The 121896-nt window shown below is 38.7% G+C and overlaps 2 protein-coding genes across 4 annotated transcripts; one reads left to right on the top strand and one right to left on the bottom strand.

Moving 5' to 3' along the window:
• Positions 1-247: 247 nt before the first annotated feature.
• On the bottom strand, positions 248-10673 carry DOHH (deoxyhypusine hydroxylase). 2 transcript variants are annotated; one of them, XM_031947885.1, is made up of 5 exons: positions 10451-10673; positions 4763-5095; positions 3912-3988; positions 1824-2061; positions 248-1390 (listed from the first exon to the last, which is right to left on the bottom strand). In XM_031947885.1, exons 2-5 carry the CDS (start codon positions 5034-5036, stop codon positions 1053-1055), a joined length of 927 nt encoding a protein of 308 aa, XP_031803745.1. In that variant the 5' UTR covers positions 5037-5095; positions 10451-10673; the 3' UTR covers positions 248-1052. The 2 variants fall into 2 exon arrangements, with proteins under 2 accessions (XP_031803745.1, XP_003760777.1); XM_003760729.4 differs by lacking the exon at positions 10451-10673 and adding an exon at positions 10338-10410.
• A 4816-nt stretch (positions 10674-15489) lies between these two features.
• Positions 15490-104388, top strand: FZR1 (fizzy and cell division cycle 20 related 1). Of its 2 annotated transcripts, none has more exons than XM_031947884.1 (14): positions 15490-15509; positions 63207-63350; positions 70813-70938; positions 71675-71738; positions 71902-72029; positions 74659-74741; positions 78872-79055; positions 80488-80553; positions 81937-82039; positions 85189-85373; positions 87402-87635; positions 88509-88613; positions 93175-93267; positions 100801-104388. In XM_031947884.1, exons 2-14 carry the CDS (start codon positions 63282-63284, stop codon positions 100840-100842), a joined length of 1482 nt encoding a protein of 493 aa, XP_031803744.1. In that variant the 5' UTR covers positions 15490-15509; positions 63207-63281; the 3' UTR covers positions 100843-104388. The 2 variants fall into 2 exon arrangements, with proteins under 2 accessions (XP_031803744.1, XP_031803743.1); XM_031947883.1 differs by lacking the exon at positions 15490-15509 and adding an exon at positions 33490-33704.
• The last annotated feature ends 17508 nt before the right edge of the window (positions 104389-121896 follow it).

The raw sequence follows: 121896 nt of genomic DNA, 5'->3' as shown, positions 1-121896 counted from the left end.
TATTTCATTGGGGGTTTTTAATTTCTTTTTCTAGTTTAAAATTCTTTACAACAAATAACTGAATTGAGTAGCTCTCAAAGAATAAAAATTAGAATTATTGGAGATCCCAATGTCTCCATTCATGTAGCAATGAACAGAAGGGTTGGGTCGAGAAGTCAGAACTTGTGACAACTAGCTCGAGATGGAGATACAGCCTTTCAGCATTTCTCTTCTAGTCACCCTCACCCCACATAGACACTTCACATGATTTTCTCAGACAAATAATTTAATATTCAGTTCAGATAGCCTGACCTCTTGCTCTACCCCAGCTCCCATCTCCCTGGGAAGAATGCACTTAAGAACCTGCCCACTTTGTGATCCAAGTATGTAACTGGGAAGGTACTATCCATGCTTTTCCCTTCCAGACAGGTAGTAGATGATAGGAAAGAGAAGATATATGGGTGGGTTTCCCTCTCCAAGTTCTCCAGATGGTCTAGGATATATGGTCAGGTGGAGAGCAGCAACTCAGAAAGAGCTTCCTCCAGAAAATCCCAACTATAAAGAAGCTATGCACCTTTTCCCCCAACCAATCTAAATTCTTTTCCAGATCTTCTCCAAAGGGACCCCAATAAACCTAGTTTTATTGATAACTGCAATTTCCCAGTAAACCTAAATCCCACATTACCATTAGATTCTCCCCACAGAGAACCCCAAAGACCCCAATCTTCTCCTAATTCAATATAGATTCCAACACCTAGTGAGACGGTGATCCCATTCCAATGGTTCTCTTCTGCCCCCAAAAAAGATCCCAAACTGCTCCCCAAAACCCAATAGAGATGAATCCTGAGGCAGACTGGTCTCCTGCCCACAAATGAGAAATGATCCATAAAACTGGCCCTGCTCCTAGTGGGTTCTGCAACCCCCTTCCCAGAAGATCCCAGTTGTTCCTAACCTCCCACCCAGGTCACTTCCCATCCCCAGTCCTGTGAGAGGACCAAGGAGGTTGAGGAGCAGAAAGATGAGGCCCAGGCAGGAATGGGGGCAGGTGCCACAGCAGCAGGAGCTTTACAGAGTCAGGAGAGCCCATCCAGCACAGGCGAGGGCTGGCGCAGCTGGCTCAGGCTGTTGGCGTACTGAAACTCGGGCCCATTCTCATAGGCGTACATGTCCAGGGCCACCTCGCAGCTCTCCCGCACCACGCGCTCTGTGTCAGCCGCGTGGGCCCGCAGTGCTGCCAGGCAGTCAGGGCGGGCAATGGAGCCCAGGGCTTCGGCACACTCGTGCCGTACCATGGGGTTTTCGGCCCGGCTGGCCAGGGCGGCTGTAAGCTGGGGGATGCAGGCCTCGTGCTGCAGCTGGCCCAGGACGTAGCCCACTTCATGGCGGAACAGAGCACTGCCACAGCCCAGACCTGGAGGCGACAACCAGGAGGGAAAACCAATCAGGTGGGGGAACCATCGCAGGGAGAGGGCAGGAGGTAGGCGGCCATAGAGAGGCCCCAGGGGCAATCTAGGGGGAAGGGGGGTTGAAATGGGGAGGGAGTCACCTAGGAGGGAGACTGGGGAGCATCAAGCTTCCCAGAGACGGTGTGAGAGACAACCAGGAGGAAGGACACATTATGAGAAACAGATATCCCTTTCTCCCAAAACATTTTCCCTCCTAGTATCTCATGCTATCCTCTAAACCTCCTGGGAGACAAAGAAGAATAATGTCAATTCTTCATTTTCCAGATGGGACAACCAAGGCCCAAACTCTCCCGCTTTGTAATTTATACAAATTAAAAATGCCAGGGGATATAAGCAAGGGCCCAACCTCCTTCATCTCACCCTGGGCACCCTCCTCACCGTCTGCAAGAGCCAGCGCGGCCTCCTTGCCCCCAGCATTTCGCAGAGCAAACATAGCCCGATAGCGGTCGAAAAGGGGACGCGATTCATCCAGCAGCACGGCCCGAAGTCGCCCCACATCCTTCTCCTCGGCTGGTGGGGCTGGGTCCACAGACAAATAGGGGTTTCCCGTGGGCTCCCCTCCATTCTGCTGGAGCCACTCTAGCCGTCGCACTGCCAACTGGCAGGTCTCTGCCACCTGGGGACAAGGAGGGGACCCTGAGAAGCCTCCAGGAGCTCCCCCATCCTAGTTTCCCTTTCAGGGACCCGACCTCTAGTCTGAACCAATGAGAGGAAGCAGATCTGGAGTCTGAAGGTCAGCACCCATGACTATGGGTGAGCTCTTTAATATCTCTGAGCTAGTCTCTTCATTTATACAATGAGGCAATGCTTACTTCACAGGGTTATTGCAAGGAAAACATTACAAATCCTAAAAGCAGTTTAGAAATATCCAAATTCAGGGGCAGCTAGTTAATACAGATAGAGCACCAGCCTTGAAATCAGAAAGACCTGAGTTCAAATCTGGTCTCAGACACTTAACACTTCCTGGCTGTGTGACCCTGGGCAAGTCACTTAACCCCAATTGCCTCAGCAATGGGAAAAAAGTCCAAATTCTAGCCTTTGAATCAGAGATGGGCACACTGTGTGATGGGAGCAGATCCATCTGAAGCCAAGTTACAAATGTCTTGGATGCCGGAGGAGTTTAGACCAGGGGGAGTAAGATAATGTTCCTATGAATTCCTGCTGCGTCCTGTGCAGGGAAGAGAGGGGACCACACATTTGGAAGGAGAAGAGATGAGCTCTAGGAGCTAGCCACAGGCCTGGGATCCCATCCCATCTCTGGGATACCCTGCTCCATGGTATCAGGCAGGTTATTTCCTTTCTCTGGGGGCTCCCATTTGCTCACTTTCAAAATTGTGGGGAGAGGGGAAGGGCTAGATTAAATGACATTTAAAGTGCTTCCCAACTTTTAAGCTCTAGTGGGGACCTGAAAGCTGGTAATTCAGGAGGGACAGGTTGTTGGGGATTTCCCAGCATTACAAAACGATCTATAAAATGAGAGGATTGCAAATATATGCAGCAGCAGCACTTTTTATGGAAGCAGGAACCCCAAAATTAAAAATGGGCACCCATCCATTAACTGGACTAGCTGAACAACTTGGAGCATAGAAATATAATTAGAAGGAGCAAAAGGTTTTTGTGAGGGTCCATGTTAAAAAATTATCCATGCATATATTTTGAAAATAAAAAGTTTTAATTAAAAAAAATAAAAGAAAAAAAATGGAATCAAGATGAGATAGTTTTTTCTTTGTACTTGGGTCCCAACACCTAGCACAGTACCTGGCACATAGTATTACTTAAATAAATACTTGACTGATTAATAAATGTTGAATGACTAATCATAAAAAATGTAATTGGATATTATTGCTCTCCAAGAAATGAGAAATCTGATAAGCTTAATAAAACTTGGATGACCAGATGCAGAAGGAAGTAAGCAGAAGCAAGCAGTATCAAGAAGACAATAACAAGATGACCATAAAAATAAAAAAAACTCAGACCAATGCCACAGGCCACCCTGCCTCCAGAGGACTGACAATGAAACACATCTCCCTCTTTTTGTCCTGACAAAGGGGCTCTGCAGATGTGATGTGGGCATCTAATAACAACAGACAGGGCCAATGAGTTGGTTTGTTTCACTTAACTGTATTTCCTTGTTTCAAGAGAAGATTGTGGAGGTGAGGAGGAAAAACAGTACTTAAAAAACATAAAGGAACATTTTAAAGAGGAAAGGGACTAGTCCATGGATTTCCAATGCCTCTGCCCCACCCTTCATAAGCTAATAAAATTCAACCTTTCTAGCTTAAATTTCTATTTTCTATTGCCTTTCTCGCTCTACTCTTTACTCCAGTACTAAATCCTAACATCTTACAATATCCTCCCAATCTAATCTCACTAAATAAATAACTAAACTAAAAAAACAAACAAAAAACTAAGTAACAGGAGACCTGGAAGCTACTGAGGGGAAAAAAAAGAAAATGGTGTTGTTACCTCAATGACAGGATCCTTGGAGTATTCCTTCAGGAGTTCCAACACTTCTGGGTTGCCAATGGCTCCCAGAGCCTCTCCTGAAAGAGAAAAGCAGCCAGAGATTATCAAAGCTGGAAGAGTCCTTTGCACACAGAATATTAGGGTTAGAATGGACCTCCGAGAAAAGAAAGAACTAGAAAGTACCTTAGCAATCAACCAGGCCCCACTTCATATTACAGAAGAAGGAAGGAGACAAGGAGAGCAGGAGGAAGAAAAGGAGGAGGGAAGGAAGGAAGGAGAAAAAGAAGGAAAGGAGGGAGAGAAGTAGAGGGGCCTGCCCAAAGTCCTACAGCTAGGACTAAGACTAGGAACCAGATCTTCTGATTCCCAGGCCAGTCCAGGGTCTTCTGCCCTTTGCACAAGCTTTCCTTATGCCTGATCTCTCAGCTTCTCTTGGCATTTACTAGGTAAGGGTCTATATTTGTTTGCTTGGTCTCCAAGGTCCTCTATAATCCAGCGCCACTCTCCCTTTCCAGCCTTCTCTCCCGTTATTTCTCTCCACAAGTTTTTCCCTCCTGTGGGCCTCCGCTCACACTCCTGCGAGGAATGCCTCTCTCCTCTACCTACTGAATTCCTCTGCATTCCTGAAACCCAACTCCAGTCCCTGACGGCCCCGGCTGCCAGGGTCCGTCAGCTCATGCTTCTCACCCAGCTCTGTGAGGTGGGAATCCCTCCCACAGGTGCTCAGTGCAGTCCTTGACAACAGTGAGAGCCACACAAATCTGTGCTGGTGACACTGGATCCCGCCCCCAATGCATGAGAAGTACTGTTATCAGGTCACGGAACGGGCAGGACCATAGGGCCTCACTCACCTGCCTCATGCCGGACCATGGGCTCCTGGCTTGTATCCTTCAGAACCTCTACTAAGACAGGGATGGCTCTGACATCCTGCATTTGGCCCAGGCAGTAGGCCAACTCATGCTTCAGCAGGGCTGACTCATCCCCGAAGGCTTGGCTGATCCACGAGATGGCCCCAGGCCCACCCAGCCCCCGAAGGGTGAACAGGGCCCGGAAACGAGCTTGCAGAGGCTGCTTAGGATCCACGAGGGTCTGCCCAATGGCCTCTACCTCCTTCTCTGTTACCATGGTGCTTGCAATCCAAAGGCTTCTGCCAGGCCGGCCAAGATGACTTGTGGGCTTGGATCCTGTGGGAAAAGAGCTCAAGGTAAAGCTTCCTACACCTAGAATCCCAGCAGCTCAGGAGCTCAATTTGTTGTTTGACCACTCAGGGAATCTGGGTTCATCCAGTCCTGAACAAAAAAAGGCTATTTAGCTTCCACCACCATCAGAGACTGCAACTCCCCCAACCTGCTCATTTTATCTTAGGCCTGCTCTGTAGGGAAAATTTTTTCTTTAATAAAACCCCAATCTGCCTCTCAGCTTCTTCTGTCAACCACTGGGAGAAATACAATAAACCCCAAGAGACAGTTTAAGGAGTGCAGGAGATAGTGTCAGGCCTGGGGTCATAAAAGACCCAAGTTCAAATCTGGTTTCAGCTACTTAGTAGCTGTGTGAACTGGGGCTAGTCACTTAATTTCCATTTGCTCCAGTTTTCCCATCTGTACAAAAGGGGGAGCACCTACCTCCCAGGGCTGCTGTGAGGGCCAAATATATGACAATCATAAAGCACTTAGAACAGTGCCTGGCACATAGTAAGTGCTGTGCAAATCTTAGCTATTATTATTATTGCTGTTAATGGTACTTTATAGAAGAAACAAGCAGCTGGGGGGATTAGGAGACCCATCATGTGGGAGGCTGTGCTCAAGTTGAATTTTGTTGGAAGAGTCTAGGAGGCAGAGGTGAAGAGGGAATGCAGCCCATGCACAGCGATAGCCTGAACAAAGGTATGGGGATAAAGGATGAACTATAGCATGGTGGAAAAAAAGCAAGACAATAAAGCATGGTTAAAAAAACAAAAAAACAAAAAGCAAGATGATCAGTTTGGTTAGAATAAAGGATAAAAAGAAAGCCTGTGTAATCAATTAGCCCAGAAAGGCTGACTGGAGATAACTTTAAATTCCAAAAGGAAAAGATCTGTATTTCATCCTAGAAGCAAGAAAGAGGCAGTGGAATAGCACGGGCAATCTCTTTTTCTAGAGAGCAATCTGGAACTATGCCCAAGGGGCCATAGAACTGTGGATATCCTTTGGTCCAGCAATATCACTGCTAGGTATACAGTGCAAAGACATCATTAAAAAAGGGACACGTACCAAAATATTTATAGCAACTCTTTTTGTGCTGGCAAAGAAATGGAAATTGAGGCGATGCCCATCAACTGGGGAATGACTGAACAACTTGTGGTATATGAATGTAATGGAATGCTATTGTGTTCTAAGAAATGATGAACAGGCAGATTTCAGAAAAACCTGAATTTACATTAAATGATGCTGAGTAAGGGGAGCAGAACCAGGAGAATATTACACAGTAACAGCAAAACAGTGTGATAATCAACTGTGATTGACTTAGCTCTTCTCAGCAATACAGTATTCCAAGACAATTCCAAAAAAACTCGTAAGGGAAAATGCCACCCACCTCCGGAGAAAGAACATGGGAGTTTAAATGAATATTGAAGTATATTATTTTCAATTTGTTTCCCAATCATGGTTTTCTCCTTTTTTTCTGATTCTTCTCTCACAGCAAGACTAATATAGAAATATGTTTAACATGATTGTGCATGTATAACCTGTATCAGATTGCTTGCTGTGCTGAGGAAGGAGGGAAGGAAGGAAGGGGGAAACATTTGAAACTCAAAATCTTTACAAAAATGAATGTTGGTGGGGCAGCTGTGTGGCACAGTGGATAGAGCACCAGCCCTGAAGTCAGGAGGAGCTGAGTTCAAATTTGACCTCAGACACCTAACACTTCCTAGCTGTGTGACAAGTCACTTAACCCCAATTGCCTCAGTTTAAAAAAAAAAAAAAAAAAAAAAAAAAAAGAATGTTGGAAACTATCTTTACAAAGCTAGTAATTAGGAAAAAAGAGGTACTATTAAGTTAACACATAAAGGAATATTTCTTTGACAGTTACATGGAGTATGGACTTAGGGGAGAAGGAGTGGTGGAAGATCAATGAGGATCTTAATACTATTCAAGCAAGAGAGGATGGGGTCCTTAATGAGGGTGGTGGCTCTATATAGAGGGAGCATCAACAAAATTTGCCAAATGATTGGTTAGATGAGGTAAAGGAGAGTGTGATGTCCAGGATGATTCCTAAATTGGGAATCTGGGTACCTAGAAGGATGTGCTTACAACCAAGGCCTTTTGGAAGTAGCACAGATCTGGGGAGAAAGAGAATGAGTTCTGCTTTAGATACAAAGCTTGGTTAGAGGTGCCCATGAGAGATCCAGATAGACATGGACAACAGGCACCAGATAATATGGGACTGTAGCTCAGAAGAGACTACATAGCCATGTGCACATAACCCTGGGTGTCAGGGTTTTTTTTTTTTTTTTTTTTTTTTGTTTTTTAAATTTAATAGCCTTTTATTTACAGGATATATGCATGGGTAACTTTACAGCATTAACAATTTAGGCAACTTTCTAAAACCAAGTTGCAGATAATAATAGCTCATAATTATGTAGAGCCTTAATTTTTCCAAAGCATTTTCCATATGTTATCTGAGTTGATCCTCACAACTCTGTGAGGTAGGTGCTATTATTCCAATTTTATAAATGGGGAAACTGCCCCAGAAAGATTGAGTCATTTGTCCAGGCCCAAACAGCTGGTTAGTATCTGAGTTGGAATTTGAACTCAGGTCTTCCTAATTCCAGCTCCAGTGCTTAAAAGCCTCATAGGAGAGGAAGTGTCCTCACCTGGGAGTTCCCTATACCAATGAAATCTGACCCCCAACTAAGAGTTAACGTCCTTCCTCAAATGTGGCCTTCAGAACTGAACATGACACCCCAGACTGAGGGATAAAGCATGGTTTTTACAGAGCCTTCATTCTGTATGACTCTTAGGGGTCCGATCCCAGTGCTGCCTATTCCAAGAGAATCCAGCTCATCTCTAAGATAATCTGGCTCTTTTAGATTTCTCACACTTGATAAATGACAGCTGGGCATCCCCACAGCTGAGCTCTTCCTCTAGACCAAGAGCTCCTAGATCTAGGGCAAGACATTCATTCACTCAGTGATTCCTCCCAACATGCATCATAGGGCTATTCACATACCATGTATGTGCTCAAGAAGAAATAAATACTTATTATATAGGTTCAAATGCAGACCATACTTTTTCTTCAAGTCTGATTTGAAAAATCCCAAATGACCTCCAATCAACATCTTTCTCATCCCTTTATTTCTTTTAAAAATATTTTACATTTTATTTTCACATGTAAAAATAATTTTTGATATTCATTGTTAAATTATGAGTTCTAAATTCTATTCCTCTCCCCATTCCTTTCAAAAAGGTCTCATTTTAGAGATGTAAGCCTCATTTGGAGGCAGTATAATGGCAAAAAAAGCCATTAGAGTAATAATATGGTAGCTAAAAGAGGTTAGCTGGTCCAAAGCAAGGTATCGGTGATGGATAGATAATACATGTGCTCCCAGTAATATCCACATGATGTAAAAAGATCTGGAGGAAGAGGGTATCCAGCATGTAGGAAGGACCTCCTTAGCAGAATTGATTGTTCCTGGGGACAAGAATTGGAAAGAACGAGGGGGACAAGTACTGCAAAGAATGAGGAAGTTCAGATGGAATACAATCTGCACCACTGGAGGGAACATCAGAAGAACTTCTAAAGTATTTAAGTATGGTATTAAAATATTTTATCGTAAGAGAACAGACATGAATTATGTAGCTCTTTTAATTACTGACAATTAATTAACAAAAGCAGCTAGTGATGCAGTGATAAGAGTGCCATACCTAGAGTCAGGAAGACATCTTCCTAAACTGAAATTTACTTCAAATTTACTAGCTGGGTGACGTTGGACAAGTCACAACCCTATTTGCCTCTGTTTCTTCATGTATAAAGAAAATGAAAAAAATATTCCACTACCTCTGCCAAGAATATCCCAAATAGGATCATTAAGAATTGAAACCACTGAATACCAACAAAAACTGTAGATGGAAAGTGGAAAATTAACTGTAGAGTCCAGTGCCAGCTTGGAAAAGTTGGGGAAGTTTAGTTCCACCATCCAGCTCTTCCACATGAAAAGAGAGAAAGCTGAGAGTGCTGGAAAGGTGGAGAATATCCAAAGCTGAGTTAATAAACTGATATTTCAGGGATCAGATGAAAATATAATTATTTATTATGAATTATTATGAATATTTGTTACAAAAAATGCAAAAAGACATAGATGACATGTCAATATATGGCCTGCAAGTACCTTTATATACCCCTTCTATTTGAGAGCTCTATATCTTCATATTCCATCATCAGCTCTCATTGGTTTCTAGAGATGATTCCTTGATCTACAGTTCTAGTCTTACTTTCTACTGAATCCCATTTCAGACAAACAGCAATAACTGCCTTGCGGGATGTGCCCTAGGCACCTAAAACCCAATTACGTCCAAATCAGTTATTATGGTCCTCAAACTTACCCCTCTTCTGATACTGTCAAGGATACCTCCCATTCACTCACTGCTCATTCACCCTATATAGCCCATCCTCAAAGAAATTACCTTCAGCATTTCTTCTGCGTATCTCCTCTCCATTCACAAAACAGTAACTTAGTTGGGGCACTAATTATTTCTTTTTTAAAATAGCATTTTATTTTTGCAAATACATGCAAAGGCACCTTTACCGAACCTTTTCTCTCTCTCCCTCCTTACTCCCCTAGATCGCAAGCAATTCGATATAAATTAAATAGGACATTGATCACTCCTACCCTAGCTTATTGCAAGTCTAACCATTCTCTAATCCACCTCCACTCATCAATTTCCCCGAAATTGTAGACCTGACAATTTTACTTCCTCCCCATTTGGTAAATTTCAGGGTCTTCCTATAGAAGATGTATGTCATCGCTAGAGACTAGTGGATGGGACCTGATACAGTATCAACCAACCACTAGGGGGCATTTGTTAAATGTCTAGTGTATACCAAAAGGATGGCAAAGTTAGGGAGGAGGGAAGGAAAAACGTGGTCCCTGCCTTGAAGGGGCTCACGGCCCAACGGGAGGGGGAAAGGAAGAGCACTACAAGCAAGAGGTCCAAGCTGGGGATTCCCCCACGCCAAGCAGATAAACTTGCTTAAAGATGGGGCCGCGCAGGGAGAACCAGGCGGGGACTCTCGGAAGCAGCTACTCGCCTCAGAGCCCACGAGGAGGATCCGACCCCAGGCCTGATCCCTACCAGACCTCCTGGCCTCCCACCCAGGGCAGAGGATCCGCTTGATCCCCAAGGGCCCACAAAACTCTGAGTCCCCCAACCCCAAGCTGAGGCAGCTCACCCGGCGGCAGCAACACCCGCAACTCCTAGTGCGCTCTGGGAGCCACCATCTTTCCCGTCACGTGGCTTTGCCCAGAACGTACCAAGATGAACACAAGAGGGGAACGTACGTACCCAAGTCCACCAAGGAAGGAGAAACTTCGGAGATGCTAAAGGAACTGAGACCTGGAGACTTACACGTCACGTTTAAAGTAGTCTACTAAGTCCTCTATGTAGTTCTTGCCACAAGAAGTGGATAAAAAGAGACGGATTGTTCGTCCCTCTAGAAAAAGGTTCCCCCTTCCGCACGAAGTGGCAGATTCCGATTCAAAGCCGGCATAATAGACGTGCGGCAGAATGCGCGTGCGCACCACCCGCGACGCTTCTCGTGGAGGGACCGAAGGATGCTGGGTAGGGCTGGCGCGCCGAAGGCCCTGTGGGTGGGGCTCGGAGCTGTCCCTGGCTTGAGTGACTGGGGACCGCCGGTACCATTCATTCTTGAAAAACTTTACAACTCCGGTTATTGGCGGCCCGTCTCCCCGCCCATGAGGGTTTGGGCCGGAGTTGTGATTCCAGCAGCGCGGGGAAACGCCCTCCGCTGCGGCTCTGCCGCTCCCGCTGTGATGCGGTGACTCGCCCCTGCTGAGGCGGCTCCTTGGCTACCGAGGCTGGGCTTGCACCGCATCGCGGGCTCTCCGCCGCCCCCCCACCCCCTGTACGCGCTGCCTGTCCTGCGGGAACCAGGAGGGAAAAACGGGGAGAGTGGGAAAGCAAGCCCTGGATACGAAATCGGGGTGAGCCCCGATCTTCACTGCCGTTCGTTTGCCATCAATATAAATTTGGGCAAATGGTGTTCCTCCTCAGAGCTTCAGTTTCCCCTAGCTGTATAAAAGGCAACATTTCCTTTTTTTTCCCGGGCCTTTTTCATTTTGTGAAGCTTATTATTATTTTTTTTTTTTTAGTTTTTAAACAATTTTAAAAATCATGGCTCATGTATTTTTTTTTACAAAGATATGTAAATGTAGCTTTCAGTATTTATTTTTATAATATTTTGTGTTCCAGATTTTTCTCCCTCCCTTACTTTCCCCCCTCCATCCTTTACTCCCTCCTCCCTCCTTTATTCCTCCTCCCTCCTTTACTCCTCCCTCCCTCCTTTATTCCCTCCCTCCTTTACTCCCCCCTCCCTCCTTTACTCCCCCCTCCCTCCTTTACTCCCCCTCCCTCCTTTACTCCCCCCTCCCTCCTTTACTCCCCCCTCCCTCCTTTACTCCCCCTCCCTCCTTTACTCTCCCCTCCCTCCTTTACTCTCCCCTCCCTCCTTTGCTCCCCCCTCCCTAAGACAGCAAGCAATGTGATACAAGTTTATACACGTACAGTCCTTTTAAACACATTTCTATTTTCGTCATGTACAAGAAAAACCAGCTGGTCACTAATTTTTGAAGTGCTTGCTAAAGTTATTTTGAAGATCAAAAAAGATTTTGTTTAAAAGGACTCTTTGTAAAACTTAAAAGACCTAAATTCCTCACTCAAAAATCATCTCTTACTGTCTCTATGAGTCAACAAGCATTTTATTAGATCCCTTCTATGTGCCAGGCACTTTGCCAGATCTTTACTGGGGATACAAAGAAAAGCAAAAAAACAGTCCCTGACACTCCCCCCCCCCCCCCTTCCCCCAGGAGCTCATTCTCTGATTGGGGAAATCACATGCAAATACATATGTACAAACAAGAGAGATGCAGGATAATTGGGAGTTTTTTTCAAGAAAGGTACTGAAGTGAAGCTGGTCAAAGCAGATCCCCATTCTCAGTCCCTGATAACTAAGAAGAAAATGATATAAAGACAGTTTCATGCAGTCCAAGTCAGGAAAAGGCATGAAAGATTCCATTTATGTTTTAAAATACAACTGCATTTAACAGTCTTTGATGAGAGCTATAAAGTACATGTTCTGTAGAACATCCTCCTCCTTAGGTGAAGAGACATTTTCTGTTGAGTCAGCATAGGTCCTTTCTTTTGTGAAAAAAGTCAGTTTTGTCTTTCTCCTCTTCCTTCTTCAGAATACTCTTGCCTGTCTTCTAAGAACAAAAAGTTCCTGGAAGATAGAATTATTATTTTTTTTTTAGATCCTCGTTATTGTTTGATTATATCCAATTCCTGGTGACCCCATTTTAGGTTTTTCTTGGTGAAGATATTGGAGTGATTTGCATTTTACTTCTCCAACTCATTTTATAGACAAGGAAACTCAGGTAAACAGGGTGAAGTGACTTGCTCAGAGTAACAGTAAGTGTCTGAGGCAGGTTTTGAACTCAAGAAGATGAGCCTTCCATACTCCCAGACCTAGTTCTTCATCCAGTGTACCATCTAGCTGCCCTGATTCCTTTAACTGTATCCCTAACTGGACAAATAAAAGATAATAAATTTATTCAAAAGTCAAGCATACCATACATCCAAAATACTGTCCCACAGAGAAAGACATAATTAAAACACAGCCCTAGTTCTCAAAGATTTAGTCAAATCAGCAAGCATTTATTAATCACCCACTATGTGCCAGGCACTGTATGCAAGGCATACAAAGAAGGGCAATAACAGTCTGTATCTTGAGGAGCTGAATGTATTAGGGGAGATAAGATGTAAACAACCAGTAAATTATCTGTGCAGAACAGATTAGATAATCAGCAGAGGGAAGGCACTGACAGTAACAGGGATTTAGGGAAACCAGGAGGCAGAGTCAAGGAGGAAGAGAATTTTAGTAATGGAGGACAGTCAGTGAAAATATCTGAAGTCAGGAGGAGTGACTGGTGCTAAGAAAAGCAAGAAAGCCAGTGTCGCTGGATAATAGAGTTTGTGGAGGTGAATAAGGTGTCAGAAGCCTGAAGGTAGGAGGTATAAAAAGCTTTAAAAGCCAAACAAAGGGTTTTATATTTTATATTTATGCAAAGAACTTCTGGAAGTGATTGAATTGGGGGAGGGGTGACTTGTACTTTAGGAATTAGAATGGAGTGAGATGAGACCAATCAGCAGAGGAAAGAAAAGGATTTATATAAAAGATGTTACTAAGATGTGACAAATTGGATAAGAGTTGAGGGTAACACACCTCTAGGTTGAGGTTCTGGATCTAAGAGGGTGGTAGTATTTTTGAGAATAATAGGGAAATTCAGAAGTGTTTGGATGAAAGGAAAATGAATTCACTTTTGGACATAATTAAGTTTGAGGTATCCATGGGACCCATAATCCATTGGATATTCAATGGAGATAGGCAGTTGGGAATACAAAAATGGGAATTAGTGAGAGAGGTTCTAGATCTGAGAATTATTTGTATAGAGATTGGGAACTAATGAGATTACGAAGTGAAATCATATTGAGGGAGAAAAGGGCCCAAGATGTAGCACTACCCTTGACCTCAATGAAGATCTGACAGATAGAAAGGGAGTGTGGGCAGATAGGAGAACCAAAAAAGAACAATGTCACAAAAACTTAAACAGAGTATCAAGGCGAAGAGGGAGATGACCCTGTCAAAGGCTATAGAGAGGCTAAGAAAAATGAGGGCAGGTAGAGTTGATCAATGAGAGATCCCTGGTTACTTTGTAAAGAGCAGGTTCAGTTGGATGCTAAGGTCAGAAGCAGAAACTCAAGAGGAGTAAGGAGAGGAAGTAGAAGGGTAAGTGGATTGTAGAAAGTCTTTTCAAGATATTTAGCCATCAAAAGGAGGTGAGAGAGAGGACCATAGCTAAGCAGGGGGTGAACATATCAAGGGACAGGTTTTTTTGAGATTGGGGAGGACATGGCAGTGGGTCAATAAATGTTTATTAAGCGCCTACTATGTGCTAGGCATTGTGCTAAATGCTAAGGATACAAAAAGAGGCAAAAGCAAGTGCTTATAGTCAAGGAACTTACAAGCTATACTCAAACAACATTGTAATCTAGAGGAAAACAAGTATATACAGGATAAGTAGGAAATAATTAACAGAGGAAACATGCTAGAATTGGGAGGGATTAGGAAAGGCTTCCTATAGAAGATAGGATTTTAATTCCAATTTAAAGGAAGCCAAGAGACAGAGATGAAAAGGTATGGAAGGACAGCTGGGAAAAATGCCCAGAACTGAGACATGGAATGTTTTTTCAAGCAATTGCCAGAAGGCCAATGCCATTAGATCAAAGAGTACATGGTGGGGATTTAGATGTAAGAACTGTGCAAAGGTAGTAAGAGTGGGGCTACAATGCAAACTTTGAATGCCAAACAACAATTTTGTATTTGATGCTGGAGGTGATAGGGAGCCACTGGAGTTTGTTAAATTTCTAGGAGGTGACATGGTCATTCAGAACTTTAGAGAAATTACTTTGGCTGCCAAATAGAAGATGGATAAAGGGGAAAGACAATAGGCAGAGCCACCAAAAAGCTATTTGTAACAGACCAGGTATGAATTGCTGAGAGCCTGTGCTAGGGTGATGTCATCATCAGAGGAGAGAAGGGCCAATTGGAGAGAGGTTCAGAGGTGAAATCAACAGGCCTTGGTGACAGATTGTTCATTTGGAATAAGAAATAGTGAGGAATCCAGGATGACACTTGGGTTGGGAGACTGGGAAGATGGTGTGGCCTTTAGAGAATTTTAAATAGGGAAAGATAATGAGTTCAGTTTGGGATATGTTGCATTTAAGATGGCTGCTGGACATCCTCTTGGAGATATGTGAAAGGCAGTTGAAGGGGTGAGACTGGCAGTTAGCAGAAGAGCAGTTAGGCCAGGACAGATAGACTTGAGAATCATCAGCGTCAAGGGGATAATTAAGTCCATGGGAGATGGTGGGCTCGCCAAATTTTGAGACAAGAGAAGAAAGCCCAGGACTCTAGCGGACACCTCTAGTGAGAGGACAGACTGGGATGAGGAGCCAGTAAAGGAGACAGAGAAAGAGCAATCAGACAGATAGGACAGAACCAGGAAGGATCAGCGTCCTAAAAACCTGGAGGTAAGAGAGTGTCAAAAAGACAGTGATCAGCAGGGTCACAGGCTGCAGAGAAGTCAAGGAGAAGGAGGATGGAGAAAAGTCCACTGAATCTGGCAATTATGAGGTCATTGGCAACTCTAGAAAGAGCAATTTCTGTGGAATGATGAGGTCAAAGGCCTGAGTATAAGGGATTAAGAGAAGAGAAAGTGGAGATGCTAAGAGGTACCTTCTTAAGAAATTTGGCCACCCAGAGAAGGTAGGAGATGGTGGTTAATGGGAAGGAGCAGGTGAAAGTTCTTTAAGGTTGGGCAGGTTTATAGGCAGCTGGTAGAGAAAGAGGGAGAAAGCAGTGACAGAGGGGATGGTTCCCTGGAAAAGAAGGAATGGAATAGGAGGATTTGTCCATATAGAAGGCAATAAGGATCACCTCTTCAAGAGGAGCCAACAGAGGAGGGGAGACCTCCTGGTTACAATTTCATTTTCTGTTCAATATGAGGCAAGATTCACGGCTGAGAGGGTGGGGAAAGGCCTATGGCCGGCCCGAGAGCAAATGAGTGGAAGAGACCACCAAGGTGGGAGATGGAAAAGGATGATGGCCTGGAGAAGAGGTGACAAAAATTTGCAGTGGATCAGGTCAGCACCACTGGGTGACTGTGAGTCCCGAAGCAGTGGGGGGGAGTTAGCGCAGCCACAGTAGGAGACCGTGGGATGTCCCAGACAAGGACAGTGTAGACTTAAGCTGAGTCGGCCAGGGGCCGGGATGGAGAAGGGAGGAGAACTGAGGTGTAAGGTTTAGAGGTCACCGTGGGGACAGAGCAGGTGTTCTGCCCGGGATGCTGGGCCAAGGCAGGGTTCGAGTGGCCGCAGATTATGAACACTTGGAGGAATTCTCCAGGTCCTGAACTTGGCCGGGAGCCCTGGTGGGTGCTGACCAGGTTAAGGAAGGGCATGGCCCTTTGGGTCAGCAGGGGCCTGGGGTGGTGAGGAGCAAGGACTTAGCCTAGGGGTCCTGGTAGCCAATTGGAGGTTAGGAAGACAAGCCTCCTCCCACCTCTGTGGGAACCAATTGTGAGGCCCGTCTGCACCTGGGTGCCCACCCTTATTCCCTGATCCTCTGCTTCCAACCCCACGAAACTTGCCCCCTAATGAGTCAGTGGAAGACCCTTCTTCCCCACTCTAACTGCCCTGGGAAGATCCCCCCTGGCCACTTGGGAACTGCAGCCAGCCCAGCCTGGGGGTAATGATTTGGTGAGTAAGACCCTCCTTCCTTACTTTTTGTCTGGGGAGCAAAGAGTCAGTGCAGCAAGATGAGTGGCCCTAGGCTCTGGACCCAGAGGGACACCACTGCTTCATTTAGGCCCACCTGGCATAGCGGGCAGCGCCTCTTGGCAGACATGATGGGCGCTGTCTTCCTCATGGCTGCCCCCCTGACAGCTGCACAGCCTTGCTGAACCCACTGCAGGGGCTCCTGGCTAGCTCAAACACCCACTTATTTCTTCTTTGTCTCATCTTTTTAAAGAATGTTAAGTGTTATAATGTATAGGACCAGGACAGTAGGACATTTACATAATTTATAAATGAGTGAATTTTAGGCATATCCCTTGGGGAATATATATATAATTTTTAATTTATAATTAAAGTTTGGAGATTACCCGTTTAGCAATGAGGATGTCGGATTAGTTAGCTTCTAAAATCCTATTGTATACAGTAAGCACCAGATCTTTTTTTGGCAAGGCAGCTGGGGTTCAGTGGCTCGCCCAGATTCCACAGCCAGGAAGTGTGTCTCAGGTCCTCCTGACTTCACTGCACCGTCTAGCTGCCCCCCTAAGAACACTATCTTAATCCCCCTCCTCCTCCCCCCACCCCCACCCCCCCACAGTAACTAATACATAAAGCTGCAAGGGATCTCTCATCTCATTCTCCTAGGTGCTCCTGGCTCATGTGGTGTGCAGCTTTTATTCACATGCTCTGAGAAGTTAGCCAGTGAGGGTCCACCTAAGGTGCTCTCTCTACACTTTGCTACTTAGTACATTTGTTCTTTTTTTTTTTTCCTTTTAGTATTGTTAGGCTGATGTTTGAGAAGCAGTTGTGGATCTAAATGAGAAGGCCATGGAGCTGGAATCCTTAACCTTTTCTTGTACTTTGGCCCTCTTAGTAATCCATTCTTAGAGAGAAAGGCTAAATGTTAGAAGTTAATGAAAATAAATGTGTAATTCTCCCTCTATCCAATTTAACAGACTCCCTGAAATCTATTCAGGGACTCTCAAGGGAGCCACATCCTGCTTAGATTAAGAAACTCTGCTGAGGGTTACTACCTGAGTAGTAACTCGGAGATTTGATGCAGGATGCTGAAAAGCATCTGAAAGGCTGGCCCACCTTCTCAAGGCCAGATTCTTCTCTTTGAATGCTTTGAATGGTATTAACAGAGGATCATTGAACAAAATTAGCTTTATGGTTGTATCTATTAAGAGATCTTGTATTAACTTACAAAGAAACAATACCTTATGAGAGGATAGCTTTTAAAGATACTTTTTGCCATACTGAATCAAAAGTTGTTTTTTTGTTTTAAATAATCTACACATAATTAACACAACAGAATTTTGTATGAAATACACCTTTCAAAGACTGGTGGTGTGGTCTACTATAGAAAATTATTTGGTAAAGTTCCTCTGTTGCCTTGTAATATTTTATTCAAGGATATTCACACATAAATTTTATATAAAGAGATGAGAATAGCATGGTCAAGAGCTTTTTTAGGTCCTAGTAATTAATCTTTTTTTGGTTTTAATTCTGCAAATGATCTTTTTCCTGAATATTTGTTATCTTTTTCCTTCCTTCCTTTCAGTTATTTTGAAAATGACCCCTCAATGTTTTGAAAATTGTGTTAACTCTCACTGTGATTTCTTCTGTGTGCCCTTAGCCTGGGTCAGCCAGCGTTCCTAGCCTTTATCCTTTCCATGGCCATTTCTATTTCCTCAGATAAGAACATTTGTATCAGAGGTGTTAAAAGTACAAATCCAGTGGTCCTACTGCTACATTGACAATGGTTATTTTCTTTGTCATTAATCTTTGGGTTTGTTGCTTTTGCTTCTAGACCTTCTCCAGAACACTGACCCCAGAAACCTGGACAAATACGTTCTCTTTTTTTTCCTTTCTGGTTTACCTTGGTTTACTTGGAATGATCTGATTTAGTCAAGTCATGCTAAGCAGGTGCTATATTTTGTTTTGCCCTCTCTGTGTTTTTGTGACACAATTCTTAAGAGCATATCATCTTTACCATCTTCTGTCATACTTTAAACTATTGTATCTGGCTTGCATGTTTCTTTCAGTGACAAGGAAAGTACTGCCTAAGATATAGTAGTGTCTGGGGTCTTTTGACTTCTTTGTGGTGATTGATTTATATGAATTACAGTAGAATATAAAATCCTTGAGATCAGAAACTGGTGGGTTATTTTTTCCCCTTTATCTCTCCAGTATACCACCTTCTCTGTTCATTGAATTTAATGTTCATTCATTCACTTTTGTTAAAATTTAAATAGGAAATAGTGTAATAATCACCCATTTCCCATGGTTTATTATCAGTTGTTTGAATGGATCAGCATAGAACTTGAATAATTATACAGTGTCTTCTCATCTCTCCTAATTTGGTACCGATTTTGACTTGTGTTCCAAATAATTTATCATCTCACAACATGCATGTACACCTTATTGGGGACTGATTCTTAAATGAATAATCATTTTTTGTTCCTTTAAGATAACATCAGTTACATTTTTGGTGCTTTCATTTGGTGCTCATTATGTCAAAAGCTTTCCTGCTATCTTTCTGAGCTTTTGGCCTTTTTCTTTTAATCCTGAAAATACTTTACAATATTTTTTTCACCGTTTTTCCCAGAGCCCACATTTGCATTTAATTCACCTAATGTCAATATATTTGTTGATTTGGTTTAGAGGATCTTGCCAAGTTTGTCATAGAATTTTCTACATCTTTGTACTCTGCACCAGATGTTCTCCATAAAAATGTAGTTATCATTATGAGGGCAGTCATTTTTTGCTCTTGTTTATCATGAGTGTTGCAAGACAACTAACTAGCTTGTGAAATTTTATTTCTTGTTGCCGTAGGGCAAAAGATTCAATTTACCAAACTTCTGTTAACTCTTTTACTTCTCCTTTGAGCCATTATTCTACTAAGTAGTAAGATGGAAGAAAGGTTTTAAGGTGAAAACAAAGGAAAAAAAGCTCTGATCTGTATCAGGAGGCTGAAGGGTGCACATTGAAGACAGAACAAAAATACAGCTGAATTTTGAGAGCTAAGAGAGGTCTGAGACCCCAGCCATAAAGGAGGAAGTGCTGCTGAAGGCCTCAGGCTGAGGCTCTGTTGCACCACTGTTCTATAGTGAGCCATGTACTTTAGACTGGGTTCAATCCCAGTTGAGCCTGCCTTTAAAGAGAGAGGCCATGTTCCCTTTTCTCATATTCTTTGGCTTTTTAAACGTCCTCTACCCAGATTTTTGTGGCAACAAAGAATTGGAAACTGAAACTGAGGAGATACCCATCAACTGGGCAATGGCAGAACACATTGTGGTATATGATTGTGGTGAAATACTATTGTTCTGAAAGAAATGTCAAGCAGGATAGATTTCAGAAAAACCTGGAAACTTAAATATAAACTGATACTGTTACATGAAGCGAGCAGACCCAAGAGAACATTGTATATAGCAACAATAATACTGTGAATAACAGCTATACTCAGCAATTTAATGATCCAAGACATCATGAAAAATGCTATCCACATCCAGAGAATGAACAGTTAAGAGTCTGAATGCAGATGAAAGCATACTTTTTATTATTAAATCTTTTTTATTTTAAAAATATATACATAGATAATTTTCAACATTCACCCTTGAAAAACTTGTGTTTCAAAATTTTTCCCTCCCTTCCTCCTACCCCCACTCTTAGACAGCAAGTAATCCAATATGTGTTAAACGTGCAATAATATTCCATAGCATTCATATACCATAATTTATTTAGCTGATGAACATCCACTCAGTTTCCAGTTTCTTGCCACAACAAAAAGGGCTGCCACAAACATTTTTGTACATGTGAGTCCCTTTCCCTCCTTTAAGATCTCTTTGGGATATAAGCCCAGTAGGAACACTGCTGGATCAAAGGGTATACACAGTTGGATAACTTTTTGAGCATAGTTCCAGATTGCTCTCCAGAATGGTTGAATCAATTCACAAATCCACCAACAATGTATTAGTGTCCCAGTTTTCCCACATCCCCTACAACACTGATCATTATCTTTTCCTATTATCTTAGCCAATCTGAGAGGAATGTAATGGCACCTCGGAGTTGTTTGTCTTCATTTGCATTTCTCTGCTCAGTAGTTATTTAGAGCACCTTTTCATATGACTAGAAATGGTTTCAATTTTTTTTCATCTGAAAATTGTAAGAAATGGCTTGAATTCTTATAAATTGAGTCAATTCTATATATGTTTTAGAAATGAAACCTTTATCAGAACCTTTGAATATAAAACTTTTTTCCAGTTTGTTTGTACTCACCACTTATAATCCAAATTATCCATTTTGCTTTCCATCATGTGCTCTAGTTCTTCTTTGGCCACAGATTCCTTCCTTCTCCACAGATCTCAGAGGTAAATTATTCTTTGTTCTTCTAATCTGCTTATCATATCATTCCTTATGTCTAAATTATGAACCCATTTCAACCTTATAGAGTGTTAGGTGTGAATCTAGTTTCTGCCATTCCAATTTCCAGTTTTCCCAGAAATTTTTGTCAAATAGTGAATTCTTATCCCAGAAGCTGGGATTTTTGGGTTTATCACATACTAGATTACTATAGTCATTGACTATAGTGTCTTGTGAACTTAACCTATTCCACTGATCAACTACTCTATTTCTTAGCCAGTACCAAATGGTTCTGATGACTGCTAGAAAGCATACTTTTTAAAACAAAAAATTTTTTTTCGGGGGGGGGGGGTCTGTGTTTTCTTTTATGACATGGCTAATATGGAAATACGTTTTGTATGACTGCACATGTATAATTATATTAAATTGCCTGACTTTTCAAGGAGCAGGAACTGCTAGAGAGAATTTGGAACTCAAACTTTTTTTAAAATGAATGCTAAAAATTGTTTTTACATGTAATTGAGAAAAAAACTAAAAAATTTTTAGAAGTGTCTAATTGCAGCATCTCAGAAGTGATATTACTTTAGGTTCAGTTCTAGGGTCTTCTTAAAAAGGGGAGCAAAACCAAACATCATAAAGGAAATAAGCATTTATTATGTACCTATTATATGCCTAGCACTGTTCTAAACTTTTTAGAAATACCTTATTTAATCCTCATAACAATTGTAGGTCATAAGTGCTCTCATTTTCCCCATTTTATAGCTGAGATATAGCAGGCAGACAGATGCTCAATGAGCCATACTCATAGCTCATAGCTCATATTAAGTGACTGAGGGCAAATTTGAACTCGGCTCTTCTGGACTCCCACCCAGTGCTCTCCCTATCACACCATCTACTTAAATCATCCCAGAACATGATCAGTTTTCAGGACTGCTGTTGGCATTTTACAATTTGACCTCCAGCCTGTATTCTCCAAACAGCTCCCAGCACACAGCTACTGTTAGAACAGTCAGACACACTGGTGGTACTTTTATTGGTCCTTTTCTCCAAAAGCAGTTCCTCTGGGAATTACCCATTACCTGGGGTCTTCCAAATCTTTTCCCTACCTGGACACTTCCATCTCAGGATGTGATCCATCCAGGATCAGGAAAGGCGGCCCAAACCCAGGTCTAGGCTTCCCTGGTCAGGAGCGTTCTTTAGAGCAGTCCATCTTTTCCCACTCCTGACCCCTTTTCACCCAAGAAATTTTTACTTGATTCTGGATGTATAGGTATATAAAATAGGCATGCAAATCGAACATTTACTGATAATACAACGTAAAGAAATTTATTTTAATTTTAAAATTAAATTTTATTTCGATAGACATATAATCTTACCATTTGTGAAAGCTTTGCTTTAGATGCCATATCCTTATGGCTGCAGAATACAAAGTTACTTTCCCGCACCCCGTTCTCAAGAGCAGTTTATAAGTCTTGTCTGGATCAGTGGCCAGAAAAGGAAGGGGAAAGGAAGGGAATGGGCTTCTGGGCACCCCCAGTCCCTTTTCTTGCCAGTAGGAAGCCTCCTCTCCATCTCACTGCAGAAGCCCTTTGTCTAGGATTCCCCCCCCCCCCCCCCCCCCCCCCCCCCCCCCCCCCCCCCCCCCCCCCCCCCCGCCCCCCCCCCCCCCCCCCCCCCCCCCCCTCCCCTGGGGCCCCCCCCCCCCCCCCCGCCCAGTTAGAAAGAGGCCCCTCAAAATTTGCATGTGGGCACCTAGATCCAAAATCGCAGCCCTTTTGGAAGGGGGCCATCCTGCTCAGACAGGACTCCTTGACTGTCCCACGAGTTGGGTTTCCGGGAGGCAGAGGGACCCACAGCCCTCAGCCTCGCTCGCTGACCAGTCATCATGATCCGCACGGGGCAAAAATCCGGCCCACGGGCCGTAGCTCAGGTGGCTCCGTTCTTCCGCGTCTGACCAAGCTCCGATCCCCCTCAGCACTGGCCAGTGGCCCTTGCTCTCATCCGCCATTCCCCGGATCGGGCGTCCGCCCCCTCACCCCGGCTTAGCACATCTAAAATAACGTGGCACTTTGGTTTGTCCGGGTTGCCCTCGTCGCCTTTAAAAGTCACATAACTGTTGTCACATAAAAATGGCCCACACATTGATGAAGTGGGAGACTGATCTCCTGAATTCAGCTCCTGGGTGACCGGGTGCAAGTCACTTTCCCTGTTTGCCTCAGTTTCCTCATCTGTAAAATGAGATGGAAAAGGAAATGGCTCCAGGATCTTTGTCAAGAACCCCCAATGGGGTCACAAAGAGCCAGACACAAGTGAACAAAACATCTGCTGTGTCAGCCCTTCCATCTTAAAGCAGGCTGCACTCTCTCCTCTGGCCACTAGTAGGCACTCACAGCCCAACTGTTTCTCTTAGTTGCTTTGCACATTCACACACACAGCGTGAACCCAAGTCCACGTTGCTGCTACTTTCCCATTTCTCATCTAGTGGAAGAAAATATTTTAAAGCATATTAATTGGTACAGTTACTTTGACTCCACTCCTGTTTGGAATAGCTACTCCCTAGATTTCTCTTTCCTCAGGAGCCAGTGAATTTAGACACACAAAACATGGATCGCTGCAGTTTTAGTGTATTTGCAATTAAAGTAAAAATAAACGAGAGAAAATCTCCTAGTACCACTGATAAGATTAGGCAATATTATTTGGCTTCCTTCTGCTGCTTCTGATGCTGGAGAAAGTCTCCATGTGCTAAAGCAGTTTATAGAGAATGGGGGAAGAGGAGACACTCCCAGAGTCCCTTGGTGATGAAATAAGGAGAGTTTCTCCGGTTCACCCAGTATAACTTGCTAAGCAAGACTTCTAGTCCTGAACCTGCCCCCAGAAAGCTCTGGTCTTCTTGCAACATATGAGATTAATATGAACCCAGGACAGAGCCTTCAAAGTACAAAGGTCCCAGAATCTGCTCCCTTTCTTAGTTACCTGGGCTTTGGATGATTCAAATGGGCAAAGGTGGTGAAGTTACCCACAGGTTATAACAAAAGGAAAAATTTTGATGAGAAAAAAAAGTTATCTAGAAGATAAAAGTATATATACTTCTAACCCACTTCAATCTTAAAAAGACATATATAAAAGCTAGAAGGATGGGCAGATAATGGAGGAGGAATAAAAATGGTGTCAGGAGTGCAAATGTGCAAAGTGAGCTGAGGTTGGTAAATATATTTAAAAGATTTAAAATTTTATTGTTATTTATTTTTTACAGCAGTGAGGACCATTTCATGGAAGTAAAGGCTACCCCATGGAGCATGCTTAGTGGCCCTTTTTGGTTCTAGCCCACCATTTCAGTACTTGGATGAGTGCTCCCTATTCAAATGACCCAACTCCATGTGCTAATGATTCAGTGATAAAAGTACTTGGTATTTTGATATGATGGAGGGAAAAAACCTTGAACACTCCCTGAGTGTCCTCCCTTTGCCCCATGTCAGCAGCTACTTGGGGGAGAGAGGGAGATCAAGGCTGCTGTGTTAGGTAAAAGTACATTATACCCAACTAGCACATTCTGTTTAGGAGTGGTGCTCTTTCCTCCCACCTTCTAATTACTATATGAAGCATGGATTCAACTAGATAATCTTGTTCCTCAGGACCCTGGGCCCCTGACACTCTAGAATAGATGATTAAAGAATGGTTATCAGCTTCAAAAGGAAACAAAGCTCACAAGTATCTAGTGGGGGCTTCATCAAAACAGGTTATGCCAGATTAATTTGTCTCCTATTTTCTCAGATTTAATACAGGGGAATCAGGGAAATGCTGTGGATAGAGTTAACTTAGATTTTTTTTTTTTTAAAAAACAGAAACATAATTTATTTTATAAAATTAACAAAAACCAGTCAGGCTGGTTGAATGGCTAGACTCAAAGAGAAATCCATTTCATGATTTCTTAGAAGAGGTTTTGAATAGAGTGCTGTAGGGATCAAAAGAAGCCCAAGCTTGATTATCTACACAGGAAAAAGAATGTTTTTTGCTCATATTTCAGCATATATCAGAATGGGTACACTGTGACATTATATCTGGGACAGGCAATACAGACGGACAATGAGCTGAACACATAGTTGAAAAGTAATGTGGACTGTATTATTTTTTGAAAATTGCAAAGTAGTGTTACTGACCAGGTCACCATGCTTCCTATAAAAACCAAAGTCAGTCTTTTTAAATGCAAATGTTTTCCTGGTACTCCTTTTGGCAATGGGACCTGAAAGACTACCTGACCCTGAGGAATTAAATTTCTGAGGGCATGGGTATAAACAGGCTGCCACCTATAACTAATGAGGAATAACAAGTTTTGAACAGAAGTAATGAATATCATCAAAGAACCATGTGACAAAAGATGATTATCTAGTCACATGAGAAGGGGATGGATTCTCATAGGGCACCCAGTATCATCCAGAGAAAGTAGAGAACATTTCCAGTGTATTGGATAGTTCCGCATGGCAAACATTTGGGAGGACATAGATGGGAGTCTTTTTTTCCTGTTTTATTTCAATTTATTTATTGGTTTTTAACATTCACTTTTATAATATTTTGGTTTCTATTTTTTCCCTCTCTTCTCCCTTCCCAAGATGGCAATTAAATCTGATAATGTTATATATGTAAAATCATATTAAACAGATTTCCACATTGGTCATGTTGTAAAAGAAGAATCAAAACAAAAGGGAAAACTCATGAGAGAGCTGCATTCAGATTCCATAGCTCTTTTTCTGAGTATGGATAAGTATGGGATATGAATTTTTTGGAATTGTCTTAGATCATTGTATTGCCAAGAAGAGCAAAGTTTATTAAAGCTTCTCCATGGATTAGAGACTTACTAAAAGGGTGGGACTGGAATCTATGTCATTGGCGAGATTGGAATCTGTGTCAAGTTAGTGAGATGATAGATCCCTCTGAGTATGGAAAAATCTAAATTAGGCTATAATGGACACAAAATAGAACCAAAAAGCAGTAGGAAAATTTGAGTAGGAAAAGAATGTTTTGCATTTGAACATTAGCTGGAGGTGTCCTGTCTGCAGGCAGAATCACAAAATTTTGGAGTTGGAAAGGACTTCAGTGGCTGCCTTATTCAATCTGTACCTAAATGAGCGCATTGGTCTGTACAACATATCCCCCATGGAATTGATGTAATATGATTTTGTGGTCCCCTAACCTTGAGGGACTTCTGTTCTAATAATAAGTCAGTAGTCCTAAATCTTCTAGCTTTGGAGTCATTCAGTTTTTCCCTGGAGATGTTAAATGAGAGAGATATCCATGGCTGTCTAAGACGAACTCTCTCCCATTCCTTTTTTTTTTTTTTTTTTAATCCAAATGTAAGCTATTTTAGCTATCCTTTTTACATCTTCTTCCATTTCACAGTATCCTCTAGCCAACCAGATCTTTTTGAATTCCGATTCTTCACATCCAGTGTTTTAGCCACTGTGCCTGTCTATGTGTCTCATCTACAAGTCTGGGTCTGTTTGACTCAATGACTTGCATGTGATTCATTCTCCACAGACTTGGGCAAGAGTTTTTCAGGGGGTGAAGGCTGAGTATTTGGCCCTCCCTTCAATCTTTGTCCACTAAAAAGAGGCCCATAAGATACGTGGCGTGTGGAGGAAGCAGATATGTGTTTAGAGGCTGCCACAGTGGAGGAATGTAAGCCCTGAGATATGCTCCGGTGTTTACAGAAGGGAGGTTGTGAGCCAGAACCAGCAGGCCTGAGACAGAAAGATAGAACAGAATGGGAAATTCTGAACTTAGCTAGGAGCTCATGTGCACAGAGGTCAGAGTATTCATTGGACTCCTGATGGTAGTTGGTGAATTAATTCCCTGCTCTGGCCCTCAATTTTCCCAGTAGTAAAACTCAAAAGTGACTCAAGGGATAGAATATGGAGCCTGTCATCCGGAAAGCCTGAGGTCAAACCCAGTTTCACATCCTTAGGAGCAGACTGAAAAGTAATAAGTCCCTTAAATCTATTTGCCTTGATTTCCTCATCTGTAAAATGAGCTGGAGAAGGAAATGGCAAACTACTTTAGAATCTTTGCCAAGAAAACCCCAAATGAGGTCACAAAAAGCCAGTCACGACTAAAAATAACTGAAGAGCCCAATACAAACAAAGTCTGGTGGCCTTTAGAATCTTTAGGTTTCTTCAGGTTTCAGCTCAGATGCCAGCTGCTCCCCACGCTCAGGATCTCCCCAGCTGTTCACATTGTCATCCTACGTTAGGTTTTCTTGGCTAGAGATGCAAAGACACAAACATTAACCCCTTACTTCAAGGAACTTTTCTGTACACCTCCCAGTAAAATGTAATTTTACTGTAATTTGGTAGGATTGCATGTAGGAGGAAATTAATAAACATTTATTGAATGGAAATCATGAATATTCTTTGCCCCAGTTAACCGCTTTGTCTCCTGCTATAGAAGCTCTGGTGACTTTGTTTGCTATAGATTAAAGGTTCCAAAGCACTCAAGAAGCAATTGGTAGGTCTGAAGCTGAAGGGATATAATCCATAGAAATAAAAATATTAGTCTGAGTCTTTGAATTTAGCAGAGACCTTGCCCTGTAGTTCTATTAATGAGCAAACATTTTCTCCTATCTTTTCTCCCATCTATTCCTTTTTAGCTTTTTGGAGCTGCCCCAAAAGAGGAGGGGGGATCTAAGAAAAGCCATACAGTAGCTATTATGCAGGTACCAGCTCTAAGTGATGGTTAAACTCTTAAGGGCATTTTGGCCATATTGGATGTTTCCCAGGAAAGAGGAAAACGGGGAGTTAAATTATTAATAATATTAATGATTCAAGTTTCTATGGTGCTGTAAAATTTTTATAAAACACATTTCTCACAACCGTCTACCTGCCCTTGCCTATATAGGTGGAAGTCATAGCATGATACAGAGTACAATTAGATGAGTAAACCTACAAAAGCCCTTTTGAGAGACTTTGAGGTCTCCCAACTCTCCTACCTGTATTTTGCTGATGAAGAAACTCAGACAGGAAATGATTTTTCCAGGTGTGACCCAGCAAACCAGTGGCAGAGCTGAGACTACTAGGGCTGGGAACACACACACACACACATACACACACACACACACACACACACACACACACAGACTTTGCTCCTCTGTGTGTATGTGTGTAGAGGAGAACATTTTCTTATCTCCTTTCCCGAACAAGAAAATTATGATTTTGAGGGGTCAAAAGGGAATTTACATGAGCATATTTTTTAAAAGTTTATTTTCAAAATATATGCATAGTTTTCAATATTCACCCTTGCAAAACCTTGTGTTCCAATTTTTTTTCTCCCTCTCTTCTCCCTAACTTTCCCCTTAAACGACAAGTAATCAATATGTGTTAAATATGTGCAATTAGTCTATACATATTCCACAATTATAAGAGCATATCTTTTTTTCTCCCCTATTTCTCTTTGCTTTATTGTGGTGCTCATTTAAAGGATGGCATGGCAGTTTTAAGTCTAGTACCATTTTTATAAAACAGAATAACCATCACTAAAATTCCCAAATCCTTAAAATGCTACAAAAACATCAAGATAATTAAAGATACAATCTCTCCTCCTCTTGGATAGCATGTTATAAAATCATCTGAAGCTAACACAGAGAAAGAATTATCTTCTTTGTTATACAGTGAAGATCACATTTGACCACTCTATGTTACAACATTCTAGAAACTGGCTTTGGAATCTATTTTTTTGACTGATCCTAGAAATTCTTTCAAACTTTTCCCCAGAGCAACAACACAGGTTTGAAAATGAGGTATCTACCACTATTTGGGCATATCTTGAAAGCATCCCAGTATCATTAGCATGAGTCCCTCTCACAGAATTTAGAGCTGGAAAGAGTCTTATAGATCATATAGTGCAAGGTTTCTTAACCCTCTTTTTGTGTGTCATGGATCCCTTTGGAAGTTCAGAGAAATCTATGGACACTTTCCCAGAATTTTTTAAAGTGCATAAAATAAAATACATAGGATTGTGAAAGGAGCCAGTTATGTCAAAATAGTTCTCAAATTTTAAAATAAGTTTTTGTTGATATTTTCTGTTTCTTACATTACCATAGTATCCCACCCATCTCTTCCCCTTCTCTTCCCAGAAAACCATCCCATATGATAAAAAGTATTTATTTGAGGAGAAGGAAAAGATCAACACAACTGATTGATGTGTTGAAAAAAAATCTAAAACCATATACAAAGGGTGTCATCTGTGGATTTCCCACCTAAAAGAAAAAGGATAGGTTGGGGGTATTCATGTATCTTTTCACTTGATTTTCATTTGAGATTTATAATTTTGACTTTTTATTTTTACATTTACTTTTAATTGTGTGTGTGTATGTTGTACTTTCCATTCAAATTATTGGTGGTAGTTACTGTGTATATTCTTTTCTTGGCTTTGCTTACTTCATTCTGTATCAGATCCTGGGAGTACAAAGAACATTTTCTTGAAGAACAGACATCCATTTATGTCTGTACGGAATAAATATAAACCCAGTCTTCTGCAGAGGGCCTTCCCAATCACTCTCTCTAGTTCTCTTCCTTGAAGATAAACTCCAGTTTGCTCTCTTGACTATATCTTACATATATAGCTGTTTGTATGTTGGCTGCCAAGGTACAGAGGTGGGAGAAGTGGTGGGGTCCTGTGTAAGGTGCATCCAGGAGGTCATTCTGGCTGCATTGAAAGAGAGAGGGAACTTCCAGGTAATAGAGCTGGAGAGGTAGAGTATATGCTGGAGGTTGGAGGTTGACTCCTACAGAACAGTTGGCCACCTGTATGCCTTGTACAGGTATCTGCTCTGAGATCTGCTCACAGTGTCTCAAAGGCCCTTAGAGTTTTCTGCCTTTGTAGGCAGCAAGAGGAAGGCCTGAAGTAGGGAGGCCCTTACTCCTTTACCCACTTTTTCCCCTCACAAAGTTAGCAGGTAAAAATTAGAACTACCTACCATATTTCAAATAGGTGGTCTAGGTATATGGTGCTCTCTTTTATGGGTTCAAAAGAAATACCTTGGGCATTTCAGTGGGGCAGGTGAGTAACAGCTTTTACCAGTTTAGTTTTCCACTCTCTCCATACTTGGAATTAACAGAAATTGAGAAGACTATACATATCAGGGTAAAAAAAGTCTGAGCTTCCTGACTACCGACTCTGCCAGTTAGTTGCCCCAGATCAAAGAATACATAGTAGGGAATAAGGAAAGTTTCCAAAGGGAGATTATAAAGAACTTTGAACAGGGATTTGATCCTGGAGATGATAGGTAATCACTGAAGTTTGTTGGATCTGGGGGATGACAATCAGATCTATGTCTTAGGAAAATCACTTTGGTAACTGGAGGATGACAATTGGAGGGAGAAAAGCTTTGAGGCAGGCAGACGCACTAGTAGGTATTCCCATAGTCTAGTAGTGAGATAATAAGGGCCTGCTCAGAAGGGTGACCATGTCAGAAGAGAGAAGGGGTGTATTACAGATGTTTTGCAGGTGAAATTGGCAGGCCTGGCAACGGCTGGAGAATGGAGGGTGTGAGATGAGGAATCTTGTATGGCTCCTATGTTACAAGTCTAGGCAACTAGCAGATGGTGTTGACCTCTGTATAGAGAAACAGGGAAAGATTTTTAAGGGGGAGGGAGAGTAGGGGAAAAGATAATGAGCTCAATTTTGGATGTGTTGAATTTAAGACATCTGAAAAACAGTGGGAGGTGCAAGACTGGAAAGTCAGCAGAGAGTTTGAGGCAGAGATGTAGATTTGAAAAACACTAGCATAGAGATGGAAATTAAATCCATGGGAACCAATGAGATCACCAAGTGAAGAAATATGGAGGCAGAAGAGAAGGATAGAAAGGATTCTTATGATTCCAGGTGGTGATCCCAAAGGAAAGGAAGCATACTGAGAAGGAGCAAGCAGGTATGAGGAGAACCAGGGAGTGATCAATAGTGTCAAAGGCTACTGAGAAGTCATGCAGAATGAAGATTGAGAAAAGGCCAGAATAAATCAGCTTTTTCATTTAGGACAAAAAAAAAAAAAATTCAGTTCTATCGAGATCAACGATCTCATTGGGGTGGACAGTATTCTTAAAGCTTCTAAGATTGCAGATAGTAGAAGTCAAGGGGCATGCCTGTGGCTCCAGAGAGCCCCCATTCACCATTTAAAAGTTCACTTCTTTCCTGTTTTGCCCAATCTCTCTCTCTCAAAGTCTGCTTTTCTGTCCTCCAAAGTTTCATTACCCAGCAAAGCATCCTGGCTCAGAAATGACTCAGTCAGAAATCAGTTGTCTCTGCTCAAGCATTCCCTATCACAGGGGCCACCGCAGGCTTGACTGGGGAGAAAGAATTACAGTGAAATGAGCCAAAGTTGTGAAGGACTCCAAGATCCAATCAGAGGAGATTATCTTTGATCCTAGAGGCAATGGAGAACTCCCAGAGCTAAAAGGAATGTGGTAGTCAGACTTTTGCTTTAGGAAGATCACTTTGGCAGATGTGGGGAGGATGAATTGCAGTAAGGAGAGACATAAGATAGTGAGAGCTAGCTATGAGACTGTTGGAATCCTCCAGGTGAGAGGGTGCGAGTGCCTGAAGACCTGGGCTTCCAAGACAAACTCAAGAGATGTGGTACTGGTAGAAATGACAGAATTAGGCCAAGGATGATCTTGAGGTTGTGAATCTGGATACCACGCTGGTGGTATCTCAACATGGAAATTAGAAAAGAAGGGTTTGGGAGAAAAAGATGAGTTCTTTTGTAGATATATCAAGTGGTATAATACATATTTGATTGTTAGGTCAAAATCACTCTCAGCATTTGCTTTTGTATTAGTAACTATAGGATAATTTTGAACAGGAAAATCTTTAGCATTACTGTTTTGTGGTCATGCTTTTGTGCAGGTGGAATACAAAGAGAGGTAGAAGTGTCAGAGCCCTATGTTTAAATCTTGATTCCTTATTACATTGGAGAAGCCCTTAATTTCTCCCAGCTTTGGTTATCTATAAAATAAAGGTGTTGGATGACCTTGCCTAGCCCTGAGTCTATCACTTTATAAAATGCTTTTAATCCTGATTTGCATAGCATGTAAATAACATCTACTTTTTTTTTTTAATCTTCATTTTATAAATGAGGGGGACTCCAAACTTAGAATGGGCAGCTGGTGTAATGGATCAGGCCTGAACTCAGGAGGACCCAAGTTCAAATCCAGCCTCAGACACTTCCTAGTTGTGTGACCCTAGAAAAGTCACTTATCCCTGTTTGCCTGTTTTCTCATCTGTAAAATGAGTTAGAGAAGGAAATTGCGTGATCTCCAGGATCTTTGCCAAGAAAACCCCAAATGTTCAGATCAAAGAGTCAGACACAAGTGTAACAGCTGAACAACTACTACCAGATTTAGAGAGAGAAGTGATTAGTATTCAGTCACCTAGCTAATAAAAGAAGTGCTATTTTCAACCAAGATCTTTTTGTCTCCAAGATCTTCCTGCCTCGGAGACCAGCGCTAGTCACGGAGCTCTTATTAATGTTTTAAAGCTTTTAATTAACTAATAGCTTAAAACTTCACTAAGGCTTTTGGGACTCCTGTATTGGGAAGATGACCTGAACAAGGATGAGTTAAGGCTAAGAGGTGACCAAAGGGATGTGTCTTCACTGAATACTAGAGCTAGAGGGGAACTCAGAGGTCCTCAGATCATAGATTTAAAGCAGGAAGAGTTCTTAGAGGTCCTTTAGGGCAAGGTTTGGTCAGGTGTCTGGAATCTTTGGGGCTCTTTGTGGCTGGAAGCAAAATAAAAAATAATTTGGAAATATCCTAATCAAACAAATAAAAGCACAGTGGAACACAGATAACATGATGCTCGCAGGGATTCCTTGCTTGTGGTCTTTGGCAGTCTGATGAAACCTATAGACCTAGTTCTCAGAATGTTTTTAAATCCCAAAATAAAATACGGAGAATCACAGATAGAGCCGATTAATACCGAAATAGTTAACTCTACAGAGACTATTTTTCTTTTAAAAAATGTGCATGAACCCTTCGTGTCTGGTCCAACCCTTTGTAACTGGGGGGCGAGAGACTTAATCCTCATCTCCTAACAAGCAATGGGGTTTGAAGTGCGCCGAATCCGGGGTTCTTTCCCTCGGAGAACTGGCAGTTCTCAGCCCTAAGCCATGCAGAGTCTTGCGAAACAGGTGCTATATCCTAAGAGCCCAAGGCTCTCTCCCAGGATTACCTAGGACTCCCCCCCCGTTGCCCTTAGCAACGCGTGGCTCGCCGCTTCCTGTATTGATTCGAATAGTCAGGGACGTCATTCCCTCCCGAGATGCCCTTCGCGCGCCGGCGCACCCAGTTCCGCTGCGGGGACCTTGGTGGAGGGGGTGGTGTTTAAGGAGGAATTGGGCGGGGAGAAGGAGGAGAAGAAGGCGTGGCCAAGCGCGCGCCCGGAGCGAGGTTGGCGCGAGGCCCGGAGTCCGGCGCGAGCTTCTCGGGCCGGAGGAAGGGAGATTCGGCGCGGCGCGACTGGGCTCGGGAGCGCGCTTGCGCGCGAGCGCGGGAGGGGGCCGGGCGGGGGCCGGGCTGGAGGGCGGGAGGGCGGGAGGGAGGGGGCCGGCGGCGGCGGCGGCGGAGGGGAGGCCGCGGAGGAGTGGCCGCCGCCATATTGAGGGAGCGCTGAGGCCGGGAGCCTGACAGCGGCCGGGGCCTGGCTGTGCAGTGCAGCTGGCGGCACTGCTGCCCTGCCCTCCCCGGTGAGGCCCGACAGACGGACGAGACCCAGCGGCCGAGGGAGCGGCCGGCCGGCCGGGCGCAGGCGGAGCCAGGTGAGACGGCCCGGGGAGGGACCGGGCCCGGGACGGGGACACCCCGCGCCCCTGTCCTGTCAGCAGCGCCAGGTCATCTCCTAGCCCGGGGCCGGCCCCTACCCGTGGTGCCTGCTGCCCTCTCAGGCCCCCCGGCTCCCCCCGTCCCCACGTCTACTGCTGTCCCCTCTGCCCAAGTCGCCTCCGTTGCTGACCCTTGCCTGCCCCTCTCCCCCGTGTAGGGCCTGCTGTCCCTCGCCTGCCACCCCTCCACACCCATCCCCCCACCTGTGCCTCCGCGGCCCTCTCCCCTGCCTTCATAAGTGCCCCCGACATTCACCTGTGCCTGCGCCCGCTGCCCGGTGCCCCTCTTCCCCCTGCTTCCGCAGCCTAGCCTTGTCTCATAGACTCACTTCTCTGTCCCTTTCCCTCCGGGTTCCCAAACCCACTTCCATGCTGGGCTCCCTCCGCTGCCGATCTGCCACCATTGCCCCCGGCCCTTCTCTGCCCTTCTCAAAGCACTTGTGCTCCCCCAGCCCTGCTCTGGCCCCGACTCGCCCCCCCAGCCCCGCTTAGTGTTCTCCAAACCCAGGCTTCCCTGCTGAGAGCCATGCCCCCCTCGAGCCGGTCCCTTTCCCTCGTCAGCCCCTGAGCCCCAGTGGGCCCTCTTCCCCGCTCCCTGGGCATTCTGCGGAACCCCGACTGCCTTAGCCCCGGCCCCACTCGGTCCCTGAAGCTGTCTCAACCCCTTTTATTTTTTTCTTTTGAACCCCTTTCCTTGAGACCCTTCTCTCCGCATCAAATCTTTTTAATGGCTCTTCCCTGTTTAAAGGAGTTATCTTTCCTCCTCCTCCCCTCCTCACTTGAGAGTTGAAAAATTAAGGATTCTTCAGTACCAAACAATTTTAGGGTATACCAGGGCAGGGGTCCGAGAGCTATTGCTACGGGCTGTGGTTTATTTATTCCCCGGATTATTTATTAGGATAAAATGCCTTTACTGATTTGTTGGCTGGGAGCAGCAACTGGTTCGTATGGAAGCCTCAGACGATCCCTTCCATCCCTTGGTGGTCAGTGCCTCCCCACCATATCTGTCCCAAGGTATGGGTGAAAACTTTTATCCAAATTAAGGAGAGTGTGCCCATAAATATTGCCAGCTGACTTTAGGGACCTTAAAATTACTGGGGAAATGTGAAAAAATAATATGCTTTGAGGATGGAGAGACAATGTGGGGAATCAGTTGTACAGTTGTTTGGAATCTGATAAGATTCCTTTTTTTCCATTTTCCTGTTGATCATGGATGTTATGAGGGTGAGGAGATATGTCTGGTGAGGATTATGGCTTAGTCACAGAATGCATTGAGCCCTGAATTACAATATCTTTCTGTAGAAGTTTTCATTTCTTGATCCCAAGAACTTCAGAATTCTTTGAGAAACTAGAAGAGAGCAGAGGCAAAAAAGTTGAACACAGGTGTATGGCACTCCAGTGATTGACTTATAAGATTTTAGTTAAGAATATAAAATTCTACCAATAGATTTTAAGGAGAATGTTTTAATCTATCTTCCTATCTTTGAATAGTTTTTTACCTGAGAGATTGTTTTTTCATAGAGTTAGGGTTTATCTACTTGATCTATCTTAACTACACATTGAAAAGTCTTTCACATCTTGAGATGGTTGTTTTAAAGGGTTGTTTGAACTATAGTGGGGAAGAGAAGAGATTATTAGGAAACAAAAAAATGGGAGATTTTTCTACATTGATTTTTATTTTAAAATTATTTTCTTGTGTTCACATTTACATTTTGAAAGAATCAATCATTACATATTATACAAAAGAGACTTCTATAATAAGGTAGTTCTGAAGATTAAGAATTTGGTTATGAAAACCTTTGCCTCTGTGTTTACAGGTATGGATTATAATAAAAAGTCATTACCATTTTAATGACTGCCTAGGAGATTGGTAAGGAAATTTCATTATCTATAGTGCTTGAAATTAAAAATCATATAAATTCATTATTAGACCTGGGAAGGACCATATAGAGAAGTTTATATCTTCCCTATTTTATGAAGAAACTGAAGCCCACAAGCAACAAGTGGCAGTCAGGATTCAAGTCAGCTTTTCACATTATTGTCCCCAAGAAGGACCTTCTATCAATACCTTGACCTATTTAATTTGAATTTTGTTACTGACATCAGATTGTTGCCTCTGGAAAGAAGTGGCCAAGGCTGAAAATAGTACATTCCATTTTCATTTGTTTCTGTTATCTGAATTTAGAATATAGTACAAATGAGGCTGAGAAACTATCCTAGGATAAACCACTTCGTTACTTTTTATAGACTCTTCCAAACTTGAACTTTCTTCCTTCTTCACTTCCTGCCTGTATTCTACATTCACCTGGGATGCTATCCTTTGTTTTCACAGTTTGTGCTCATGCCTGGAATCCATCTCATTTGCCTTTAGTTAACTCTTGTCGAAGCTCTACTCTTCTTCAAGGGCCTACTACTCAGAGGGCACCTGCTTTTATCAGATGTGTGATCTCTCTCCAAATGTGAACTTTAATAATAAACATCTTGTGCTTCTGCATTTAAGGATAACGTTGGTATGAGGGAAAAAAACTGAACTAGTGGCAGTGATCCTCTGTTTCGTTCCAGCTCTGCCAGTAATTTACCATAAGACATCAGGAAAATGAGTTGGACTACAAGCTATCTGTGATCATCCCTTTTAGCTCTCTGATTTTTATGACTGACTTTCTGTTATCTTGATGTGTATGCATATCCTTATTTTCCTTGATGATATGAAGATTGTTGTGTTTTTTTTCTTCCCAGTTTCTTTACACAGTAGCATCATAGATCTAGAGTTGAAAGAGACCTCAAAGAGCATAAATTGAAGCCAGGGAGCCTGTGACTTAACAAGGCCACAATTGAAGTGCTGAAAATTCAGAGGTGGGATTTGAGTCCAGACCTTTTCATTACAGAAAGCTACTACTCTTTTCCACTGTACCATAGCCTCTCAAGAGATGCTTGATGAATTGTCTTTAAATATATTTGTTCACCAAGGCGGTCAATAATCCCAGCCACTCCACACCCAGTACCTCTCCTTGCCTAATGTGGACAACACAGTGCACTTATATCTTGACTATTAAAATTTCATATGTAAATATCAATATGAAATTATACATAAATACGAATAAGTAACTTCTCCATTGCTGTCATTTAAATTCATATAGTTTTACAGCCGAAAGAATTTTAGAAGTCATCTAATTCTTTTATTATAGAGGAGAAAACTTGAGACCCAGAGAAGGGAAATTGATCTGCCAAAAGTAACACATTTAATTAGTGGCACAACCTAGACTAGAAAGGTATCTACTACTTTTTATACTGTATCCTTCTTCAATGATGGCTAGAATAATTTTCATAGATGTTGAAAGGATGAATGTTATGTGTTAGGTGGTACCCATAATAGAAGTAAATAATATAAACTCTTTCAAAGTTTATTAATGTTGGCCTACTTTCCTTGAAATAGGAAATCCACTCCTGTGAATGTTTTAGATAGCCTTACCAAATTTGCTAAAAAATCAATTTCCAGTTTAATTTACACTTTAGTTCTCTTTCTTCAGCTTCACTATAGTATTTTTTTTTTTGCATCTCAAGTCTTAGTGCAGTTGGTCTGAAACAGAAATTTTTGGGAAAAGTACGAGTACTGAAACTTCTGACTGGAGGCTCTTTTGAAATCGATATTGTTAGGTGAAAAGAGCACTGGATTTGTTGTCAGAGTGCCTGATTTCCTGTTTGGGCTTTGCATATATAGTACCTGTTTGACCTTGAATAAGTCATTTAAATCTTTTAGTTAATGACCTTAGTTTTTTCCTGTAAAATAAGAAGTTAGAATATCCCATGTGTCTATATATATTTTTAAAAATACTTCTCAATTGAGTCTCAATGAACCCTGCTTATAAAGTTCTTTTCCTGAATAACTCTGATAAATAAGTGACTTCTGTGCAAGATTTTGTGCCTGGTTCCAGGGATGAAATAAAATATAATTCTTGCTCTTGAGGGGAGCATCAAAAGAAGAGAGATAATACAAATTGATTGTGTAACATAAATCTGACAGTAGTGCTAAGGAGTTCTTCAAAGTACTATGAGAAATTTAAAGAAAGAGGATCACTTCTATTGGAGGAGAATCAAAGTAGGCTTCATGGAGGAGATGTGGGGGGCCCTGAAGATCTTAGAAGGGAAGAAGTGGGGTCCCATTCCTAGAATGTAAGATGGGATGAGAATTAAAGATAATAGTATGAAGGCAGATTGTGGAAGACTTTGATCTTGTATTTTATGTGAGTGGACACTGGAAGTGACTAACAGTTTTTGAAAAAAGCATTTAGCATTTTTGTGTCGAGGATGGATTGGAGAGAGGACACATTAGCAATGAAACCAGTTAGGAGACTTTTGACATTGTCTTAGGGAGACATGAAGAATCTAAACTAAGATAGCTAAAGTAGAAGTGAGAAGATCCTAGAGATGTTACAATTGATTAGATACTGTGTTTGGGGGGATGACTAGTAAAAGTCAAAGAAGGAAAGGAGTAAGCATTTGTTAGGCTCCTTGATTTTCTTAGTACTGTGCTTAAATGCTTTACAAATATCTTGTTGGTTCTTAAAACAGCCCTTCAAGGTTTTGTTGTTGAGTCATTCCAGATTATTCATAACCCCATGGATGATAGAGGTCCAGGCCCTTCTATTCCTCCACCATCTCCCAAAGTTACCCAAGGTCATGGTTGTTGTTTTCATGACACTATTCCTCTCATCCTCTACTGCCCTCTTCTCCTTTTTCCTTCAGTCTTTTTCAACATTAGGGTCTTTTCCAGTGAATCCCTCTTCTTATAAGATGGGTAGTGTTATTCCCATTTTACATTTCAGGAAACTGAGGCAATTAGGTAAATGATTTGTCCAGGGTCATATTGCTAGTAATTGTCTGAGGATTGATGTGAACTTAGGCCTTCTTGACTTGAGGCCCAGTATACTGTTCACTGCATTAGCTAGCTATCTAAAAGATGATTAAGGTTTCAACTATGGGTAGTTGGTGTTCACAAGAAGAAATCATACAAAAATTTTTAATTATCTCTGCATTGATTCAGTTACTCTCTTTAAGAAGAAAGTACTAATCTAAATTTTGATTTTTTTTTCAGACCTTTTGAAATCAGTTCTTAAATTTAGGCACCTAGTTGTTAAGAGTAGAGAGAACAGATTGTATTATATTTGAGTTGACACTGGGAAGCTACTAAAGTAGTTGTTAGTTGAAGAGCCATCAGAAGCAGTGCATTTGGCAGTTTTATTGTGTGGAGGATGGATTAGAAATCCATCACATGATCTTTATTTACCTTGATTTCCTCATCTGTAAAATGAGAATAATAATAGTACTTGCCTCCCAGGATTGTTTCAAGGATCAGATGAGAATAATGATTATAAAATGCTTAGCACAGTCAGTACCTGGCACATACTTTTATTTGCTGTTATTAAGTTGAAATCCAGATGGTGATGAACTAAATATCTGAACCTTCATTCCTGACCAGGACAGGATATAGTAATCCTCTCATGGCAGATAAAACTGATTGAAACCTATGGATCATTTTAGAGAAATCGAAATGCCAGAATGCTTTTCACTTATATTTCTTAAAGACTTTTCTCCCAGGAAAAATGAAGATTTCTAAGTAAATTTAATAATCCTAGTGCAGAGTTGGTGATCAGATGGAGTCATTCCTGAAAGGAATATTTCCACCATGACTATGTCTTCCTAAGTGAAAATAATTAGCAATAGCAATATAAAGTTGGATGGCATTAGGATGTTGCCTTTGAGGATACATGGCTTTGTCATTTTCTGAAAAGAAATGGTCAAGGGTTGCAATACATTAAATAATTCAAACATCAGGGAATCAGTTACCAAATCGATACTTCATCTGTTCAAAATGATACCAATAAAGTCATTGTTTAATGAAGAGTATACTGGGATAAAGAGAAGCCCAGATTGTAAAATCCTTTAAGAGCAGAGGCTGCCATTTAGCTTCCTTTCCAGCACTTCGTATAGGGCCTTCCACATTCTACTTATACAATTTAATTCAAACCTACTTGGTCCTACTTGAGAAAATGGGGGACAACTACCAGTCAACTAATCTTTTTTCATATGACTTGGAACAAATGTACACATTTTGAATTTCAGAAAATTCTACTTTCTGTGATATTTTATTATTTTGTAATGTCAAGAGACTTCTATAGAAAAACAGGGAATTTAATAAAAAAAAAAACTTAAAACAATAATATCTTTTGTTTTTACATCTTCATTTTCTTATACATTTATTTACTCCCTTTCAGACTCCCATCCTTTATACAAGAAATTTTAAAAAGAAAAAGAGCTCAGCCAAACCAACCAACATATCAATCAAGTATGATTTTTATAAGTATTGTTCCATACCCATAATTCCTCAGTTCTGCCAAGAAAGGAGTACGGAATGTGTTCTCATATTTTCTCTTTGGGCAAGATTTGAATAGTATGTCAGTTAATCAGCATTTATGAAGTACTTACTGTGTGCTAAGTACTGTACTAAGTGTAAAAGCATTCAAGTTTAATTTTGTTGTTTTGCCATTTAAATTGTTATAGTCAATATGTGTATTGTTTTCCTGAGTTGTGCTTTTACATCATTTTGCAACAGTTCTTAAAAGTTTTCCATTATTTTTTGTATTCATCATATTCATTATTTCTTAAGACTATTAGTATTTCATTACATTCATATATCATAACCTTTTAACCATTCTTCTATTGATTGGTTTCTAGTTCTTTGAAAGAATGCAACTTTCTATTCTTATCTGAAATGTATAAATATATTTCTAGTGGCAGATCCAGATCTATATTTCCAGGATAGTTAAGGAAGGTTAAACATAAAATTAGAATCAATATCTTGTAGTGGTTACAGGGTAGACCTTGGATTCAGGAAAATCTGTATTCAGATCCTGCCTCTGATATATAATAGTTGTGTGATTATGTGCAATTCAGCTGATCTCTGAGAACTCCAAGAAGTTCTCTTAGATGCTAAATTATAGAGAAGTTGTCTTTTTTTACTGTTGGAAAGATTTTTCATTCTCAGGAGCATACCAATGAAATCACTTCTCTGTATTTCTCTCTCACTCACACCCTCTCCCTTGCTCTCTGTCTCTCTGTCTCCATCTCTCCCCCCAAACTAATGAAATCATAGGATGTCAAAGGTCCTCCAATCTAAAAACTGATATTGCACATAGGAAGAGTGAGGCCTATAAGTGATAATGCAGACTGTGTCAGTTCTTATAGCCTGTTTGTGCTTGAATGTGGGGCTGGACTTGGTCTTCGGTTCCAAATTTTTTTTTTTCTGCTTCCCTTTCCTTTTTTTTTTTTTTTTTTTTTTTTTTAACATCTTTCTTTTCCCTACTTTGAGTCAAACTCTGAGAACTGGGTGAGACCTCAAAAGCCATCTGGTCCAAACACCACCTGAAGCAAATATCCCCCTTCTCTCATCTGGAAAATGTGGAGGCTAGATTAAATGTTTTCTGAGATTCCTTCCAACTTCTAAATCTATTATCCTTGGCAAGTTGTTCAGTGTCTGCTTGAATGCCTCTAATGACAGAATCTTCTTCCATGGTTAGAACTCTCTGATTGTTAAGAAATTCTGCTTTGTATTGAATCCATATCTTCCTGTCTTGGGTATCTTATCATTGGCTCTAGTTCTTCTTTGTAGGACAAATCCTTTATTTGGATTTTGACTTCAGGTTGGACACCAGTGTTTAAGGTAAAGTAAATTAAAGCTATGGTGCAGCTACTATTAATTATATTAACAATATGAATAATTTCTGACTTCTTTGCCATGTGGATATACATATATATATGTTAGACATGACTCATGATATTCTCTTAGCATTTGTCATTTATATTATTTATGTAGTACACAGCAATTAACATTACAAATTAATTGCTTCTTAAATGTCTTTTTCCTGATTGGAATCTAAATTTCTTGAGAGCAAAGATAAAATGTTTTATAGAATTTTAAAATACAAGAGAAACTAAAAGGTCATCTAGTTTGACACCATCATTTTGTAGGAAAAGAAATAAGTCCCCAAAGCAGCAACTTGCTTAGGGCCACACAATAAATTATTGATGAGAGACTGACTCAGAACCCAGATCACCTGACTCTTAATATGGTGCTTTTCCAAGTACACTACACTGCCTTAATACAGTGCCATTTTTATAGCTTGCTTTCAATAAAATGTTGTCATTAGTGCTAATGAAGACTACAAGAAAATTGTTGGCTTAGCCCTAATCTCTTTGCTTAAATAAGAATTACTCTTTATATTATAAAAGTTTCAAATTCTTAAGGCAGGGAAGCATCAGTTTTAGAAGTTTTTAAGCCAAGTAGTTTTCTATATCCACCATGTTAATGGATATTTTTACAGATAGACTCAAATCTGCTGATAGTAACTTATTTTGGCACTAGTATGATTTACCTAGTTCTACTTATAGCTTGATCCCAAAGATAGAGCTTTTTGCCCAAGATGTCACAAAATTTAAGAGTTGTTAGGGATGGAAGATATCCTCATTAGAGGTAGCTAAGTAACATAGTATATAGAGTGCTAAACTTGAAGTCAGGAAAACCAAAGTTCAAATGTGGCCTAAGACACTTATAGGCTATGTGATCTTCTAAATCATTTAACCTCTATTTGCCTCAATTTCCTCAAATTTAAGAAGGTTAATTATAGCACTTATCTTGCAGAGTTGTTTTGAGAATAATATTTGTAAAGGGCTTAGTAGTATCTAGCATATAATAGCCGGTAAGTAATTACCAATTATTATCATTACCATTATCATCATCATTGTTATCATTTAGACTAACCTGTACCTGATCAGTAATCCTTCTCATCAAGTCCATCCTTGAGGATGTGTCATGAGACAGGGAATCCACTAGTTTCTGAAGCAGTGCAGTCTACTTTGGACATCTCTAACTGTAAGGGGTCTTTCTTATATCACACCTAAATCTCTGTGTAACTGCCTTTAAATTATCTTCTTTTAGAATCAGTAGAATAAGGATAGGTTTTTTTCTCCCAAAGGATTCATTTCCAGAATATCTGAAATTTATCTGTCTCATTTATCTGAGGTCTCTGTAATATATTACATAATTTCAACTGGGCCCTTACAACTGCAAAGCAATCTTCTTTTACTTCACTAATTGACAACACTGTTCCACTTACTATAGCAGCCTGGATCCAAACCTTTTCACCTTTCCTCAGAGACTTCCATGGCTCCCCTTCCTCTATCCTCTCAGTCAAGAACCTTCATATTTTACTGAAAAAAATTGAGACTATTTACAGAGACCTCTTCTTTCTCCCTCTTGACCTGATATCACTTAGGTGCCATCTGTAACTATCTACTTCACTTTTGTCACATGAAGGGATGGCTGTTTTCATCTAGACAAAGCACTCAAGTAATCCCTATTCCATCCCATCTTCTCCAACAGATTGTTCCCTCTACCATTCTTATTTTCTCACTTAACTTCAATCTCTTCCTGCTTGCTGATTGATCCCCTACTTCGTATAACACATCCAGATTTCCTCCAACTTTAAAAGTCCTTCCATCTCTCCATTTTTGTTAGCAATCATCCCATAAAGCCTCTTCCCTTTTTACATCTAAAATCTTTGTGAACACTGTCTTTCCTCCTTCCTCTTTCTTCATAACTCTGAACTTTGGTTGTTGATCTGAGTATTCAACTGAAATTGTTCTCTTAAGGTTAACAGTGATCTCTTAAATGCCAGCTCTATCATCTTTTTTTCAGTGTTCATTCATCTCAACGTCTGCAGTCTTTGACAGTCAGTCACTTTCTTATCTTCTCTATAGGCTTTCATGGTACAGCTCTCTCCTGACTTTCCTTCTGTCTTTTATGGATCATTCTCTGTTACCTTTTACGAATCTTAGTTTAAATTACGCTCACTAATCATGGAAATTCCCCTAAGAGTCTGTCTTGGACCTTCTTTTTTCTCTATACTGTGAAATTTGGTGGGCTCATTGTTAGCTTCCACAGATTCAGATATCATCCCTATGCTGATGATTCTCAGTTTTTACTCCCCCTTAACCTCTCTTCTAACTTCCAATCTTACATCTCTATACTTGAATGTTCAACAGACATAGTAAACTCACCCACATCCAAAACAAAGCTCATCATCTCCTCTTTCCCCTCCCTGCCCCTCATTTTCAATTCTTCTCTCTTTCTAACGTTGCTGGGATTGTAGAGGACACCACACTCCTTTCACTCACCTAGCTCAATCTGGGTATCCTCCTCTCGCCCTCTCCCTCTCTTACCTTCTATTTCCACATTCTATTGGTTCTGCCTACACAACATCTCTTGTTTGTGTCCCTTTCCTCTCCTACTCCACCTTGCTTCAGGCCTTCATCACCTCATTCTGGACCTTGTCTTAGGTCTCTCCCCGATGCAGCACATTGTCCATTTAGCTGTCAGATTTGTCTTCCTATAGTTCGTCTATGTCACCTCTTCTACAGTAAACCCCAGGATCCAATGTAAAATCCTCTTCATGACCTGTCCCTCCCCCTACACTTTGCCATTTTCTCCCCAGATAAACTGCAGTTCAGTTATATTGGCTTCCTTGCTGTTCCTTGAACAAGACATTTCATCTCCTGACTCATTGCATTTTTGCTTGCTTGCACCTGGATTTTTCTCCTTCCTTGTCACCTGGATTGAAGTCACTGCTAATATTCCATCTTCTTCAGGAAAGTTTCTCCTGAACTTTGTTAATGCTGATGAAAACTCTGTTATCTCCAATACATATCTTTATTTGCACATTATCTCTTCCATTGTAATGTGGCCCCCATGAGAGCAGTAACTGCTTTTTGCCTTTTTTCCCCCAGGAACATGATGCCTATCACATAACAATCACTTAATAAATACTTACTATTAAAGCAGTTAAATAAAAGGAAATGGTAGGTACTATATCAAGATAACATTGGCAAATAGTAGATTGGTGATGTTGGAATTTTACATTTCAATTTTGGCCCTAAAATTGTGAAATCACATTCTGTAGTGGAAAAGAACTTGACCTTAAAATTATAAAGTTAAGAGATCATGCCATATGTGGGTTGGCTGAGGAAGCTTGAGATATTTAGCCTAGAGATGAGAATATTTAACGAGTTCTTTTGTGTCCCCTTCTGAACTTTTTTTTTTCTCTATGTATTTTTAATAGGCTATTGATTCTTTTTTCTTTTTCAAAAATCTTTTAATTACCCACTAGCTTATCTATAAGTAAAAGCCTTCTCTTGTATAGTCAAGTAAAATCAAATGTGTGTATGTGTGTGTGTGTGTGTGTGTGTGTGTGTGTATGTATGTATATATATATATATATATTATATACTCATGTAAAACACATTGACTATGTTGTAAGTATATATCTCATTCTGTACCCTTATTTTATTACCTCTCTGCCAAGAAGGAAAGGACTCCTATCCCAAGGAAGGAAAGGGCCAGAGTAAAGACCAAGAGAGCAGTGATCATATTTCCCCAGATCTCATCTTGAAATTACCGAAAAGTTCTAGCCCCCTAGAACTAGTTGTGAAAACAGAAATTAGAAAAATCCTGAACCTTGAGAGAGAGCTCTGTCACCCCCGCTTCCCTTCTCCCAAGGCCAAATAGAATCTAACTTTTAAAGTTTCAAATCAAGAAATAAGGTAGAAAAATGAGTAAACAACAAAAGACAGAACTTGACCATAAAAAGCTGCTATGGTGATAAGAAAGATAAAAATACAGATTTAGAAGAAGAAAATTGTTAGAATAGCTACAAGCAAAGCCTAAAAAGGGAAAAAAAAATATATAAATTTTATATAACTCCAATAAGAACTTCTGGAAGTGTTAAAAATTTATTTAAAAAATCAGAAGAAAAATTGAGTAAAGAAATGGAAAGCAAAGGAAGAAAATTATAATTTGGTAACAGGCATAAATTAATATCTTAATAATACCTGAAGAAAATGATATCTTAAAAAACAGAATTGGCCAAATGGAAAAAAGAAGTATAAAAATTCACTGAAGATATAGTTCTTCAAAAAGTGGAATTGGGTAAGAAGGAATTAATGATTCCATGATACATCAAGAAACAATTAAAAAAAAGTCAAAAGAATGAAACAAGTAGAACATATGAAATATCTCATTGGAAAAACAACTGACCTGGAAAGTAGATCAAGGAGAGATGATTTTAAAATTACTGGATTTCCAGAAAGCTGTAATCAAAAAGCAAGCCTAGACAATCATCTTTCAAGAAATTATCAAGCAAAACTGAATAGGTATCCTAGAATCAAAGGGTAAAATAGAAATAGAAAGAATCAACTAATCACTAAAAGGAACACTTTCAGGAATATTGTAACCAAATTCCAGAGCTTCCACATCAAAGAGAAAATACTGCAAGCAGCAGGAAAGAAACCATTCAAATATTGGGGAGCCACGATCAGGTTCACACAAAATGTAACAGCAGCCAATGAAAAGAGTGGAAGGATTAGAATATGATATCCCAGAAAACAAAAGAGCTGAGATTACAACCAAAAGTAACCTACCCAACAAAACTGATGTTTTTCTTTCTAGGAAAGAAATTTTTCTTTCAAGGGAAAGAAATTGATAGTTAATGAAATATAATTTCAAAGTATTCTTGATGAAAAATGACATAGAAAGTTTGACTTCCAAATATAAGACAAAAGAAGCATAAAAATATAAAAATGAAAAAGAAATCATAAGCAATTTAATAGGTTAAGCTCTTACCTTTCTATATGGTAAGATGATAGAGATATATATCTTCTAAGAACTGTATCATTATTAAGGCAGTTAGGAAGATTCCACAGAGGGTATAGGAGTGAGTTGATAATATTGGAATGATGTTAAAAAAAAAAAAAAACTAATAAAGGGAGAAAGGATCTCCTGGGAGAAGGGGGAAGGGAGAAGGAAACCATGAAAGCAAGGAGGAGCTTTTATAGTGGAAGGGAAAATTGGGGGGAGGATCATTTTTACCTCATCTCAGTTGATTCAGAGAAAGAAAAATATATCTATCTACTCAGTTGGTAATAGAAATTTATTTTGCCTAATAGATAGGAAGAGAAGAGGGATTGAGAATAATAAAAAGGGAGAGCAGATAAAGGGAGGCAATTGTAAGAAGCAAAACAATTTAGCTGAGGGGCAGAATGAAAAGAAAGATAAACGGGAAAATAGGATGGAGGGAAATACACAGTATAGTTCTAATTGTAAATGTGAGTAAACTCATTCATAAAGTAGTAGCAGATAGCAGAATGTACTAGAAATCCTAATCCAACAGTATGTTGTTTACAGGAAACACGCTTGAAAATGAGAGAGACAGTTAAAATAAGGGGCTGAAGCAGAATCTTATGCTTCAGTTGACATAAAGTTAGGGATAGCAATCAGGATCTCAGACAAAGCAAAAGCAAAAAAACAGGATTAATCAAAAGATTGAATTAGGGAAATTATATCTTGCTAAGGAACAGTAGACAGTATATCTATAAATATGCACGCTTCAAAAATTATATAAGCATCCAAATTCTTAAAGAAAAAATTAGGTAAATTAAAGGAAAAATAAACAGTAAAACTGTATTAGTGGGACCTCAGTTTTCCCCTCTTAGAACTAAATAAATGTTAATGATAAATGAGAAGATGACTAGAATCTTAAGAAAGTTAGATAGGATAGACATCTGGAGAAAACTGAATGGGAATAGAAAGGACTATACCTTCACAAAAATTGACCATGTTTTAGAGCATAAAAACCTTACCATCAAATAACAGAAAAGCAGAAATATGAAATGCACCTTTTTCAGATCATAATGCAATAAAAATTACATGGCCCCTTACATTTAAGGGGCCATGTCAAAAAATGATCAAAGAACAACAAATCATAGGGAAAAACTATTTGATTAAACAGAATGACAACATGAAACATTCTAGAATTTGTGGGATGCAGCTCAAAGCAGTACTTACGGGAGATTTTATATATCTAAATGCATACATCAGTGAAGGAGAGAAAGAGCAAATCAGTAAGTTGGGCATGTCACCTAAAAAAAAAGAACAAATTAAAATCTACAATTAAATACCAAAATGGAAATCTTGAAAATCAAAGGAGAGATTAATAATAAAATTGAAAGTAAAACAAAAAATGAATAAATCGAAGGAGCTGGTTTTATGGAAAGAAAATTCCCAATAAATTGGATCAACCATTGGTTAATTTGGTTTTTTTTTTTTAATTATCAGTATCAAAAATGAAAACAATAAATGCAGCACACATGAATATTAAATTAAAGCAATTATTAGAAATTCTTTTTCCCAGTTATATGCCAGCAAAACTAACAACCTAAGTAAAATGGATTAATATTTATAAAAAATTAAAATTGCCCAAATTAACAGAAGAGGAAATAGAATATTTGAATAACCCTATTTTAGAAAAATTGAACAAGTTGTGTAAATGAACTCTCTCAGAAAAAAATCCATAGGACTACATGACTGTATAAGTGAATTCCACTAAACAGTTATGGAAAAATTAATCCTAATACTATATAAACTATTTGAAAAAATAGGTAAAGAAATTCTTCCAAATTCTATGATACAAATATAAAAATGGAGAAAAGAAAACTAAAACCAATTTAATGAATATTGATGTGAAAATTTTAAATAGTAGCAAGGAAATTACAGTGATTTGTCACAAAGATCATATACTATAGTCAGATGGGATTTTAAATTAGCAATGCAGAGTTTAAATTAAGGAGACAATCAGATGAATAATTGACCATATCAATTACAAAAGCAACAAAAATCACAATTATATCAGTAGATGCAGAAAAGGCTTTCTGACAAAATACAATACCTGTTCCTATTAAAAACATTAGGAAGTATAAAAATGAATGGAATCTTTCTTAAAACAGTAGTATCTAAATCTTATTGCAAGTATTAATTGTGTCAGGGATGAACTAGAAGTATTTCTTTGTGAAGCAAAGATGTACACTAGTATTCATTATTATATTAGAAATGTTTGCTTTAGCAATGTAAGAAAAAGAAATTGAAGAAGTAAAAATAGACGAGGAAAGGAAACAAAACAGTAACTCTTTGCTGATATAATGGTATACCTAGAGAATCAAATAAAAACCTAGTAGAAACAATTAACAATTGCTAATAATTACCAAAATTTCAGTACATAAGATAAAATATAAATCATGCAACTTGGATGATTTACAAATACATAACCACATAAATCATCAGCATTTTTATCACTACAGACAGCAAAAAAACACTTGCCAAGAAAAACCCACAAACTTCCACAGTCATGGAAGACTTTTCACCAAACAATTGGAGAAATAAAAATTGCTCATGGGTAGGCCAAACAATATATTAATAAAAATGACAGATCTACTTTATTTATTTAGTTCTCTACCAAATAACCAAAGAATTACTTCATAAAGATAGAAAAAAATAGTCATTCATCTAGAAGAACAAAAGGTCAAATACATCAAGGAAGTCTTTAAAAATGTGAAAGGTCTACCCGTTGTGTCATTTCAATTGTGTCTAACTCTGTAATGACCCCATTTGGGATTTTCTTGGTAATACTGGAGTGGTTTGCCCTTTCCTTCTCCAGATCATTTTACAGTTGAGGAAAGTGAAGCAAATAGTTAAGTGACTTGGTCACACAACTCAATGTCTGAGGGCCACATTTGAATTCAGTTTTCCCGATTTAGGCTTGGCACTTTATCCCCTACTCCACCTAGCAACAGCAATCATGGAAATAATCTGGTACTGGTTAAAAAAAAAAAAAAGAGTAGTAGATCAGTATAATAGATTAGGTACACAATACATACTATTAAATGACTATAGTAATCTAGTGTTTGATCAATCTAAAGATCCAGACTTTTGGATCAAAAACTCACCATTTGACAAAAATTGATGGGGAAAGTAGAAAACATATTGACAGAAACCAGGCACCATATAGTAAGATAAGGAGCCTTTCAGCTTTGATTATAAGGAAGGAGAGTTTTGTTTCCTTAAGTCTTTTGAAGGCCCACTTTGTTACTGTGTTGATAGAGCCCCCAAATTTGAGAGCTATTTCTCTTACATTATAGTGGCCATTATGTAAATTGTACTCTTGTTTTTTCCTCATTTCAGTCTGTATCAATACACACAAATCTTTCCAATTTTCTATAAATTTATCATTTCTTATGGTGCAGTAACATTGCATTATGTTCATAAACCATAATTTATTCAGTCATTTCCTTTGTTTCTACTTCTTAGCTCCAACAAAAAACTATGTTATAAACATTTTTATACCTAATTTTTTCCCTTCTATTTTTACTTCTTTGGGGTAATGGTATTATTGAGTCAAAAGGTATGTACAGTTTGGTGATATTTGAGGCACCTCCTGTCCATAAGTCATAGTATGTTGAGTGAGGAAATAAGGGTCTTGAGGGAAAGATAATTGGATTTCCAAAATTAATAATTCACTTAATCTCTCTGCATCTCATTTCAAAAGTACTTCCACCATAGGGGCAGCTAGGTGGCGCAGTAGATAGAGCACCAGCCTGAAAGTCAGCAGGATCTGAGTTCAATTGATCACAGATACTTAACACTTCTTAGCTGCATGACTTTCCGCAAGTCACTTAATAGTCCCAATTGCCTCAGCAAAAAAAAAAAAAAGGTACTTGCACCTACTGTTTTGCACCTACTGTTTTGTTTGATCCTGATAGCAATCCTGTGACATAAATTATATACATATTATTCCCAAGTTGTATACATATTACTCCCAATTTGTAGATGAGGAAACTGAAACTCAGAGACATGAAGCCACTTATAATCAGCCAAAGAAAGATTCAAACCAATATTATTTGACTTTTACTTAAAGACGGTGGTTTTTCTACTACTTAATCTCTTTTTAAACCTTATAGCTTACTTTAGCTATTCCATGCTGTCCTCTGGTCCTTTGGTTCTCATTTCTACCAGTTATGAGATAGAGAAAATCCAAGAAATATTAAGACAAATAATTATATAATGGAGGAGGGTTGGCTTTATTTGGAAATCCTCTAATTAATGAGACTTTTGGAATTATAAATAAATTAAACATATACAAAGTTACCCAAAGTTTTAAATCTTAGGAGAAGCGTTCTAGCTTATTTTGGGAAAATCCTTTGCCTCTTAAATGTGTTATAAAATTGTTGTGAAATATTTGAAAGATAGAAATGGACTGCCAGTCTTGAGTACATTCTGGAATTCAGCAAATTTATTCAATGATTATTGCTGATTAAAGAATAATTTACCATCCATTTTTTTCTTGGTTTTTGTTCTTGGTTAGTTAGCCTGTTGATGTTTTTCCTAAATTGACATTAGACAGAAGTACACATATGTTGTTAATATATTGATTTAATGTACTAGAGACCACCCAGAATATTTATCCTTGTAAAACTTCATTGTAGCTTCAATGCTGAGATAAGTTTTCTCCCAAGTGAATCATATTTTTATAAAGGCAGTAGATAAACTAGCCTAGGATCTACATCTGGAACAACCATTTCAGAAAGAAGTTGCTTTCAACTTTGGAGCTTAAGCAGACTTATTCAAATGTGGAAATGCAGAAAGATCTCATGCTACCTCACATTCAAAATTAATAGGAATGATTAATTCTTAATGCCCATCACTTCAGATTTTTGTGCTAATTACCTGATAAACAGCTCTTAAAAAGAATTGGATACTTGACTTAGGGCCCTTGGATCCTGCAAACCTTAATGACTGGTATTTTATTTTAAAAGGGTAGGAGAAACCTGATAGTCACATATTTCTTATTTAAGAAGAATAGCAGTAAACTGAAAAATAGTAGGATCATTGGATTTAAGATAAAAGTGACATTAGAAATATCTCCAGGGTTTTTTAACTTGGGGTTCATGAATTTGTTTTTTTTTTAAATATGATAATTTTATTTTCAGTATAGTTGATTTACTTTGTAACCCAGTGTGTATTATGATAAAAAAAACAAATAACATTCTGAAAACATGTCTATAGGCCTTACTAACTAGTCACAGCAATCTATGACAGAGTACTTTTGATTAAGAACACCTTTTTAGTCTAGTTGACTCATTTGACAGATGAGGAAGTATACATACAAGATTTGACCCTAAATTCCTTGACCCTCAATCCAGTTCTTTTCCCATATGTCACATACTTATTTCAGTGTGTAGTTTCTTATTTCATAACTTGTTATGGTTAAAACACTTTTTCCATCTTAGTATATACTTTCTTGTGCAGTAGGATTGAAACATCATAGATTCTTAAGTACGTAAAGTCCTTGAAAACCAGGTATAATACAATAGAAAGAGAAAGAGAATTGGATCAAGGAATTAGGAAATTCAGCATTCTAGTTCTGCTACTAATTGACTTAAGGAAAGTTTCTACAAAACTTTTATTTTCCGTGTGGGCCTTTTATTTTTTCTATAAAATGAGAATATTATTATTAGATTATAAACTTAATATATTTAGAGTTGGAAGGTATTGTAAAGATTATTTCTAGTTTCCTCATCCTTTACATAACTGTAAAGTCAAGGAAACTAATCTTTTAGTGCTCAGTGCTCCTTTGATTCCATAATATCACCGGACTTTCAGGACAAGGTCCCTTCTTAAGACAAAGCCACATAGTATTGTGAAAATAACATCCTGGGAAATGAAACCCGGGTTCTAGTTCAGCTCTGTCATTGATAACCCTTATCTTAACTGGACCTCAGTTCCCTCCTATTTCGCATCAGAAGGTCACCTTTTTGTACTAAAAAATCTATATAATTCAAATTAATCAAAAGTTTAAAAAGATGCCTGAACTTTAAGTACCTTTAAGAACTTCGAGTAATTGATAGATTATTTAAGGAAACAAACAAACAAAAAAAAAGTAGAAAAGATTGTTTTTGGGGAGAGAAATAAAGTAATTGTTAGATTTAGGGTACCCATATCTAAATATCCTAGGACTCAAAAACAAGTTAAGGGTTTCCTTGTACAAAGAGAGAGAGGCTGGAACTGCCATTTTCATTCTTTTAGATTGGAAGACCAGATTTTTTTCAGGGCATGCTGCCATGTTTTCTCTAGTTTAAGAGTTTTGTATGTAGAAGGAATCTGGAGTGTTAAAACCAAACTTAACTGCTGGTATCTGTTATTGATTCATGTGTTCAACCTCTTGAAATAGAGAGGTGGTTGAGGGTTACAAAATAAGCAAGTTGAACATTTTAGTCCAACATTCAGTGGCGTATATTATTTGCCCCTTCTTTCTGTGCCCAAGGGTTCTTTTCTTCATGCAAGTAACTTCCAGGTCTTTATATCTACCCTGTATCCTGTCCAGAGCTTTAGTCCTATATCTCCAAATGTTTTTTTTTTGGATATTTCCAACTGGGCATTCCATTGACATCCTAAACCAAGATGTCCTCAAAAAACAAAAAACCCTCTTCATTTTTCACCCCAATCCCCACTTCTGTAATTTCCTTGGTTTTTTTTTTTTTTTTTTTTTGACCCATCACCCAGGTTCACAACTTCAGAGTCATTCTTAGTTCTTCACTCTGCATCTACAAACAAGTGTTAATGATTCAACCTCTATAGCATTTCTTTCATTTTTCTTTAATCACATTTTCACTGCCCTGATTTTGGCCATTAGACACTTCCTATTCTTTTAAGATTTTTGCCTTAAGTTCTCCACAAAACTGCCAAAGTGATATTCATCCCTAAAGCACACATCTCACAATTTCACCCTCTTTCTCAAAAACTTTTACTGCCTCCCTGTATTGCCTTTAGACTAAAATACAGATTCCTCTGTTTCTCCTTTAAAATTCTTCATAATCTGGCTCCAAGCCTACATTTCCAGATTTATTGCACATTTCTTTCACTTCATGCACTTTAAGGTCCAGCCAAATTGGCCCTCTTTCTGTACCTTACATATGGTATTCCATCTCCTTTCTCCATGCTTTTTCACAAGCTGCTTCCCATATGTGGAATGTATTCCCTCCTTACTTTACCTTTACCCTGAAGGTGCTAAATAAATGCATTCATTCAGAAAAAAAGCAGAGATGCCTTGTGTTCTATTGGCAGGGGTCCCCGAATGGTGGGTTGTCGTCTTTAAAGGCCATTCCCCTTTTGCCCCCAAGCTCGTGTTACTGTTCCCATACCTGGCAGAGTTACCATTTAATGTGTTTTTCAGAAAAGAAGTAGAGTATTAGTGCACATTATATAGTTCTTTAAGGTTCTCGGAACACTGTTCCTTTTCCATCAGTGGCAACCATTGGCATAGGTTAAAGCTGGGTACAAAAGGATACTGGGGCATACATTTTGATGAATGTTTCTACCTCTTTTCAAGGTCTTTTAAAAATTATTTCCAGCTCCAGCCCAGAATGCTTCTACAACAACTGAATGTTTTTTGTTTTTTGTTTTTGTTTTCCCCTCACCAGTTTCCTTGAACTTGATGTACTGAATGGTAATCATTACCACATCAGCATTATATTCTTGAATCTCCTTGGCTTTCTTGTCGTTTACCAAAGGAACCTGCTCCTGAACTGAAAAGAACTGATGTCCCAGCTGCTCCAGTTTCATTGCTTGACCACACACAAGTGTGAATTTAGCCCCAGGGAGCTCTGTTTACTATGACTATGTGTATTCTAGTTGCATTCTAGAGGTGCTAGTTCTGCTTGGAGCCTGACAAAAACGGAAGAAGAGTGAGCCTTAAAGAGGCATATTTCAGCACAATATAAGGAACAATTTAGAGCTGGAAGGGACATTTTCTAGTCTAGCAATTTTTAAGTTTTTTGGTCTCAGGACCCCTTTACACTCTTTAAAATTATTGTGACCCTCAAAGAGTGTTTATGTGGATTTTACATATATTTACTGTATTTGGAATTAAAATGCCTTAGGATAAAACATTTTGACTTTGAGAACCCTCTAAAGCCCTGAGCTATACTTTCAGAATTGCTGATCTAGTCCATCACCATCATTTGACAGATGATGAACATGAAATCTTGTCAGTTTAAATGACTTTGCCAAAGTCACACAGCTGATAGAGTTAGGGTTTCAAATATAGGCCTTCTGACTTTAGGTCCTTGTTTTTTTAAGCCAGTTAAAGAGCTTCCGTAATGAAATGGGCTTCTTCATTTAATTAGTCAATACACTTTTTTAAAAAGGGTCTTCAATGTGCCAGCATTGGGAGATACAAAGATAGAACTTAAATATGAATGAAACACAATTGTGTTATTGTTCTTGTGGGAAGATACTAGTAGCAGAGGGTATCAGGAAAGATTTTATGTGGAAGATAAATAACTAAGCTCAACCTTAAAGAAAGTTGGGGATTTTAAGAGGCAAAAGAGAGGGGGTCAAGCAAATAGAACATGGGGTCAGATAACACACAAACATTGAAAACAGGAGATAGTGTGGGGTATGTGTGTGAGGAGCAATTATTGTAAGCAAAATACCTTTTGTAGGATCAGCTTCACTTTGGCTATTCAACTAAAGGCTAAATGACTACTTATCCAAATGAATAAAATTTAAACCACTTAGTCTGTCATTTAGGATCCTCATTACTTTCATAATGGCTTGCCTTTTTTTGACTTTTCTTATTATTTTACTGTCTATCTATTCTGCTATCCTCTACTTAAAGCAAACTGCTTTTGTTCTTGGTATACATCTAGTTCATTATTATTTCTGTGCCTTTGGTGAAACCATTATTTTATACCTAGAATGTGCTCTCTTTATTCTTGTACTTTCCTTTTTAAAAAATCTTACCTAGATTACTTTGACTCAGTTCTACAGTTCTACCTCCAACTGCCTTCCCTAACATCGCAATCAAAAAACAACAAACTTCCTTGAACTTGGAAGAAGTACTTTGTACTTTTCTCATGGTCTCCTTGTTTTACACTATAATTATTGGCTGCTACAATCTATTTGTGTATGTATTGTGAAGCCATCATACCACAACTGTCTCCTTCCTGCTGTCCCTTAGATTGTAAGTTTCACGAAGGCAGAGACCACATCTTAATTATTTTTGCATTGTATCTTCCTCCCTCCAGGAAGCAGTTATTATTGTAATGAAAAAAGATTGATCCCATTTGTTACATTTACTCAAAATCAGGTTCTTCCATAACAACATATCTCTTATTTTTTCTGATATCTAGCTACCGTAACGAAGAAAAGACAAACCAAAAAATTCTGATAGACCATAGATGGATTGGAGAGGTGTTTTGGGAAGTCTTCTTTGATTGTGCCAGCCTGCAAGCTTTCTCTCCTGATAGATCCTCAGTTTTTACTCATTTGAAAAGTGGGAGTGGTAATACTTGAACTACGAACTCCACAGCCATCTAATCTAACTTGTTCATTTTACAGATATGGAAATAGTCCTAGAAAGCTTAAGTTACACATATAATACATGGCAGGACTGAGGTTTAAATCTTCCAGGTTCCATGACACTAACTGCACTAAATCCCACATTTTTCCCACTATATCATGCTGCCTTAAAAAAACGAAACAAAACAAAACATTAGAATTAGTTCTAAGGAATCTCAAAAACAGTGCCTACTTCCTTCACTTGATTTCTCTAGCACAGATTGCTTGTTTTCCTTATCTGGCAATTAATCCTTTACTTCTTTGTGACAACTCTGGACTGTCTTAAACTATTGCTACAATTTAGTTTTTTGTGCTATTTATCTTGTTGCCAAAATTCAAAGCAATTTAAATTTTGAGTAAATGGAATATGCAGTGTGGGTGGGGGATGGGAGAGGAGCATGTTCCAAAGCCAAGTAAATATATATATTTTTTAAACTAACCTATAGAGTAATACGATCTTTGGTTAAGGAAAATGTAATAATGTAATGTAATAATGTCTAACTTAAGAATTTACTAGGGGAAAAAAAATCTCTTCAGATTGTGAATATTGAGGAATTCTCTATGATCATGCTGTTCCATAATCTGCAGCCACATGGCAGCAAATCTTCCTCAGTTCTAAACTTAACTTGTTTTCTATTTGCTACATCCAGGGAAAGATTAGACATGCAAGTTTTAGGTTAGATAGATTTCTATTCTCATTGAACTCATAATTTAATTTGGCAGGGAAAGGAGAGGTATAAGTAAATAGAATTTTGGAAGTCTGAGGTCTGAATTGTTCCTTTTGTTTAATATTCCAAGTCATTTATTTATCTGGTTGTCAGTGACTCCTTGTTGCCTTTATTATGATAAACTCCTCTTCTTGGCATTTAAAACTTTTACAATCTGACTACAACCTATTTTTCTAGATTTTTTTCATCCATGTTCCAGGCAAACTTCATTACTTGCTGTTCTCCCACATGACATTTTATCTCCTGCCTCCATGCCTTTGCACAAACTGTCTTAAAATGCCTGGACATCATCTTCCTCACTTCTTTCTCTTAGAATCCTTCACTCCTTCCAAAGCTTAGCTCAAATGTCACCTCCTACAAGTCTTTCCTGATACTTCCAATTATGCTGCTTTTCCTTCAAATTATTTTTTATTTGCTTGTATTTCTCCTGTGTCACTATATTTCCTTCAGTAGAATTTTAGTTCTTTGAGAGCAAGACTGCTTTTGTCTTTATCTTTGTTTCCCCAGGATCAATGTGGTACTAAGGATTTAACAAATGATTAGGTAATTGAATCTCATGTTTCTCTTTTTATAATACATTTCAGCCAAACTGAATTGTTCTGTCTTTCTGTGCTCTTATGTCCTAAAATGTTTTTCCCTAAAATGTTCTTTCTTCCTTGGTTTGTCTGTTTAACACCTACTTATTCTTGAAAACTCTGTAAAGATGCCAGTATAGTGCACTCCCAGTTCCAGGCACTTCTCGAATTCACTTGACATGTATTTCATTACCAAACTCTGAGCTTCATGAGGGCAGGAACCATGTCTTTAATCTTTAACCTCTTATGAATGTAAATGAAAAAGCACTGACATGCCCTGTACTAGGGATACAAATAGAAAAGGAAGGAAAATTTCTGCTCCAGCTCACATGAATAGGGAAAGAACACAAATGACTGTTCAGTTGCAGGGCAAATGGAAAGGCTTAGAAGTCCTAAAGTTGCAGCCATTGGTGCTTGGGAAGAAGTCATGGGGAGGAGAAGCAGGGAGTGAGGTGAAATGACAAAATCCAATATTTGGTTTTTCTTAGTTTATGTAAGTAGGTCAGTTGGCAGTGCCAGGAAACTGTAGGGGTGTAGAATTAGCCCAGAATTCCCATGTGTAGTACATGCTTATTTGAATTGACTTTAAATCTCTATCTGGGCTGTTATTAATGTTAGACCTTAGAGTAGATGGATCATCTATCTTGTCTGAAACAAAAGCATTCACTCAGTTTCTAATAATTCTTTCAGTTAAGTCATTTAGTATTTAAGGGTCTACTATGTGCCAAGTACTGGGGATATAAAGACAGGCAAAAAAAAAAAAAAAATAGCCCTTATACTCAAGCAGCTCAGTTTGACAGGAGAAACAGCATGTAGACCACTATGTACATAGAATAAAATAGTCTTAGAGGGAAGGGTACTAAGATTGAAATCTGAAAAAGGCTTCTTGTAAAAAGGTAGGTAGGTTTCTCAGCAAAAGAAAAAGTATGGAATTTCATAGCTAGATTTTATGTGAATGTAAACCTAAAGATCTGAAAAAAATCTGTTAGCTAGATAGCTAGTTACATATATGTTACACATAAAGAGAAAAACATTTTTAAAAGGAAAATATTTTGTACCTAAGAACACTTGGCCCTAATCATATCGATTTATTTTCATAATCCAGATCATAAAGGCAAGAAATCAAGAATGAGCATAGTATATAATAAATTAACCTGAGTTAAATATTTTATGTTTATAATAATAGGATATAAGGTTGGAAGGGTAGATATGTACTTCAGTGTGATAGGTATTGAAAACTAGATCAAAGAAACTGGACTTGATCCTTTGAGGCACTTTGGTGCCATGGAAACAATTCAATATTGAGAATCAGGAGACCTGAGTTCAAGTCTTGGTTCTGCCAAACTAATTGTGTTACTTTGAGCAAGTTATTAAACCAGTCTGGGCCTTGTGAAATGAAGGGGTTAAACTAGATGATCTCTAAGGACTAAAATGTTCTCTTTCTACTCTATGAATAAATGAGATTGTAGACTACTACTTTAGATAGCTCACAATTATATAATATTTTTAAATTTACTGTTTTCTTCACGAGGTTTTGAGAAAGAAGTGTTATATCCTGGTTGTATAGAAAAGAAACTGAGGCCCAGTGAAATGATTTGCCCAAGATTACATAGATAAGACAGAATTGCAACCCTAAGATCCTGATTTAAAGTCCAACATTTTCTGTCAGACTAAGGTGTATGTAGCCATACACGTTACATACTGGAGTGTTCAGCTAGTGTACCTTTAATGAGAGGTCTGGAACACGGACTACAGAGCTCTTCCCTAATCTTTTCTCTTCTAAATTCTAACTGTGCTCTTTAATTTAGGACTGCAAATAAGTAGAGATATCTTCTAGTTCATTCTTTGGTCTACAAGCAGGATTATTAAACTGGAAAGGACTTCAGAGGTAGTACAACCTAATTTCCTTTTATAGATGGAAGTTTAAGTGACTTAATCTAAGATCATACAGCTTTTTGATACCATAATAGTGAATAGAATAAAATAGTCAGTGAATGGAAGTCAGGTTACCTAAATCCCAGGCTAGAATTCTTTCATTACACAAAACTGCCTCCTGATAGATAAGCATGGAGAGTACCATATCTGGCACCTTTGAATGTAGAATCTTTTGTGAAATACTTAAGAGTTTATCTTGCTCTGTTGTAACAGTATACTTTTGTTATTGGACAGGGAGATGTGAGGAAGTCCAGTGTTTAGAAGAAGGGACCAAGGCCCAGAGGACAGTTATGTCCAGTAATAGATTTTGAAGCTCTTTCTATGCATTAGTTGTTTCACTTGATCCTCATTAGTGTTATAATGTCAGTAGATCAGCATAGTATCTTAGTGTCTTCATTTTATAGTTGAGAGTACTGGAGCTTTAAGTTGCTCTGGATCATAATAGATTAAGTAGCAAAGCTGGTGCTTGAATTCCAATTTTTCTGACTTTAAATTAGAATTTTTCTATTCTAGAGCTTGCACTTCTGCTTGTCTAATCATGGTATTCCCATCATGGCCAGCCATTAGGGAGATGAAAGTGTATTGGTGTTTTGTAGATTATTATCTTTCCTTTATTTAGCTGTACTGTTGTCTTAACTGCTAAAATGGAAGGCCAGTTATGTAGATGAAAGGTCTCCCAGAAGAGCTCATTTTATCATCTTTGACTTTATATCTTTGATTGCTACCAGTAGTTTTAGGGTTATCCCAACAACAGAATTCTCTTTCCTTAAGTCAAATTTCACACATAAGAAAGTGCAGATAAGTGTTTTTCATGTGCATAAAGCAAATGATTAAGTGAAATGGATCAGAAATATAAAGTTCTCTTTACCTGTTGGCAGCAGAATAATTATATTTTTCACATAAAGAAATCAAGGCTGAGAAAGGGGATTTGACTTGGCCAAGGACACATTGATAGTAAGAAACCTGTGTTTGAACTCAAGTCCTTAGGCTCCAATGTATTGTTCTTTCTACTATCATGTGATATTAGCTACAATTTATTTAGCATTTTATGAATTATAGAATATTTTCCTTACAACTTTTTTAGAGAAAAGAGTGCCGATAATATCTTCATTTCACAGATGAAGAATCTGAGCTGGGGGTGCAGTGTACCTGTTCTTGGCCTAACAGCCAAATGGCAAACCAGCTGGCTCTCAAAGTCAAGTTTTATGACTCCAAGAATATTGCATACCTTAAGCAAGTGCTAATAGAAATGTCATTATGCTGGAAATCTTAATATAAGAAAAAAGATTGTCTAAGCCTTGGCCAATATCCTACTCAATTAATTTAAGCTTATTGTTCATGACCCACTTTGGGCACAAAAAAAGTATTTGTAGTCTCCTAGCATTTGCTGTAATGACATTTAACAAATAGTCTGAACTTTGATTCCTCTACCCCCTAAGCTGAACTGTTCTAATTCAGTCCCCTCCAAGACCAAGTCATCTTGTCTTTCAAATTGCAGCTATATCTCAGCCCTCCACAATCCTAAACCCCACCTCTATCCCCCTCCCAACTCAGAGAGAGCCATTCTGACTTTGTTTCCTTATTCAATACTACTCTGCCTTTGTAGACAAACTTTCTATGCTTTTATCCTCCTTCCCCTTAAACAGTTAATCTCAAAGCACTTAGGAAAAAATAGCAATTTTATGCATCAAGTGGATTGATTGGGAGGAGTACTCTGAGCAAATGCAATAATTTTTGAAGTGAGTTTATCTTCATTGCTTTCTCCTAGATTCTCTAAAATGCTCAGAAGATGATTAATAGGCTTATATTTATTTTGGGGAGAAGGTTAATGAAGTAAATGGAACTCACAGAAATCCTCTGAAGAATTTATAGAAGGAAAATAATTGAGAATCATAATTTTTCTTCAAGCTCTTACTCTCTCAGTCTGATAAGATGGAAAAATAGGAATGTACAGGGTGTGGGTTAAAAGAGAAAAAAAATGGCTATTTCAAGAAACCTAAAAATAACCTCATCCAATATAGATTGATGAATAGCTCAAATATTTATTAGTTGAAACTGATGATCAGATTTCTGAAAATGGTGGGGGGGAGGGGGTGTGTGTATTTGTAAAGTGTGTGTGTGTGTGTGTGTGTGTGTGTACACAGATCTAGTTCAGCAAATATTTACTGAGTAACAAATAACTGAATTGTACTAGATAATATGTGCTAGGGACCATTCTTGATATTGTTTGGTTAAGAAGGGCAATAAAGTGATAAACAGGATCTTTATTCTATGTCCAAACTTTGGAGGGAAGATGGGAAATAGACATGAGGAGCCAAAATATAAGTTAATGGATTATGGGATTTATAACCAGAAAGGGACTTTGGAGATATTCTTGTCTAGTCTCTTTTATTTTGCAGTTTAAGAAACTGATATACCTAGATCCAAGGAAGATGATATCCTTTCTAAGTAGGAAAATTTAGGAAAGCTCAATGGAGTGACCTGCTTCTTGGTTGAACTTTGAAAATTTAACTAGGAATGTGGGTTGTAAAATTGGGAAAAGAAGTCAGAGTTGAACAAAAGCACATGTAAGTAGAAAACCCATAAGGATATAGTAATGATACAACTTTGATTATATCCCACCTTGACCTTCTTTTTAAAGCATAAATACTAAAGTTCCTTCTCAGCTTTGCTCTTAAAAGTGCTTCCAGGTTTATTGCATGTTTTTCCCTGTAAAGCATTCTCTGTTCTGACCTACTTGCTATCCACACTCAGCATTTCATCTCTACTGTTTTTGTGAGTTTGCACAGGTTGTCCTTTGTTCCTAGAATCTGTTTTAGCTCTTAGAACCCCTAGCTTTCTTTAAAGCTTAACTTGTGCCTTTCCCTGTGGGAAGTTTTTCTTGTTCTCCTTAGTTGTTGGGGCTTACTCCCTCTCAAAGTTATGTGTATCAGTTTACATAGAATATGCGTCTCCAAGGACAAAGACTTTTCATTTTGTCTTTGAAGCCCCATTAGTGTAGTACCAATACCTTACACAGAATAGGTACTTAATAAATGCTTGTTAGAGAGTTGGATAAAAATAGGAATGACATTTTTTCCCTGCACTTGATAGAACACCTAGCACAAATGTGGATACTTAAAATGCCAGGTGGTAATTATGATTAAAAATTAAAATAGTCTCCTAGATTTCAGCATAGTGAAGAAAGCTCAATTTACTAACCTCAACCAAAATAGTACAAACAGCTATAGTTGAATCCTTGACAATGGCAGCTTCATACGGTGCTTTGGATTTATGAAAAATGAATTCCTCTGTTTGACTTTTAGTCTTTGATAAACTGTTCCTATACTATCTTTGCAACCTTGTTATAAGTTGTTCCCTTTCCCACACACTATGATCTAGTCAAACTGTCTTTCTTTTTGTTCTTATCCATAACATTTTATCGCTTATCTTCTTATCTTTATACTAGCTTTCTCCTATTTCAGGAATCTATCTCCTTTATCACTGCTTTAGAGATCAAGTACCACCTTCTACATGAAACCTTTCTTGATTTGCCCAAATGTTTTGTCCCTATTTATTCTGTGGGTGTTTTCTCTCCCAAAAGAGAACAAGCTCCTTGAGAGCAGGGATTGTGTCATTTTTTTGTTTTTATATCCCTGGTACTTAGCACAGTGCCTGGCACATAATAGGCCTTTAATGAGTACTACTGATTGTTTTATTAGGCTACAGGATAGGGATGACACTGACCTATGAATTAGTCAAAAGGCATTTTTATTATCTGAATTTCCTGTAGGAAGATTCTCTGTCCTAAACTTCCTGAGTGGTACTAGTTGGTGAAGTTAACATGCTCTTTGTTTTTATTTTCTTTCCTTCCATGCTGCTGTAGACTGACTTTAGCAATTGGACCTCATGAATCAAAGGCTCTGAGTCTGAAGGCTGCCACAGCTCCCACCTTTTCACCATGGACCAAGATTATGAAAGGCGTCTCCTTCGACAGATCAACATCCAGAATGAAAACACAATGCCTTGTGTAAGTTGTCCATCTATCTTTCCACGCCTTTTTCAGCTTAGGGAACAGCTACGTGCTGCCAGTCTACAACCTTCTTTTGCCAATTTTGTTCCCTGAGCTGATTTTACTAAATGTCTGCACACTTACCTAGTCCTGAGCTAAAGAAATTAGAAACCATAAAGACCACAAAGTAAATCCAGAAGAACTAATTAATGTAGATAGCATAAAGGAGAAAAGCAAACAAATTGATGAGAAAGGTTTGTGGGAATGTTGATTCCCACAGTAAGCATGTAAAACTTTTTTATAAGTTACTGAAGGTCTTGGCATAGCTCCCAAAAGTAGAGAAATGGGCAGAAACCCAGTCATCCACTTACTACTTTGAACATAAGGCTTGCAACACTTTCAGCTATATTTGATGCGGGGAAAGATTCCAATCTTTGATTCCCAACCCCCCCAGCTAATGTAAATTACCCTTTGACTCACAAATCTTGGTCCCTTTGAATTCCAATAGAAGATCGGGACCTGTCCCAGCCCCACCCGGATCTGAGCCAACTTTGGGGCTACACGCCAAAGCCCCTCAAGCTAAGTCTCCAACTTAAAAGGGCCTCACTGGGAACCCCTCTTTGCAGAGATTCCAAACATGGTCGCCATGTGAGGACCCTCTGTCTACTGGACCCTCTGTCCAGTGCCCTCCCTATCTCTACCTTCACCTATCTCCTACTTCTAAACTCAGTAATAAACCTCTTTTATTAATCTAGCTCTCTGGGCCAATAAATGCTTTTATTGGGAATTCCGCGCCGCTACTAGACCTCATATACCACCATATCCTTGTGCCGAATCCAAGGGGGTTACAGGGGAACTCTGTTTGACTCCCTATACCCCAAACCTGCCACTAGACCTTAACTAAACCCTAATTTCATTTAGGTACCTCAAATGTAGACCTCAACACATGGTCTACACCTCAACATTTGGTTCCTGACCTCAACATATTCAGTACTGTGGGAGTGAGATATATGCAAGCAGAGTTAAGATGTCACCCTTCCAAGATTTCCTAGAATCCTAGATTTAGAAGAGACCCCAAAGGTCAAGTAGCTAGGCAGATTATCTGTAATTGCCTCTGCTGTAAGTATAAGTCCTGTCTATAGTATACCCGACAAATAAGTCATTTGCTCTTACCTTGAAGAACTAGTGAGGGGGAAACCATATACCCACTGAGGCAGTCCAATAGCTTAATTGGCAGAAAATTTTTCTTTACTATTTTTCTTAACTATTAATAACTATGTCTCTAACTTCTAATCCATCTGAAGATCTGTGTATAGTTCTGGGATCCTCATTTTAAAAAGTTCATTAATGAGCTGGAGCACATCTAAATGAAGATGCCTAAAATGATAAAAGGACTAGAGTATAGGCCATCTTAGTCTTAATTGAACAAATTAAGGATGCTTAGTCTAAAGAAGAAAAGGCTTGGGGAACTGGGTGGGAGAGAGCAGATCATGATAGGGTATCTTCAAGCATTTGAAGAATTGTACTGTAGAAAGTTAGACTTTTTTTTTTAATCTGAGAAGTTTTATCTGCATTTTGTGCTCAACTAGGATAGGGGTCTTTAAACAGTGGATACTTTGTGAATGTTTTTAAATTGAACTAGAAATAATATTTTATTAAAAAAAATTACTCAAGGAAACTTTCAGGTGGCCAACTAACTACATTTAGAGAGCCCCTTTAAAATTTGATTCTTAAACTTACTTCTTTATTTTATTTCTTTGGTGGTCTTACATTTTTAGGCCCCTAACATCCTTACCAATTTTCACAGCAGCATATTGTGACTTAAACGAATTTTAGAGGTCACTTTTCTTTGCTTTGACTCAAATTAATTAGATTTATTCCAAGCTCACAAACAGCATTAATTTTTTATAATGGCAGTATATATATATATATATATATATATATATTGCATCCTAGAAGCATCTTAGAAGATTGAAAAAGGCTGTCTTCCAGGATCTTGTCAGATCATCGTTGTTTTCTTTGTTTTGTGGTAGCTCATAGAATCATAGATTTTCTATTGTAGTAGGTCTCATAGTTCATCTAATACAGCTTCTCCATGAAATACAAATTCCTTTCATAGTGTCACTGTCATGTGATCCAGCTTCTGCTGGGAAATTTACTGTCTCCCAAGGTTGTTCCTTCTCTTTATTTAATTATTTTCTAATCACTAACCCTCTCCTGATTTTACTCACGGTTAACATGAAGAAATTGATATCCTCTAACCCCAAGGTCCACATGGACCATAGATGACAGAGCCAATATGTAAAGCCATTTTTCAAAATTGGGTTTTAACATAAAATTTGAGAAACTAAAGAAAAGATGGCTTTTATAGTCATACTTAACTTTTGCTGGGGCACATAAGGAGTAGAAAAAAGAAATAAATCAGAAATTATTTTCTTACGAATGAAAAGAGACACATGCAGGAATGTGTGTGTGATTTCCTTAACATAGGTAGTAAGCTTTATAAGGGCATTTGTCTTTATACTTGAGAAGATCTTATCCTGGGTTTTAACCATATAAATATTGGTTCTCTTTTAGAGAACCAATTTATTTATCTAGCTTTTAAATCTGAGGTGACAATAATTTCAAAAACTATAGTCACAGTCTTAGTTCCAAAGCCAAAGATTCATATACAATAAATTTAATTCTTTAGCAAGCCATTCAGATACTGTGTAGCCAAACTTTTATGTTATGGCTTTGGCTATGCTCTAAGACAAGAAGAGATCCCAGATCAAGCACAGACCTGACACTGTGCAGGAAGCAGAAACAGATACCACATCCTAGCCCTGTTTGTTACTCATGTCCCTGATTTTGGTCACAAGATCAGCATGGTCTGAAGAGGAGATTTATGCCTTGAGGTGACAGATCAAGGAAGGAACATTTATGGGCCTGAAGCTTTGTAATGAGTAAGGAGCAGACACAAAAGCAAGTGGCAAATGTATGACTGTTAAGGAACGGGGCCTTGAATCCAGTTCCCAGTCCAATCTGAAGTCTATAGCTTAGTAACCAAGAAAGATACCTCAGATCGAGAAAGATTCCTGAAGTTCATTTGCTCCAAACTTAAAGATGTCCAGCTTGTTGATGTTGTCTGAGGCCAGCAGTAGTCTACTGGAATTCAAACTGAGACAACCTACATTGTGTTACCCAAATCCAAAATGGCTTCAGAAGCTTGCAAAGTTCAGACTAGAAGGGCAGCTTTAACATTTTGCCCTAGATCAGATATCTTTGAGGTCATTAAAAGCTTTCAGGTGGCCAGTCACAATGATTCTCTGAGTCACACAGAATTCAATTTGTAGAGAAGGCAGCAGGACTCAAAAGAATACAAACCAGAACCAAGCAAGTTTCAGGTAATCTTTCCAGAAGGACGTTCTGGCCCCAACACAAATTTTCATTTTAAGAAGTAAGGCTAGAAGAATGAATAAATAAACAAAAAAAGATTCCCACCACAAAGAGCAGAATTCCTGGGAGAAATTAAGAGTTTGTTTTGGTGTGTGTTTGTTTTTTAAGGGAGTGTAAAATGATTGTATAAAAGAAACAAGAGCATTAAAAGAAAGATTTGGAAAATGAGAGCCCAAGCCAAGATGGCAGAATAAGAAAAAAAAAATGGGGGGGAAACAAGCATTTATAAAGCACTTACCATGTGCCAATCACTGTGTTAAGTACTTTACAAATATTTCCTTTGAACTCCAATACAACCTTATATGGTGGGTGAGATTATTATCCCTATTTTGAAGCTGAGGCAAGCAGAAGAGAAGTAACATGTCTTCAGTCACACACAGTATCTCAGGACAGGTTTGAACTCAGATCTTCCAGACTCCAGGCCCAGCTCTCTATTGAAAAAGATGACTAATTCCATCTCATGCCTTGCAAATTGGCAAAAATGACCAAAAATGGGAATAGTCATATCAGGGTATTGTTAATAAAGCTGTGAAGGCCACCACACCGGACCAGTTAGTAATAATTGGGAACTCAAAGGATAAGTACAGTGGATCATCTTTCCAGCCCAAGATAACAAATTTAACCCATAAGCAATTGACTAGGGTAGAAACTGAAGCACTAGGCCAGGATTACAGGACTCAGTGCCTAGAGCTGCTATCTAGGAAAATAGTACAGAGTTTTGAAGAGCTGATCACAGGCTCAGTTCCAGGCTTAAGTCATCAATATGGGATCTTTTCAAAGGTGTAGGAATATGGATTTGACACCCAGAGTTTTGAACTAGGACATCAGTATAGGCATAGTTCTGATCACAGAATTGGTCTCCTAGCCCTGGACCAGCAATCCTCCCTGGGAGTGTGGAGGAAGGAATCAATGTCTAGAGCCTTCAGCACAGGATACTGTTCTCACAAAGGATCTGAGATTGTGGGCTTAGCCCTCAGAGCTCTCAGGTAGGCCAGCAACACCCAGTTTGTCCAAAGTAGAGGTCTGGAGCAACGAGTAAACAGAAAAATAGAGCAATTATATCAGAGATGTCTAAGGTATGAATTAACAAAAGAACAACTCCAAAACACTTGCAGGCAAAATCTCAAAGAAAAACACAGCTTATCCACAAGATAAATTAGAATCTTTGAAGAAATGATGCAAGAATTTTTCAAAATTAATTGTAAATAAAAAGAATGACAGAGGAAAGAATAGGGAAAGGCAGGAGAGTGAAGGAGGAAAGATTTTTAAAAAGAAAATTTACTGCTTAGCACAAGAGATTCAAAAACAGAATCCTTGAAAATTAGAGCAAACCAAACAAAAGATAACTTAGTTTGTCAGACAACTAGAAATATTAAAGCAAAGTAAAAAAATTGGAAAAATATAGAAAAGAAATCAGGTACCTGATATAAAACAAAATTAACGTTGAAAATAAATTAATAATAGAGATTTTAAGACTCATTATAATGTGAAAGCCATAACCAAAAAAAAAGGAGCTTTGTTATCATATATTAAGAAATTATGGGGGGAAAAAAAAACTCAGATCTCTTAATATTGGGTACTTGCTAATAAAAACCTCCAAAATGAAAACTCCCAGGAATATCTTTGCCAAAATCCAGAACTTACTGGTCAAACAAAATTATTAACAAGTATCTAAGAATTCAAGTACCAGGTTGCTAAGATTTAGTCAGCTTCACACAAGATTTGAGCACCCATCACTGTAGAAAAATGGAAAGCATAAGATTTTTAGAATTCAAAAGGCAAAGGCTTAATATCCAAGAAAAAATTATTCCACAAAATTTAAGTGTAATCTCGGGTTGGGAATGGGGGATGGGGGAAATAATTTCTTTTTTTTTTTTTTTTATTTAATAGCCTTTTATTTACAGGATATATGCATGGGTAACTTTACAGCATTAACAATTGCCAAATCTCTTGTTCCAATTTTTCACCTCTTACCTCCCCACCCCCTCCCCTAGATGGCAGGATGATCAGTAGATGTTAAATATATTAAAATATAAATTAGATACACAATAAGTATACATGACCAAAACGTTATTTTGCTGTACAAAAAGAATCGGACTCTGAAATATTGTACAATTAGCTTGTGAAGGAAATCAAAAATGCAGGTGTGCATAAATATAGGGATTGGGAATTCAATGTAATGGTTTTTAGTCATCTCCCAGAGTTCTTTTTCTGGGCATAGCTGGTTCAGTTCATTACTGGACTCAGTAATCATTGGAAATGATTTGGTTGATCTCGTTGCTGAGGATGGCCTGGTCCATCAGAACTGGTCATCATATAGTATTGTTGTTGAAGTATATAATGATCTCCTGGTCCTGCTCATTTCACTCAGCATCAGTTCGTGTAAGTCTCTCCAGGCCTTTCTGAAATTATCCTGTTGGTCATTTCTTACAGAACAGTAATATTCCATAATATTCATATACCACAATTTATTCAGCCATTCTCCAACTGATGGACATCCATTCAGTGGGAAATGATTTCTTAATGAATTAGAGAACTTCAAGCCTTCATAATGCTGAAAAGAAACTTTGAAATGTAAATACCAGAAATAAAGAGAAACATTAAGAAAGTGAATATAAATGAGCAATTTGGGGGAGGGAACTTCTTAAGTATGAAGTGTTTGTATTCTAATGAGGAAGGGGGTATGAGATAAAATTCTGTCACCAGGATTTGTATAGGGATAATTGGTTTAATATGTTTTGATATTCTTAAAAAATCACTTTCTCTTACAGGGACTTTTTTGTCCTAGAACTTGACATGCTATGAATCTGTACTATAAAAGAGCATTTCTTTGTGGTTTTAGGTCAGCTATTTTTGCTCCACATAGCATCTTCAACACAAGCTTTCTTGCCTGATAATAGCAATGGGGAGGGGAGAACTCAACAACCCTGCTTTTCTCTCAATGGCCTAAAATAGTGTCTCAGACTTCCTTTTGGATTTCAATAGTTGCTTCTTTTGCACAAACAGCCTGTACAGTTAAATGGTATTGCTTAAGTTAAATAGTCAACTACAGCAGCTATGTACTTACTATCAGACTAAAAGCTAGCCATGTAATTCTGGTCAGAGAACAAGGTGAATTTAGGCACTCTGACTAAAATGTCATTAGAAGTCATAATGAAAGAGGTTAGGTTTTTTGGTTTGTTAGTTCCATGACTCAAGTATCTAAAATTATAATTTTTGCTTCTCATAAGTTTACAGATTTTTCATTTAGTCCTCAATATATATATTTTTAATAACTATACAAAATACTTGTGAGATTGGATCTTGCCCTATAAAGTTTATAATCAAATAGAGGAAAGAATAAATATGAACATCACTATAGCAAAACTCCATATATCCTATTTACCAAGTGTAGATTGTGGATAATAAATCTATAACAAATCAAAGTAAGGAGAAATCAATTCCATTTAGATGATCAGAGATAACTTCACACAGGAGTTAGCTGCTTAACGGGGCATTGAAAGTTGGGGAAGTATAGCTGCTAGTGAATCTTTATTGAATTAACTTGAATCAGAGGATCAGGGTTCAAATCATGGTTCTGTTACTCATTACCTCTGTAACCTTGAAAAGCTTAGCTTCTCTCTGCTTGTTTCCTCACTCACAAAGTGAGGGGATTGGAATAAATAACTCAGAAGGCCCTTCTATATAGTCTTCTGATCCTAGGAAAATTCATCAGACACTTGAGAAGGACAACATCCCAGGTATAGGGAATAGTATGAACAAAGGCACAAAAGCAAGGATTCTGATCTCTGAATATGGTGCTTAAGAAACAGCCCAGAGTTAATCATCTAGATGTCTTCTACTTCTAATCATGTGACTGTGACCTCATGACCTTCTTACCCTTTCTGAGCATCAGTTGTTTCATCTGTTAATAGGAATTTTAACTAACGCTTACAAGGCTTGAACTTTCCAGGGTGATTGTGAGGAAAACTCTGCAAACTAGAAATAGTATTCTTTTTAATAGTCATTATCCTACCCACTGATTCAGATTTTCAAATTCCAGGTTGCTGAGATGAGACGAACTTTGACACCTTCCAATTCTCCCATGTCTTCTCCCAGCAAACATGGAGACCGCTTTATACCTTCTAGAGCTGGAGCCAACTGGAGCATTAATTTCCATAGAATAAATGTGAGTGGTACAAGAGCTTTGGGAAAGTTGTAAATAGAAGGAAGACATAACTACAATATTATTGACTACTATATCCCTAGAGGCAGTAATAAGCAACAATTGAATCAGGATAAAAGAAGATTGATTTTTATTTGCATTTACTTTTCTGTATTTATTTGCTATGTTGTAGTATAAACTATATAGCCTAGAATAGGATAGAATCTAGACTGGGAGGAAAAAAAAATCTATAACTGAACAGTTTTATAATTGTTGCGGTTTTCAGCAGTGGATTGCCTTTGGATAATCATAGAGTCACTGGGGCTATTGTCCTTCACTCTTTTTAATTTTTTTGCTGAGGCAATAGGGGCTAAGTGACTTGCCCAGGGTCACACAGCAAGGAAGTGGTAAGTGTCTGAGGCCAGATTTCAACTCCAGTCCAGGATTGGTGTTCTGTCCATTCTATCACCTAACAGCCCCATTTCAGCTAATTTATTAAAAGTGAAGGATAGGGGCAGCTAGCTGGGTGGCACAGTGGGTTAGAGCACAAGTCCTGAAGTCAGAAGGAGCTGAGTTCAAATCTGACCTCAGACTTACCACTTCCTAGCTGTGTAAAACCTGGACAAGTTACTCAACTCTAATTGCCTCATCCATAAATGGAAAATTAGCTGAAATAATAGCCAGAAGCCCCCATACATAAATGAATTAAGTGGAGAAAGGAAGATAAATTCACAACATCTTTTCCTCTTTTTTACCTCAGGAAAATGAGAAATCACCCAGTCAGAATCGGAAAGCAAAAGATGCCACTTCGGATAACGGCAAAGGTTGGAAACTTAGTCCTCACTCTTTGGTTCTTATCATGTACCAGGAAATACTTGTAGCTGACGTGACGTGAAGCTTTGAGTTTTGCCATTTACTCTGGGTGGGAGGTTTTCTTTCCTCTTTATTTTTTTTTCATAGCACTTACGTTATCCTGTATCTATCCAGATGGCCTAGCCTACTCTGCCTTGTTAAAGAATGAGCTACTAGGAGCTGGAATTGAGAAAGTCCAGGATCCTCAGACAGAGGACCGAAGGCTGCAGCCTTCCACACCAGAGAAAAAGAGCCTCTTCACAGTAAGTTCAGGCAGCTGCAGTGACTTAAGTCTTGTCTCATGGCTTTACCTGTGGGTTTTAGAAAGAGGGGAGCTAGATATTGGAGAGTGTCCGAATGAATGACCATTTTATTACATACACCATATGCCAAGCACTATGCTATGTGCTGGGAATATAAATGTATACAATTGTATGATTGGGTTTGTCCTATAGGATATCTATTTTAATAAAGGGAGATAAAAACCATGTGGGTAAATAATGATTATGTTTGAATCTGAGTAGTCTCAGGAATTTTGAATGGAACCAAAGTATAGTGTAATGTCATGCCCTTTCCTGTAGAAATGATGACAATTGATTTGATTATTATTCCCAGAACAACAGTAGAGGGATGGTGCTGACAAGTGGGGAGGGGAAGAATGTGGAAATTTCCATGGCAGTATGGTGAATGTCAAGATGTCTCTGCTAGATAGGCTCTGGCATCCTGGTGGATGGTTAAATAGGATGTGAAGCACAGACAGGGAGATTTTAAATATAGTGGATTAGGTGAGTTTGTATTCACTTATATGAGTCTAGACAGCTTAGGCCAAAGGGAATTTATCTGTACTCTTCTGAATGGAATTGTTGGCAAGTTACATTTTGCCTTGTAGATGGAAGCCTGGGTTAGAGGGCTCAGTTCAGTTCAGTTCAAAATAGTCCCTGCCTACAAGGTGCTTGCATTCTGTAAGAGTGATGCTGTATGCATACAAAAAGGAAATGCAAAATAATTTGAGGAGAGGGATTTTCAGGGAAGGAAGAAAGGAGGAATTGGGGAAAGAAAGAGAAAATCATATCCATGGCTATGGGAGACCAGGGTAGACTTTGCAAAAATGGCATCTTATGTTCATAAAGCCTGGAAGGAAGATAAAGGATTCTGAAAGGCAGAATCGAGGAGTCAGATTCTAGACAGGTAACTTCTGCAAATACAAAGATATGGGAAATAGATTGTCAGATTTGAAAAGTCTAGGATTGCAGTTTCCCTCAAATGTCAAATTTGAACTTAGTCCTTTGAAAAGGCACACTGAGGGAAAGGGACATGTGCAAAAATATTTGTGGCAGCCCTTTTTGTAGTGGCAGGAAACTGGAAACTGAGTGAATGCCCAACAGTTGGAGAATGGCTGAATAAATTATGGTATATGAAGGTTATAGAATATTATTGTTCTATAAGAAATGACCAGCTGGAGGATTTCAGAGAAGCCTGGGAGAGACTTATATGAACCAATGCTAAGTGAAATAAACAGAATCAGGAGATCATTGTACATGGCAACAAGAAGATTATACGATGATTAATTCTGATGGATGTGGTTCTTTTCAACAATGAGATGATTCAGACCAGATTTTGTGATGAAGAGAGCCATCTACATCCAGAGAAAGGACTGTAGGAACTCAGTGTGGATAAAGCATTTTTATTCTTTTTGTCATTGCTTGCATTTTTTTTTTATTTGATTTTTCTTGTGCAGCAAGATAATTGTATAAATATGCATATATTGGATTTAACATATTTTTTACTATGTTTTAACATATATTGAATTACTTGCCGTCTAGGGAAGGGGGTGGGGGGAAAGGGGATGATTGAAACACAAGATTTTTCAAGGGTTAATGTTGAAAAATTATCCATGCATATGTTTGAAAATAAAAAGCTTTAATAAAAATTTTTTTAATTAAAAAAAAAGCACTTTGAAATTAGATATATAGGGGGTGGGAGTTAATGCTTAGGTGAAGAATTTAGGGGTTCTCCTAGAGGCTAGTGGGAAATCACTGAAGTTTCTTGAGTCTTAGAAGGACACAGTAAGCCTCATTCCTTGCTTTTCTACCCCATCCCATTCTTAAATATCTGGAAAATGAAGGTGACAAGAGCTTGAGTATATTACTAGCTATGTCTCATTAAGAGAAAACACCATCTCCTGGGGAATGAAGCAGATTTAGGCAAATAAAAAGGCATCACGTCCAACTCTTCTTTTTCAGTCAGTATGTTTTTTCCTGCATCAGAATTGCTTGCAGTCATAGAATGTGGAATCTTAGAGTTAGGAGGAGAAATTTTTGAAATCATCCAATTTAGTTACTTAGTGACTTGTAAATGGTGACATGATGAGTTTAGTAGCATAGCCAGGACTAGCACCCAGCCTGTCAAGCCAATTCCCTTTTTACTATAGCACACCTCTTAGGGTAGGAGACTTGGTATTCCAGTAATGTTACACCTCTCTGGGATTTTCTTTCTCTGCCCTTCTGACCCTAAAGGTGATGACTTGGTGCTAATTGATGTCCTTTGCAAAATTACAGGGTTAGTTAAAATATAGGGAAAGGATTATAAAAATCTCCTTTACTAAGTAGTTTTAAAGGCTGTTATAATATTATCATTTAATATTGTATTTTATAGAATGTTTACACTATAATCTAAAGATGCTTACTTTCAAATACATTACATTAACAGTAATTGAAAACTGGTGTGAGTGTGTCAGCTCTAGCATAGTTTCTATGAAATGAATTTCAAGTTTCTTTTTTGCTTTGTTTCTCTCTTTTGTAATTTTGTTTGTGTGTAGATTATCTTCTAGATCTATAAGATTTGGGAATATTTTGTTGCATGTCTTCTCTAATTTCAAATTTTCTTTTTCAGTACTCCCTCAGCACAAAGCGCTCAAGTCCCGATGATGGCAACGAAGTTTCTCCATATTCTTTGTCCCCAGTCAGCAACAAAAGGTACAATCAGATTCTGCATCCAAAAACTAAGGTTATCAGTCACTCCATGGGCATTCCTTGAGTGGTAGATTCCTGGGTTTTAGGCAGAGGGGCCAGATTCCACTGACTCATTTGCTGATAGCTGAACTACATAACAAAGAGCCTTAAATGCCAGACTAAATTATTTAGACATGAATAGTAGGCAAAAGAGAGAGCCATTAAAAGACCCTCAGTAATGATAGGAAACCAAATCTCTGCTTTAAAGTATATGATAAATTCCATACATTAGTTTTACATCTCCTAAAAGAACACTTTGCTCTGTTAAGTTGCTTGTGGGGTCTGGGGTGTTTTTTTTAATCTTCAGAAAGCAAGTAGTGTCATATATCCTCTACAGGTCAGTCTAAAGGAGTCTATTGTAGAACTTCATTTGCAGAAACCTACCTGTACTTTTAACATATTTTTTCCAATAATACATGAATAGATTTTACTCAACCCCAAGCATATAATCAGAGGTGTATACAAATCAAACATTTACTGATAATAAGTCATAATTGTACAATCCCCACATTCAGTTCATGACTTCATATGGTTTCCTCACTCACAGTTTAAGACACATTGCTCTAAAGCACTGTCCTTGGCCTTCTCTTCTTTCATACTTCTTCACTTGATGATCTCATCAGCCCCTGTGGATTGAATTATCTCTATGCTCATGATTATCAAATCTGCTTCCCAGCTCTTCTACTGACCTCCACTTAATATCTCACTAGCTGTCTTGAACTGGTTGTTCCTTCTATTTAAATTCAGCATATCTAAAGCTCAACTGTCTCTCCCTATCAAGACTTCCTCTCTTCCTGACTTTCCCTATTATAAGATTAGAAGGACACTACCCTTCTAATCACCTAGACTTGTAACTTATGTACAATTTTTAACTACACCTCCCACCAATATTTTTTCAGAGTTTATTGATTTTATTTAATATTCTCATAAATGCTCCCTTCTCTCTTCTAATGCTGCTACTGTCCTGATAACAGGCCCCTCATCACCTCATACCTGGACAGCAACTATAACTTGGTGATTGATCTCTGGGCCACACATTTCTTCGCAGTCCAGTCCATTCTCCACTCAGCTGTCAGTGATTTTCCTAAAGTTCTGGTCTGACCACTTCACTCCCCTATTCATTCAATTCCAGTGGCTCCTAGTCCCCTCCAAGATCAAATAGAAATCCTCTGTCATTCCAAGCTCTTTACCAGGTTGGCCCCTTCCTACATTCCTAGTCTTCTTACATCAATTTATTTATTTAGATTTTTTTTGACTCCATGAAAGGAAATTTTTTGCCTCAATTGCGTCCTAGCTTTAATCACTGAATGGCTATGGCCTTAGTCAGACGGAGACCTGTTGAATAGCTTAGTTTTAAAAACCAAGTTCTTCCACTGCATCTAGGGCTGTCTCTAAGTTGCCTAATCTATATCTGGGCTACTGGAGGGGAAAGTGAGGCTGGTGACCTTGCCCAGCCCTCCCTCACTTGCATGTCACGGCATCATCTCTCTAATGTCATAATCTTTGTCTACAACAAAGGACAAACAACAATCATCTTACATCTTACTCTGCCATCATATACTCTACTGTACAGTGACAATGACTTCCTTGTTTCTCAAACAAGATATTCCTGTATCCCAACTAGAGGCATGCTTTTTGACTATTCTTCATGTTTGGAATACTTTCCCTCCTCAACTCCTTCCCCTGGCTTCCTTTAAATCCTGTCTAAAATTTATTTCCTTCTGGAAGCCTTTCCTGATTCCCCTTCATACCTACCACCTTTCTTCTCTTGATTTTCTGATTTATCTTACTTTATGTAGACCTTGAGAGCAAGAACAGTCTTTTTGCCTTTATTATAGCTCTGGTACCTAGCAACAGTGTCTGAAACAAAGGAGACATTTAATAAAATTTATCAACTGACTAATAGAAGTGTTCAGCTATATGTTGAATAGTGAGGGTCTATGCTGATTTCATTTGAAAAACTAAAATTTTTATAGAATTTCTTTTCTTTTCCTCTGTAATAATCACAATTATCGTCATGATTTTCTTTTTGTTAATGTTTATCTTGAGTGCTACAAGCTTTTTTAAAGCCTTATTTCCATCCTATCTTTCCAGCCTGATTATCCATTATTTCTCTCCACACACACTAAAATCTAACCAACCCTGGCCCTCTTCGTGTTTCTTCCCCACAATACTCCTATCTCTTTTCTCTATGCCTTTCATCCTGATTTTCCCCCATTCCTGAAATGCTAAACTTCTGCCTATTTGAATGTCAGCTCCTTGAGAACAGGGGCAGTGTTTTCTTTTTGTCTTCTTATCCCCAGAGCTTAGCATAGTGCTTTCTTGTAGATTGAGATAATTAAGTTTAGCATTTGATGATGTTTCCCTTGCTTTGCCAAAGAAGAGCCTTCCATTTATCCTCTCAGTTTCCTGCAACTCGTTAAGGCTTTTTAAGTTGACCTAGAATGAGAATGTCAGTTTTTTTTTTTTTTTAAATTATTTATTTATTTATTTATTTTTATTTAATAGCCTTTTATTTACAGGTTATATGCATGGGTAACTTTACAGCATTAACAATTGCCAAACCTCTTGTTCCAATTTTTCACCTCTTACCCCCCCACCCCCTCCCCTAGATGGCAGGATGACCAGTAGATGTTAAATATATTAAAATATAAATTAGATACACAATAAGTATACATGACCAAACCGTTATTTTGCTGCACAAAAAGAATCAGACTTTGAAATATTGTACAATTAGCTTGTGAAGGAAATAAAAAATGCAGGTGGGCATAAATATTGGGATTGGGAATTCAATGTAATGGTTCATAGTCATCTCCCAGAGTTCTTTCTCTGGGCATAGCTGGTTCAGTTCATTACTTCTCCATTGGAAATGATTTGGTTGATCTCGTTGCTGAGGATGGCCTGGTCCATCAGAACTGGTCATCATATAATGTTGTTGTTGAAGTATATAATGATCTCCTGGTTCTGCTCATTTCACTCAGCATCAGTTCGTGTAAGTTTCTCCAGGCCTTTCTGAAGAGAATGTCAGTATTGAAGCCATCTTCAATCATATTTCATCTCTGTATTTACGGACAGTTTTTAAAAGGATTTTTAGCATGCTCTACATCTTTTTCTGCTTTTCTGCACTATCTCAGCAGAAACCAAAGAGGGGGACCAGAATTCTATAGACTAGTCTGCATTTTCCTTTGTTTCATGGGTTGTTGCCATGCTGTTATCTTATTTAAGTTCAACCTCTTGATGGATGATAGGCATCTCCCTACTTAATTAGACAGCAGAACATTGGTGAGACAATGTATGTTTGGCATCTGTGGAACTTCTAGAACTTGAGAAAGTTTGTGCCCTGCTGGCTCAGACTTCAAGAGCTCTATGCTATAGTAAAGAAAAATCAGATATGTGTTTCTAGTGACCAGCATGAAACTCTGAAGAGATCTAATAAATGTACATTAGAATAAATGAATTTGGATTATAATTGAAAGCTATCATTGTATGCAAAGAACTATGAATTGAGAATCAAAAGACCTGGGTTTGAACCCTAGCTCTGCCATTTATTTCAGGTGTGATACTTCCCTCTGAGCCAGACTTTCTCAAACTATAAAATGATGGAATTAAGACTATTTTTACCCTAATTAACAACTAATGTTTATGCCTTTAAAAAAAAAAATTCTGTCTCCTCAGTTGAATGTTTCTTTATAATAATAAAAAAGAAAAGTATGATTGAAAATCTAAACAAAAAATTAATCATATCATGTTTATTAGTTGATTGGTTTTGCATTCTTCAAGCTTTATCATTTTATACCATTCTTCTCTTGTTTCTCTGAATTGGAGTGAATGATTTTTAATGAATTTTTTCAAACCTATAACCTGAATTTAATAGTAGTCACTAAAGTGTTTGAATTAATGACCTGCCTCCCTATGTACATGAAAAGACTGAAAGAAAATGTGTATTTTCTTCTTCATCAATTTTTATTGATTACCATTGAAAAGTACTGTTTCTAGTGGCAAAAGCTTGATATGAAATTTTTCTCTTATGTTGAGACACACACACATACATATATATCTATCTATATAATTTTTTTTCTTTTTTTGGTAAATAGCCAGAAGTTATTAAGATCTCCACGGAAACCCACCAGAAAAATTTCCAAAATCCCTTTCAAAGTTCTTGATGCCCCTGAGCTCCAAGATGACTTCTACCTGAATCTAGTAGACTGGTCTTCCCTCAACGTCCTAAGTGTTGGCCTGGGCACTTGTGTTTACCTATGGAGTGCGTGTACCAGCCAGGTATGGATGATGAGCCTTTTGTAATAATGGTAGAAGAGTAGAGGAAATGGGCAAGAGAGAGTCTGCCGGATTTGTTCTGTTCTATCTTAAGTTGCCACAAAAGATTCTCAAGTGGTTTCATGTATTTTTTTAAAAAGCAAATAAATGAATGTAATTTTTCTGTTCTCTGTTGAACTTTGGCACATCAGATATTACAGCTAGACAAGATGTTAGGTCATAAAGTAAAAAAAAAAAAAATTTAGAATAATCCCTTAAAATTATTAACTGAGAGAGACATAATAGCAAAAATAAACATTTATAGAATGTAGATAATTAGTGCTAGAAGAAACTATAGAACACACAACTTAGTTGAACTGGAAGACACTTTAGAACATAGAACTTTAATGCTGAAAACGATCTTAGTTTGACCTAGAAAGGACTTTAGCTCACAGAACTTATTAAAGTGTTAGAGATCTGAGAACATAGACCGTCAGAGCTGATGATATGTGATATAAACAAGTCAATAGCTTACATCTTTATAGCATTTTAAGTTTTGTGCAACATTTTCCTAATAGTTCTAGGTTCAGTACCACACTGTTTAAATACTGGTTTGTAAGTAAAGACCTAGGAAATGTGGAGGGCTTTTAGAATCCTAGCCTTTTGTGCAGAACTGCTCCTTTCACCCAAGGCAGCCTAGTACACTAGCTGAGCATCCATCCCATTTGTGCACAGTAGTAGTTCTGACTGCCCTGTAATTATGAGGCCTTATCTCATTGTTCATGAGAACAGATGAAGTCTGGTTAGTGGTCATAATCCTTTCTTGCTTTCCCCATCAATCAATTCTGCTTTTATTGAATCTCTGCTATATTCATATTATAGTTGTAGGAACTGTATTATATTGTAACAGAAAGAACACAGAATCTGAAGTCAGTAAACCTGGATTAAAATCCTAACTGATGCTGAATTACCAGGAGCACATCATTTAATCTCTCAGTACTTCATTTCCTTCATCTGTAAAATGAGAAGAAGAAGAATTTGTTAGTGCCTGTTTCTCAAGGTGGAGGATCAAATGAGATAATGTATACAAAGTGCTTTGTAAATCGTAAATGTCAGGTATCATTAAGTGCTAACTTGTGTGATATTGGCAATACAATAGGAATTTCAGGCATAGGCAACAGAGGAATGGAGGATTCAAACAAACTTGAGGTTACTCTTGACAGCTGGATCAGATTCAGATAGGAGAGAAAACTAAGGACATTCCATTTGGGGGAAGTGGAATGAAAAAAAGCTTTGGAAGCAAAAATGACTTTTGGTGCAATTGATTGTGAGGAAACCACCCAGCTGGAGCATACTGGCACCCCTGGGAAGGAGAGAAAGCTAAATGGAGATAGATGGAGTTAGCAACCTTATGGAGTATGAGTCGTTGTGTACCTCAATACTTGCTTTTTTCTAGGTAACCAGGCTATGTGACCTGTCTGTGGAAGGAGATTCTGTGACTTCTGTGGGCTGGTCTGAACGGGTCAGTACAAAGTGTTTCTTATGGGCACTGTAGGGTGGTTTAGTGCTGAAATTGTTTCACTCAACTGATATTCAAAACTCGAAAAGAGTTATTGAGATTCTTAAAAATTAATAACTTTTTCTCAATAAGATAGCCAGGTGACAGTGGGTAGAGTCTTGGCCTAAAGTCAGAAAGACTCCTCTTCTTGAATTCAAATCTGGCCTCAGACACTTATTAGCTGTGTGACCCTGAGCAAGTCATTTCACCATGTTCGCCTCAGTTTCTCATCTGTAAAATGAGCTAGGGAAAGAAAAGGCAAACCACTCTGATATTTTTGCTGAGAAAATCTCCAATGGGATCACAAAAAGTTGGACGTGACTGATCCAATGGACAACAATCACCAACATCTGTTCCGTGCTTAGGATTTTTAAAAAATTTGTTGTTATTCTTTCTTGAGTAGCAGCAACTAGAATTGTCTTCTTTAACAGAGAAAGTCTCTGAGAGAGTGTGGTATAGTGCGGGGGGGGGGGGGGGGGGGGGGGGGGGGGGGGAGAGAATTTCCACAAGCTCTCTAATGTTTATAAAACATTTTCCACATGATAATCTTGTGACATCAGTAAAATGTTGAAAGAACATTGAATTTGAAATCAGACAACATGAATTTGAATTCCAGCTCTGCCATTGGCTGCTTGTATGATATTGGACTAGTCATTTACCTTCTCTGGGCCAGTTTTCTCATATGTAAAATATTTAAAACATGATAAGATTGCTTTCTAAGTGAATCTGTTGCTGACATAATACTTCTGTTTATATGTTACAATTATTGGTCATTGTTTTCCTTGAATTTGTTTAGCATCTTTTACTAAGACTCATTATTATTAGTAATGACATGAAATCCTATACTAAGGTTAAAGCCTGTTACATGTGTGCCAAAGACAACAAACAAGAACATTTTTGGTGTCCCCTACACTTGTGAAAATTAGGAATTAGTTCCTTCCAAGCACTCTATGCCCTTATAAGAGCACAGCTCTTCCTTTCTTCAGCTTGTCAGCAAGAGCTTTGACATTCCACCATTGGAAGGTGGTCTCTTTCTCCTTCCTTCTCCCCCTAAAGAATTCATGATGTATCTTATTCTTGGATCAAATCTGTTAATGCCAGAACAGGAAATCATGATAATGGAAAGGAGCAAGAATTGTGCTGAAAAAAAGAAGATATATTCTTCTATTGTTAGGCTATGACCATAAATTTTTGTTTTTTGCTTTTTGGTTTTTTTTTTTTAATCTGGAAAAGCATTTATGAAAGTTGGAGAGCATTAAATCTGTTTGGAGTTCTCTCCCTTTTCTGCATGTTTTCTTTTCTCATCCCTTTCAGTTCATTCTTTGTGTATGTCTTTTGCTGATTTAGGGAAACTTGGTAGCAGTTGGCACACATAAAGGCTTTGTACAGATCTGGGATGCAGCTGCAGGGAAGAAACTGTCCATGCTAGAAGGTCACACAGCCAGAGTTGGTAAGAAACAGCAACAAAAATAAGAGGGTAGGAGGAAATTACCTAAATAACTAAACTGGGATTTCACTTAATAGATTGAAGATCATGTTAATATCTAGCAGCTTGAACCTAGCTTAAATTTCCCAAATGGACAAACAGCATTCTTTATACTTCACCATCCTTCTCAAGAAAGCAAGTTCCCAGGTGAGCCAAGATGTCAAAATAGGAAGAAACAGTTCAGTGAGGAACTCGTTGCCGTCCCCTTCCTCCCCAGGAAGAATAAAAAACAACATACCTCCAAATATCTAGCTCTAGAAAATGCACCAGACTGAACCTAGATGGGAATAGCTAAGAAAAAATGTGAGGAGCAGCTAGTTGGTGCAGTGGATAGAGCACCAACCCTGAAATCAGGAGGACATGAGTTCAAATTCGGCCTCAGATACTTAACACTTCCTAGCTATGTGATCCTGGGCAAGTCACTTAACCCTAATTGCCTAGGGGGGTGGAGGGGGAGGGGGAGAGAACATGAGTGAATCATTTTTCTAGGCTGGGTTGGCATAGGGGGGACACAGAGAATTCACTGTGAAGGAGCCTTAGAGCAGAGAATACTGGCATGTGAAGCATCTAGCACCCAGGGAGAATCTGTGTATTAGGGGTACCAGAGAAGTGTAAGTGGAACAAGTGCAAAGAGGCAGCTTTGTTGTTGCCCTCTATCCAGATCTTGCCCTCTATCCAGATCTAAGTCAGATCCAAGGGACATTGATAAAAAAGACCTTTTTCCTCTACCTCCCCTGGACATCTATGCAGAGTGAAGAACAAGTTCAGAATCAAACAATAAAATTGTGGCTCAGATACCAGGAGCAGAATAGAGTATCATTTCCAGATTCCACCCCAGTTTGAAATCTGCAGAGGAATAACCTTGGTGGAAGTCACAGACCAAAGGGAATCTATGCTCTTATAACTGAATCAGCTGGGTTTTCTAGATTGCTGATAGTAGCTGGGTTCAGAAATAATCTACTCTTGTTCAAACCCACACCCAGGTCAGGAATTTGCAATGTTCAGACTACACCTTGGGTCAGACCATTTTGGGAATATTTCAGTGCTTGAGCCAACCCTGAGATCTTAGAATACCACAGTACTCAATAACCAAAGAAAGCAACAGTACCACACTAAGTCCAGCTCTTAATAGCATCAAATTCAAAGTCAGGAATTCAATCAGAAGAAAGAGCAAAACCAAAATAAAATATTCCATCATAAAGAGTTGTTCCTCTGTCAGAGATGCTCAAGACACAAATCCACAAGAATAAAATAAGTATCAAACATTAAGCAGAGGCTCATGGAATAACACAGCTTGGAGACAAATGCAACTAAAATTATTGGAAGATAAGCAAGTGTTTTTTTTTGTTTGTTTGTTTTTGTTTAATTAGTTTAAAAAAAGGTTTTTGTTGATGAAATAACAATTATGAAGGGACAATTTTTTGGAAAAGAAATGAGAGCTGTGGAAGAAAAAAGTTGAAAGGAGAATTAACAGTTTAGGTACAAAATCTTAACCAAACAACAAACTCTGAAAATTAAATGGACCATGTTGAAGATAATTCCATGTGACAAAGATCTTAACTGTATAGAATTTTGAAATTCAAACACATGAATTAATACAAACATAACAAGGTAAATATGAATGAATATAATGATAAGGGATAGCAATGAAAAAGATAACAGAGAAGGAACAATTTTCTGAAGGAAGGAACAAAGGACTTCACTTTCATGAGAATGAAGGATTGATTAATTAATTTCAGATAAACTTTATATTCTAAGTTGGAAAGCTGGCAGATCTATCTCTTCTGAACCCTGGCATTATCAGAAATCTCAGAAGCAATTTTCCTAGACCAGTCCTAGGAATGGTTCTGCCATGTCATGAAGATCTTAAAAGAAGAATGGAAAGGAAGGAAAAAAGGAATATAGGTGGAGGAAAAAAAGATTAGGAAAATTTTCCCCATATAATTAGGGTACACAAGGAAAAGAGCTTTGGGGAGAATGGCTGGCCTTTGAAATTTACTGTCATCTAAATTGTTCAAAGTAAGAATACACACAGATTTGGTTACTAAAATACATTTCACTCAGCTGGAAAATAGAGGGGAGAGAATCATCTTAAGCAGAACACACCCTAAGGCTCTATGAAAATTCAGAGAGAGAAGAAACTTTTTTTTTTTTTAAATAGTAAAGTATAGGCATTTAAAGAGGTGCTCATAAATTGGAGAATGGCTGAACAGTATGGTTATGGTATATAAATGTGATGGAATTCTATTGTGCTATATAAAGAAATGATGAAGGGGATAGTTACAGAGAAATTTGGGAAGACTTGTATAAACTAATACAGAATAAGGTGAGCAGAACTAGGAAAACAATTTATGCAAACACAACGGTATGATAAAGACAAACAATTTTGGATGAATTAGGAATTCTGATCATGATGATAATCATCCACAGTTACAGAAGATTCATGATGAAACATGCTATCATTTGATGGAGGACAGAGATTTGAACCCAGAATGAGACATTTTTTTTGGACCTGGCAAAAATGAAAATTTGTTTTGCTTAAGACTACATGTTTGTAACAAAGATTTTGTTTTTCCTTCATTCACATTTGAAGGTGTGGAGGGGAAAGAGGAAATTAAAAAAGAAGAGTGGGTTCAACTGCTCAGTTCAAGCTTTGCATGTGCCTATGTGTGTTATATATATGACATCTCCCTTGGCTATAGACTTTGACTTCCTTGAGGGCAGGGACTTTTCACTGTATTTGTGTCTCTATTACCTAACATAGTATTTGACACATAGCAATCACTTAATAAATACTTGTTGGCCACCTGATTGACTGGATGCCACTTATTGAGAATTTGTAACAAGGATTCAGCTGTCAGGCATACAAGCTTGGTGAAACTCCAGTATCCTTTCTAATCCTGGAATTCTGAGAGTCATAATATTTCTCTAATTTAGCAGTTTGCAGGCAGGGATTTTTAACTCACTTCACTTCCCAAGCAAAACTTTGCATGTTTCTGGTCTTCTCCAAGGAAGATTTCATAGAACAGTTGCTCATCTGTCAGGGCTGCCTCTGTTTGGCTTCCTAGCAGCATCCTTGTATACTTTCTCAGGTTACTGTTTGTCTGTCTTAGGTGCATTGGCCTGGAATGCAGACCAGCTTTCTTCTGGGAGCAGGGATAGGATGATTCTCCAGAGAGATATCCGAACACCCCCTGTGCAGACTGAACGACGGTTGCAAGGTCACCGGCAGGAGGTGTGTGGGCTAAAGTGGTCCACTGATCACCAGCTTCTTGCATCGGGTGGAAATGATAATAAGGTATGGAATTGCTTGACCTTCTCTAAAACCCAGTAGTAAAGTCTTGTATCCCAACAAACCAGTTATTATTAAGCATCTACAGTGTACAAAGTTTTTGTTCCACATTAGGAATGCAAAGTTGAAAAACAACAGAATCTTCCTTAAGCACCTAGCAGTGTAATAGAGAGTTTTGGTTGTTGTCAATAGTCTCAGCTGTGCCATGGTGTCATTTATTAGCTGCTAGGTTTTCCTTCTCCTTCTAGAGTGTGGGGAGGCCAAATCCTGCCTCTCTTAAAGGGTAATATGAGCTGACATGGTATAGAAGTGATTGAACTTCTGCTCTGTTCCCACTATTACTGTCCCAGGCCCAACAAGGTATGGGATAGAGTGGAAAAACACAGGTCTGGGGATCAACCAACTTGGGCTTGAATCCTATCTCTGGCACTTATATACCTATGGGACTGTGAACACTTGGGACCACATTACCCCATTTAGCTTTTGTTTTCCCATCTTTAATGTGGGAATGTGAATATTTGTCTGCCTATTTAACAGATTATCTGAGGAAAGCATTTTGTCAATATTAAAGTGATGGATGAAGATGAGATTTCATCATCTTCATCAATATTATTATCAAAAATCTTGTGGTCAAATTGAAGAGAAAACGGAATAATAAAATTCTAAAACTACTAAAATATTATATAATAGTAATCTCTGTTTTCACATGTCAAAATCAAAACTAATTTCTTTCCCCCGCATCTATCCCTTTCCAAATGTCATCCTTTCTTTTGAGGGCACTGCCATCTTTCAAGTAAACCCAACTTTGACATCTCAAGTCTCATCCTCAATTTTTCACCCTCCCTCATTTTATATTAGGCAGCTTAGTGGTTCAGTGGATAGAGTACTGGGCCTGAAATTAGTCAATTCCAGCCTCAAACACTTATTAGCTAAGTGACTCTGAGCAAGTTACTTAACCATGTTTCTTCATCTGTAAAATGAGAATAATAATACCTACTTTTAAGAATTGTTGTGAGAATGAAACAATGTAATAATTGTAAAGTGCCTGACATTTAATACATGCTATATAAATATTATTTATGAGGAGAAAGAGGATGCTAAGTCAGTGTGTGTGTGTGTGTGTGTGTGTGTGTGTGTGTGTGTGTGTGCGCGCCTGCCTTTCCCTTAGTTCAGGTCCTTATCATCACTTTGCTGAACTATTGCAATAGCCTCCTAATAGGTCTTCCTGCATTTCTATATATCTCCCTTCTTCATTCTATTCTTGACACCTAACTAGCAATCAGAAGCACAGGTATTTAAATTATACTCCAATCAGTAAGCTCTAGTGGCTCTCTCTTTATTCTGGAGTCATTTACAGATTCCACTGTTTGACATTTAAAGCCATGTATTTATTTCATATATACTATTTATATGTATACATTTTACTTAACAAATGTAAGCTCCTTGAAGAAAGGATCAGCTTCATTCTTATTGTTTCTTTTTTTTTAACCCTAGCCCCTGATATATTTTGGGTGCTAAACTATATGCTTATGTTGTAGTTCTACTGTTAATGATTATTTCTTTTGAGTTAAATATTTTCCTTGCCCTATAGTCTTTTTTACATGTGAAATTTGACTTTTTTGATAGAATTGGGCACATAGGCTTATAAGGCATTTGTTGAAAGGGAGACTAGGTGTCTGTGAGAAGATAAGATGATCTGGATGTATTTGGACCTTGGGATGAATCGGGTCTCTGCTCCATACTGCATGTGTGCCCGTGGGCATGTGACCTAACCACTGTAAATTTGAGTTTTCTCATCTGTCAGATGAGATGGTAAGACAAGATCATCTGTGAGATCCTTCTCCCTCTCAGGTTCTTTGAACTTGTGCTTCTAGTCACAGTCCATTAATAATTCCTTTCTGATCTTAGGCAAGCCATTTCCCCGTTGGACTTCCAAAGACCAGTCTAGCTATTGGGGTTCAAGAATCATTCACGTTACTGTTTTGAAAACTCAGATTGATAGTGGATTTCATCTCTTCTGTCTTTTTTCCCCAGCTTCTGGTCTGGAACCACTCCAGTTTAAGTCCCGTCCAGCAGTACACTGAGCATTTGGCAGCTGTGAAAGCGATTGCCTGGTCTCCCCACCAACATGGCTTATTGGCATCAGGTGGCGGAACAGCTGACCGCTGCATCCGCTTCTGGAACACACTCACAGGACAGCCCCTGCAGTGTATCGATACTGGTTCCCAAGTGTGCAACCTGGCCTGGTCTAAACACGCCAATGAACTAGTAAGCACCAGACAGCCCTCTAGTGTTTGTTGAACAACTGTCTGTAGGGTGTGTGACACGTGATTGACACGTGATATTTCTTATTGGTGCATCTGCGGTGCAGGAAGATAGGGGTCCACTTGGTGGGGGAGGGGGAGGGATGAGGAGAAGGGGAGGACCTCTTGCCCTCCTCCTGAGCATGTGTTATCACACCCTGATTTTTTTTATTTTTTGGAGTGTGGAGGTTATTGACCTGTTGGAGGGTGTGGATTGAGGCAGCACTTAGAAATCTTGGGGTAGAAGTTGCAGAAAGACTGGGCCTTGATATAAGCAAAAGCTCCCTAATAGTTGGAACTCTCCAAAAATGGGGTCCACAGATGGCAAGAAAAACAGACAGAGACTGGCCAGCCATTTGTTTGGAATGTTGTTAGAGTTTTCTTGTTAAAGTATAGGTTGGACCAGGTTCCTTCTGAGATGTCTGTCTGGCTCTTCATTTCTTTGCATCTGTCCCACAAACGACCTGTCTGTGGACTTCTGAGTACATGTGTTCCAGCACATATTTTCTTTTTCTGTCATTTGCTCTCAAGGGAATGAATCAATGTGATCTTTCATGCCACTTGAGGATTGTGTTCCTCTGGCTTATGATGTGCTAAGCACTAGGAAAGATAGCAAAAAACTGTAATTCATGGTTATTGCTTTTAAATCAGTAATAGATATGAATAATTAAACTGTTCCTTGAAATATTAAATTACATGGTAAACTTTACATTCCACCCAGAATAGCACTTCCCATACTTGAGATGTCCAAGAACTGTATGCTATTATTCCCCAGTAAAGCAGTCATCCTTGGGCCTGCTGCTCTTGTTTTGAAATTCCTTGTGTTCCTCCCTCTCAGGTGAGCACACATGGATACTCACAAAATCAGATCCTCGTCTGGAAATACCCTTCCCTGACACAAGTAGCCAAACTAACAGGGCATTCATACCGAGTTTTATATCTGGTAAGTTACTGAACAGGTTTTTTTGGGTTTGTTTTGTTTTCCAAACTTATTTGACCACAGATTGCTTTGGGGCTTGAAATAGATTTTTTTTCTGTTGAAAAAAAAAAAATTAAGTGTGTACTAGGCATTGATCATATAAAAAGAACAGTCCCTCTAGTCAAGGAGTTTACAAAGAGGGTAGTAGGTGATTAGAATTCGGATATAATACAAGGTAGAAAGCAAAGGGGGGGCGGGGAGTAAGGAAGACATAAGATATGATACTGAAGGAAAATTTGAGGAGAGAAAGAATACTAAAAACAATGGAAGAAAAATGTAAAGATTCCAGAAGGCAGGGGTAAGAAGTTAATATCTTCTAGTCATAGCAGGTGGAGGGAGTGGTTTGTGTGAGTGCATAGAGATGGCATGATGATGAATTCAGGGGACAAATTTGGCTGGAGTATTTGAAAAGGGAGAAGGTGAATTAAGGGGGTCAGGAAAAGGTAGAATGAAGCTAATTGTGAAGGTTCTTGAATTTAACTTAAAGAATTTCAGACCAAGGAATTTTCATTTTAATGATAGTAAGAATAATTAACATTTATAAAGTATACTAAAGTTTTCAAAATGCTTTACAAATACCTCATTTGATCTTCATAACAACCCTGGGATATAGATATTATTGTTATCTCCATTTTGCAGATGAGGCAGCCAGTCACTTAAGTAAATGTATATTAAGAAGAAATAAGTTTCTGTGGCAGAATTTGAACTCAGATCTTCCTGACTCCAGGTCCAGCACCCTATCCTCTCATTTGCTTTATTCTAAAGGCAAGGATAGGGAGATAGTTATTGAAGGTTTTGAGCAAGGGTGTGGAACCTGGTCTGAACAGATTAAAAAGAGAAAACCTGGAGATTGAGAGACCAGCTAGGAAGCTATTCCACAGATAAGAGTGGAGAGCTTGTCTTTAGATTTCTGAATTGCTTTCCTTTTGTGACACAGGTATGGTGCTGATAGCTAAACCAGGTAGGGTAATACAGAGAAAGAAAATTATAGACCAATTTCCCTAATGAATATTGATGCAAAAATCTTAAATAAAATATTAGCGATGAGATTACAGAACGTCATCTCCAGGATAATACACTGTGACCACAAGAATGCAGGGCTGGTTCAATATTAGGAAAACGTGTAGCATAATCAACTATATCGGTAACCAAACTAACAAAATTATATGATTATCTCAATAGATGCAGAAAAAGAATTTGATAAAATCCAACACCTATTCCTATTAAAAATATTAGAGGGTATAGGAATAAATGAACTTTTCCTTAAAATGATCACTAGCATCTATTTAAAACCATCAGCAAGCATCATATGTAATGGGGACAAACTAGAACCAATCCCAGTGAGATCAGGAGTGAAACAAAGTTGCTCACTATCACCATTACTATTCAAAATTGTATTAAAAAATGCTAACTTTGTCAAAAGGAGAAGAAAAAGAGATTAAAGGAATTAAGAGTAGGAATGAGGAAACCAAATTATCACTCTTTACAGATGATGTGATGGAATACTTAGATTTCTGAATTGCTGTCTTGAAGGACTAGACTTCCTTCACTTAGTCCCAGATGGTAAAACTCAGACCAGCAAGGGAAATTAGATGGAAGCAATATGAAGAAAAGTGTTAGAGGCAGTAAGGTGGATAGAGCATTGGGCCTGAAGTCAAGATCTAAAATCAAATGTGTTCTTAGATAAAGTTCTGTGACCCCAGACAAATCACTTCAGTTCTAGCCGCCTCAATTTCCTTACACATAAAATGGGAATATGATTGTAAAGTAATGTTTATAAATCATTTACTATAATGACTGGCACATGAGCAGGCACTTATTTAAAACTTTTTTCCTTTCTTCCTCCCCCTCCAACAATGGAATAGGCCACCTTGGGTGATAATGAATTATATCTCTATTATATCTATCCTAATGAACAACAAAAAAAAAGGTGACCACTTGTTGTTGATATCTTGTAGTCTTTTCCTTTTACTTAACATTTTACGGCATATTGTTCCTGGACTTTATCATTCCTTTTTTTTTTTTTAATTGAAGCTTTTTTATTTTCAAGTCATATCAAGGTTAATTTTTCACCATTGATCCTTGCAAAACCTTGTTCCCTCCCCCTTCCCTCCACCCCTCTCCTAGATAGTAAGTAATCCAATATAGATTAAACATGGTAAAAATATATGTAAATCCAATATTGGCATACCTATTTATATAATTATCTTGCTGCACAAGAAGAAGGGGATATTATTTTTTAGAAAATTGATAGCCCCACTCTTCTCACTTTGACTCCCTTTTTCCTGACCATTCAATCACCACATCCAGGCTGAGTCTGGTGGGAAAAAAGAAAAAACACATAGATACAGATATTTGGCAGGTTCTCCATATCAGCTGGTTTGTGAAACATTACAATAGAAGCATTTTTTATGCTTCAGACATATTGTATTAGGTGACCTTTTTATGTGTCTTACAACTCTAAAGAGTTTATGATTCTCTGACTTAATTTTGATAAATGAGGGCCAGGGAAATCTTGACACAAAATTAATTAAATAAGGTCTTTTTTCATGGTAGGAAAAAAAAATCTCCCTCTTATTAAGTTTTTTTGAATAGGGGCAGGGATAGGAACTGGACTTGGGATTTAATGTGGGGAGCTCCTAGGGAGTTCTTTGTGTGGCTAAAGCTGAACTGTCTCTCCCTACCAAGACTTCCCCACTTCCTGACAACCCACACAAATCCCAATATTTTTTCAAAGTTTATTGATTTTATTTAATATTCTCATAAATGCTCCCTTTTCTCTTCTAATGCTACTATTCTTCAGGCCCCTCATCACCTCAAACCTGGACTATAGCTTGCTGATTGATCTCCCACTACAGTCCTTTCTCCACTCAGCTGTCAGTGATTTTTCTAAAGTTCTGATCTGACCATCTCACTTCCCTATTCATTCAATTCCAGTGGCTCCCAGTCCCCTTCAAGATCAAATAGAAATCCTCCGTTGTTCAAAGCTCTTTACCAGCCTGGCCCTTTCCTACATTTCTAATCTTCTTATATCATTTATTTATTTGGGGTTTTGGGGGGACTAGATGAAAGAGATTGTTTGCCTAAATTATTATCTAGTCTTAATCACTGGTTGAGTGAGTGTGGCTTCAGTGGAAGACCTTAACTTAAAAAGACCAGGGTCTCCCCCTGCATCCAGGCCCACCTCCAGTCCTCTTGATCTGTACCTGACCACTGGACCCAGATGGCTCCAAAGGGAAAGTGAGGCTGGTGACCTTGTCCAGCTCTTCTTCATTAAATCCAATTCACTTGCATGTCATGGCATCCCTTCCCTGATGTCATTGTTCTTTTCTAGAACTAAGGACAATAACAATCTTGTAGTAGATTGTTTTCTTTGCAGCTAATAATGACTTTCACTGTTGCCTAAAGAAAGGAAGAGTTAATAACTTGTCCAGTGGCAGAGACACAATTTAAATCCTGGGGATATGTTTCAAGCCCAGCTCTCTATCCACTATACCATGGTGTCTCTTTAAGTTGTTGTTTTTTTTTTTTTTAATTGATTTCATGTATACAAATTTTATGCAAATATGCAAAGAATCTGTTTTGTTTTAGGTAAGGATTAATTTCCCCAATGGCAATTTCCTCCAGCATATCCACTAGTGTCAGAGGTTGGATTTGAACTCAAATCTTTCTGAATCTTTCTGATTTCCTGGCATTCTGTGGAGACTGGGAAACATGGCTATGCTTCTTTTTTTATCTTCAAATTGAACAGTTTCAAAATTAAACTCCTGCCTTGAGTATCACTGAAATAACAATTTTTTATCAGCAATCTTTCATCCCTAATTTATTTTTTTTTCTTTTCTTTTTTTTTTTTTTTTTTTAATTTAATAGCCTTTTATTTACAGGATATATACATGGGTAACTTTACAGCATTAACAATTGCCAAACCTCTTGTTCCAATTTTTCACCTCTTACCCCCCACCCCCACCCCCTCCCCTAGATGGCAGGATGACCAGTAGATGTTAAATATATTAAAATATAAATTAGATACACAATAAGTATACCTGACCAAAACGTTATTTTGCTGTAGAAAGAGAATCAGACTCTGAAATATTGTACAATTAGCTTGTGAAGGAAATCAAAAATGCAGGTGTGCATAAATATAGGGATTGGGAATTCAATGTAATCTTTCATCCCTAATTTAAAAGTTCACCTGCTTGAAGGCGGCGGGTAACTGAACTTATCTGACCTAATGAGATTTTCTGCAGCTGAGTTTCTAAGATCTTTTCCATTTCTTTCCTAGCAGAAATTTAAACATAATTGTAGACTGAGCTTGTAGAGATCTCAGTATTAAGATATAGGAAGGGAAAATTATAACTGTGGTATTATGATTTAATTCCCCCTTGATATCTCAGGATTTAAGCCTGTACCTAGCCCCAAGAAAGAGAAGAGTTTGAATGGAATTTATACCCATATCTAACAGTTGATAGGAGTAGAACTGTTAAGAATAAATTGATACCAATGTGTTTTCCCTTCCTTTCCTCAGGCAATGTCTCCCGATGGAGAGGCCATAGTTACAGGTGCTGGAGATGAGACTCTGAGATTTTGGAATGTTTTTAGCAAAACCCGTTCAACGAAGGTAAAGTATATTATGGTAGAATGGTCTGGATGTTTTCCTTGTCAGGCTCACAAGCTCCCTAAGATGTTCAAGAGTTATGATGTGTCTAGCTTTAAAAAAAAAAAAAAAAAAGAAAGAAAGAAAAAAGCTTATCTGGACTTGCCTCATCCCTCTTCATGTTGTCTGGATGTGTAATACTATCCTGTCTCTATGTCATCTTCATTGTTCTGCTTTTTACTACTTTGACATCCTTTGTCTTCTTGCTGCAGTGTGTGTGAATGGGAGTGTGTAGGTAGTACTCTCCATAAGAGTACAGTGTGTTGAGAAAATTTTGGCCTTAGAGCTACAAAGTTTGGTTCTGCCATCTTCATCTTTCTAAACCTCAGTTATGTGATTTGTAAAGTAGAGATAATAGTACTTGCATACACATGCCTCAGAGGGTATATATGAAGTTTTTATAAATCACAAAAGTATGACATAAACATTAACCGTAATTATTTACTAATTATTTTCCATAAATGCCTAATAGTGCATTGTGGATGCTTAATCAGTGATTTTTGAATGAATAAATGATGTGTATATTACTTTTTCTATAAACATTTATTAAGTGGAAAGAGTGGAGGACATAGAAAAATAAATAAGATACTATCCCTGCCTTCAGGAAATTCAACATCAAGAAAGGGAAATAAGTCATGTGTACAGATAACTGTGACACATCTTTACCAAATGCCACATAAAAGAAATGAAGAAAGTACTATAAAGCATTCTTAGGAAAAGGAGAGCATTTTCAGCTGGGGGAATCAGAGAAGGCTTCCTGGAAGAAATATCATGAGATCTGGGTCCTGAAGGACAGATAGAGTTTCAACAGGTAATAGTGGAACAACACTTATCTTGCAATAACTTCTTTTGGATTTTCAGACTTGCCTGGCGATGGAACAGAATAACTCTTGGCTCTAAATAAAATTTAGTTCTTATGATTTAAGTCAGGCTAGATATTAAATAAAAGTTGAATTTACTGCATGATTCTACTATGAAATAGTGAGCCAAGGGAGTTAGGAAAACAAGTGACTGATTTAGACCAGGGTCACAGAGCCACAGCTTAATTTAGGGCAGAGTTATTTTCTCCCCCCATCCTCATGTACACTCACATTAGAAGTATAAAGTATGCCATTCTTTGTATTAATAAAAATTGTGGATTTTCAGTCCCCTGCATGTACATATAACTACATTTCGAAGTATATGTGATTAAATGTGCCTAAAGTAGATTAGGAATATACTGTTTAGAGATAGTCTTGAAATATGCTGATGTTTGTCAAAAGAAAACAGACTTAGAAAATGAACTTGCTATTCTGAGTCATCCTGGTAGATGGAAATTCTGGATAAAAAAAGGGGAGGATTGTTAAAAACAAAAAAAACAAAAAAAACCCCAAAACCTAAAAAAAATTTCATTTTTAGAGAACATGAAGATTCAGAAGTTTAGGAATAAATTGAAAAGTTATTTTTTAAAAATGGTCCTTAAGTTTCCTATATGTAAAATGAGGGAATTTATTTAGTTTACCTTTATTGGACCTTGCACATTACATTTTGGGTTCTATGGTTCCTTTCAGAGTGTGTTCTGATCTGAAGTAATAGCCTCTGCAACCCCGGGCAAGTAAATTTTTTTTTAATAAAATATATATTTTTTAATAAGTATAACTTTTTATTGATAGAACCCATGACAGGGTAATTTTTTACAACATTATCCCTTGCACTCACTTCTGTTCCGATTTTTCCCCTCCCTCCCTTCACCCCCTCCCCGATGGCAAGCAGTCCTATACATGTTAAATATGTCACAGTATATCCTAGATACAATATATGTGTGTAGAACCAAACAGTTCTCTTGTTACACAGGAAGAATTGGATTCAGAAGGTAAAAATAACCCCGGAAGAAAAACAAAAATGCAAACAGTTTGCATTCATTTCCCAGTGTTCTTTCTTTGGGTGTAGCTGCTTCTGTCCATCATTGAGCAATTGAAACTGAGTTAGATCTTCTCTTTGTCAAAGAAATCCACTTCTGTCAGAATACAGCCTCATATAGTTATCGTTGTTGAAGTATATAATCTCCTGGTTGTGCTCTTTTCACTCAGCATCAGTTCATGTAAGTCTCTCCAAGCCTCTCTGTATTCATCCTCTTGGTCATTTCTTAAAGAACAATAGTATTCCATAACATTCATATACCACAATTTATCCAACCATTCTCCAATTGATGGGCATCCATTCATTTTCCAGTTTCTAGCCACTACAAACAAGGCTGCCACAAACATTTTGGCACATGTGGGTCCCTTTCCCTTCTTTAGTATCTCTTTGGGATATAAGCCCAGTAATAGCACTGCTGGATCAAAGGGTATGCCCAGTTTGATAACTTTTGGGGCATAATTCCAGATTGCTCTCCAGGATGGTTGGATTCATTCACAACTCCACCAACAATGCATCAGTGTCCCAGTTTTCCCGCATCCTCTCCAACATTCATCATTACTTTTTCCTGTCATCTTAGCCAATCTGACAGGTGTGTAGGGTATCTCAGAGTTGTTTTAATTTGCATTTCTCTGATCAATAGTGATTTGGAACACTCATATGAGTGGAAATAGTTTCAATTTCATCATCTGAAAATCCTTTGACCATTTATCAATTGGAAAATGGCTTGATTTCTTATAAATTAGAGTCAATTCTCTATATAATTTTGGAAATGAGGCCTTTATCAGAACCTTTAACTGTGAAGATGTTTTCCCAGTTGGTTGCTTCCCTGGGCAAGTAAATTAATCTCTCACTGTGCTAGGCATCTCTAAGACTTTTTAAAGTCCTATGTTGGCAGTAAGATTATTTTTTTTATCACCCAGGATTTTCCTTATTCTAATAAAATCTCAAGTCTAAACCCTGTTCCTTTCCAAGAATCACTTTAATTTTCTTGGTTGTAGACTCATGTTGCATTTTCTGTCTGTTATGTAGCCACCTTTCAGTCTCCTATTTTATATTTATGAATTGATCTTTTTAACTGTGTATAGGACTTTAACAGATCCTTGCTTAAACATCATCTCATTAGATGTATATCCATGTTTTAAACTATAAAAATCTTTTTGAATCTGTCCCTGGTATCCAGTGTGGTAACTATCCCTTCTAATTTTGTGCTACATGAAAATATCTTTACCTTTATCTGATTCATTGATAGCAACAGAAGGTCAAACACAGATCTTTTTTGCACTCCAATATAATTTGCCTTAAAATAGGACATTACACCATTAATTTCTATATTTGGAGTCCACAATTCAACCAGCTCCTCCTAATTGTACTATCATTTAGCCTCTATTTCTCTGTCTTTTCTATTAAAATGGCATGAAAGACTTTATCAAATATTTTGCTAAAAATATTTAAGTAAATTATATCTAAAATGTTGAAATAAGATTAGTCTGCCATGATCTTGTGATGAAACCATGAAGGTTCTTTGTGATCATTGTTTCTCTTTTTAGATGTTTACCAGTCATATAGTTAATAAAATACTCTAGAATATTGCTAGGAATCCTAAGTGAAGTTCACTTACATTCACTATTTTCTTATCTTTTTTTGAAAATCAAAACATGTATTCTTCTCTAACATTTTAAATACCCTTCCCAATTCTCCACAGTTTTTCAGAGGTTACTGACAGTAGTTCATTAGTCACATATATCAATTTTATCTGTGATTTCATTTTTGTTTCTTTTCAACTTTAAACTTTTTCTTCATGATTGTTTCTGTCTGTCTTTAGAATCTCATTCTTGAGAATTTCACATCTTTCCTGAAAGGACTTTTCCTGTTTTTCAATCCTTGGGATAATAGGTATAACATCTCAAACTCTAAGATAGGGTGATCGCTATCTCCCAGGGTTCTTTTTTATTTCTAACCTCCACAAATAGTTGGGTAAAACTCAGATTTGGAATAAAATTTCCTCCCTACCTTTTGAAGGATGAAATTAGCAGTAAAGCAAGTCAAGAAATTATTACCTCTCTATTTTTGTTAGAGAAAAGCTCAGCAGATTTCTGGATAAGTCCAAACCTACACCCTCTTCCCAACTACCCCCACCAACACTATGACATCATGCCTCTGATAGACTTATAACCCATTTCTCACATAATTCATATTTTTTCCTCCGGTCCAGGTAATCTATAGTGTTCTCCATTGAGAGTGTTGCTTCTGTTTCTGCTAGACTTTATCTTCATCCAGATATTTTCTTCCATGCTTTCCCATTCCAATTTCTTAGTTTCTTCACATGAAGAAATTTCTTAATGTATAATAAATAGTGCTAATCCACTATGCACACATACCTCTTTACCTATTCCCCCCCCCCTTTTTTTTTAATCACACCTTACCATAGTTCTGGATCCCACTCAACTAGGTCTTACCAGTAATTATCACATAAAATTTTCCTCCACAGCAGGATTGTTATTTCATCATCTTTCTTATCCATACTTTGTTCCATTTGTTATAAACAACTGATGTTATGACTTTACTTGCTCCTGGTTTTAATTTTGTCTTCTATGAACCTAGAGCTATCTCTATCTTGGTCACAAGCTTTACATGGCTCTTATTTTAAGATATGGTCCAGAAAACCAAATGTCTTTCCCCAACACTAGTTTCTTAACTAGCTCTTCATCTTCCAAATGTATCTTTCTCTTCTGATTTCCTTGCCTCCTATGGACAACAGTGATGAAAATATCACTTGTCCCCTTTTATTGTTCAAGGGTTTTATAATCATTAGCAGTATTTTTTCGGTTTCTCTTGAGAGTGTGATTTCTACTAATGAAAATTGCCAGCAGTGGATCAGTCATCCAATTTTTAGGACTTTCTCTGTCAAGTATTAGATATATGCTCCTCTCGAAAGTAGCTCTCTCTCTTATCAGGTCAACAAATACCTGCTTCTGTTTATGCCTTAGCAAGGTGCTATTTTTACGCCATTGCTTTTGTGTACTTCTTACTGTTCCTGGATGATTTTTCACCTGATAGCACCTATAGATATGTTATTTTATTGGATGACAGATAACTACTTTTTCCAAGCTCCTTGTTCTTTCTGAAAAACATTATCTGTCTCTCGGTTCTAAATGTTATGTTCTGCTTCCCTTTCTTTCTGTAATATTCTTTTATGCTCCTACTTTCTCACATAAGTTGGGGTCTGCTTTTTTTTTTCCCACATTGAAGTCCTTCCATTTTTTAAGAAACTTTTCATTCTTTTTGCCAGACTGAGAAGTGGAGCAGTGTTTTTAAGCTCCTTTACCTTTGTTCTTGGTGGAGAACAGCCTGCACTTAGAGCTTGGCTGTGACAGAAATACAAATTTTTTTTTCTTTTTATTTATTTATTTTTATTATAACTTTTTATTGACCGTACATATGTTTGGGTAATTTTTTACAACATTATCCCTTGCACTCACTTCTGTTCTGAATTTTCCCTTCCCTCTCCCCACCTTCCCCCAAATGGCAGGCAGTCTTATACATGTTAAATAAGTTATAGTATATCCTAGATATAATATATGTGTGCAGAACCGAACAGTTCTCTTGTTGCACAGGGAGAATTGAATTCAAAAGGTAAAAATAATCTGGGAAGAAAAACAAAAATGCAAACACTTTACACTCATTTCCCAGTGTTCCTTCTCTTGGGTGTAGCTGATTCTGTCCATCATTGATCAATTGGAATTAAATTAGATCTTCTCTTTGTCGAAGAAATTCACTTCCATCAGAATATATTTTCATACAGTATTGTTGTTGAAGTATATAATGATCTCCTGGTTCTGCTCATTTCACTCAGCATCAGTTCATGTAAGTCTTTCCAAGCCTCTCTGTATTCATCCTGCTGGTCATTTCTTACAGAACAATAATATTCCATAACATTCATACACCACAATTTACCCAACCATTCTCCAATTGATGGGCATCCATTCATTTTCCAGTTTCTGGCCACTACAAACAGGGCTGCCACAAACATTCTTGCACATACAGGTCTCTTCCCTTCTTTAGTATCTCTTTGGGATATAAGCCCAGTAGTAGCACTGCTAGATCAAAGGGTATGCACAGTTTGATAACTTTTGGGGCATAATTCCAAATTGCTCTCCAGAATGGTTGGAGTCATTCACAACTCCACCAACAATGCATCAATGTCCCAATCAGAAATACAAATGTTGCAAGCCATGTAGGTCACAGTACAATTCTTTCTGGTTTTCATGTGAACTGGAAATGAAAATTTTTAGTCTTTGTTGGAGAACTGATTTTTTTTTTCACTTCTTGAGACCTTTGGGAAGCTCGGAACCCAAAGGCAGACAACTGGGAAAACAGTTAAGGAAACTCTTCTCTTTGTTTATCCTACAAGGTTTGTTCTTGTAGTTGTTCTGTTATCCCTTAAGGAATGGGAAAGCATGGAAGAAAATATCTGGAAAATATCAATTTTAAGCTGCTGATCTCTCCCAGAGTGTGGCTACTATTCTTGGAGAAATAGATTGTTAGTTGAAAAGGAGTCTGGAGCTCATCTAATGTACTCTTCCTTTTATTAAAGAGGGAACTGAGGCATAAAGTCACAAAGCTATAAAATAGCAGAAATGGAATTCATATTTAAGTCTTCTGACTTCAGGTTCAGCATTTTCTTTTCTGTCATACTGCTTTATGTGGCTTTTTGTGGTTGATTAGACTAACAAGGGTACATGTCCTTCAAAATTATCCCCTTTGCTCTAGCTAAAGCCTTATTATACATTCACCTATTGAATCACATGGTTTCATGAGCTCCTTTCCAACTTTGAGGTTCTAACATTCTACTTTTTTATACTTTCCCCACCTAAAAAGCCTTTCTAATGAAGAAGTTATCATTGTAGTTGAATAAATTGGTTCTTCTGCTAAGAAGTTACTGAGTTATTATCTGAGACAGTAAAAAAAAAAAAAATAAAGACAAGTTTACTGGCTGGAATTAAGAAGAGGAAAGGTATAGTATGGGAAAAGATTGAGAAATAGACATTAATTGGATGGTCCAAACAACCTTAAAAGTTCTATCTACCTCTTAACATTCTTGAATTCAGGTCCAGATCTATTACTAGCTGTGATTTCACTTCTTTAAAGCTCTGTTTTTTCCATTTGTAAAATGAGAACAATAACACCTGTTTTACCACTTTCCTGGTTGTGATGTGAAATATAATGGGTGTTTCAGGTCATACAAACTAGAAGACACTATATAGAAATACATAGGATTGTAAATTCTAAAGAAAACAATTTATTTGTGAAAATAGAAAACTAGCAAGCACTATATAAAAAAATCATAGAATCTCCCTACATTGGAGAGGATTTTCAGAGATCATTTAATCTTTTTCTTAAATTCTTCTTTCGTCCACAATCTCAATCTAATTTCTTCTTGAAGAAATGGGACTACTTTTTGAAGCAACTCTTTTCATTGTTGGATAACTCTAGTTGTCCAAAAGTTCTTGCTTATTTTAAGACCAAATGTGCTTCATTGATGCTTAACAAATGCTGATAGTTGCTGGTTCAACCTTCTTTTCTCCTCTTTATTTTTAGGAATCTGTATCTGTCCTAAATCTCTTCACTAGAATCCGGTAACTCTCCAAGCCCAACACCAGGACCACACTACGTTGTACAGGGAAAAACCACTAATCAACGTGCATGTCGGAACCCCAATTATCAGCTGGAAGATAAAAGGGGTAGGGCGGGTAGGTGGACCTGGAGAAACCTTCAAGATTCTTATTAAATACCTGATTGTGAACTCTTTTGAACAGTATTTGGGAAGGGGACAAGATTGGGGGGGGGAACCACTCAGATTTTAGGAGGAGCCCATCCTTCACAGAGGGCAAACAGAAGAGAACCAGAGTGGACAGCATCTCCATTTCACACACCAGACAGGACTGGTGTGATCAGGACCAGCTCAGCTTGAGAACAAGGTTACCTCTTCTGCTCCATCATCTCCGAGAAGAGGCGAACAAACGTTCTTCCTTTTTTGTCATTGTTGTAGTCTGGGGGAAATGGGGACTAGGGGTCAGGGGAGAAGTCAGACTGCACATGACCTTAAAGTCATGGCAGCCCCACACCCCTCTATTTAAATGGACAGCTCTGGAAGCCAAGGCCCTTTGGGGCCAAACTTTTTCATGTAAAATGGGACAGGAATTGGGAAACAGTAACCTTTCAAGGGATTCGCAACTGGGATTTGGGATTTCCAGCCCCAAGAAGGTGCCAAAGCTAGAAGTGACCATCCAGAAGAAGAGTGAAATGCCATACTGTGTTCTCCAGTGCACGCCACATGCTCCGAACTGTCAGCACCAAAGGCCTGTGGCAATTGTGTAGGTGGGACAGCTTCTACTGGCAGATATAACCACCCAGCTTAAAACACAATGGCGACATCCAGCACTTAAATTGTTTAGGGCTTAACAAGCACGAAGGCCTCCACGGATACAGCAGAAGAAATGATTTCATTGCAGCTCAATTAAAATGACTTTTTAAGGAAACAATATCATTGAGAATGTGACCCATTCAAAACTCATCTCTGTATGTCTTAGCCTTATGGGGAGAAATGACCAGTGTGTGAAAGTTGTAGCAGAACCGAGGGATGTTTGGCCTACCATATCTATTGCCACGTTGGTCATAGCACCACGTGGTCAAAAAAAGGGTGGGGGGTTGGTGGTTTTTTTTTTTTTTTTTTTTTTTTAAGGATGAGGTAATATTGGGTTGGATTTGCTATCAAAGAAAACAGTTATTTCAAATTGTCATTCTTTTGAATGGAAAAAGAGGGCATCATGTGTTTATGAATCCGGACACCAGCTTTTTTTTTTTTTATCTTTATTAGATCAAAGCTTTTCAGAAAAGCATTTTTACTTTTCAGAGTGAAATCTTAATTCTTTTGTTTCCTACTGGACAGATGGGGTTCTTGGTGCTTTGAGTGGTACAGTGTGGGGATCTTGGGAAGGGCAGTTTATATGGTTTTGAGCTTCTAAAAAGAAAATATTGCTTCCAATTCCTGCATTCCTTTCCTCCCCGCTATGTGCTCATCCTCAGTCCTGCTGTACATTTTGCCTTCATCCCCACTGTTACTGGATGTCAGTCTGTTCTGTCTCTTGTTTTCCTTGTTTTGGTTGTTCCTTTCAATAGACTCTACCCAACCATGTGGAACATGTGAGTTCTGATTAAAGAGCTCAGTAAGGACAATCTGGAATTCAAACTCCTGCATAAAGACTCCAGTGAAGAGCAGTCTCTTTAGGAAAGAATTGGACAATTTGGACCTGACAAATTATAGTTAATGTGTGTTCCTTAGAGCTTTAGGTAAAAACATCTTTGAAATACAGTGCCTGGCTCTTCCTCCACCCTTATCCTTTGGGCAGTTCTTTGGCCAACCTCGGGGTGCCTGTTGTAGCCAAACCACCATCTGAGCCTTTCAGTCTTTCGCCTTCCCTTCCATGCCCTCTCATAGCTACCTTTTAAGCTGGAGTGACACGGCCCAGACTTCTGTGACTCAGGTCAAAACTGAGCAGCCTGTCACAGCAGTTCCTACCTCAGAGGTTTAAGCCCGTGAGGGCCTGTTCTTGTAGTAGGAAAGAGCACCAGGTGGGGAGAAAAAAGCCACCAGGAGAGACTTGATGCCTTTGGTGCTGGTCACTTGTAAGGACTGTCCCCACTCCTGCCCTGAATTTCAGGGTACTCTGAAAACCCCATGTTGGGAAAGGCGGGTGAAACCAGGCAGCCACCCGTTCCCTGGGGATCCAGAGGCTCCACTAGCCAGCTGTGCCATTGGAAGACTGGGACAGGGCAACCGTAAGCATTGTCAAGTAGAGCAGTACGCTGGCAGGAAACAACACCGAGGTGGAGAAAAGGATGGGTTTTGCCAACAAGCCCAGGTTTGCTCGCCTTCCTAGCTCGAATGCCAATCCCCAATGCCTTAGGTTATATTTCAAATATAGGTCTCACCTATTTCTTGGGTCTACACTGTGCAGCTGCTTCTAAGCTAAAAAGAGAATATTCAAAGCACAGGTGAGAATTTTATTTGGACTTATTGGAAAGCTCTACTTTTTGAAATGTTTCCTTTGCTCTGGGACTTTCCTTGAGCCCTCCCATATGTGTGTGTCTGTGTGTGTATATACGTATGTGTTTGTGGTAGTTTTTTTTTGGTTTGTTTCATGTGTTTGAAACTCATGATTTTCATAAAATTTAGCCTCAGAAAAGCATGAGCAAAGCAGATAATAAAGGGGAATAACCAGCCAGGTCTCTGCACAGAGTTTTTCAGGTTTTTGCTCTTTTTAATGGCTGATGAATGTGCACGTTTTTTTTATGCCTCTTAAAATTTTTATTTTTAAAATCAAACGTGATTAAACTGGACAGCTGAGAAACTGAATTTCATCCCACACCTAATCAGAGGCAGTAAGAGTATCTTCTCAATGGAATTAATCTCTTACCCAAGCCTCATAGCCTTGGGAAGAAAGGCCATTGAAGCTGTGAGTTCTGTTCTAGGCCCTGTTATCATTCATCATCAAGAATCCTTAGGGAAGTTTACCTGACTGCCCAGGGGCACCAAAGAGACTTTGCTGGGAGAAGAAATACGAGTATATGTGTGTGCGTGCGTGTGTGTGTGTGTGTGTATATACATATATATATTTTTTAGTTTTTGTTTTTGTTTTTGTTTTGTTTTTTTTTCAATGATAAAACCAACTCCCGCCTTGTCCCCATCCCTTGCCCTGTGCAGTTGCCAAAGGAATTCAAGTTCAGGGAACTGCCCTCAGACAAGGTCTCGCTGGTTCCATGCGTGTGGGGGCGGGAGGGGGAGCTGTATGCATGCCTAGATCTGTGCATAGAATCTTGTGTCATTGATTGTGCAAAACAATTGGCTGTCCAGTGTCTGCTGAATTCAACTTGTAAATGAGACAACAAAAAAGTGAAATATTGTATTTTCCATGTATGATCTGTGACATTATTAAGTTGTACAGTTTTGAGGTGGTTTGGGGAAGAGTGGGGAATTTCTTCCTCCAGAATTTATACAGGCCAGTCCACAGAGCGGGAGGCTTGTCCCACATGTTGCATCAAAAGGTGGAGAGTATATATTGAGAGAACAGTGTAAGTTTTTCATGTAAAGCAATGTAACTGGCATTAAACAAGTTGTAACTTTAAGCTTGACCCTGTCTTTTTGTCAGAAGCCTGACACATGACACTCTTGACCCTCCCTCACTTCTGCACTTAGATTGGTGCAATGGCCTTTTTGAGGCAGGCTTGGCCAGCACCATGTCCCCTCCGGATCGTGCCCCGGCTTCCTGGCTTTCATCTTTGACCATCATAGATCATTTGGTCTAACTCTATCCCCAACCAAAGCTATACCTGCTTCAGCCCACTGTTTCTAGAGCAAATCGGTCTCTCTTAACCCAAGGAGCAAGCGGGGGTGGGGGAGGTAGGTGGGGGTCGGCGCTGCCCAGGACACTTTTCCTTCAGAAAACTTGTCTTTGAAGGGAAACAGCATGTGCTTGTGTAAGTAAATTCCAGACATACCCATTAAAAGGTCACTGAGCTGTGAGAGGCCACACTTTGCTTCACTGTTTAGTCCCAAACGGCAGAAGAAATATAGAATGATAGCAAGGATAGAAGAATCAAAGTTTTTTTGAGGATGGGGAAGACGTAGGGATATTTTTTGGCAGGAAGGAAGGGAGGAATCAGGACTTAAAAGAGAAGTGACAGAAGGCATCTCTGCTTTGAGATGAGAACAAGAGATAATTTGAAAGGCTTCAAATTTATTTTTTTTTTGTGAAATATAAGGCAAGGCTCTCAGCTGCTTCCATAAAGAAGGGGACCTTGGAATATGAAATTCCAAAAGGCAAAATAAAGTCTTATAACCAAAAAGAATCTATCCAGTGAAATGTAAATGTAATCCTACTAGGAGAGAGGACAGGGAGAAAGAAAGTAGGGAAGATGGATTGTTAATGGAATAAAAGATTTCTAAGCATTCCTAATGAAAAAGCCTGAACTAAATACATATTTAAAATGAGAATGCAGTTTTTGTTTTTCTTCCCAGGTTATTTACCTTCTTTCTAAATCTGATTTTTCTTGTGCACCAAGATAGCTGTATAAATATGTATACATATATTGTGATTTTAACTTTTTAATTTTACTTTTAACATTATGTGTGGGGCTACCTGCCATCGGGGGAAGGGGGAGGAGAGGAAAAGTTGGAACAGAAGTGTTTGCAAGGGTCAGTGTTGAAAAATTACCCATGTACATGTTTTGTCAGTAAAAAGCTATAATAAAAGTTTTTTAAAAGAAAAAAAGAATGCAGACACCAAGAGAAACATAGAAAGCTATATGTATTTGTGTTGTAATTAGAATAGAATGTGTAGATAAATTGTTTAGCAGATTAGTAGGAGAATAAGTTCTCAAGACTATAATTTTTTAAGGATCATAGAGAAAGGTAAAAACAGATCCTCTTAATGATTTTGTTTATTTTGATGGCCTAAAGGGAAAGCCATAAATGAAGGCATAAGGAACTATACTGGGAAAGAAAGGAGAGGGAAGTAGCGGAAGTGTCTAAAATTAAGGGTACATAATGGGGGAAAGGGCAGGATAATGGATGTTGTCCCAGGAATCCCCCTTTCATCTGAACTAGATAAATATTGTATACCATGCATAAAGATTTTAACAGTAACACATTAGGGAAGCAGGAAGCAGCAAGGACAGATGAGGGAGATAATTGTTCGTCTTATAATTTTGAAGGCCAAAGACATTGCAGGCTGAATTGGATTTAGGTGAGGGAGAGTAGCCCAAAGTCAGTCTTCCAGTCACTGAAGAAAGCCAATGACAAGACAACACAAAACAAGTGAGGGGCCTGGGATGCAGTAGAGGACTTCCAAGCCCCTGTGTGCTATAACACGTTGCTTCAGGACTGTTGAAACAAATTGTTCTCATCCACCTATTCCATCAGAGAACATCATCGCATGCTTTGGGTGGACGGTGGTTACCTTCAGCTTGGTCTAGCCCTTCCACCAAAAAGGTTTTACCGTGAATCTGCTGCTGCACAGTACGGCCCCCTGGAGCCACAGCTGCCAGTTGGAGGAAGGGGGGGGACAGCAAAAGTGGAGAAGTAGCTCTGAAAGGACCTGGTTAGTCTTGGTGAGCAGGATAGTTACAGAAGTAATCACAAGTGAAACAAACCCAAATGTTGGAAAAAGGAATGTGAAGGAGAATTAAAAAGGAAGAAGAAATATTTGGGATAGGGACTGGGGAAAAGGGAAGAGAATAACTGCAACAGAGAGGAAATAAGCCTTTTTGCTTTTAGGTCACAGGGTAGGAAAATTTTCTATTTTCTCCCACCTTCTTATTTGTAAAAAGATTGGAGGAAGCAGAGAGAAGGAAAAGGGCCAGAGAGTATATAATTATCAGGAATTATCAGGAGCAAAGAAAACCCTTTGTCTTTTCAAAGCTCACCACTGCCTTCCCAGACTTTTTATCTCTCACTCCCCTATTCATTATTCTGTGATCTATCCCTCACTCCCCATTCATTATTCTGTGATGATCCAAGGACACTGGCCTAACTATTCCTCAAATATGACACTCCGTCTCCTGATTCAACATTTTCTTTTCTTTTTCTTTTCATTCTTTTTTCTTCTTTTTTGCAAGACAATTGGGGCTAAATGACTTGCTCAGATCACACAGCTAATAAGTGTCTGAGGCCATATTTGAACTAAGGAAGATGAGTCTTCCTTTTGTGCCTATTGTATTCTCGTTCCAGCTGCCTCTTGGATTCCTTTAAGTTCCAGGTAAAATATCTTCTGCAAGAAACCTTTTGGTTATTCTACTTCATGCTAGTGTCTTCCCTCTTAAGATTCACTCCTATTTATCCTGCACATATTCTATTTGCATGTTATCATCCCCCATTGGATAATGACCTTTTTGAGGGTAGAAATTTCATGGATTTTTTTTTTAATCTCCAGTGTTTTGCACAGTGTCTGGAACAGAATAGTACATTAATGTTTATTGGTTTATTGATGACTTGAATGAATTCACCCATAAAGAGAACATAATAGAAGAATGAAACAGGATAAAATAGAAGAATGAAACAGGACACTGACTGTGTCACTTAACAAGAAACATTTAACATTTAGAATTAAAATGAGGGACTGGAGCAAAATCCCATTGTGCTTCATATGAACTGAGAAAAGCAAGCATGGCAATTGTGATTTCAGATAAGGTTACGGTAAATATAGATGTGATAAACCAATAAGTGAGATAAAAGAGAAGTTAGATTTGCATTTATTTATCTGTTATATCTATTGTGCTTAAGAGCACCATAGATGATAATAGTATAGCATCTAAATGCTTAAAGAAAAAGTTCATTGAATTACAAGAGGTAAAAACCAAAAGAGTAGGGGATCTGAATGTAATCCTTTCATATAGAGATACATCCAAGTAAAAAATAATCAAATAAAGATCTGAATAGAACTTTAGAAAATCAGAGATGACAGAATTTTGGCCCTTAGTGAATGGCTTTTATAGAAAGGAACTGTACATATAACTTTTACAAAAGCTGCCCATGTATTGGGGCATAAATATCTTTCAAAAAAACAGAAAAAGACAAATATTAGACATTTACCAATCACAATGGCTTTTAAAAGAATTAAAAAGCAATTGGAGACTAAGATAATTCTAAAGAACTGGATGATGAAAAAAATATAGAAACAATAAGGATTTTTATAAAGGAAAATAGTATGAGATAACATTCCAAAATCTGTGGGATGCAGCATTTCTTAGGGGAAATTTTGTATCCTTGAATGCTTTTCTTCTTCCCCCTCCCAGCATTTAGCAAAGTGCCTGGCAATTAGTGAGTGCTTAATAAGAGTTTATATGCAACTAGAAAAACTTGAACAAGTTAAAAATTCCCAAGGCAAAACAAAATTTGAAAATTAGAAAAGATTAGTAAATTTGATATAAAAAAAAAAATAATTGAAGGGCAGCCAATTGGTGCAGTGGATAGAGCACCAGCCCTGAAGTAAGGAGGACCTGAGTTCAATTGGCCTAAAACACCAATTGCCTCAGCAACAAAACAAAACAAAAATCTTTGAAGGATTTTTTTAAAACCTAGAATCTCATGAAAAAAAGGATAAAAATTTAATGAAAAGGTAATTTGACTTTTTAAGAGAAAGAAAAACTAAGTTATCCATACCAAAAATTAAAAAGAGAACTCTTAACTGAAGAAACTATTTTGCCTAAATAACAACAAAACAGAGTAACTTAGAGGAAAGAATGAATACTTACAAAAATATATCTACATTAACAAAATAAGAAATAGATGACTTAAATCCAACATCAGAAAAAAAAAAATTTGAACAAATCATAAATGAACTCTCAAAGAAAAAGTCCTGAAGCCCAAGGGATTTACGTATTAATTTTTATCAAATATTAAAGAACAATTACCTTTTTACCATATGTTACAAATATGGTCTTGATATCTACATATCAACAAGAGAAACAAAACAAAGTATAACACAATATACCTAATGACCATTGATACAAAAAATGTAATAAAATATTAGCAAGCAGCTTACTAAATTAGAAGGACCATATGCTATGCCTAGGAAGGCAGGGTTGATTCAACATAAGGAAGACTATCAATATAATAATGTTAATAATTATAAGTAGTAAAAAGCATTTACATTTTATTTTTTAAAAAAATTTTTAAATGTAAGAATAGATGGATCTTTAATTAAAATATATATTTAATATATATTATAATATACATTTAATAAAACTAAAAATGACAACAAAAAATAAATATAAGAACAAACATTATATGTGATGGAGAAAAGCTAAAAGACTTTCCAATAATAGCCAGGATAAAACAGGAATGCCTATTATCACCATTCCAAAATGTTTATATTATTTTTGTTAAATTAAACTTTTCTTTTCAATCAGAAAAAAAAAAAAAACTATCCCTCTTTCTTCCACCCATTCTTCTCTCTTTCAAATGAATTTTTTTTTTTTCACAAACATGTAGTCAAACAAAACAAATCCCCATTGGCCACTTAATTTTTTTTTTTCTCATTCTATACTCTGAATCTTTCACCTATTATGAGGTGGGTGGCATATTTCATCACAAGTTCTCTGGACTGTTGTGCTGATCAGAGTTCTCACATCTTTCAAACTTGTTTGTCTTTAAGATATTGTCATTGAATAAATTGTTCCCCTTATTCTGCACACCAGTCTCCTTCAGTTCTTAGAGGTCTTTTCAGATTTCTCTGAAACCATCCCCTATATTTCTCACAGCACAAAAGTATTCCATTTTATAACATGTATGTTGTAACTTATTCAGTTATTTACCAATTGGACAGTACCACCTTTAGTGTCTTTTTTTTTTTTTTTTTTTTGACTGGGTGGCTATAAATATTTTTGCACATCTTTAGTTAGAATTTGTTTTGCTTAGGACTAATCCTTCCCTTAATCTAACATCTCTCTTATTTCTCTGTCTCCCTTCTTCCTCCTTTTTCCTTGTACCAAATTGTGTATATGGACATTCTTCCTTCTTTTGACCAGTTTTCCCTGTCTCTTTCTACTCCTCTGTATAGACTTTTCCTTGGGACACCTTGATTAGATAAGATAATCTTCCCTAATCTTCCTTTTCCTTTTTCTCCCCAGTGTATTCCATTTCCTTTCCCTTTCCCTTCTTAAGATAATTAAGACTTTATAGAATTACTCTCTCTCTCAAAATCGGGACAAAGAAACCTTGTCCCTACACCGGAGACTAGTGAACGTTCTATTGTTGAACATATACCCTCCACTTCTGGTTGGTTGCCGTCCTTCTGGGAAAGGACCAAAATGACATCACTATATTAGAGTCCAGTTACCACGTGTCCGACTGTGGTTGATCAAACCAATGGGAACTCTGAATGTTCTACCACAGGTCGGATAAAATAATCCCCTAGAACAGTTGGGGTGGATTCTCTAATTTTGTGCGCCTGGCGTTTCTTCTGAGCTAATTCAACTCTGCTTTGCCTTCCCCTTCACTTCCCCCTCCAGCCCCTAAAAAATATTGTCATTCAGTTCTACTAACTCAAACAAACATAGTTCACCTAATGAAACTGCTCCTGGTTGGGTGACTACTTTCAATGACAATGTAGCAGTTCAGCCAGCCCATCACAATTCCCTTCCCCAGTAAATAACTGCACTAAAAAACAAGATTTAAAAACTGAAACCACAGAATCTAGTGGAACTCAAAGCCCTAAGGGCCAATCTAGGTTTTACTTTTATTTAGAAGAATCTAGGATGGTGAAACAAAGAAAATCATATATGATTTGCAATTATTATGTAGAAATTTTGTTTCAAATTAAACTTTAAAAAATAAGAATATTTTGTAAATAGATTGATTTTTGGTAGAGGGTCTTTGTTCTGGAAGCCATATTTAATAGTATACTTTGTCCTTACTGGTGATATTTTATTTTATTTTATTTTTATTTTTTTCCCCTCTATTTATTTATCTATTTTTTAATAACTACTGGTGATATTTTAAAAAGATACTAGTTTAGAGGGAAATTGATAAAGCAAGTATATGTGTACAGTATGTTTTATATTATTTAAGTAGCACCCAATACCATGATTCTTTATATTATTACTTGTCTCAAAATAATGAACAGCAGAGATAGAGGATACAAATATATTGCTATGTATCAATCATTTCTGGGTTATGAAATGACTAAACTTACACCAGGGAGAAATTGATATTATTTATGCAAAAAAACAGAACACAGTTTAGTATCCTTGAGAGTCCATCTAATCCAAAAACTAATCATGTGACTGTGAAATTCACAGTAATGTAGTTCCTGATGAACAAATTCTCTCATCTTGCTCTTCTGCATGAATGAAACTGATGGTTTAATTTTTCAATTTCTGATTAATGCTTAATGAATTAATATTAATTAATGATTAACAGTACTGTAATCATATAATGTGCATAGAAAGGTCTGATGTAAAATTTTATATCAGTTCGTGGTTTAAAAAAAGGAAACCTGGGTGACATTAATTTTAAAAATTAGATTAAAATAAAGAGAAAAACTACTCTAGATCTTTTAACTTATTAAATTCCCTTGATAACCTTGTTCATTTGTTACAATAGTGCCTGACTTTTCATGATCCCATTTGGGATTTACTTGGCAACAATACTGGAAAAATTTGCCAGTTCCCTCTCCAGCTCATTTTAAAGATGAGGAAAAAGACAAAGAGGCTTAAGTGATTATCCTAGTATCACAAAGCTGGTCAGTGTTTGAAGCTATATTTGAACTCAGGGAAAAGACTTCCTAACATGAAGGGTGGCACTCTGTGCCCTATGGAGCTACCTAGCTGACCCCTGGAAATAGTAGTCTTCCAAAGGAAAGCATGTATCATCTCCCTGTATTAAAATACAGTTTATCTGTGGTCGTTCATTGTGTTTTTCCTTTTCATGTTTCTCTTGAGTCCTGTGGATGCACTTCAGATTTCCTGCTGTGGTCTTTCCTGGCATGGAACAACACCTTGGAAATCCCCAGAGTTGGAAATTAAGTATCTTCTTTAAGGAAAAACAAAGTGTCCAGTACCACTGGATTGCAAAATCCTGGGGGAAAGGAAAACATGGGATAAGATTTATGAAGATTGACAAGACAAAGGGTTGTCAAACTGTGCACCCCCTTTGATCCAGCAGTATCTCTAGTGGTCTGGACTCCAAAGAGATCATAAAAACAAAAAAGGACCCACATGTGCAAAAATGTTTGTGGCAGCCCTTTTTGTAGTGGCTAGACACTGGAAACTGAGATCAGTTGGGGAATGGCTCAACAAAGTGTGGTATGTGTTTGTGATGGAATATTATTGTTTGGTGGGAAGTGATTGAGCAGGATGCTCTCAAAGGGGGAAAAACACCTGGAAAGTCCTCCATGAACTCAAGCAAAGTGAAATGAAATATATACAAAATAATAGCAATGTTCTGGGATGACCAGATATAAATGTCATTGCTATTCTCTCTGTCTGTCTGTCTGAATGTCTATCTGTTTCTCTTACTTTCATTTTCTCTTTTTAACAACTTTTCTTGAGGGTTTTTATTTTCATTAGGGTGGGAGAGTTATATTTTCTTTCACAACTTGACTGTTATAGAAATGTTTTGCATAACTTCACATGTTCTTTTTTAATTGTGGGTAGAGATAAAGGAGAGAACCTAGAATTCAAAAGTCTTAAAAACAAATATAAAAAAATTGATTTGAATGTAACTGGAGAAAAATATCAAATTAATAAAATAAATAAAAAGAAAACAAGCCCACTATCAGACTTTTGAGGGAGCTACAAATTTTCCCTATTGGAAAGCAATTTGGAACTATGCCTCCAAAGTTACTAATCTGTGCATAGTTTTTTACCCGATAATGTCCCTACCAGACCTATATTCCAAGAGAGAACAAAGAGAAAAAGGATCTATTTAAGCAAAAATAGCTCTTTTTTGTGATTCCCAAAGGTGCAAATTAGGGGCTGTCCCCTTGAGGAATGGTGAAACAGATTATGTTATATGGATGGAAAGCATTGTTCCATAAGAAATGACAAAATGGATTGTTTCAAAAGAAACCGGGATGATGTCTATAAGTTGATGCAGAGTAAAATGAAGGGAGCAGAACCAGGGTATAGGCTATGCAATGATAGTAACATTGAAGAAAAAAACAATTATGAAAAACTTTAAAACTCTGAAGAATGCAATAGTAAACCAAAATGAAGCATACCATGCATTCATGCACTTCCTACCAGAGAGGGAATGTAATGACCAATATGGGGATATTTTTAATGGACTATATACATGCTAATGATGAGAGTTGTTTTTTTGTGAGGTTGTCTTTGTTCAGAAGGGAGCAGGATGATGGATCAACATTATGGATACAGGTATTAACATTAATGCTTCTGCAAACTAATTTTTTAAAGATGAAATTTAATAGAATAATTGGCTGCTTGTTGGGGAGATTGTAATGATCCTTGTTCTCAGAGTGGACTTGAGGCCCCTGAGATTCCTTCCACCTTAGAAATTTTGGGACTGTTCCTGTATTTTGGATGGTATCACCCAATCATCTTTCTCTCTTTGTTGTTCAGTTTTTTTCAGCTGTATCTCTTCATGACCCTATTTGAGGTTTTCTTGGTGATTTGCCATTTTCTTTTCCGGCTCATTTTATGGAGGAGGATACTGAGGCAAAGTGTTAAGTGACTAACCCAAGTCTCACAGACTGCATTTGAACTTTGTTCTACTTGAATTTAGTGCTCTATTGTGTTACTTGCTGCTCTCTTAGAATCCCTAATTTTTAAATTCAGGCAATGAACTAACTCTATATGTAACTTTTTTTTGATCCCCTATAGTTCTGAATGTCTTCTGACTTATGTCCCCAAAAGAAAAAAGCCCATATTATATTTGTGTATTTTGAACTTGCTTATATATGTGCATATTGTATCCCCCCAATAGAATGAGAGAAGTGGCGATTTCACAGGAGTCTTTGTATCCTCCAGACAGATCACAATTCTCAAAGGTATAGAGCAGGTGATTAAATATTTATTGATTAATTAATAAGCTCAGGAAAAGCATTCTTGTGGCCTGGATTATCTGGGGGATCCCGCTATCTAGTTAGGGTGGCAGCCGAATAAGAGAAACAGCAATTAGTAATTATATTTAACTGATAGGTAAAATTAAAGTCCAACAAGTCTCAGGGACCAGAAAGTGCCTCGAGTTATTTTGGAAAATAGCAAAAGCATTTGGTAAAGGAAAATCCCAGTAAAGAACTTTAGAACTCTGCTGAGATGTCCAATTGTGGAGCTCCTTCTGATTCTCTCTCTTCCTGCCTCCTCCCTGTGTGGGAGGTAATAGAGTATGTCTGGAACAAAGCATCTTTGTCCAACATGCCAGAGTCAAGTTTGTTCTTAACTGCTTTACCAGCATGAGAAAGGATTTATGGGGAAGAAGGTGAGAGTCAACAAAACACTGAAGCCCCAGTGCCAGAGTAGTTCCTATGCTACTGTTGAGGTCAGGAACTGAATGTTGAGGTCTACATTTGGGATACCTAAATGAATTTAGTTAGGTCTAGTGGCAGGTTTGGGGTACAGGGAGTCAAACAGAGTTCCCCTGCAACCCCCTTAGATTCGGCGCAAGGATACGGCGGTACATGAGGTCTAGAAGCGGCGCGGCTTCCCAATAAAAGCATTTATTAGCCCAGAGAGCTAGATTAATAAAAGAGGTTTATTATTGAGTTTAGAAGTAGGAGATAGGTGAAGGTAGAGATAAAGAGGGCACTGGACAGAGGGTCCAGTGGATAGAGGTCCTCACATGGCACCATGTTTGGAATCTCTGCAAAGAGTGGTTCCCAGTGTGGTCCTTTTAAGTCGGAGACTTAGCTCGAGGGCTTTGGGGTGTAGCCCAAAGTTGGCTCAGATCCGGTGGGCTGGACAGGTCCGACCTTCTATTGGAATTCAAAGGACCAGGATTTGTGAGTCAAAGGGTAATTTACATTAGCTAGTTGGGAATCAAAGATTGGAATCTTTCCGCATCATTCCCCTCAAGCAGTTGGAACTTAAATTCATTTAAGGAAAAGACATGGGGCAAAGTCAGTTATTGAGACAGAATTGAAGATTTTCTCCTTCCAGGATTTTCCAAGTTCAGGGGTCCCCTCTTCATCCCCCCCCAAGCAGTCACCTCTAAAGGCATGTGGGAAAAGGGGCGCTGATCTCCTCTTAACTGCTTCGAGCTGGCAAGGGTCGTAGAGATTTGGGGTTCATGCCAGGAGGTGAGGCGAGGTGTGGGATTTGGGGATGGCAGCAAGGCATCTAAGGGGTGTTTGTCCCGGTCAGTTGTTCCCAGTCAGTTGTCCCATGTTCTCCAGGCTGAAGGGCAGTTGCGAGTCCAAAGATTGAAGCCCAGATCTCGGGAGCTGGCTAAAACCGGGGTGCCATCCAGGGTGGAGATGCAGCAGGAAATGCATCAGGCTGCCTGTAAGAACCCATCTAACAAGGAGAGTAGGAGAAAATGCTGGGAGCAAAAGATTATTTGTCTATAGTAAAAGTGTTAAGTAGCCTAGAGTTTAGCCCTTTCATTCTTAATTTCCAGGAAAGCTAATTTCTCCTGGGGTTGGTATTAAAGAGCCTTCCCCCCACTTTCCCCACTCTTATAGGGGAGGGGTAGAAGGGGTCAGAGGGAGTGTTAGAAGTATCCCAGCACTGCCAATCCAGTTTACCGGCCCCTGAGGTGTTGGGATTGTCCTGGGATAAAAGGGCCAGACCCCAATTCCCTACCGGGGAGCAGGACGCCGGAGACCAATTCAGCCCCTGTGGTGTGACGCAGTTTCTCCAGTGTTCCTCCTGCTCGAACTCAGGACAGAGACTGGGGTCTCCTAGGACAGTTTCCGGGACACCTACAGGCCTAAGTCTGGGAGAGATTTGTATTAAAAGGCACTTCTGCTCCGATGAGGCAGAAGTTACCCTGAGAAGAAAAGAGCTGAGAGTCTCAGGTTGGAGGTAAAGGGAAACCAACAAACAGATTTTAGCAGCAGAGTGGAAGAAACATGAGTTTTGGACCCCGAAAAAGTTGGGGTGGTTGGGTGGGTCCTAGGTTTCATTAGGTTCAGTTTTTCAGCTTTAAAAGAGACAAGTGTGCTGGGTGTGTTTTGGCTCGCCGCTTTTGCCTGAGGGCACAAGTGTTAATCAGTCCCAGGATTAGAAAGAAAAAAAAAGCACTTTAAAGGATGGACTTGTCCCTAGAGATTGGAATTCAGCTAATCTATTCAGAATTCAGGTGTTGAGATTAAGGCATTTTTCTCAAGCCCAGTGCACTGACACAGCTTAAAATCTCCAAGGATGAGGGAGGGAAGCCAACATTGGCAAACCCAAAGACTTTCCCATTCTATAACGTAACCCTTCATAGAGCTCTAGAAGGTGCCACAAAGGGCTCCTAGAAGGCCGTTTGCCAAAGAAAACCAGGATTTCGTCCCTACGACGTCCTCGTAGGCAACTAATTTCCCAAGACTCCTGGAGTCTGCCAGCAAGCCAAATTAGCTCGAGACTTTGAGCCCCTCCGTATAGAAGGGTGATGTGGTGGGCTTTGCCTCGGTGAAAACCTCCCAGAGGGCCACCATCATTAAGGCAGGTAGTGGAGAAGTGTGCTAGGAGTGGGTGTGGTAATAAGAGTGGTGGATTCCACTTCAATAGCTCCTACTTAACTCTTAGACAGATGATATTCTATAGCCCCTGGCTCCTGGAGCCGATGTGTCTCAAGGAATGGGGAGGGACACAGGGACAAGTCTAGAGAGCTTGAGAAAGGCAAGACAGGAAAGACAGACTTCTTCCTGAAGGTGTTCATGAATTCTTAATGGCTTTGTTTCCTTCCCATTAACTCATTTCTTGCTGCAGTCAAGGAATGAGGGAGAAAAGAAAAAGAGCCATCTTCTAAAGAATTTAATTTGCCTCGACCTTGAATTTTATTCCCAGCTATCATTCCAAAGGTCTTTTCTTGAAGCTGCAACCTGCCAGGGTTGGAGCCCAAAAGAACCTTTTGTTGGCAGGGACATAGAACGCCAATCCAGAAAAATAGAACAGAGGTGCTAAGAGCAAAAGGTTTTAGGACTGAGAAAATTAGAGCAAAAGAGTTCCCACCTGTAGGGTTAGGTAGGAAAGTGAGAGAGACAGACCTAGCCTGGTTTACCTAGGTTATCTTTCCACAAGCAGCTGAGAAAAGGTTTAAGTAGTGCCTGAAGCTAAGAAAAAACGAGAGCAGTTTAAATCCCCTTGTCTTTGTAGACAGCCCATGCAAAAGTGTAATCTGAGGCTTTCACAGTTAAAAGGCTGTGCTGAGGGGCATTGCTCTAACACAGGATGACCAAATCAGGGAAACCGAGTCCCATTTAAAATGTATGGGCTGAGCACGCTTCCTGAGGGTTGGAAGCTGCGGCTTTAAGAGCCAGGTAGTTCAGATTGCCAGCAAAATTCTGTTTTAAAAATTGGTGAAAACCTTGCCGGAGATTTGAGAAGATTAAGAGTGAGTCCCCAATCTCCCCACTGTAGAGTTACCCCAAGAAGGGACAGAATAGAGATTTAAAAGGCAGGCTGCGCCACATGGGAGAGGTCTGAAACAGGCCTCGAGTTCTACACTCCCCAACCCATGGAAGAGGGGAGGAAAGGCCAGAGCGAGGGTGGGGAGAAAGAGATGCCATCTTACCCAGCGGCAAAGCCCTGAATGGCAAGGGGCCCTCTGGCGACTGCGCTCAGGAACTTGAGGGCGGGGCAGCTCATCTAAGCCCCCAAATCTTGCTGGGAGAGCAAGACCTGAAGGAGAGACCGCTCACCCCTGTCCAGGGAGTAGCAGCCGTAGGCAGAGACATTCTCTAACTTCACCCCAAGTCAGAGACCTTTCTCCTCGTGGCTGGAGCCTGACCATTAGAAACTCCATGCATTTAACAGGGAGGGAGAAGGGCTCAAACACGGCCTCCTTGTTTCTCCGGTTATCTCCCCAGCACAGATCAAAGAGCACTGACCTGGGAACCCCGAGAAGGGTGGGGTCACCAGAATGGCCATGTGTCTCCTTGGTCTGGAGGGGGGGGGGTGTTAAAGAGACACTTCCTCTCATGTCTCGGAGTCCCAGTCTGAGAGCAGGGCTTTCTAGTGACGGAAAAAGATTAGAAATGCATTGAGATGCAAAGGAAGGGCCTTAGTCTCTCGAAAGGATTTGGACAGAGGGAGTTTCCTCAAGTAAAGAATCTGCTCCAGGAAAGATTTTAGAGGCAGGAGAGTGTCTAGAGTTTTCCAAATCCTTACAGCCTCTCTCCTATCTCTTAGAGACAGAGAGACGACAAAAGAAGCCTTTTGTCAAACCGCAGCAATTCCTCAAGAATTGTGCCAGAGCTTAGAGCTCCCACCGACGACCCAAGCCCGACCCGCGGGCATTGGGAGTCCACTGCAAGATTAGGAAAGAAAAAAGTCTTTTACCTTATCCAGAGTTCCGGATTGCCTGGTCAGAATAGAGGCCTTTTTCACCTGAAAGTCAAATAGGGTGAGACAGAACGCAGATATTCTCCCCACTACCTTGAGAGAGAGAGAGACAAAAGAAAGAAAGCAGATTCTTCCCAGAAGAATATTGCCCGAACAGCTCAAAACCCAGATCAGTTCTGAGTGCCCCCAAAAGGTTGGGGTTCGGTTTGGTTGCCAAATTATCTAGCTTCCGGTGTCCGTTTCGTCAGGGAACCAAATGTTGAGGTGTAGACTACATGTTGAGGTCTACATTTGAGGTACCTAAATGAAATTAGGGTTTAGTTAGGTCTAGTGGCAGGTTTGGGGTACAGTGAGTCAAACAAGAGTTCCCCTGCAACCCCTTAGATTCGCAAGGAAGGCGGTACATGAGGTCTAGAAGGCGGGATTCCCATTAAAGCATTTATTAGCCCAAGAGCTAGACTAATAAAAGAGGCTATTATTGAGTTTAAAGAGGAGTAGGTGAAGGTAGAGATAAAGAGGGCACTGGACAGAGGGTCCAGTGGACAGAGGGTGCTCACATGGCGACCATGTTTGGAATCTCTGCAAAGAGGGGTTCCCAGTGTGGTCCTTTTAAGTCGGAGACTTAGCTCGAGGGGCTTTGGGGTGTAGCCCCAGAGTTGGCTCAGATCCGGATGGGGCTGGGACAGGTCCGGACCTTCTATTGGAATTCAAAGGGACCAGGATTTGTGAGTCAAAGGGTAATTTACATTAGCTAGGGGGGTTGGGAATCAAAGATTGGAATCTTTCCGCATCACTACCACACTTCATTTCCCCTCTCTCAGCCTTTGCCCTGGCTGTTCCCATGTCCCCTCCTCATCTCTACCTCCCAGTTCTCCTGGCTTCTTTCAGTACTGAGCCCACATAAGGGAAAGAGGAAGAAAAAAAATCGAAACTCAAAATCTTAGAAAAATGAATGTTGAAAGCCATTTTACTTGTAAATGAAAAAATAATATGCTCTTAAAATTAAAAAAAAAAAAAAAGACTGAGCTCACCGATTAGCTCACTAAAAGACTGAGAGCTTAGAACATAGAAAATAGAATCAGCAAGGAGGAATCTTGAATTGAAAAACAGAGAACTTTCTGAAAAGGATTCTTATAGGTCAGGGTCCCATTTGCTTTCAGTTCCATTCTATTTCCAGTTTCATATAACAAATGTTTACTAAGACCTTAATTTCCCACTTTCAGGCTCTTCCTCCCTTTCCAGTCTTCATACATTTACTTCCTATTTAAGCCTCCAACCCGGATCTGATCACACTGGCTTTGTTGTAGTTCCTCTTGAGTTCCACCCCTTTCCCCCACCACTTTTCCTCATCACTTCCCCATTCTCTGGTTCCTTTCAAAACTCAGTTCAAATCCTGCCTCTGCAAAGTCCTTTTTCCCGTTTTCTGCCTCTGCCACTGCTAGGGCTTAAACAAAAACAAAAACAAAAACAAAAACAAAAAAAAGAAAGAAAGAAAAAAAAATGGCGACCTCTAAATAATTGTGCACTTATGGGGAAGGGAAGGGGGACTGACCCATTACTAGACCTAGAGTCAAGAACTCATTTTCCCGAGTTCAAATCTGGCCTTAGACACTTACTAGCTGGGTTACCCTGAGCAAGACATTTAACCGGGTTAACCTCAGTTCCCTCATCTGTCAAGTGAATTAGAGAAGGAAATGACAAAACACTTCATTATCTTTACCAAGAAAACCCCAAGTGGGATCATTAAGAGTTGGATAGGACTGAAAGAACAACAAAAGGGGAATAAGCATTTATATAGTACCTACAATATGCTAACAAGCATTTATATAGCATCTACACAGTACACAGTGCCAATCAATTTAGGAATATCTCATTTGGCCATCACAACAACCCTAAAATACCCTATTGGTATTCCCATTTAAAAGGTTGAGGAAACTGAGGCAATTAGGGATTAAGTGACTTGCCCACAGTCACATAGGTACTGTTTGAGGCTAGATTTTAACTCAGGTGTAATGTCTCCAGGCCATCCAGGTATTTTTAATTTTTTGCATTGGATATTATCCAATTAGACTAAGTTCCTGGGGGGCAGGAATTACTTTTGCCTTTCTTTGTATTCTCAGTACTTAGCACAGCGTCTAGCATCTAATATGCATTTAATTAAAAAATAGCTGACTGTCTTATAAGACACCAAAACCTTTAAATGGATATCTCTCCCAGTCTTTTGGAGCATTCTATAGATCATTATTGGGAATTGTCATTATAATTAACTTGATAGTTCTTTATGACTATGAAGCCCTTTTAGCTCCCATAATCCTCACATTACCTACCCTGTGGTGCAGGGAATTCAAAAATTATTCTTTTTTTCAGGTAACAAGAGTTTTATATTATGTACTGCTTTAAGGATTATCAAAGATAAGGAATTTGAAAATGCAGGTTAGGTAGGTTTGGTCAAGATAGATTCACGAATAAAGCTGAGGATCAAACCCAGAACTACAAGAACCCAACTGGGTTCTCAGTGGTCCTGGAAGTCACCACTTGCTGCAGTGTTATCCCCCTACTAGACTGAGTTCCTTTTGTCTCATCTCTTCTCCTGGCCCAGTGAGTTTCTTAGTTTCCAGGAGGAATTGTTGGACTATCCCCTCTGCCTTTTCTAAACAGGAGAATTGGCACCTGAATACCTGATGTGGTTATTTAAACACAAAAAGCCCATGTTTCTTGCACGCCAATCTCCTAATGAATCGAACAGGGATTTCTATCCCACATTTTTTCCAGTTTTCCCATTTTTTCGTTGCTAACTTGACCTTAGAAAAAACTTGCAAACTCTGTTCCTCTTTCCTCTCCACCCCAAAAGCTGGCATTTTTAACCTGGAGTCCAGAAACTTAAGGGGAAAAAATTTAACAACTCTATCAAGTGGTTTCCTTTGTATTTTGTGCATTTAAAAACATTTTTTTCTGACTTACATGAACTGTTAATAAGTGAAATGAACAGAACCAAGAATACACAGTGCAGAGTAACAAGATTATGGAGGATCAACTGTGATGGACTTGGCTCTTTTCAACAATGAAGTAATTCAAGTCACTTCCAATAAACTTGTGATGGAAAGTACCACAATCCAGAGAGGACTATGGGGACTGAATGTGGATCATAACATAATCTTTACACCTTTTTTGTTGTTGTTGTTTGCTTGGGTTTTTTTTTTTTTTTCTTCTTTCTTGTATTTTTTTTATCTTATGTTTTTTGTGTTTAGAAGAATTGCACTTATTTAACCTGTATCAGATTGCTTGCTGTCTTGAGGAAGAGAGAGGGGAAAGGGAGGGAGAAAAATTTGGAACACAAGATTTTGCAAAGGTGAATATTGAAAATTTTCCTTGCATGTATTTGGGGGGGAAAACACTACTAAAAGCAAAAAAAAAAAACCTTTTTTGAGGAGTCCGTAGACTTCACCTCCTCTTCCCTACTAAGGTCCCCTGAAGCCTCACCTTTGGGATAAGACAAGGAAAAAAAGGCAGAGGAAAGGGACTTCACTTGGAACCTGATACCTTCCTATCCCAGAATCTTCAAGAAAGTCCCTGGTCTGATCCCATACTCCCTTCTTGGTCATGGTGCCCAGGACCCACTGGGGGAACTTTCTAGGGAGGGACAAACTAATCCTGGACAAGAAGTTTGGTGTGTAGGAGCTGAGC

The sequence above is a fragment of the Sarcophilus harrisii genome, chromosome 1, assembly GCF_902635505.1.
Source record: "Sarcophilus harrisii chromosome 1, mSarHar1.11, whole genome shotgun sequence".
Classification (NCBI taxonomy): Eukaryota; Metazoa; Chordata; class Mammalia; order Dasyuromorphia; family Dasyuridae; genus Sarcophilus; species Sarcophilus harrisii.
Note: the sequence above shows the minus strand (reverse complement) of the source record. Positions and strands in the feature narration are given on the sequence as shown.

Excerpts from the sequence above, each read along its gene's own strand:
- DOHH (XM_031947885.1), bottom strand. The coding sequence starts at position 5,036 with ATGGTAACAGAGAAGGAGGTAGAGGCCATTGGGCAGACCCTCGTGGAT. Across the intron at positions 3,989-4,762 it reads CATGGTCCGGCATGAGGCAG|GAGAGGCTCTGGGAGCCATT; the intron begins GTGAGTGAGGCC and ends TTTCTCTTTCAG. Across the intron at positions 2,062-3,911 it reads CCAAGGATCCTGTCATTGAG|GTGGCAGAGACCTGCCAGTT; the intron begins GTAACAACACCA and ends CCTTGTCCCCAG.
- FZR1 (XM_031947884.1), top strand. The coding sequence starts at position 63,282 with ATGGACCAAGATTATGAAAGGCGTCTCCTTCGACAGATCAACATCCAG. Across the intron at positions 80,554-81,936 it reads CTGTGGGCTGGTCTGAACGG|GGAAACTTGGTAGCAGTTGG; the intron begins GTCAGTACAAAG and ends TTGCTGATTTAG. Across the intron at positions 88,614-93,174 it reads CATACCGAGTTTTATATCTG|GCAATGTCTCCCGATGGAGA; the intron begins GTAAGTTACTGA and ends TCCTTTCCTCAG.